Source organism: Eriocheir sinensis, chromosome 1, assembly GCF_024679095.1.
Source record: "Eriocheir sinensis breed Jianghai 21 chromosome 1, ASM2467909v1, whole genome shotgun sequence".
Taxonomy (NCBI): Eukaryota; Metazoa; Arthropoda; class Malacostraca; order Decapoda; family Varunidae; genus Eriocheir; species Eriocheir sinensis.
This window is the reverse complement of record NC_066509.1, coordinates 12,790,669-12,903,168: the sequence shown is the minus strand read 5'-3', so window position 1 is coordinate 12,903,168 and position 112,500 is coordinate 12,790,669. Positions and strand designations below refer to the sequence as shown.

General features: G+C 42.0%; 2 protein-coding genes across 4 annotated transcripts; both read right to left on the bottom strand.

Moving 5' to 3' along the window:
* Positions 1-57,952: 57,952 nt before the first annotated feature.
* LOC126995200 (origin recognition complex subunit 1-like) lies at positions 57,953-93,824 on the bottom strand. The gene is made up of 14 exons (XM_050854516.1): positions 91,142-93,824; positions 86,821-86,945; positions 85,580-85,669; positions 85,081-85,175; positions 83,172-83,344; positions 78,626-78,726; positions 77,299-78,160; positions 76,869-77,117; positions 74,796-74,952; positions 68,689-68,832; positions 66,069-66,239; positions 63,643-63,905; positions 62,169-62,293; positions 57,953-58,551 (listed from the first exon to the last, which is right to left on the bottom strand). Exons 1-14 carry the CDS (start codon positions 91,267-91,269, stop codon positions 58,382-58,384), a joined length of 2,853 nt encoding a protein of 950 aa, XP_050710473.1. The 5' UTR covers positions 91,270-93,824; the 3' UTR covers positions 57,953-58,381.
* A 5,390-nt stretch (positions 93,825-99,214) lies between these two features.
* On the bottom strand, positions 99,215-107,182 carry LOC126995185 (myoneurin-like). Of its 3 annotated transcripts, XM_050854490.1 has the most exons (4): positions 107,086-107,173; positions 106,440-106,701; positions 101,491-102,084; positions 99,215-100,791 (listed from the first exon to the last, which is right to left on the bottom strand). In XM_050854490.1, the coding sequence occupies exons 3-4, from the start codon at positions 101,948-101,950 to the stop codon at positions 99,278-99,280; spliced, it is 1,974 nt and encodes a 657-aa protein (XP_050710447.1). In that variant the 5' UTR covers positions 101,951-102,084; positions 106,440-106,701; positions 107,086-107,173; the 3' UTR covers positions 99,215-99,277. The 3 variants fall into 3 exon arrangements, with proteins under 3 accessions (XP_050710447.1, XP_050710452.1, XP_050710459.1); XM_050854495.1 differs by lacking the exon at positions 106,440-106,701 and having other exon boundaries at positions 107,086-107,182; XM_050854502.1 differs by lacking the exon at positions 106,440-106,701 and having other exon boundaries at positions 107,066-107,166.
* Between the last annotated feature and the right edge of the window lie 5,318 nt (positions 107,183-112,500).

The window sequence follows — 112,500 nt, the reverse complement described above, 5'->3', positions numbered from 1 at the left end:
CAATCTCTCGGAAAATTGGTCTTTTTCGCAAGTGCAAAAAGATATTCTCTGACGACAGCGTTGTATTAAATTCCTTTTATTAATTCTTATTGCCACATTTTGAGTACGGCTCCCCTGTTTTACTCTCTGCTGCAGACTCCCATATGAAGCTCTTGGACCGGTCGAAGAATCAGATCAAGTTTTTGCTACTTAATATTGACATTAATCTTGAACATTGCCGAATTGTTGGCTCTCTTACTCTGTTGTATAAGATCATTAACAATCATAACCATCCTTTACAATCTGAACTTCCTCCATCTTTTCTTCAGCCTCGTTTCACTAAGTTTGCTTCAAATCTCAATGATTTGGCATTTTCAGCTGTACGTTTTAATACTTCCCAATTTTTTTGAAGCTTTGTTCCCTGTATAATTAAATTGTGGAACCAGCTTCCAAATGATGCTGAAAACCTGCATTTATTTAAGAATAGAGTTAATATTTTCTCTTTCCTAAGGCCAATGTTCCCCCTTCTGGGACCCTTACTGGGTATATAGTTCCACGAACTCTCCAGAGAGGCTGACATTCTTGGCCTATCATAATAATAATAATAATAATAATAATAATAATAATAATAATAATAATAATAATAATAATAATGTTACTATTATTACAACACTACTACTACTACAACACTACTACTGCTACTACCACTACTACTACTACTATTAATAATACTACAACACTACTACTACTACTACTACTACTACTACTACTACTACTAACACCACCACTACCGTTACTTCTACGACTACTGTTACAACTACTGCTACCAATTCCAATTTTACTACTACTTATACTACCACTACAACTGCAACTACTGCTTCTGCTGCATAAAACTCCTGTTCCTGCCTCTGCACATCCTAGTACACATCCTTCCACAACACTGAATCTTTTTGCGCTGCAGCCACAGCGTCGATAGGTATCCTTATAGGCAATCGATAACCATAATCAAGGCAAACATGAAAACATAAGATAATTTCAAACACACACACACACACACACACACACACACACACACACACAGGGGGGGGGGGATAAGGGGAGGGGGAGAGGCTTAGGGAGATGCAAACAGGAGTAAACACGCTTCGCTACATCGATGGATATTGTTTCCAGGCGTAAAGTGCGCTGTTTACCTCTGGCCGTGTTGTGCTCACACGCTTTGCTTCCCCATTGAGTCGAATTTGCTTCAGCGACCTTTTTTTCCTCCCGTATTAGACAAAAATAGTGTGCTTGCTTGTAGCTGTAAAACTTTTGAAAAATCCAGACAGAATACAGAGAATGAAGGCAAACTAATGATATAAGAGAGAGAGAGAGAGAGAGAGAGAGAGAGAGAGAGAGAGAGAGAGAGAGAGAGAGAGAGAGAGAGAGAGAGAGAGAGAGAGAGAAATCAAACCTGCTCAGCTCGACAAGATCAGGAAGCACTAGGCAGGCATTCAGCAGTCCTCGCGTTGATGGAAGATATAAGTTTGGCCCTTCATAAACCCTCCAGCCTTCCTTTCGTTCCTTTGAGACCAAACTCTTCCCAGGAACTCGCTTTCTCTCATTTCCTTCGCAGCGAGCCCGGCGTTGGCAAACAAGAAGTGAGATGGTGAGAGGTGAAGGCACGTTAAGCCACCACCACCATCATCATCATCATCATCATCAAAAGATAGATACCGCCATGCAAAACAAAGGTCCTTCCTGACGCTTTCCTACCCTAACCCATAACCATCATCATTATCATTACCCTCCTTCTCCTCCTCTTCCTTATCATCATCATCATCGTCATCATCAAGACAAAGACCTTTCCCAACCTCTCCCTTTCTAATATTGGCAAAGGTTATAATTTCAACTTTTATCTGGTTGTCTGTAAACTTGAACAATTCTTGGGTTTTTGTTCTTCTAATTTCACTGTGGATGTTACCTGTTCCAATCGGCTCAAGTTCACTTTTTACTCTTAATCGTCACCCGAATACCTTCAACCTACTACTGTCAATTATTATTATTATTATTATTATTATTATTATTATTATTATAAGAGACGAAACAGGTAGAGAGGAAGGGGTGCGGACACTATAAGCTGCCTGTTGAATCCGCATCCCTCAAATACCTGAGACGCCGAGAAAGAGAAAATCAAAGTGAAATCGGCGAGAGAAGGAGAAAGAGGGCGAGAGAAAGTAGATTATAGAAATGGAGGGATGGACGTGTAGGGTAATAAATATCTTAAAGTACACAACAAACAAAAAAACAAAAAGTAAAAATAGAAAATAAAATACGACCACCATATAGAGCTAAATTAAAAAAAAAATATTAGTACAAATAAACCTATTATTGTTTTGTTTTGTTTTTGTTTTATTTTTTAGGTCCCGATACCCTCAAGTAAAAACTCTCTGTCAACATGATCCCCCTCCTCAATGGAACAATACTACTAATGACTTTCAGTCTTCAATATTAGTTAAAGAAAATGAGAAAAATAAAACGGGATATCGAAAAATATTGAATTACCGCCACATTAACAATGTTCAAACTTTTCCCCGCTCTTTCATATCACGATTACTTTCAACCTTAAAAATATCAGTAGAAAAGAGGTAAGAGGATTGTTGTAGATAAAGAGCTTTATTGAGTAAAGGGGTTGTTGAGAGAGAGAGAGAGAGAGAGAGAGAGAGAGAGAGAGAGAGAGAGAGAGAGAGAGAGAGAGAGAGAGAGAGAGAGAGAGAGAGAGAGAGAGAGAGAAGGCCTTTGTGACTGCTGCAGGGCTATTATGATCTCCCTCGTTTCTATAACAATCACTGAAGTGTTCCAGAGAGTAAATACAAACCAGTCTTACTGAAAACTATAAAAGTCCTCTACTAAGCTCGTTGTATCAGACGGTGACGATTATTAAAGTGTTCCAGAGATTAAATGCCAACCCCTCTCTAAAAAACACATTCTTGAGTCAGAGTTACAAGCTTCAAAAGGTGTGACAGTGTGTGGTGTAGCAAATAAACAAAACACAGGGAGATTAGGGACAACAGGCATGGACACACATCTCAAACCCGTGACATGAAAAGCAACGAGTCGAGCTGAAAAGAAGATTATAGAAGTCCCGAACGCCGCCCCACACAGAGAAATGAAAGATAAAGCAAGGGGAGAATATAGTACACCGGGTATTCGATATATGCGAGTTCGAAATATGCGAATTCGCTCATATGAGACTAAGCTAAATGTGCCACGTATTCGTTTCATGCGAGAAAAAATCGCTATTATGCGAGTAGCGGCGCTGGTGCGACTGGTTGGTGAGGTATGGTGGCCGACTCGCACTAGTGGGCGGCGGGTGAAAATGTTTTCCCGCACTTTCCTCGCCTATAATTAACCTTCTCCTCCCTCTGATCCGAACGTTAATCCTGAGGTAGCTAATTATCAGCTTAAATCGTAGACTTTGAGTGTGTCTCCCCGGAAGCAATCAGCAGCTCTCGGAGAAGCTCTACCCTGAATGGGGTACATATAACTTAGAGTATAATATCCATGTCCTGATTTCCCTTCAGTAAGATTCAAAATACATATGAATATACAGTACGTGATATAGTAGAAAAAACATGCACTTTTTAACTTACCGAGTATCCAGAATTTTACACGTTTATTCGTGTTTGAAACGGTGCCGGAATAAATATTTAGAGGGTTCGAAAACGGGTCGTGGAACATAACCACCTATAATTAATGGGATGAAAGGTTCGATATATGCAAATTCACATTATGCGAGCTTTTTGCAGAACGTAACCCTCGCATATAACGAATACCTGGTGTATACAAGCACGGACACGCCTTGACATAAAAAATAACAAGTCAAATAAAAAAGCAGAAAATACAAGTCCCGAACGCCAAGCCACACAGAGAGACGAAGGACAAAACAAGGGGAAAATAAAGCATACAAGCACGGACATTCATCTTAAACCCTCAGACGTGAAAAATAACGCATCAAGTCAAGCCGAAAAGAAGAAAATAAAAGTCCCGAACGCCGCACCACACACAGGGACGACGGCGAGTTTATTGATGCTCAGAAATTGGCTAAATCAAATCTCCTCCAGGAATATTATCAGAGCAACCGAGTTTGGGAGAGGCGGCAAAAACATCCACGTTACTGCGGTTATTTTTAGAGAGAGAGAGAGAGAGAGAGAGAGAGAGAGAGAGAGAGAGAGAGAGAGAGAGAGAGAGAGAGAGAGAGAGAGAGAGAGAGAGAGAGAGAGAGAGAGAGAGAGAGAGAGAGAGAGAGAGAGAGAGCAGACAAACAAAGATAAGAACACAAAGAAAGAGACAAAGAGAGGGGGAGAGGGGGAACGAGAGGGGAACAGGAGAAGTGGCGATAGGATGGGATACAGCTAATGGAATGGGAGGGAAGGGACATCTGGGGAGAGGCAGGGGCTAAGTGAAGGTGAGAGGGGAATGGGAAGGGGTAATGAGGGAGAGGAAGGGTTGGGGGCACTTGAGGGGATATTATGGGAGAAGAGAGGGGAGGGGACGGGAAGAGGTTAAGTTAAGGAAAGGAAAAGGGATAAGTGATGGGAGGTACTGGAATGGGAAGTAAGTGAAGGGAGGGAAGGGAAGAGTAAGAGAAAGGAAGAGGAAGGGAAGGGAAGGGAAGGGGAAGAGGAAGGGGAGGGAAGGGGAAGAATAAGGGAAGGAGAGGGAAAGAATAAGGGAAGAGAAGGGGAAGAGTAAGGGATGGGAAGGGAAATAGTAAGGGAAGGGAAGGGGAAGAGTAAGGGGAGGGAAGGAGAAGAGTTAGGGGAGGGAAGGGTAAAAGTAAGGGGAGGAAAAAAGAAGAGTAAAGGAAGGGAAGGGAAGGGGAGGAAAGGTGAAGAATAAGGGAAAGGAAGGGGAAGAGTAAGGGAAGGGAAAGGGAAGAGTAAGGGGAGGGAAGGTGAAGAGTAAGGGAAAGGAAGGGGAAGAGTAAGGGAAGGGAAAGGGAAGAGTAAGGGGAGGGAAAGGAAGTAGAGATGAGGGAAGGGAGGGAAGTAAAGGGATGGTAAGGGAGAAGGAAGAAGAGGAAGAGGAAAGGTGAGAGAAAAATGAGGTATTGACGGAGGTGAGGAAGCAGGGAGAGAAGGAAAACGGAGAACCAATAAAGGAGGAAGGAGCGAAGAAGAGAGAAGAGGGAAAGGGGATGACAGTGAAGGAAGAAAGGGAATGGCGGAGAGGGAAGGGAGGGGGGAATCAGTGAGGGAAAGGAAGGGAAAAAAAAAAGGGTAGATGAGAAGATGGATAGGGGCTTAGGGAACAGAAGGAAGGTAGGGGAGGGGAGGGAAGACGGGTAGGCGAAGGGAGTGGAAGGAAAGGAGGTAGGTGAAGGGAGGGAAGGGAAGGAGGTAGGTAGGGAGGGCAAATGGTCTTGACAGAAGGGTAGGTGAGGGGAGGGAAGGAGGAAGGTGAGGGGAGGGAAGGAGAAAAGTGAAAGGGGGGCAGAGGGAGGGCGCTGGGTGAGGAAGAGGAGACAGTAAAGGAAAGAAGGAGGTAGGAGAGGTAGGGGGATGGAGGAGAGGGAAGGAGAGGGAGGGGACGGAGGAGAGGGGAGGGGAGGGAGGGGAGGGATGAGAGGTGAGGAGGGGGCAAACGAGGGGAGAGAAGAGACAGATGAGAGGAGGAAGCCTGGGTGGGTCAACAAACAGGTCTTTACGAGCCTCACATGGCTGGGAGAGGCTTCAGGGGATGAGTGGCTAAAGCCATAGGAGTCTAAGCTTGATAGAATGATTTTGTGACTCCGGCAATTATTATAGTTAGTGTCAGTATTAGTTTTCTTTTTTTTTACAGTAAGGGAGACAGCTCAAGGGCAAAAAAACAAAAAAGCAACAAAAAGCCCGCCAAGCGCTGCTCCAACAAAAGCAAATAGAAGAGGCCAAAAGAGTGTCTCATTATTTTCATCATTATTATTGTTAGCGGGGTTATTTGATTACTAAGAATACTCGAGTCGGATGTTCTTGATCAAACACACACACACACACACACACACACACACACACACACACACACACACACACACACACACACACACACATGCAAACACACATGCACGTACTCAACAGGTGTGCTCGGCATCTCGTTAACACGGGGCTGTGGTGCGGGGAAGGAGGTGGGGGGGTTAAGGCGATAAAGGTATGTAAATCGTGTGTTACCAGCCGGTCTGCACCAACCACACACTCACACACTCACCAGACAGTAACGCACCAATCGTCGCGCGGCCTCGGCTTTCTGGGTCTTCGGCGCCTCCCAGGGGGTGCCAAAAAGACCGATAAGGGCCTTAGTCTTGCCTGCTAGAAGGGGGCTGTCTTTTCCTCCCACTGGTCATGGCCCATTGTCTTGACTCTAGCCATTTTAAGTTTCCTCGGAGGCTCAACGAAACAGGTGTATTAAGAACAGTATCCCACAAACAGCTGACGCGACGCGGGGATGTGAATGCTGAATGCGTCTGTTTTGCAAGTCTGAAAACTTCTTTACCAAATTTGAAAAAACTGGAGCACACTGTCAATGAAACGATCCTTGAGGCTTCACACACGAGCGTCAACGGAGAGGACTTGTGGATGCTGAGGTGGCGGTGTCGAGTGGGCCGCGGAAGGAGAGGGTCGGGAGCAAGTGGCGGCGTTGGCGGGATGCAGGAGGGCGGCTGAGCGGAGAGACAGGCTACCGGGAACTGGGAAGGAGCGTGATGTGCCTCGCTCAGGGCTGCCCACTCGCGATTTGACCCTGCGCGCTGCCCTGGCTCTCCCCCGCCCCACCACATCCCTCCGACTCTCTTCAACCTCCCTCGCTGCCCCTCCCTATCCCCTACTTACCTACCTAGCAACCTACAGCCACTCCTTCATACACCTCTCAGTACGTTTAATGAGCAGGACCCTCCCAAGTACCTCCTACGGGTCGATGTGTAGGTTTTTGTAATGGTGTGTATGCTTATGCCTCCACGCCCACTCGTCCCCTATCCCCTGCCTTCCTCACTCTATATACGGGTAATCAAGAGCAGCTCATGTGTCTCCACCAATACAAGTCGATATGTAGGCGATTATGTTGAGTATGCATGTGTGCCTCCTCGCTAAATTTGTCACTATATTATCGCCCTCTCCACCCCTTCCTCGCTGTCCCTCTCCTCCTCCCTAATTTCTCCGTACGTTTCATTAGCTAGAGCGACCCATCTGTCTCCATAAATATACGGGTCATTATGTACGTGTTTTTCCTTCGTTTTGGTACACGTTGACGAGTGTGCACGCGCCCCCACTGCAGTCGTTCTTTTTCCTCATTCTTTTTTATTTCGCTACATAGCTGTTATCTGTTACGTACCACCTGCTTCTTGTTTGTGTGTTTGTATATTTGTTTGTTATCCTCTATTCTTTGTCCGTCTACATGTTTTTCTTTCTATATGTCTGACTGTTTTAATGTACGCTTTCTGTTTGCCTGTCTTTTTATTTGTCTATCTGTCTACTTCATTGTCTGTATCTCTAGGTCTGTCCATTTGTTTATCTTTCTATCTGTCTGTCAGTTTGTATACCTGTCTGCCTATATATTAGTCTGTCTGTCTACTTGTCTATCTGTTTATGAGCTATGTCCATTTGTCTATCTGTCTGTTCATCTAGCTCTCTCTCTCTCTCTCTCTCTCTCTCTCTCTCAACTTCCCTAAGGCAATTAGCACCAGCTTCATCTTAACATCCTCCCCCTCCACCTCCTACCCCCTCCTCCCTCGCCGCCGCCTCAAGCAGGATCTCCCAAGTTTTAGGTGTGGTACAAATTACGTCCGGTGGATGTACATTTTATAATTATTAGTTTTAAAAGTTACTCAAATTTGGCTTTTTTCTTTCGGTATAATTAAAGGGTTAAACGCAGGGTTTGAAAAGTTGGGCTGTCAGTGTTGCTAAGTTTCGTGAAGATATATAGCAACCTACAACTGAGAAAATTATGTATATTTTACGGTACGTTTTCTTTTTACTCTCAAGGAAAGAGACCAAGGGGAAACCACCCCTCAAATAATAATATATAGAAAGTAACTTAAATTGTACCGATAAGGAACTCAAGAGGTGTCGTTCTTGGAAGAGTTGAAGTCGCAGGAAGGAGGAGATACTGAAGAAAGGATGTCTCAGGTGCCTTGTGTTACATAAATGTCCTTTACAAACACGAGACTTACCAACAACCGTAAAAAATCCAACCAAAATAATGACAATGCTCACTATGCAACAATTAATGTGTTGAAAATGCCTCCATGATTATACGCTATTTGTCTCAGTTAGTGTTGGCAACGTGACGGTAGTGCTTCAGCAATAAAAGAACCGAGTTGCTTCCTGGGCGGAGAATAGGTAAAAATATGCTCTTAACTTTAGCCTGTGGTCATAACAATGGGTTAAAAAGGCTCTCAAAATCCACAATAATTTTCCTCTTGCTATTGGTGGTAAAGTGACAATAATTGTTTGAGGTGTTTGGGCAATACAGGGACATACGTGTTGTCCGTAAGGCTAAGCATGAGTAACAATGCTTTCAAAATTACACAAGTTACTTTCTTATGCTACTGGTGGTAACGTGACGGCAGTGTGTGAGTTGTTTGAATAATACAGAGAGCTACGTGTTGTCTGTAAGGCGAAGAGAGTAACAATACCTTTAAAATTACATAGGTTTCTTTTGCTACTGGCGGTAAGGTGACGGGAGTGTTTGTTTGGGCAATAGAAGGACCAGCATGTTGTTCCCTGGGCGAGGAAAGGTAAAAGGGAGGCTGATGAGCGTGGGGCGAGGAGCAGCAGCGGACACACGGCCATAAAGCTGAATAACTACGTCCCGAGTGAGGGTGAGGGGCGGCAAGGTTTCTATCAACGGCGAGCCTCGCTTCCCATCCCCGTCCCCTCGCGGCCCTGTCCCCTCAGCCCTGCTCCCTCACATCGTCCATTCTCGTCCCTTTTCCTTCTATTCCCGCCTCCAGACATATCCGTTCCCTCTCCCATCCCCATTCACTCCCATCTCCGTACCTTCCAAGCCACTTTCTCTTACATCTCCTTTCGCTTCCCATCCCCGTCCCCTCGCGGCCTTGTTCCCTCTTAGCCCTTTTTCTCTCACATTTCCGTTAATTTCCATCCTCAGTGCCTCAAATCCCCGACCTCTGTCATCTTCGTTCCTCTTCACATCCCCATCCACTTCCCATTTCCGTCCCCTCCATGCAGGTCCTGTCCGCTCAGCCCTGTCCGTGTCCCCGATCCCTGAAATCTTCCTTCCCCTTCCCATTCCATCCACTCTCATTCCCGCACCTTCCTAACAGCTTTCCCTCACATCTCCGTCCACTCCAATCCTCGTCTCCTACTATCCCCAACCTCTGACATCTCCGTCCACTCCAATCCCCCATCCACTCCATTCCTGTACCTGTCTAACCTCTTTTCCTCATCTTCCTTTCCCATTCCCGCTTTCCTTTCCCATCTTAGTCTCCTGCCATCCCCGCCCTCCTTTCCCACCTCCGTCCTCTCTCACCCTCGTCACTTTCGATCTCAGTTCTCCGTTCCATATCAGTCTTCTATCATCCTCGTGCTCTTTTCCATCTCCAAGCCCCTACTCATCCTCGCCTCCTCCGACCTCGTTCCCATTCCCGTTCCTTCAGTCCCTGTCTTTATGTTTATATCTATTTCAGCACTGATTGTCTCTTTTCCATTCTTTTCTTTCTCCCCCTCGTCTTCCTCATCTGCCCTCTGAATGTATTTATCTGTTCTTTGTATTGCTTCTCCTCTTTCCTCCTTCATTTTCATCTTTCCAACAATATCCCCGTCCCCTTCCTCCCCTTTCCCCGCTTTCCTTGCCGCCCCCAATCCCCTTCCCGGCGGCTGGCAGGTCACAGGGTTAATCGGTGGCAGGGTGCGGGGTGTTTGCTGGCGCGGCCGTGATGAGGCGGCACGAAAACACCGGAGCGCCGCGCCCTCAAACACAACACGTCCCATCTCCGTCCTAAACGCCGCGGCCTGGAATATTTATTAAACGGTTGAATTTAATATCCCAGGACTTATAAGTCACATGTTTTACGAGGTATTTTATTTCCCTAATTAGTTTTGTCCCGTGACTTCTAATTAGGTTTAAGAACGTAAATATTGGATAATGCTAATGAGATGTTGACCCATCGTACTAATATTTTCGTAATTTATATATACGTAATAGCTAAGCCGGCAGTGTCGTTGAGGGACAGACGGTAACGCCGGCACACGGACGCTCAGGCCGAGTGGGCGTCCTTCACCTTCATAACAATCGCTAGCCATTGTCAGGCGAGACGCGGAGTGTAATAAAATAAAATAAAAGTTCTTTTAATTTCAGTAAATAAAAAAGAAGTTAGCACGTAATTCATATTGTGAACTGTGTAAATATGCTATTATGTATTTTTTGTCGCAATAAATCATCCCTGGCTGCAGCGTGCAGCCTCCCCGTGCAAATCACACGCTTTGGCAGTGACTCGCGCGGAGCAGGTGCGAGTCGCCGGCTTTACCTGTCCGCGTCTGACAAAAGGAATTCGTTATCTGGCGCCGGGTCCGCGCCGTAAAGTCAGGCTTTGCAAAATTGGCAGTTACTCGAGTTTGCTGACCTGTATTTCCCACTCGACGAAGTTCGCCATAGCGGCTATACTGACTACGCTGCTACTGATCTGCAAGAAAGCTTTTTTTTGCAATTTATGATACCAGTGCTGACTAAAAATGAAGGGCATCTCACGTCTGCAGCCAAAACACACGTGTCACCTCTGAAGCCACACAGAGTGTTGAATTCCCCACTTCGGAAACCACCGTGTGTCTTGCTGATTCCTGAACAAGCTAATTCCATGGCCGGTCGTCCCTTTGGCCCCATTCATACTTGTGGTCATCCCTCAATGCACGCACGCTGGTCACGCCGCCCCGCGTCACCCTCGACCTACAAACAGCTTTGAAGCATACCACTGACACATACCTCAGAGAACGCCCCTTCGTGCCTCATTCACAGGGGAAGCAAACAGTCTCTCCTCTTATTAATTGAGCTATAACGTACTTAAGATTCTATATTTTTTTACAACTGCAACACATCTTGACAGAAAAAAAAATTCAAAGAAAATATGTATATGTAGGAAGATTTATCAACACGTAATGAGAAGAGAAAATGGGATTAAGAGGGCGTGGAAAGGTCACAAAAACAAAGGTTAATGGTAGCAACACGCATGATGATGGAAAGGTGTGGAGGGAAAAAGTGCGTGCATGGAGGAGGAAGAGAAAGGGAAAGAAGCAAATGACGAAAGGAGAAGAAAGCAAAGGAACTGATACAACTGCAAGGGGTGGAAAAGTGAGCAAGGAGGAGGGAGAGGACAAGAAGGAAACCGAAAAAAGAAGAAAAATAGATTTCCGAAAAGATAAACACAAACGCAAAGAGCAAGAGAGGAAGACAAAGGGGAGGAAGATTAAGAAAACAGAGAAACAAGAAGACATAACACAGAAACACATATACCCGCGCAAACGGTAGAAGAGGAGAAAGAGAGGATGAAAAGAAAGATGGTAATTGGGACAAAATAAACAGAAAGATATACACAAGCAAAAGGCAAAAGAACTGGACGACGAAAGAGAAGAGGATGAACCCAGAGAAAGAAACAGGAGTAACAGAGAAGGAAAACCCGTACAAAGGAGGAAGAGGACGAGCAAAAAGACAGCGAGAAAGAAAGAAGAGAAAATGACCATCGGAACAAATACACACATGCAGATGAACGAGGATGAGTGAGAGGAAAAAGGAATAGGTCAAAAAGAGAAGAACGAATAGATGGAAGAGGTAGAAGAGACGACAGGAGGAATAGAAAAAGAAAACATGCAACAGGACGAAAAAAAGGAATAGAGGTAGAGGAGGGGGTCGGAAAGAGAAAGAATGGAGGAAAACAAGACCGGTCAACAAAAAGAGCGAATAGGTAGAAGAGGTGGAAGACAAAGGAAAAGGAGAAAAAAAAATACATACGGGAATAGAAAACGCATACAAGAGAACGAACAAAAGGAATAGAGGAGGATGAGGATGAGGTAAACAAGGGAGGTCAAAAAAAGGAGGCCGAATAAGTGGAAGAGATGGAAGAAGTGACGAGAGGAGGAGAAAGAGGAGAAAAATACATACAGGAATAGAAAAACACATGCGAGAGGAGGAACAAAAGGAATAGGGGAAGAGGAGGAGGTCAAAAATAGGAGAGATAAAAACAATACATAAAAGTGACACATATACTCACAAAGGGCAGGGACGATAAAGGTTTTCCGCATGACCGGGAGTTGCAAGGTCCACCGGGGAACGCTGCGAAGAGAAAAACATTTGTAAGCCACCTTTTCCATGCGCGGAGTGGGCGTGGACGTGCATCTGTTAAATATACAATTGGCCGTCTGTGTATGAATAAAAGTACTTTCATTTGCCGAGTGAGTGAGTGAGTGAGAGAAGTGAGAGGTGATGACTCGAAGGGATGTGAAGCGACTGCAGGCGTGGTAGTGCTGGTAGTGGTAGTGGTGGTGGTGGTGGTGGTGGTAATCTGAGTATATCGGTTTATAAAAGCTGCCTATATACCATCACAGCTCACATTCCTCCCAGACAGATAGATGGATAGATAGATAGATAGACAGATAGATAAGTTATTGACTACACAGTACAAAATCAATACACGTTAAAAATGTGACGACTTTTTACAGTTATCTGCAACGCAACTAAAGTATTGGGAGTTAAGAGTCCATAAAGATACCATGCCCATTAGGAGAATTGCGTTATAAAAACGTACGTAACACACACACACACACACACACACACACACACACACACACGTGATACTACTCCCGGATGTCAGCTCTTGCCCACACGTCGTATTGTTTACATACCGACGCAAGCAACGAGAATATAACTCATCAATAAACAGTTTTTTCCATAGCGCCCAAGAGCTATAGGCGTTTCGGGAATATGCAATCAAGTGTGGAAACCCGATGCATGTGACATTAATAGTTACAGTTGCATCAATGTGTGTGTGTGTGTGTGTGTGAGAGAGAGAGAGAGAGAGAGAGAGAGAGAGAGAGAGAGAGAGAGAGAGAGAGAGAGAGAGAGAGAGAGAGAGAGAGAGAGAGAGAGAGAGAGAGAGAGAGAGAGAGAGAGAGAGAGAGAGAGAGAGAGAGAGAGAGAGAGAGAGAGAGAGAGAGAGAGAGAGAGAGAGAGAGAGAGAGAGAGAGAGAGAGAGAGAGAGTAGGGGAAGGTTATGTTGACTTACTGGGAAGCCTTGAAAAGGAAAAAGGATATAATAATAGGAAAAATAACGAAAAAAGTCTGTGGGGGAAAAGTTTACAAGTGTCTTCCCTAAAGGTCTCCCATTACCCGAGATTATTACAACGAATGGTGACGCACGGCACATTAGTCAAGGGGAAATATGCTCTTCTCTCTCTCTCTCTCTCTCTCTCTCTCACACACACACACACACACACACACATCATCGTTATCTATCTTAGTTTGTCCATCATTTTAGAGTTTTCTCGATTGTTATCTTGGTTAATTCATCATACTAAGTCATTTTAATTTATATGCCTTACTTTTTTGGGCAAGGGCTGAAGCAAAATAGAGGAAAAAGCAAAAACACTACCCTTGCTAACACAACAACGTAGAATACCGAAAGTAGATACTCAAATTTAGTTCAGAAGAAGTCATCAAAAGAGAAGAATACAAAATCAGACCCTCCCTGCTAAAACAACAACGCAGAATACCCAAAGAAGACACTCAAATTTAGTTCATAAGTCAAAGAAGGAAAAAAATATAAAAACAAACTGCTCCTTCCAAGATAGGAATGCAGAATAATGAAAGAAGATACTTAAATTTAGTTCAGAATAAGCCGAGGAGGGAAAAAATACAAAACACACTTCTCCGGCTAACACATCAACGCAGAATACCGAAAGAGGAGACTCAAATTTAGCCCAGGTGTCATCCTCGTGGACCCCTCAGCCGCTCTTTACAGCCTCGGCGTGGGTCCAAGGGCTCGCCATCCGTCCCTCAAGGCCACCTGCCGCCGCCCCTTTATCCAGACACGGGATAAATAAGCCCAACGCTTCCAGCTTATTTTTTTCCCGGCGAGGTCTAATGACATTTCTCCAGGGAATTACGTTACTCCGGCTACCTGCTGCTCCTCAGGGCAGCTCGGACAGGGAGATAAATAATAGTGGGTGTCTAATTAAACTTGAGTGTGATATTGCGCGTATGAGCACACCCAGCTATGTCACACCGCACTCATCCACACCACACTCAACCACACCACACTCTTGTCTTGCCACACTCATCCATACCACACTCACGTCACGCCACACTTACGTCACACCACACTTACGTCTCATCACACTCATGTTTTACCACACTCATCGATACCACATTCACGTCACACCACACCTCCGTCTCACCACACTTATGTCTTACTACACAGATTCACACCACCACCCATGTCACACCGCACTCAATATTTACCATAAGTTTTATATCACACTCATTTTATATCACACTCATGTCATACCCCACTCATTTAAAATTTCACCGCACTCATCCACACCACACCACACCACACTACACTCAACCACCGCACCACTCCCCCACACCCCACCAGTCACACCACGCTCATCTTTTAAGTCACACCGTGCTGAAAGGGCCACACTCGGCCTGCACACAGTCGCATAAATATAAGCTAGGTCACGTCTCTCTCTCTCTCTCTCTCTCACACACACACACCACTCCGGTTATGTAAGCAAGAGCCACAAGAAAGACTTGCCCCTCTCTAGGCTCGGACATCTCTAAACAAACAAAACTACCGCCGCGGAGAGGTTCAGGAGCGGCGCCGGCAGACCCCCAGAGACCGGTGTCCAGACGCGGCTGCCTGGCTCATGTCACCCTCCGCCCCCCGTCCTGGTGGCCTACCTACATGGGCATTGGACTGGCCTGACCCAATACGCCCCGCCATGTACTCAGTCTGATTCACACAGCCGTAAACACCTTCAAGAGATGCCGGTGTAGTTCGTGAGGGGGTTCCTCTTTCATTTAAGTATCATTATGTATTTTTTTCTCTCATTCTCGAGTCTATTGCTACCAGCCGCGTAAGTGAAATTGGTGATATTTTCGATATGGTGGGTGAGATTTTTTTTTATAATCGAGAAGAATACATTTTACGTTATGAAAATTTTGGTGCTCTCTCTCTCTCTCTCTCTCTCTCTCTCTCTCTCTCTCTCTCTCTCTCTCTCTCTCTCTCTCTCTCTCGTCATATTCCTTACTTATGTTCTTTCCTTTCAGAACTTGCCCTATTATTTTCCTTATTAACTTACTCTTACATAACTGTGCCAATCCCCGACTCCTTTCTCTTTATTTCGTTATTGTCCCGCTTCAGAGTTTGCAGTTTATTTTTTCCATTTTTTTTTTTACGTGTTGCTAATCCCTACCCATGACATGTCAACCCCCGGCAGGCCCGACAACTAGAGAAAGAATCCCCAGCCCGACATTATTATCAGTCATTTTGTCATTGCGTTTATATTTCTTTCTTTCTTTTGTTGTTATTCCCTGCCTTCGACCCAGTAACCTCCGACGGGCCAGACAACCCGAGACAATCCTCTATTTGATATTTTCTCCTCCTTCTTTTCCTTTTATAGTTCGCCTCTTTCTTTTACTTACACATTATTTTCGTTTTTTCTTTACTTCCTGCAGTCCAGCTCCTTCACTCTCTGGCACCAATTTCTTTACTTTCGTTTCTTCTTTTGTTGTTGCTAATACCTAATTTTCTTAAGGTTATTTCTCTGGTTTCTCATTTCATTCTTTTTTTTCCTTTTAATTGTTCACAATATCTATTGTTTTCTTTTCACAATCACCCGTTTCATTTTTTAATCCTTTATTTCCTTCCTACTTATCTACTTCTCTCCTACTTATAATGTCATTTTCTTATATTTCATCGTTTTCTCTTTATTCCTTGCCTGTTGTCAATCCTTGCCCCCACATAACAGAGATCGAAAAAAACTATCCGACGTAATTTTCTTTACGTTTTCTTTTTACCGCGTGTCGCTTTAGTTTACTTTTCCTTTCCTTTCTATACTTGTTGCTAATCTATGTCCCCGACATGGCAACCTCCGGCGGTCCAGACAGCCAGAAGAAACAGTCCGTGAAAGTTGGGCTCCCGGGAAAGTCGTAAAACTCTCCGGGTCTCTGTTTAGTGTAAAACTTTGCACTGAGAAAATTTAAAGAAAGAATTACGGGTTATAAAAGGTTTGGGTAGCACAATGTAAATAACTGTGCGTATGCGTGAAAACGAGACCCGTCACGTGATACTGATTTAGCTGGCGATTATATTGATCTGCTCTTGTTGATGGTGGTGGTGGTGGTGGTATTGCTGTTGTTGCTGCTGCTGCTGTTGTGGAGCATTTTGAATTCAAGAAAAGATTTGATGTCTGATTTTATTTTTCTCAAAGATTTAAAGAATGTTTCTGTATATCTCTTCCATTCCCCAGTCTCTCTCTCTCTCTCTCTCTCTCTCTCTTCCACTAATCCACCCTCTCACCCCCGAGCACACACACACACACACACACACACACACACACACACACACACACACACACACACACACACACACACACACACACACACACACACACACAGTACCCTTACAGACCCCATCCTTCGCGCCAGCCGTCACTCCCGCGGCCTCGGTCCAATTCCCGTCCTCGACAGCCCCGCGGTTTACGGGAGCACGAAGAAAAAGTTGCCGTTACGGCCAGCCGGGAAGCACCGTTTTTCTTCTTTGGTCGTGATTTCGAGGAGACAGAAAAAGTACGCGGACAGCTGCGTCGATATAAAAATAGAGGAAAATAAAGCTGAAGTGATCGAGTGTTATGGAAAAATATATATATATATATATATATATATATATATATATATATATATATATATATATATATATATATATATATATATATATATATATATATATATATATATATATATATATATATATATATATATATATATATATATATATATATATATATATATATATATATATATATATATATATATATATATATATATATATATATATATATATATATATATATATATATATATATATATATATATATATATATATATATATATATATATATATATATATATATATATATATATATATATATATATATATATATATATATATATATATATATATATATATATATATATATATATATATATATATATATATATATATATATATATATATATGTGTGTGTAATGCCCCGACGAGAGCTTCTTTTCTAAATCCTTCCTATTTCTCAACACGGCCTCTGCGTGTATCGAAATAACAAGATAAATTAATCAAGAGTGAGGGTATTCCCCGGCTGCCTGGGATTGAACCCGCGACCAGCGTGACGGGAGAGCCACTCCTTACCGAGTCGGCCAAAGAGGTACCCCACTGGATAAGTGGGTTATGGGAGGCTCGTTCATCAGGCCGTCGCCGCACTACACGGCTTTCCCCCCTATGTAGATTAATTTCTGTGTGTTGACAATGTCCCTTTGAGACATAACTCCACAATGTCCTTTTTAGACATACCTCCAACATTCCCATTTTCTATCAACCTCGGAGCATGGGCCATCCTACCTGTTACCCCTTCGGGGAAGCTCAACAGAAATGCAGGAGAGGATGCCCACCGCTATGCCACCACTGTAATGCCCCGACGAGCTTCTTTTCTAAATCCTTCCTATTTCTCAACACGTCCTCTGCGTGTATCGAAATAACACGAGAAATTAGTCAAGAGTGAGGGTATTCCCCGGCTGCCTGGGATTGAACCCGCGACCAGCGTGACGGGAGAGCCACTCCTTACCGAGTCGGCCAAAGAGGTACCCCACTGGCTAAGTGGGTTTTGGGAGACTCGTTCATCAGGCCGTCGCCGCACTACACGGCTTTCCCCCCTATGTTGATTAATTTCTGTGTGTTGACAATGTCCCTTTGAGACATAACTCCACAATGTCCTTTTTAGACATACCTCCAACATTCCCATTTTCTATCAACCTCGGAGCATGGGCCAATCTACCTGTTACCCCTTCGGAGAAGCTTAACAGAACTGCAGGAGAGGATCCCACCGCTGCCACCACTGTAATGCCCCGACGAGAGCTTCTTTTCTAAATCCTTCCTATTTCTCAACACGGCCTCTGCGTGTATCGAAATAACACGAGAAATTAATCAAGAGTGAGGGTATTCCCCGGCTGCCTGGGATTGAACCCGCGACCAGCGTGACGGGAGAGCCACTCCTTACCGAGTCGGCCAAAGAGGCACCCCACTGGCTAAGTGGGTTATGGGAGGCTCGTTCATCAGGCCGTCGCCGCACTATATATATATATATATATATATATATATATATATATATATATATATATATATATATATATATATATATATATATATATATATATATATATATATATATATATATATATATATATATATATATATATATATATATATATATATATATATATATATATATATATATATATATATATATATATATATATATATATATATATATATATATATATATATATATATATATATATATATATATATATATATACATATTTACATATATAAATATATATATATATATATATACCCGACGACTCCACTCTGGATTATTCAACTTTTTTTCAATAGAAGACCCTCTCAACAGGAAGTACACGACTCCAGACTGGAGGCTGCAGAACGCTTAACCTCAGACCTTGCTATCATTTCCGATAGGGGCAGAAGGAACCTTGTGTCCTTCAATGCCTCAAAAACTCAATTTCTCCACCTATCAACTCGACACAATCTTCTAAACACCTATCCCCTATTCTTCGACAACACTCAGCTGTCACCGTCTTCAACACTAAACATCCTCGGTCTATCCTTAACTCAAAATCTCAACTGGAAACTTCATATCTTCTCTCTCGCTAAATCAGCTTTCTCGAGGTTAGGCGTTCTGTATCGTCTCCGCCAGTTCTTCTCCCCCGCGCAGTTGCTATCCATATACAGTGGCCTTGTCCGCCCTCGTATGGAGTATGCATCTCACGTGTGGGGAGGCTCCACTCACACAGCTCTTCTGGACAGAGTTGAGTCAAAGGCTCATCGTCTCATCAGCTCTCCTCCTACTACTGATAGTCTTCTACCTCTTAAATTCCGCCGCGATGTTGCCTCTCTTTCTATAAAATCTCATCAATACGACTCGACAATAATCGGTGCTTGTCAATGTAATGACAGAAAATCCATCACTAAATACGCAGTCAACAATTTGCTGTTGATTACACACATGAAACTCCTTTGGCAGGAAAAAGAGTTAAAGACGGGAATTATTATTATTTAAAGGACTGTAAACTTAACGATTTTTCCATTATCCCTTTGATAGACGGCAGACAAAAATATAGAAGCATAATCAAGGACACAGGAAGACCTTACCCTAACCAGTTGTTCTACTCGCGGGAATGAAGGCAAGAATATGAAAAATACTTATCCTTAGTAGTAGTAGGAATAGTAGTAGTAGTAGTGGTGGTAGTAGTAGTAGTAGTAGTAGTAGTAGTAGTAGTAGTAGTAGTAGTAGTAGTAGTAGTAGTAGTAGTAGTAGTAAAACATGGAAACATGGACTAGCAGGCAGCAGAAAGCCTGTTGGCTCATTAATAGGCTGCCTGCGTTCAGTGATTTAATCAATCCGTTTGCCATAGGAGTGGCTTGCAGGGAAGGATTAAAGCACTTGTGTATCTACTCTTGGGAACGTTCAGTTCACTCCCGATGCAGCATAGTGGCGATCAATGCGTTTCTTGAATGAGTTGATGGTCTCTGCGCTAACCACTTCTGCAGGAAGGCTGTTCCAGTGGCGAACAACTCTATTCGAGAAATAACTCCTGCCGATGTTGGTATTGCATCGCTTTGCTTGAATTGTTTTTACGTTGTTTCTTGTTCTCAGGTTGGTTTGTAGCGTGAAGAGTTTGGAGTGATCAACGTTGCTGAGCTTGTTCAGGTACTTAAAGACTTGTATCATGTCTCCCCGCAGGCGTCTCTTTTCCAACGTGAAGAGGTTGAGTCGCTCGAGTCGCTCTTCATAGGGCTTCGTCCTCAGTGATGGTATCATCTTCGTGGCGCGGCGCTGTATTCTCTCAAGTAATTCAATGTCTTTCCTGTAATTAGGAGACCAGAATTGCACGGCGTATTCCAGGTGGGGCCTTAGCAGTGAATTATACAAGGATAACATAACTCCCGGCGTCTTGTATTCGAAGTTCCTCGCTATGAACCCAAGCATTGTATTGGCTTTCTTACAGGCGGACTTGCAGTGTTTTGTTTGTTTCAAGTCACTGCTGATGGTGACCCCGAGGTCTCTTTCCTCTTGCACAACATGTAGTGGTTCGCCACCCATGTGGTATGTGTGGTTGCTGTTTCTGGATCCGATATGCATTACTTTACATTTGGTAGTGTTGAAGGACATCTGCCATTTTTCTGACCACCGAGTGATCTGGTCCAGGTCTCTCTGGATAATTTCGCAGTCTGCCGTTGTGAGGGCCTTCCCACCCACCTTTGTGTCGTCGGCAAATTTTGAAAGATTGGATTTCAATCCTAGTTCTAGGTCGTTGATATATATGATGAAAAGTATGGGTCCCAGCACTGACCCCTGTGGCACTCCATTTGTGACCGGGAGCCACTTGGAGGCCTGTCCGTTGAGTACAACTCGTTGTTTTCTTCCAGTGAGCCAGTCCTTGATCCACGCAGTCAGATTGCCGCCTAATCCCGCCGACTTGAGTTTCTTGAGGAGTCTTTCGTGTGGCACTTTGTCAAAGGCTTTCTGAAAGTCTAGATATATAACATCGCTGGGGATATGATTATCCCAGTTTTCATAGATACCTTGGAAGAAGTCCAATGAATTGGTTAAGCATGAGCGCTTGTTCCTGAAACCGTGCTGAGGATCGGAAATGATGTTGTTGTCATCAAGGAACCTAACGAGTTTGTCTCTCATGATCTTCTCGAGGATTTTTCCCGCCACAGAAGTCAGGCTGATTGGTCTGTAGTTTAGGGCCACACTTTTGTCTCCCTTTTTGTAGATCGGAGTTACATTCGCTTGTTTCCAGTCTTTTGGGACTTTGTTTTGTTGTAGTGACAGATTGTAGATGGTGGGGAGTGGCTTAAGGATTTGCTGCTTGAGTTCCTTGAGCAGCCTGGGTGACAAGTCGTCGGGTCCGATGGACTTGTTTGTCTCGAGTTTGTCTAGGTACTTTTTCACATCCCGTTCGTCGATTGTGCCAATTTCTAGGGGAGTGATCCCCATCGGTGGGGTAGGGCTCTCGGGTACGGACTGGGTATTCTCGACCGTGAACACAGACGCGAGGTTTCTGTTTAGGATTTCGACCATTTGTCTATTGTCCTGTGTTAGTGCGTCACTTTCATCTTTTAAGGGACCGATATTGCTTTTTGTCTTCTTTTTGGTTCTTATATACGTGAAGAACTTTTTTCGGGTTGGACTTGGCTTCGCGTGCAATTTGCTTTTCATAGTCGCGTTTACGCTGGCGAATGAGTGTTCTGCAAGCTCTGAGGCTTTGATGGTACTGTTCGCGTGCCTCGTCAGTGCCGTTTTCCTTGAGCAAGTTGTATTTTCTCTTCTTTAAATAATCGCCCGTCGAACCTGGGTAGTCATCCATGGTGGGCTTGTGGCATTATTTGTTCTCCTTGTCTTCATGGGAACAGTTGTTCTCTCTACCTCCAGGAGTTTGTTCTTGAAGCCATTCCACACTCCGTTCACAGGAGTGTAGGTCATGGGTTCCCAGGTTGTCTGGGTTAGCAGCTCACGAGCGAAGTTAAAATTGGCTCTTTTGTAGTCTGGAATCTTGGACGTGTTTTCAGTGAGTTCATGGTCTGTTCTGATCTTTAGGCGGATTAGGTGATGGTCGCAACCATCCAGTTTTTCGCCGACTTGACATTCACGTGTGAGATCTGAATCACTCACGAGTACTAGGTCTAATAAGTTATTTTCCCTCGTCGGTTGGGTAACAATCTGAGTAAGAAAAGTGTCTTCTAACATTTCGAGCAATCTGTTACCCTCCCGATCTCCAATCATCGTGGTCCAGTCAATGTGTAGTAACAGGAGGAGGAGGAGGAGGAGGAAGAGGAGGAAGAATAGGAGGAGGAGGAGGAGGAGGAGGAGGAGGAGGAGGAGGAGGAGGAGGAGGAGGAGGAGGAGGAGGAATAGGAGGAGGAGGAGGAGGAATAGGAGGAGGAATAGGAGGAGGAATAGGAGGAGGAGGAGGAGTAAAAGTGGTAGTAACAGGAGGAGGAAAAGGAGGAGGAAGCGGACTAGGAGTGAGAGAAGTAGCAGGAGCAGCAGCAGTAGTAGTAGTAGTAGTAGTAGTAGAAGCAAAAGTAGTAGTGGTCGTAGAAGTACCGTACGTAAAGAAGGCAGTGGGGCCTCAAGTCGAACGAGATTGTCGACACGTATCCCTGATAAGGGTGGAAATGCTACAGAAAACTTGATTCAACAATACTTTCCAGAAATTTAGATAAAAAAGGAATGTCATCGATACAAGCAAAGTTGAGGGTTATTATTATTATCATTATCATTATTATTATTATTATTATTATTATTATTATTATTATTATTATTATTATTATTATTATTATTATTATTATTATTATTATTATTATTATTATTATTATTATTATTATTATTATTATTATTATTATTATAAGAGGTAGAGAGGGAGAAGTGTGGACACTCAGCTGCCTGCTCAGTTGCCCCTAAATAGACGAGACGCCGTGAAAGAGATAATGAAAGTGAAAGTAATGAGAGAAGGAGAAATATAACACAAGAATTTAGATTATAGAAATGAAGGGACAGAGATAGAGTAACAAACATCTTAAAGTACACATAAATAAACACAAATATATTAAATGAGAACAACTACAAAAACAACCACTATTAAAATATGAGCATCCTAAACGTAACAATTTATAAAAGGGTAAAGCGGAAGGCAGATGGGCAGGTGTCTCTTAGAGGTGAGTGGGTCACGGTCAGGTTATAAAATATTTACGACATAAAAGGCAGATGAGAGCGAGTATCACGGGAGCAGGTGGGCGGCGGGATATTTATGACAGTACCGCGGCGACGCTGGATGGGCGGGACGGGAGGCGGCGCGGGGTTATGGCGGGAGGCAGAGGGGGAAGATATAGCTAAAACTGTTACACTGGGAGGAAAGTAAAGGTGAAACTGTTAGACTGAGGGAAAAGTTTAAGTTAATCTGTTTGGTACAGGGAAACGTATAGATGAAACGGTTAGACTGGAAAAATGTAAATGAAACTCTTAGGGAGGGAAAAAATGTACTAAAAATGTTAGACTGGAGAAAAAAAGTGGAACCTGAACATTTTGACTGTGGGGAAAAAGTATAGACAAAATTGTTAAACTGAAAAAACTGCATATTTTGGCTTAAGGAAGAAAATACGGATAAAAATGTTAAATTAGGGAAAAAATGTAAATTAATGTTTTTAACTGTGAGAAGAGTATTGATAAAGTATAAAAATAAGGGAAAATTGTGAGAAAAAAAAACTGTTTGACTAGGGAATAAGAATAGATTAAACTGTTTGAGAAGGGAGTATCAAGACCCCTTTCGAACTATATTTGATCACCCTTTTCCGACACGTTTACTTTATTGGATCAGCATATCGCGGCCAGTGTGTAATATACATTCTCTTTTTTAATATTTTCTTACCACTTGACCTATTCCCTTTGCTATTAAAACAAAACAAAAAAAAGCCTCAGGAACACCATCTAGTGCCTACCCAGGGAAAAGAAGACAAAAAGAGGAAGGGAAACAAATGATAGTCTGAATTATAAAAATAGAATAACGAACTCGTAATACACAAATCCATGCAAACGATGAGCCCATATTCTTAGACGCTTTCGGCTCTCACAATAAATATTTCCAAAAGGCACAAAGTCGATTAGTTGGATTACCACAAATGGTTTTTTTTCACATTCATGGTGCAGAGGCCTCGCCAATCTAACACTAGGTTCAAAAGACTGGCTGCTCCACAACCTCTACGAAAGCCGGACCATATGTGGGTGAGCAGGCCCCGAAATGTTGGATAATATAGGCCTGACGAACAAGACAGATGGACCTGAATCAATTCCAGTGGTCAGGATGTGCAAAGTACCGCGCCAAGAGATCCATCCCTCCACCCACCCGTCCAATCTAACAGGGGAAGAGGCTGACCGACGAAGGTGCGAGGCTCCCGGGGACTGTGGTATATCATATGAACAGCCGGTGGACGCAAACGATACAGGGCGGGGAAAGTTTGGAAGGAGATTAAGTCCGTTCATTGTGAGGAAAGTTTTGAAGTAATATTGAAGAGGTGGCTGGGGAAAGTATTTGTGAGGGGGAGAAATATGAAGGTTGTGTGAATAGGAAGTGGAATCTTACGAGAGTGGGTGAAAATTGTGAGTGTGGGTGCGAGAGAGAGAGAGAGAGAGAGAGAGAGAGAGAGAGAGAGAGAGAGAGAGAGAGAGAGAGAGAGAGAGAGAGAGAGAGAGAGAGAGAGAGAGAGAGAGAGAGAGAGAGAGAGAGAATTTAGGTTAAAAGAAAATATGAAAATAAAAGCTGAGGATGAAAATTAGGTGAGTAATGGATGGAAAGCGAAGGCAAATTGCCAAAAGGAGGACGACGAGAGGAACGTAAAGCATAGGAAGGAGACGGAAAGGAGACGAAAAAAGATGGAAAATGAAGGCGTGTGTGGATCTCTGGAGGAATATCTGTGATGGCATGAAGAAATGATGAAAGAACAGAAAGAAAGAAAGAAAAAATTAAAATGAGAAGAAAAAGGGACGGAAAAGAGAAAAAGAAAAGAAGGTAAGGAAGATACAAAAGATTTAAAAAAGGAAAGGAAAAACATGACAGGAAGAAAGAACGAAAGAGAGGAGGAAAGGAAAGGAAAGAATGACAGGAAGAAAGAACGAAAGAAAGAACGAAGGAAAAAAACAGAGGATGAAATTAAGAAAGAATAAAACAAAGAAAAAAAAAGGAAGGAAGGAAAGAAAAAGACGGAGAAAGAAAGAAAACCGAAAAAATCAACATATGAGAAGGCCAAAACATTGACATACAAAAATAGTGTTCGACAAAAACTGAAGTGAAAAATAACAAGAAAATTTGTGAAAAGTCAGATTGGGAGCTTGTGGAAAAATGAGAAATTAGTGGAAAGTGAAGGAGAGCCTGTGGAAAGATGAAAGAGCTTGGAGAGGGAGAGAGAGAGAGAGAGAAGGGAGGAAAGAAGAGGGAGAAGGGAGAGGAGAAGCAGGAGAGGAGCGTAGTAAACATCCCCAGCCACCCCTTTCTCTCCCTTTATTTCCCATCGTCCCTTTATCGTTCCCTTTCCCTCCCTTCCTCATCACTCTGCTGCCTCTCGCTCATCTTCCCTCCTTACCAACTACCTGTCTCGTTCCTCCTCCTCCTCCTCCTCCTCCTCTTCTTCCACCACCACTTGTTTTTCCATATTATTCCATCTTCCTCCCTTTCTACTGTCTCCTCCGTTGCGCGTTCCTCCTCTTCCTCCTCCTCCTCCTCCTCCTCCTCCTCCTCCTCCATGCATTTCCTTCCACCATGCCATCACCTCCTTTACGTTCTTCCCTCTCCTTCCTCTCAGCCTTTCCTCCTCCTCCCCCCAATGAATGACAATATGAGTGACACTTCTTATTACGCAAGTGAGCTGAGGACTCGATATCAAGTCACCGTCTGCGACACGCGACTGTATGCAACACTTGCTCTCTCTCTCTCTCTCTCTCTCTCTCTCTCTCTCTCTCTCTCTCTCTCTCTCTCTCTCTCTCTCTCCCCAACACACACACACACACACACACACACACACACACACACACACACACACACACACACACACACACACACACACTTCCACCTCCACCTCCACCCCTACCTCCTCCTCCTCCTCCTCCTCCTCCTTTCCTCACGACTGCAGACTGCAAAATCATCCAGAGAGACAAAGACCAGATCACTCAGTGGTCTGAATAATGGCAAAAGTTCTCTAACACTAGCATATGTAAAATTATGAACTTTGAGTCAAAAAATAACAACACATACTAAATGGGTGGGGAACCACTACAAGCCGTCAAGAGGAAACAGACTTCGAGATCACTATCAGCAATGACTTGAAACACACCTGCAAGTCCGTCTGCTAAAAGAAGCATTACTATGCTCGAGTTCACAGAGTGAAACTTATACGAGTATAAGACACCGGGAGTAATGTTATCTTTCTATAATTCACTGGTACGGCCACACCTGGGACACGCAATGCAGTTCCTCTTCCCTAATTACAAGAAGGTCTGCCCGAAAGAGTAAAGCGACGCGCTATGAAATTGATATCATCATTGAGGACGCAACCTTACGTAGAACGATTCAAGCGACTCAACCCCTTCACGTTGGAAAAGAGGAGACTGCAGGGGGACTTGATACAAGTCTTCAAGTACCTGAACAAGTTCAGCAACGCCGATCACTCCAAGTTATTCACGCAACAAACTAACCCGAGAACAAGCAACAACGATAAAACAATTCCAACGAAGCGAGGCCCTTTCATTTTGCCGTTGATTGATACCAAAAACATTTATGTAGCCCCAGAAATAAGGGAGTTATGGCGATTCGCACCAAAGCGGTTGATTTTCCAAAATTCGCGGCTTAATGACAAGGGCGCCGCAAAATCAAAAGAGTCCGCCGTCCATTACTTGAGATGTCACTGGCAGGAGCTATTTCTCGAATACAGTCTTCCGCCACTGGAACAGCCTTCCTGCAGAGGTAGTTTGTGCGGAAACGATCAACTCCTTTAAGAATCGCTCTGATCATCACTTTGCTGCGTCAGGAGTGAAATGAACGGATCCACGAGTACGTAAAAAGAAGTGCTTTAAAACCTCTCCGCAGGTAACTCTACAAGTCCCAACCTTTTTTTGTCCCGTTCCCCCCTTTCCAGTCATTTTTTTCACCTGAGGACCACTACATCTTCCTGTCATCTCGCGGGCCACTCATAACCATTCCAATGGCCAAATATCTCACGTGGGCCGCGAGTTTGACACCCTTGGTACAGTTAGCGAATGTAGAGCAATTCTAGCATTTAAGCATTCAGTTCTAAGGATTGTGTACAGTAGTATGAATTTTACTCCGAGCTGCGTATCTCTTAATTCCAGTATAATAAATTTAAAAAATAATTAGAATCTTTATGGACCCCTTGAAATTCTTCTATGGACCCCTCGGGGTCCATGGACCCCTGGTTGGGAATCACTGCTCTAGTGGCTGACGGATTGATAAAATCACTAAAAACAGACAGCCTCGCATTGAGCCAATGGGCTTTCTGCTGTCTTGCCGTTCATGATTTCCTCTTTCCATGTTTTTCTTCCTCTTCCTCCTTCTCCTCCTCCTTGCACTTCCACTTCCACCTCCTCCTCCTTCTCTGTGCTTTCTTATTTTATCTTCATGTCAGTTATTTGTTTGTTTTACTTCACCTCCTATTCCTTTACGTTCGATTTTCTCCCCCTCCCACTCCTCCTCCTCCTCCTCCCCCATGCCATGTCTATTTATTCTGACATTGCCCTTTCTCACACACCTGACGTGACTGACTGAACGTTCCCTTTGCTGTTACCTCGCAGATTCACCGGTCCGCCGCCAGGTACACACAGCCCTTTACTCTCCTCTCTCCTCTCCCCCCGCTTACCTACCCCCACTCTCCTCTCGACCCAGTTCTCCATATCTTCCTTAACGCCTCGGGGGAACAAACAGGAGCTACGCAAGCCCTGAGGTGATATATGTGAATACGCAAGCCGCCATTTTGGAAATGTGTGTGTGTGTGTGTGTGTGTGTCTCTCTCTCTCTCTCTCTCTCTCTCTCTCTCTCTCTCTCTCCTTTGCTTGTAATATGACTAGGTAGAAGAAGAAGAAGAAGAAGAAGAAGAAGAAGAAGAAGAAGAAGGAGGAGGAGGAGGAGGAGGAGGACGAGTTGGAGCAGAAGCAAGAAGAGGAGAAATAGCTGTGGTCGTATCAGGGGTGGTGAATGGAGCAGACTTATAACCCGCTGCTCGAGTCTTCATATCAACTTCGAAAGGGGAACGAATCAATTGAGGAGTCCACTCTGAACTTCCCCGGAAGTAAGAAGACATGTGACTTTATATCACAGAGATCGAAAAATTTGCTTCGTTGTGGTTTTTAAAACGGAAAATTAATATTGTTCTCTTGTTATCCGCCATTATTAGTGAAAGGATAGTACAGAGTAAATAGTTTTGTGTTTTTAATGTGTGTTTCTTTGTATGTTGGGGTTTATTAAAGGAAATTAGGAAGGTTAAGGGTAGGAGACTGAAGAAAAGGGTAAGGCCTCTCAACTTAAGTAATATGAAAGAAAAATCGTGGTTTTGAATGTTTTTCCTAAACTAACATAAAGAGCTTGAGCCGCCCCGAGGAGCAAAGTGTTAAGTTTCCCCAACACGCTTGAAAGGAAATACTCCTTTAGGGGAATAAAAAATAACAAGAGTTTGAGAGAGAGAGAGAGAGAGAGAGAGAGAGAGAGAGAGAGAGAGAGAGAGAGAGAGAGAGAGAGAGAGAGAGAGAGAGACGTATCAAATAATATTGATATATAGAGGTTACAGACATTAGGGGTGCAGTTGGAAATGATGATAAGTTTGCAATAATAAATTTAGAAATCAAAGCGCAGTACATGGCAAAAAAAAAAAAAAAAAATCAGCCATTTCAGTACAAAATTGCATAAAAACTCTACATCATATTTTTTTTCAAGATATGCTTCGCGCAAAAATGAATGGCGATATAGGATGCAGTTTTAAGTGACGAAGAGTTTGAAATAATACATGTAGAGTAAAATATGAAAAGGGTTACAGAGCAATTCTATAAACGCTTCAGAATAAAATTTAAAGAAGTTATCGATCTGAAGAGTATATAGTTAGAAATATTGACAGGCATGCAAACCAGGGTTGGCATTAAAAAAAAAAAGCCTTTTTTTTTTTTACAGAAATTTAGTTTTATATCCTATTAATAAATAAGGTCCATATATGTACATGAAATAAAGAAGTAAAATCCATAAAGATCTTCCAAAACATATAAATAACATCAAACAGGGGTTTTTCTTCATCTTATTTGCTTGTGTTCTAGTTTTTGCTTTGACACACCTGACACATCATCACATAATCACCAAGCTACAACACGGCTTCACCAAGCCAAACCATACTCGGATACTTCGCAATACACCCAGCCATATTACACAGTCACACCACAAATCACACTTAAATTAAGGCCATCTGACATCGTGACTATACATCGCCGCTATAGTAAATCGTTTCGCACAACACTACTTCGTACACATGAAAAACTAGTGTTTTCTATTTCATCAACCTTTCCATTAAGAATAAGTCAGGGCTCAATCTTATACTTGCCAATGCAACACAGTTTGCGATAATAATGTTACTGAAATCGACACAGCATTCCGAAATTATTATATCAGTAAAGACAGTAGCCACAAAGGGACCAACCTGCTAATAAGCAGCAACACCAATCTCCAGTTCACCGTTCACGACTCTCGAGTGGTGCGTAGGGGTGGGCAGGTACCGGTACCAGTACCGGTACTAACGGTACCAGCTAAACGGTACGGTACCGGTACCAGATTGCTCGGTACCGGTACCAGTTGCTCGGATTTATTTATTGGATTTATTGATAATTCTTCATGTCCGATTTTTTTTTTTAGGTTGCTAATAAATATTGTTATTGTTATTAGACTATGATCGAGTACATCCATAATAACTATACATGCTATTTTTTTATCGAAAAAATAAATATTCACTTCATTCAGAGAGAGAGAGATCACCACTTAGTAAGTGGATATCTCGGTGATATGGATAGTGGGTACTCGATCATAGTCTAATAACAATAACAATATATATTAACGTTTTCTAAAGACTCGTGGGACTCACTAACTTTTAACCCAAGACTTCGTTTTCTTTTTACTTGCCACTGTTAAATTCGTATGACTCGTTAACTTTTAGAGAGAGAGAGAGAGAGAGAGAGAGAGAGAGAGAGAGAGAGAGAGAGAGAGAGAGAGAGAGATCATATTTATCCAATAAAGCATTAACGAAAAAAGTTTGAATCCCTTGGCGAGAGTTTCTGGCTATAAAGAATTGCATGATGAATTAATAAGATGATTAAATATTGGAGGTGTAGCAGGCGAGAGAGAGAGAGAGAGAGAGAGAGAGAGAGAGAGAGAGAGAGAGAGAGAGAGAGAGAGAGAGAGAGAGAGAGAGAGAATCACCACTTAGTGAGTGTATATCTCGGTGATATGGGTAGGTACTCGATCATAGTCTAATAATAATATTTATTAGCAACCTAAAGAAGAATCGGACCTGAAAAATTATCCAGTAACTCCAATAAATACATAAAATAATGGAAACGGGAGCTGTGATGGAAACGGAAAGCAGGACAAAATGATGGGAGCTTGGGGAGACGGTCAGCGGGGCAGTGACTCAGCGTCTACACAGGGCTCATACCACATGGAGGCGGGCGAGCACCGAGCGTCACTAAGATCCTAACGGCAATGCGCAGTGCCGAGTGATCATTAAGCTTCCCGGAACCCAAGTGATCATGATGCTTCGCGGTACCAGTACCGATAGCAGTTATCGATACCAGTACCGGGGAGTGATCATTGCTTCCTGAACCAAGTGATCATGATGCTTCGCGGTACCAGTACCGATCGCAGTTATCGATACCAGTACCGGTACCTGGTATCGATAACTGCTATCGGTACTGGTACCGCGAAGCCTCATGATACCGGTACCGATAGCAGTTATCGATACCCTGGTATCGATAACTGCTATCGGTACTGGTACCGCGAAGCATCATGATCACTTGGGTTCCGGGAAGCTTAATGATCACTCGGTGCTCGCCCGCCTCCATGCGGTATGGGCCCTGTGTGTAGACGCTGAGTCACTGCCCCGCTGACCGTCTCCCCAAGTTCCCACCATTTTGTCCTGCTTTCCGTTTCCATCACAGCTCCCGTTTCCATTATTTGATTTATTTATTGGAGTTACTGGATAATTCTTCATGTCCGATTCTTTTTCTTTTTTAGGTTGCTAATAAATATTTTTATTGTTATTAGACTATGATCGAATACATCCATAATAACGATACATGCTATTTTTTTTCGAAAAAATAAATATTCACTTCATTCAGAGAGAGAGAGAGAGAGAGAGAGAGAGAGAGAGAGAGAGAGAGAGAGAGAGAGAGAGAGAGAATTTACATAAATTTACATAGAAAATTAGACCACACAGACCCCATGGTACAGACTAGGACACTAGGTGATCTGTCCTTAAACCTAAGTGATTTTACATTAATCAGAAGGCTCCTAAGCGTTGCATTTCTACTCTAGTTGATATTAAGTTGAAGGAAGAGAGAGGGTTTTCTTTACAGGAAATTTGTTTGGGAATTTCATCAGAAGTCATTAAGAAAAAAAAAACTCCTTTGGGTACCGGTACTGGTACCGGTACTAACGGTACTTGAGTTTTCGGTACCGGTACTACCGGTACTCAAATTAACGGTACTTGCCCATCCCTAGTGGTGCGTGCCCGACCACACCTCGCGCCTCTCTCCCTGTCCAGTACGCGTACAGTACAAGTCAGTGGCCGGCCAGGCCCCTAACCCTAACGACCCGTGGGGAGCGCATACCCCCTGACAGACCCTTGGCGTACCCCCTGGAAAACCCCTGGTCTAAGTGATAACACACACACACACAGGAAACAACACTACTTTTCTTCTCTGACTCAACTATAATTTATACTAAATATATATTAGGGTGATTACTAACCGCACAAGGGTGCCCCGCTAAGCACAACAATTAAACAGTGTGATTCTCTCACTCACGACAAGGAGAGACTGAGGAACTGAAGAGTGCTGAGTGACCAGTAGTCAAGCCTCACCCGTTCGTTTCCTGTACAGTACAAGTTAACAACCTGTATCAACAGGACCTAAACAAGTATCTATCATATAACACTTCAAACCTTTTGCTTTACCCTTGACTATTTTTTAATTAATTATTTAAATTGATTTACATATAAATACGAGGAATAAACAAAAAATAATAAACACCCCCCCCCCCAAAAAAAAAGCTACAAAAAAAACTGGGTTGGGCTTTTATTTTTTAAACGGATTTTTTCCAATCCTGATCCAAACAATAAAAAAGTATATGCAGGTCAAACTAATGTAGCCTACATGGTAACGAATCCCCCACCCATCCCTGCATACGGAAGACTCTACATCATATCATGGCTCTTCAAAGCAGGTGCCGCGCCGGAGCAGAATCGCGATACACTACTTGCTTGCCACTTCCTCATAGATAACAATAATAATAGATAACAATAGTCAGTCTCATCGAGTGTGTCAAAAACAATCATTACCCTATTGCACCTTTCCTTTCTTTCATCCTTCTGCTTCTCGTAACAGCATGAAGTAGGCCATTTCGTCATTAATTTTTCGGTCATTACCATTTTAAAAGCCCCGCCCCCTCTTCCATAGCTGCGGGATTTTTGATTGGAAGAAAGGAGGTTTGAGTTAGGAATTAATGATCGGTATTCTTAGACGCTTTCGCCTCTCATCAACTATTTCCAAAGTCTAAACAGGAGATCAATCGGGTTCTCGTGAGTGGGTTTTTTTTCAGGTTCATGGTACAGAAAAAAGTAGAACTACCACCGGGGTCATAAAACTGCCCATGGGAATGTTTAGAACCCCTACGAAAGCCTTATCAAATGTGTTAGCTTGGGCGACGACATGTTTTTTTTTTTTTTTACAACAAAGGGCAACAAAAAAAGAAAACAATAATAAAAAAAAAAGCCCGCTACTCGCTGCTCCTAAAGTAAAACAAAAGAGGTGGCCGAAAGGAAGATCAAATACAGGAGGAGAGGTGTCCTGATACCCTCCTCTTGAAAGAGTTCAAGTCGTAGGCAGGAGGAAATACAAATGAAGGAAGATTGTTCCAGAGTTTACCAGCGTGAGGGATGAAAGAGTGAAGATGCTGGTTAACTCTTGCATAAGGGGTTTGGACAGTATAGGGATGAGCATGAGTAGAAAGTCGAGTGCAGCGGGGCCGCGGGAGGGGGGAGGCATGCAGTTAGCAAGTTCAGAAGAGCAGTCAGCGTGGAAATATCGATAGAAGATAGAAAGAGAGGCAACATTGCGGCGGAATTTAAGAGGTAGAAGACTATCAGTATGAGGAGGAGAGCTGATGAGACGAAGAGCCTTAGCCTCCACTCTGTCCAGAAGAGCTGTGTGAGTGGAGCCCCCCCACACATGAGATGCATACTCCATACGAGGGCGGACAAGGCCCCTGTATATGGACAGCAACTGTGCTGGGGAGAAGAACTGGCGGAGACGGTACAGAACGCCCAGCCTCGAGGAAGCTGATTTAGTAAGAGATGAGATATGAAGTTTCCAGTTGAGATTTTGAGTTAAGGATAGACCGAGGATGTTTAGTGTTGAGGAAGGTGATAGCTGGGTGTTGTCAAAGAATAGGGGATAGTTGTTTGGAAGATTGTGTCGAGTGGATAGGTGGAGAAACTGTGTTTTTGAGGCGTTGAAGGACACCAGGTTCTTCTTGCCCCAATCGGAAATAATAGTAAGGTCTGAGGCTAAGCGTTCTGCAGCCTCCAGCCTTGAGTCGTTAAGTTCCTGAAGGGTGGGTCTTCTATTAAAAGAAGTTGAATAATGCAGAGTGGAATCATCGGCGTAGGAATGGATAGGACAGTTCGTTTTGGAAAGAAGATCATCAATGAACAACAGAAAAAGAGTGGGAGATAGGACAGAACCCTGTGGGACACCACTGTTAATAGATTTAGGGGAAGAACAGTGACCGTCTACCACGGCAGAAATAGAACGGTCAGAAAGGAAACTGGAGATAAAGGTACAGAGAGAAGGATAGAAACCGTAGGAGGGTAGTTTAGAAAGCAAAGATTTGTGCCAGACCCTATCAAAAGCTTTTGATATGTCCAGCGCAATCGCAAAAGTTTCACCGAAACGGCTAAGAGAGGATGACCAAGAGTCAGTTAAGAAGGCTAGGAGATCACCAGTAGAACGCCCCTTGCGGAACCCATACTGCCGATCAGATAGAAGGTCAGAAGTGGAAAGGTGCTTTTGAAACTTCCGGTTAAGGATTGATTCAAAAGCTTTAGATAGATAAGAAAGTAAAGCTATAGGACGGTAGTTTGAGGCACAAGTAATTTTAGGCATAGGTTGTATGAAGGCATACTTCCAGCAGGAAGGAAAGGTAGATGTTGACAGGCAGAGGCGAAAGAGTTTGACCAGGCAGGGTGACAGCACGGAGGCACAGTTTTTAAGGACAATAGGAGGCACTCCATCAGGTCCATAAGCCTTCTGAGGATTGAGGCCAGAGAGGGCATAGAAAACATCATTTTGAAGAATCTTTATAACAGGCATAAAGGAGTCAGAGGGGGGATGAGTAGGAGGAATATGCCCAGAATCGTCCAGAGTGGAGTTTGAGAGAAGAGTTCAGCCTTAGAGATAGATGAGACGGCAGTGTTGCCGTCAGGACTGAGGAGTGGAGGGAAAGATGAAGAAGTGAAGTTGGAGGAGATGTTTTTGGCTAGATGCCAGAAGTCACGGGAAGAGTTAGAGAAAGCAAGGTTTCGACATTTTCTATTAATGAAAGAATTTTTGGTTAGTCGGAGAATAGATTTGGCACGATTTCGGGCAGAAATGTAAAGTTCATAATTAGCATTAGTTTGAAGGCTCTGGTACCTTTTGTGAGCTACCTCTCTATCACTGACAGCATGAGAACAAGCGTGATTAAACCAAGGCTTTTTAGCGTGAGGAGTAGAGAAAGAACGAGGAATGTATGCCTCCATTCCAGAGACAATCACCTCTGTGATGCGCTGAGCACACACAGAGGGGTCTCTATCCTGGAAGCAATAATCATTCCACGGGAAATCGGAAAAGTACATCCTCAGGTCGTCCCACCGAGCTGAAGCAAAATGCCAGAAGCATCGCCTCTTCGGTGGGTCCAGAGGGTGTACAGGAGCGATAGGACAGGATGCAGAAATAAGATTGTGATCGGAGGAGCCCAACGGAGAGAACAGTTTGACATGACAGAATAAGCAGAAGGGTTTGAGGTAAGGAAGAGGTCTAGAATGTTGGGCCGATCTCCAAGACGGTCGGGAATACGTGTAGGGTGCTGGACCAACTGCTCTAGGTCGTTGAGGATAGCAAAGTTGTAGGCTTGTTCACCAGGATGGTCAGTGAAAGAGGATGAAAGCCAAACCTGGTGGTGAACATTGAAATCTCCTAGGATGGAGATTTCAGCGAAGGGAGAGTGGGTCAAGATGTGCTCCACTTTAGAATTCAAATAGTTAAAGAATTTTACATAGTTGGTAGAGTTAGTGAGAGATAAACAGCACAGATGTATTTAGTAATAGAATGACAATGAAGTCTTAGCCAGATGGTGGAAAATTCAGAAGAGTCAAGGTTGTGGGCACGAGAGCAAGTGATGTCGTTGCGCACGTAGGCGCAACATCCAGCTTTGGATTGAAATTTAGGATAGAGATAGTAGGAGGGAACAGAGTAGAGATTGCTGTCAGTAGCCTCAGAAACCTGTGTTTCGGTAAGGAAGAGAAGGTGAGGTTTAGAGGAGGAGAGATGATGTTCCACAGAATGAAAATTAGAGCGAAGACCGCGAATGTTGCAGAAATTGAGAAGAAAGAGGTTCGAGGAGTTATCAAGACACCTCTCGGGTCGGCAGCCAGAAGGGGAGTCCTCCCTGGGGGAATTTGTGGTCCCCCCCCCAGGCGGGGACTCCGAGGCTTGGTGTATGTGCGCCATTTTGAAATTTTAATTTTGGGAAAAGGTGTATATGTTGTGTGAATGTAGTGTGGTGTGGATAAAGAGAGGATCTGTCTTTAGAGAGCATGCTGAACTACTCTCTGGTGTTGGTGAGACAATAGGGAAACGGTTAGTGAGGACATGGGAAGGGTCTTTGGAGGGCTTCAGCTCCCTTCTCACCTCCCATATATACCTCACCGGGAGTGGCTTGCGCCCGTTCGGTAGGTGTCTTCCTACCTACTCCAGCTAATATGACGAATATGACCCAATGTTATCATGGAGGGAGGGTCAGGGAGCGGGAGAGGCATTTGGAGCAGTTTAGTATACGATGACTATAGTTCTACCGTGATGATGAGTCAGTTTGATTACAGTTCTTCTTCCCTGTGAACTGCGAAAAAGGCCTCTAATTCTTTACTCTTTTACTGGAGCAGCGCTTGGCGGCCTCTTGGTCTTCTGTTTGTGATGTCCTTTAGTTTCTTCCATTGATGTAAAAAAAATAGCCTATAGGAAGGACTTGCTCTAAGCTGTAAACACTGCTTTTGTCAGAGTTGCCGGAGCGGACCATAAATACCTGATGCCGGAAGCAAACGCAGCTCTTATATTGACAAGAAACATAAAAATGGGTCGTAAGGGCAAAGCTTAAAGTGAAACTGGGTCGTTGTATGAAAAGTTAGAAGACCGCTGCTCTCAAAAACACTTAAGAGTCTCCTTATAAAAGTCAGCCCAGAAAGGCGCAGATGTGAAGCATAAACAAGTTATTAAGTCGACGAAATCACCGCTTATGCAAAAAGAGACAGTTGAATATAATGGGTAATAGTAAACAAGAAATTCTCTCTCTCTCTCTCTCTCTCTCTCTCTCTCTCTCTCTCTCTCTCTCTCACCCTTGAAGAGCAATAAAAACTTAATTATTTTCCCGAGTCCCTTATAAAAAGTCATTTAGATCCCCGTTATTGGACGGCATGGGGGAGGGAGTCTCCATTCAATGATGTAACCACCAGCCAACCCTCGCGCCTCCTCGCTCTTCATCAACTGCGGCTTCAGGCTCACGGCTGTTTGCTTCTTCGCTATATTGTATTAATACTTGGAGATAAGACCTTACTGTACTTAAAACTTCTTCTGTCTGGAGCGAGCACCTTAACTCGAGGCCAAACTTGAAAGTCCTTCAATCACACGGATTATGAATGAAAGCCTTTCTGATTGATGGTTCATTATCGATCGTATTCCAAGCTCTCACTTACTAAGAGATTCCCACTATGATTCAAGAACCACAACCAGCATCTTCTGAATTGTTTTCGGCTTCGTTGATTTCCTGATATTTTACTTTCAATTACCTGCCAATGCGATGCATTTACTAACAAAGACAAATGAAATTCTGAATACCCATTAGCCAATAAGTGATTCACAGGAAGCTTGTAGGGAAAATAGTCTGGCAGGCCGTGTAATATGCATGGGTTTTGGTCAGAAACGCATTTTTTTTACGATAAAGGACCAAACAACAAGAAACGGCCGTTATAATGTCGATCCCGCAGTTGGGTAGGCGGTGGCCGAAGTGATAGCGTACTGGACCCACATTCGCCGCATGATGGACGACGCGGGTTCGAATCCTTACGCTACCACTCGGATTTTTCAGTCACCGCCGAGTGGCTTAAAACTACCCACATGCTGTCCTGAAGACCACCCATCAACCCGGACTCTAGAGGAAGCCGTCCAAGCGAATCAAGAACGAGTTCCGGGGGGCAGCATGAGCCAATGCAAGATGGCGCCACTATAAACACTCGCCTGCGCCAGAACGGGCTGGGCCGACCATCAGGCCCCACCTGGAAGAAGCCTTGGGCCGACCATCAGGCCCCACCGGGAAGATGCCTACCGGCGCAATAGGCAACAACGTAAAAATAAAATAAAATAAAAATACAGGACGCCAAAAAGAGATGATCACTTTAGCTCCATTAAGAGATACGAAACGCTACAGAGAATTTTTCTATTGATATCATGTGGCGTTCTATCTGATTTGTTGTGCTTAATCTCAGAAACGTAACAGGCGAAACGAATTGCAGACTGTGAGTTTTCTCAAAGATGGTCCTTAACAAGAGTCCGTTACTGTAATGGTAACACAAATTTATTTTTTATCATCTGCTCTTAATATTAAACAATCTTTTACGCCCTGAAAACTTCATTTCTACGATACCTTGATATACTCTGTGAGTAACCGAAGTTATACGACATACGCCATAATCAGAAATGAGAGAAAAAAATCAACGTGCAAAGATAAAGAGCTGATAGCGATATAGTTGTCTTTTAATTAATCAGAAACAAAGTGACTAGAGAAAAGTAGGACCAAGAAGAAAAAAAGAAAGACGGCCATGAGGAACAAGACAAAGAAAAAAAGAAATATATGACGAAAAAGACGTTGAAGGAAGAGGAGGAGCAGGGCTGTGGAGTCGGAATCGGAGTCATCGGAGTCGCCGGAGTCGCCTACTTTTGGCAGGAGTCGGAGTCGGAAAAAATATCTCCGACTCCAATTCATTTACGTAATCAATTCTCGTTTAAAGTACTTGACTGCACTGCTAAAACAGTGTTACCACTTTATAAAAAATTTCCACAAATTTGTGGGAGAAGTAAGTTTTTGTGGGAGCTCTTGTGGGAAGACGTTTCAGAAAATTCATTTAATATGGATTTTTTTGGGTGTGGAGATGTGGATTATTAATCTGTAATTTAATGAGATAAATTACTAGACAATGTATTAGAAGACGTACCCAGCGACATGTGCCGTAGCAGGCAAGTCTCTTTTTTTATAGCAAAGGAAACAGCTTAAGGGCAGAAAAAAGGAAACAATAATGAAGAAAAAAAGCCCGTTACTCACTGCTCCTATTAAAAGCGTTAAGACGAGTAGCCGAGAGGTCAATTTCGGGAGGAGAGGCATCCTGATACCCTCCTCTTGAAAGAGTTCAAGTCGTAGGCAGGAGGAAATACAGATGAAGGAAGATTGTTCCAGGGTTTACCTGCGTGAGGGATGAAAGAGTGAAATGTTGGTTAACTTGTGCGTAAGGGATTTGGACAGTAAAGGGATGAGCTTGAGTAGAAAGTCGTATGCTGCGAGGACGCGGGAGGGGGGGAGGAATGCAGTTAGCAAGTTCAGAAGAGCAGTGTGAAAATATCGATAGAAGATAGAGAGGCAACATGGCGGCGGAATTTAAACCCAATTTCTCCACCTATCACTCGAACAACAAAACACCTATTCCTATTCAACACTCAGTTGTCACTGTCACCTTACACTACACTATTCGGGTCTATCGTAAACTCTTAATAATCTCTTAACTCTCATCTCTTCTCTCTTTCAATCAAGCTTCCTCTTTAGGCGCGTTAGGTCGTCGTCCCCCAGTCTTCTTCCCCCCACAGTTTGCTATCCATATCCATGCACAGGAAGACTATCAGTAAGAGGAGAGGAGTTGATGAGATGAAGAGCCTTAGAATCCACTCTGTCCAAGAGAGGTGTGTGTGTGGAGCCCCCCCACACGTGAGATGCATACTCCATACGAGGGCGAACAAGGCCCCTGTATATGGATAGCAACTGTGCGGGGGAGAAGAACTGGCGGAGACGATACAGAACGCCCAACCTCGAGGAAGCTGATTTAGTGAGAGAAGAGATGTGAACTTTCCAGTTAAGATTTTGAGTTAAGGATAGACCGAGGATATTTAGTGTAGAAGAAGGTGACAGCTGAGTGTTGTTGAAAAATAGGGGATAGTTGTTTGGAAGATTGTATCGATTGACAGGTGGAGAAATTGGGTTTTTGAGGCATTGGAGGACACTAGGTTCCTTTTACCCCAATCGGAAATGATAGCAAGGTCTGAGGTTAAGCGTTCTGCAGCCTCCAGTCTATAGTCTTGTAGTTCCTGCTGAGAGGGTCTTCCGTTGAAAGAAGTTGAATAATGCAGAGTGGAGTCGTCAGCGTATGAGTGGATAGGGCAGTTTGTTTTGAAAAGATCATTTTGATGAATTCCTTTAATATACTCGTGTGCGTCTTCACTCTCATCTCAGCACTGAACCTGTGCTAGGCTGCTCAGAGATCAGCATAGGTTTGCCAGGTCTGTCGTTTTAAGGACAGCCTGACCTGGATGTCCTATTCATGCTCAATAAAAAAGGTCAGGCTGAATCTGCGGTCGTAGTGTGAGTCGTATTCGTAGGTTAGTGTGAACTGACCGAGTGTAGCCAATGTAGTGCAGTGTGGCATAGAGTGGATGGGTGTTATGTTGTATGCTGTGGCTGGCTGGTGTGTGGTGTGGTGTGGGTGAGTGTGGTATTAGGTGTGATGTGGTTGGGTATGATATGAGGGTATGGAGTGACTGGGTGTGATGTTTGTTGTGTGGCTGGGTGTGGAGTGAGGTGTGGTGTGGCCAGGTGTAATGTATCGCGTGGTGTGGCTGAGTGTCGTGTGTGGTATGGTGTGGGTGGATGAGATGTGTGAGGTGGTGTGGCTGGGTGTGATGTGAGGTGGTGTGGCTGGGTGTGATGTGAGGTGGTGTGGCTGGGTGTGATATGTGGTGGTGTGGCTGTGTCATGTGTGATATGGTATGGTTGGGTGTGGTGTGAGGTATGGTATAATGTGTTGTGTGGTGTGGTTGGGTATAATGTGTGATGTGGTGCAAGGTCTGGTGTGACTGGGTGTGGTATGGGATGTGGCTTGATGTGATATGTGGTGTAGTGTGGCTGGGTTTGGTGTGAGGTGTAGTGTGGCTGGATGTGATGTGTAGTGTGGTGTAGCTGGGTGTGATGTGTCAAGTGGTGTGGCTGGTTGTGATGTGTGGGTTGGTGTGGCTGCGTATGATGTGTGGTGTGGTGTGGCGGGGTGTGAGTCGAAATCGGAGTCGGATTCAGAGTAGAAAACTTAAAATCTCCTAGAGTCGGAGTCGGAATTTTATATATCCGACTCCACACACCCTGAGGAGGAGGAGGAGGAGGAATAGAACAAAAAATAAATGAATAAGCGCGGGTCGAAGAACAAGCGACAGTGGAAATATCAGAAGAGGAAGAAGAGGAAGAAGATGAAGGAGGAGGAGGAAGATGAGAGAGGAGTAGGCAGCGTTGGTCGAGGAAGGGGTGACAGTGCAAGCTGGGAAGACAGACAAAGAGGAGGAGGAGGAGGAGGAGGCGGAGAAGTGACAGAGCAGGGCTGGGGAGACAGGCAGAGGTAGTGGCAGCAGGAGCGTGGGTAGGTGGCGTGTTGGCATCCTTGACTGATTTGACTCGAAAATGTAATTATACTCATCAAAATATGTTCCGCGGAGGAGGAGGAATAGGGGGACGCGGAGAAGGAGGAGGAGGAGGAGGAGGAGGAGGAGGAAGAGGGGGAGGAGAGGAGGAGGGAAAGTGAGGGGTGGAAATGGGGTGCACGGGTGATGGGCAGGAGATTAATTTGGGTGAAGAGGAGGAGGAAAGGGAAGATGAAGAGAGGCAGGAGAAGGACGAAAAGGAGAGCGAGGAGAGGACAGGGACGGAAAAACGCAAAATACATTTTTCTTCCATTAGATTATTAAGCTAAAATTACAACCTTGGAAATTCATTTTTTAAACAAGCAAATAAGCACACACACACACACACACACACACACACACCGCACCGACGGCTCAGTGGAATAAGGCTCTGTCTTGTCAGGTTTCAGTCTGACAGGACGAGGTTCCAGCCTCGCTCGGGCCAAAAGATTTTTCCGCTGACAAGGAGCGGTTACAACCTCCCCTTGGGTACGGAGGATGGAGGGTGTGGTGTATGAAGATCCTAGCACAGTAGATCTCAACCTTTTTACCACCACCACCCCCTCAAGGAATGGGTCTTGCACTCCACGCCCCCTTAGATACTTATGTAGATAAAATTCCCTCTCAGATTTAATAAGCAATGGTAAGCCTAAGCGGACCATGGAAAGCTAAAGTTAGTAAAGGCGATACTTTAGGTTTTTTTTTTATAAACATCATTATTACCCCACGCACTCGTAATGATAATAACAAAAATAATTAGAGAAATCCCAACCCAACTTTACCCGCAAGAGTCGTGCCCTTGGAAATTACTTACGCCCCCCACCACCAGGTTATGAACTATTCCTAGCAGTACAGTGGTGTTCTATAAGAAGGCTGTGGCAGTAACTAGATATTGGCTAACGAGCTCCGAATGCTCTTACCGGAAGAGTACTGGCTTGTGGTTATGAATCTAGCACGTGATCAGGCCGTGGTGAATTAAACACGGAAGGCGGATGAACAGACAAATGATCAAACAGAGAAAAGGCACAGCCATGATAGATGAGATTGTAAAGAGGCAGACACTTGGACAGAATGATGGACAGACAGACAGACGGACAGACAGACAGGCAAGTAGGCAGGCAGAGCGTGAAACATGAAGATAGACAGACAGCACTTTAGAGAGTCTGGGAAGTAAAGTTTTCTCAGACACTTTTTTAACACATGAAACGGTTTGAATTTTTATTTTCTGGAAGAGCCTTTAGTGCTGCCTTGTATAGGCCAACCGGCCTCTTGCAGACTCCTTACGTTCTTATGTTCTTATGTTTGAGGTGGAGAGTTTAGAATACCTGCAGAGTTTTCCAGTCCGTCAAAGTTGATGCATTAATTATCATAGTTTAATACCTTACACTGATAAATTAGCTAAAAAGACAAATCTGTGCGTCCTGCTGAAAACTAAATATATATGTGATCTCCGTGATTACTTTCTTTCAGTTTATTTTTTTTAAGAAATTAATGTTCGAGTATGTGTTTGCTTGTGCAGGAGCAGGGATTAGCAAGCTTTTTTGTGTATGTTTTTCTTTGTTTATTGTCCTTGAGCTGTTTACTGAAAAAAAGTACACAGATTCATGTCGTGTGTGCGCGCGTCCCCGTTATGGTACTTTCATCGCGTAGCTTTTTTTTAATTATTATTATTATTATTTATATTCAACAGACTGTTCATCTCGAGTATGTGATAAATGTTCTCAGATTCCTGTGGTGTGTCTGCCTGTTTCTGTACGTCCCCGTGATGCTTTTTTTTAGACGTTTTTGTTTTTACCATAATCTCTCTCTCTCTCTCTCTCTCTCTCTCTCTCTCTCTCTCTCTCTCTCATTACTCCTATCGTCCGTCCTTCCCTTCTACTTTCCTTTCTTCACTGCACCTCTTTATTGGCTTCCTTTATTCACTGCACTTAATATCCTTCTTTCCTTCAATATGTCCATTCATCTGTTCTCTCCTTCCTTCCTTCCTTCCTTCCTTCCTTCCTTCCTTCCTTCCTTCCTTGCTTCCTTGCTTCCTTCTTTCCTTTCTTCAATCCTTGGTTACAATTATTTTCATTCATTCATTCATCCTGTTCATTAGTCTATCCCTCTCACTCCCTGACATGGGGTACATAATAATAGGTAGTTAATAGTAATCTAATATGTAATAGATTAATTATGGCTACAAGATTCTTAGAAAAATAGTAATAGTAAGATATTTTTTCTCATGTAAGAGTAATAGTAAGAGAAGACAGAGTAACAGAAAATATCCATGTTAAAGTTACAGACATTGCTAACTTCTGTAGTTGATAAGTTTTGTTGATTCTGCAATTCTTTCTCATCCCTTCTACTTCAAACTTTCAAATCTTTGTGCTTCTTCAAAGATCTTTAGTTTTCTTCTGTACTTTACTGTCCCTGTTCACTTGCTCTTTTCCTCCTACTTCTAGTGCTCCTTCCATGACAATTAGTTTCTTTTTTAATTTTTCTTTCCTCTTACGCACCATGTCAAATTCATCTACAGTCACCTACAGCAACCTCTCATTTTCTGCCACCAACACTATTATCTGGTTTGAAAAATTTCAAGCCTCTGAATCCGTGAATGCAAAAAATCAAAACCTGAAAACTCATAATTTTTCTTAAACTGGATATTATAAGAAATCTCTCAACTCAAAGAAACAAAATATCTGAAAAGGTGCATTGTATTTTGGAATAAACATTTTTTGTGGCAATATTTCTGATGCAGCACACAAGCAAATGTTGCTTTCTGACTTGCTGTAGTGGTTATGATGCAATTATCTGACAATACTTTTAGAGCTGCTGGTATTTAGGACATATGATCACAATCATCTGATATACATCCACATGTAGTTCTAGATGGGCAGATGGCAGCAATACATATATGTACAGTATTGCTAATATTAGGTGACTAGGGTGACCAATCCCTGATCCAAGTTGTTCTGGGTGAGGTCTGCAAAACCTCCATATAAAAAAATAATTGCCAAAAGGAAAATAGAAAGTAAACGTCGCGGTCAAGGTTCAAGCCGTGACCCCAACCCAATTCTGATGGGGAACCCAACCAAGCAGTGGCATCCCTCAATACATCCGCATTGGCTGAGCATGCCACCTATTGGTAGGGCAAACCCCATGGGACCTCTGCATCCATATGGAGGGAGGCCCCCTAGCCCCTCTTTTTGTGTTGGGGGTAGACAGGTTAGTACTCTACTGCAAAACAAAGCCTGAGCTTAATTTTTGCAACATCCTGAGCCTCTCAAGAGGCTCACCTACTATAACAAATGAGCTCAGAAAGCTTAAAGTGGAAATAGTAGTCCAGCAAGAGCAAATTCCTGTCTTAGGGAGATAGCCACAGCCAACAGTAGCCATTTTTTTAGGTTACTCTGGCTGATGAGTGAAGCTGAAGCCCACCTTGGGCTTTATATCTCTTGTTTCAGTGTATGCTCCTAAAGAGATGTGTGAAATTGAAGGGAAGGTGGTGTCCTAGACCAAACTTGACTCTGTATTAGACCAGTGTCCACCTGGGACACTCTTTGTCATGAGATACTTCAATGCTACTACTGGAACTGACAGAGTAGGCTATGAGTTATATGTTGGTCCCCATGGCTCTGTTATCAGGAAGACAAATAGCCCTCTCTTTCTGAATGTTGCAAGCTCAAGGAGGCTGAGAAATGCAGGTTCTTGATATCAGAGACCAGAGCTGCATACTGAATTTTGTTTAGCAATGTTGGAGGGGTAGCTAAGAAGATTGGACACATCCTTGAAAGCACTCTTTGGAGAATCCTCCAGAACTGAGAAATTTTCTGGAAAGTAAAGTTATTTGCAACTGATCATAAGCTTACTGTTGCCACACTCAAGCTTTATGTCAGGTCAAGATGGCTCTCAAGATGTAACCATACTGTTTCATCTGGAGACTGAAACACTTGGCATGTCCCCATGAGTATGCAGTGTGAATCAAATTAATTCAATCAATTAATTCAATATGCTCAGCATCCTTAAGGACTTTGTACATTTGATGTCAGGATTTTCCCTTAGGACATCAAGTCCATTTCAATGCAAATGACCTCCAACCTGCCTACTGAGCCCTGAAGAATTTCCACTCAGTCAAGACTGTAAAACTACCACAGTACTACACTGCTCAGTAAACCTAACTATTGCTAATACAGATTCACAGCCAACTATGTACCTAAGTTCCAGTGATGTGAGGAGTTTGAGTTCATGCCTGATTAGTTGAGTGTGTGCTAAGTGAAGTGCCATGACCTGGGAAAGTTGAAGATGCTTCTGCCATGCCCACTCCCTTGAGGAAAGTTGGTGTGATTGAGCAAGGTATCAGAGTTATGGCTAGATTAAGTATGCACAACCTCATACTCCTAAAAGATGATAAATATACTCAGCATTGTTCATATGGAGAAGAAAGAACCAACAAAGTGTAATATCCTACATCTTAGTAAATACCAAAATAAACAGCACCATTCAAAGGTATAATTGCTAATAAAAACAGGAACACTATGATCGAACGAACCATCTTATTCAAGATTAATACATGGTTACTGAAACTAGTAAGGATAAAGTAAAAATGAGAAGCTGAGAAAAAAAAACAATATATCATTAAACAGACAGACAATCTGCAGAAATATGTAGGAAAAAAGGAAGACAAACTAAAGCATAAGAAAGAGGATGTCAATGAAATGGACAGACTGACATAACAAAAGACAACTGACTGAGCATTCGTGAGTAAATAGAGGAGAAGGGTAGGTATGAACACAGAGGAGATAATGAGAAAGGTGCAACCACGGATGAATGACACAATAAGAATGGAAATACAAAAAAGATATAGAATGAATATGATTTGAGGAAATACACACAACAAAGAAAGATATCATACACAGTACTCAGAACAGAAAAAAAATAGAGACTAATAAAAGAAGAAATAAGTATCTAGTTGAGGAAACTAAATGAGGATATCAAGAAAATAAGAGCAAGAAGCTATGGGAGAATATAAACAATTAAAGAAAACGATATGTAATAGACATGACAAACAGAAGTAAAGCCAACAATGAAAATTCAACAATACAAGAAACTACTTTAAAACATAAAGGAAAAAATGCATTAAAAACCCTTCGAGCTGACTAATATGACATACTCCATAATTGCCAAAACCTACAACAAAATACTAATTGACATAACATATTGAAAAACTATAATCATACCTGCAATACATCACTGAGTGAATATAGACCGATATAAAAAAAACTCCAGGCAAGAGAAAAGTTTTTACAGACAAATTTTTGGAGCACCAAAAAAAGAAGCAAATGACCCTTTAAGAGGTATAATAGGAGTGTCAAGAATGAAAAGAAAAATGGATGTGAGGTTTCAATAAATAAAGTACATAAATAATGGAAAAATGCCCTAGCAAAGGTAACACAACACCACCTGGATAAAGGCCACAAAGAAATACTTTAGAGTAACAAAATTAATGTCACCCCTTATGACATCAACCCCCTGAAAAAAGTCAGCTAGAGGAGAAGACAAGAAAATGGACAGAAATGTGAAAAGAGTGTAAAATAAGAAAACAAAATTTATCAACAGTGAAATATTTTATTTTATATATGATAGCCCTGCATCAGTTTCAGAATGGATGGGGGATTCATCCTTGCAGAGGTTGTGTGTTCCTGCCCACATCTTGTAGTCAATCCAATGCCTGATCTGCATTGGTTATGGTGGGACCTGCAATCCCTTCTTATAAGAAATTTAACTCTTGGCAAAACCAAAATAAAGAGTAATGATTTAGAGTTGAGGCTTACCCCTCACCTGGTTCTGCTGGGGGTGCAACCATGCGGAGGGGTCCCTTGATGCATCCCCATCGGATGAGCATGAACCCTATGATGGGAGCAAGGCAAAGCCTATAGGACCCCAAAATCCCTAAGGGGAAGGGTCCCCTAGCCCCTCTTTTTGTTTTGGGATAAGCTGGGGTAGTGCAGAAGTGGCATTCTACCACTGAACAAGGCTTGGGGTTGATTTTCTGCCAGTGAGCACCTAAAACACCCTGAGCCTCTCGAAGAATCATCAATTATCCTTACCTAGCAAATGAGCTAAGTAGGTTGAAGGTGGGTAGAGTGGGATTCTCTAAGACAAAGAGGTTTGGAACTGGGTATTACAATTAGGGTTCGACATAAGCAACGCTACCTGTCTTGAGGGGTAGCTACAGGCATCTTCCATCAACTGCAGTTATTTCTTGTTGAGATTGCTCCAGTTAATGAGCTAATAATGCAACTGAGGCAATGTACACCTTGGGCTCACGTTTCTTTGGACAATTTATGGTTTCACCCAACCAACGATTTTCTCACGTGGTTCATGTTTTTCTGATGATAAATGTAGTGAATTCCACGATTTTGTACCTCATTTCTGCCGCAAATGTCTACTTTTCGAGTTATGCTTCTTTTCAAGTTATGCCACTACTGGTATTGAAAGAGTTGGCTATGAGTTATGGCTCTGGTACCAGGAACCCTTACAGCTATTTCCTGAATTCTGCAAGATCAAGGAGAATGAGAGGTAGGCCCTCATTGGAGGACCCTTCAAAACTAGTGTTTTCTGGAGTGAATAGTTCTGTGCAAGTGATTGTAAGCTTGATGATTCAACACAAAAGTTTCATGTCAGGTCAGGAAGTCTCAAGATGTAATTACACCTTGAGAGACTGAAAGGCTTAGGATGCAGTGAGTCCCAAATCAGCTCAATGTGCTCAGGACTCTGTAGATTTAATAAATACATGATACTAATGAAGATTATTAACTAGGTTAACTTACTTTGGATAGGTCAGATTAGGTTGGTTTAAGTTTTTTTTTTTTTTTTTTTAGATACTACTTATAACATTATAGAGAGCTTGCAGAAAATTAAAGAAACTTCACAATATTAATGTAAAATGTTCATGAGTACAGTCTTGCATAACCCATAATGGCAGCACGGGGGGGAGGTCCGGTTGGATTGTCATGTTAAATTAGATTTGTAAGTTTAAGATAAATAGGCGTGATACGCTTCGCGCTGCGCCATTGTTGTCACTGGTGGGTGACGCCTTCGACCTCCAAGCGTGACGCAGTAAGCTAAGGCAGAGCCGTAAATATTCCTATATATGGCTTCGGGATGCTGTAATCCACATAATCCCCCTTTTGGTTAAGATTCGTTTTAGGTCCGTGTCAGTATCTCATTACCTACCTTATGAAACATCAGTATCTCTTCATATATCTTTTCTACAAACATTCAACAGTCATGGAAACGCTTTGAAAATCCAATTCAAGGACTTTTTTTTTACTCTTGAAAATAGGGGATAATGTTTACGAAAGCGCGTCGCCTCCTCTGGCGACGGTGCAGCCGGTGTTGCGAGAAATGCCTCCTTGCTGAAATAGGTCACATACATGTGGGGGGGGGTCCAGTGGTTAGAAGGGGGGGTCGAGGGGGGCGCAGCTCCTCCCCGTTAGTAGGTCGTAAAGTTCGGTTGGAGTAGTTTAAATATGCTCCCCGACCCTAAACCCTCTGCGAGCTATTTTACGGCTGCGGCGGCTGCAGCGTCGTCGCGGCCGCCGCCAGAGGAGGCGACGCGCTTCCGTAAACATTATCCCCTATTTTCAAGAGTAAAAAAAAAAGTCCTTGAATTGGATTTTCAAAGCGTTTCCATGACTGTTGAAGGTTTGTAGAAAAGATATATGAAGAGATAGTGATGTTTCATAAAGTAGATTATGAGATACTGGCACGGACCTAAAACGAATCTTTACCCCCCTTTTTCCTAATAGATGTTGTGGCGTAAGTATGGAAGAGTACTAAGCAAGTGGAGCTCAGGGGCATTCTGATGCCACATAGAAGGTTACTAAGGCATGTTCTAAGATCGTATTAGGGCATGGCCAGTGTGGGGGTGGGCACCTGCATGGGTGGGCACCGGATTCCTATGGGGGAGCACTTACTCCCAGTAGCTACGCCACTGACGTTTTCTCGTAAACCACGTTCTCATAAGGGGATGGGGGCGTGGGGGGACTAACACTAAAATATGCCATAAGTTTCGTCCGTGAAATTGATGTTTTTTGCCACAAAAAAAACTTATTACTTTCTGATAACTGCTTAATGAACTTTCAAGGCAAATTCGATAACTGATCACAGTAGCCTGTAGCTTTGAGACGCGGCAGAATAAACTAGAGGTTCCAAAGTGGGGGTCGCGACCCCCAGAGGGATCGCGAAATGATTATGAGGGGTCGCGAGATCCTGCAACCCCTTTTCCTTCCTCCTCGAAGACGGAAATGTGTTATAGTGAGTGCCAGACACGCTTGTTGCTAGGGGAGTGGGTCGTGAATCTACTTTGTTGGGGTCGCAGCCAAAAGCTTTTGAGAACCCCCTGAGTAAACAAAACACCTACATATAACTCTCTCTCTCTCTCTCTCTCTCTCTCTCTCTCTCTCTCACTGACAACTACTGAATCACACACTCACTGCCTCTGTGTGGGTGGATGTTCCGCCGCAGCTCCATGCAGTCGTATTTATTCACTGAGAACAAACCAAACACCCGCGCCCCGCCGCCACCCCCTGCACGGCACTGACCAGTGAGCGCAGCGTGGCGTAGCGAACCTCGAGCCAGGGGGTGAACGTGGAGCGGCGGGGCGAGGCTTCGAATGCTTTGAATATTTCGTGTGAACAGTGTACATCGTAACTATTATTATATTCCTTTAAGCTCTGATTATATTTCAGTTACAATTTCACGAATAAATTGTATAAATAAATAAACCAGAAAAGGATGGGGGTGAATTACCTTATATTAGTAGGGGAGGAGGTGGTAATATTGACCAGGCCATATCTTAGAAACTATAAGTGCTGCTGTAATTCGGCAACTGAGTTCAAACATGACAATAGTTCCCCATAGGCCACCAAAGGGCTTCTTGAGTCACTCGCTCGAGGAGAAGCGCTCTGAGGGGCAATTATGTAATTCTTGCTCAGTGAAACTTTTTTTTTTTTTTTGGTTTAGATTCAAAACCTGTTTTCCTCTTATAAATTAATAAATATGGACTGTGATATATAGTATGTTGATTAGTCATAAGATCACTTGTTAAAATGACGTAGTTAGTTTTTTGGAAAAAAATAAATTAGCTTAGAATTTCTGCTAACTAATTATGAAAATGTCGTGGGACGATAATATAGAACATATTCCATTTACCAGTTAGCGAAGCTAACTTTTCGGTAAGCGGTGCCCACCACTGCCTCTTTCTCAATTTGCTGGCATGGTAACTGGTTACACCTACCAACAGTTGTTTATAACCATATTTCTCTATTCCTCTGTCATCTTTCGTCTAACCAGACTATTGTTTTCCATTTTTAATCTATTCTCCTCCCCCATGTATTTTGGCATGATAACCAATTTTATCTCTCAACTGTTAATTACCATTCTTCCCTTACCATAATTTCTTTATTTCGTATTCCTACCTACTTTTCCACCATTTAACTCTTATTTTCCTCCTCTCCAGTGTTTTGGCATGAAAACAAGCGGGACTTCAAATTAAACTACTAACACTACCGCTTGTAGCTTACTATCTATAGCTACGTACTGTATTCATCGATTCCTCTGTCTGGAGATTATTTGTTATAGCTGACTGATAAGGAATGATAAACATGAAGTACTACTACTCTCTACATTGCAGCAGCTTTGAAAGTTCCATATTACATCTCCCATCTCTATTATTTCCTTCTGCTGTCCTTTTCTTTTCTTTTCTTCCTCTATTATTGTCTTGTTATCTCTTCAAACTAATTTGGCATGATCATCATATGTTCCTCCAAAACCAGTGTCTTAATCGTAGCTGCCATTCATTTCTTTCCTTTCCAATATTCTATTATTTCATCCTTCCATTTATTGCTTCACCATTATCATTATCTCTTCTCATTTTTTTTCTTCATGAAAGCAGGTACAACTTCCAAACAGCCGAGCGGTAAATCATTTCGCCCGAGTCGGACGGATGGAGCTTTAGTCGAACGGTTCGATTAATCTCTAGTTCCCATAATAGCCGAATATGTAAGGACGCTGTTGATTGACTGTGGGCGGGCGGGGTGTATGACGTCTCCGTTGTCAAACAATTGCATAAGATCAGAAAATAATCACATTTCTTTACTTAAGTAATTTGTTACGCAAGAGGCAAATTTCGTTCACATTCATCGGATTAAAAAGTGATTGTACAACTATATCAAGATTTTTTTTAAATAGCTAGTTACGAAGAATAGAAGTCAGATAAAATTTAATGTTTATATTACTTTTTACTTATCGATGTTTTCTGCATCTACGGAATCAATTTTGGATAAAACGCTTGTTCTCGTTCATAAAATCAGATGAATACGCTATCGAGTTTTGAAAACCGTGTTGTAGTTGTATACAATCACTGTTTAGTTCAATGATTTTAACAAACTTTATCTTATTGTGTAGCAGATGAGCTAAGTAAAAAAATAATATTTTCTAAACCTATGCGATGTGTTGGGCTACGGACATGTCAGACACCTCGCTCGCCAACAGCCATGGAATCGGCAGTGTCCTATACTTACTCGGCTGCGGATCCAGTCACAATTGAAGCTAGTTTACTTTTTCTCCCACTCGTTTTTTGTTCCCCTCCCACGTATTTTGGTACGAGAACCAATTACATCTCCCGGCAGCTGCCACGCCACTCGAGGGAACGCTGTGACTTGTAATCCATCGTAATTGAGGGAGGATTATCGCAAACCCAAATCACCACGGCGGGGTCAACTGGGTGGTTTAAGGGCATAATTTGCTCGTATTTATTTCTGTATTTCTTTCTTTTGATGACGACTTCGGTTTTCTTTTTGTCATTACCTCGTTTTCCATCCGCATTTTTTTTTTTTCTTGTCCTATAGTTTTGGGCTACTACAGGTAACTCGTTTTGCGTTAAGGGTGCAGGCCGCATAAAGTGAATTTTGTGTTTTCCTTTATTTATTATTTTTTTTTTTCAATATACAGTTGTCCTACGGTATTAGGGACTCGCTTAACACGATTATAGGGCGTTGTCGATACTTTCGCAGAAGGACAAGGACAATGGATCTTCAAGTCACATAAGCTGTCTTTTTATATGACTTATTTTAAGTCTCATTCTATGACTAAATAGTAACTTGAAGAGGCAATAAGACACCTTTAGTAATAAGTGTCTTCGCTGAATCATGGATATCACTGAAATCGGCGGTTACTCAGTGAAACTGAATCAAGGCAGATTACTTGTAGTATAGAACGTTAATTTCGGCTATTGGGCATATGGCACGCTACCCATAAGTCGACCCTTCTCACTGAGTTACATAAGAAGAACATAAGAACATAGGGAAACTGCAAGAGGCCGAGTGGCCTACACAGAGCAGCTTCAGAATCCCCCCCACTACTCACGATGGGTGAGGTGTAGTTTCAGGGATTACAGGTAGAGGCTTGATCCTCGTTTACCTTCGGTACGGGCGTACGCTCCAGTACCCTGTCTCCTTACTGCACCCACACCTCACTGCCACCTGGGGATTAAAATCGCGTCTAACCTCAAATTCTCACATCAATGCATCGATGCAGCAAATAAAGCGAACAGAATGTTGGGCTTCATTAAAAGAAACTTTTTATTCAAGAATAAAGATGTAATACTTCCGCTCTACAATAGTTTAGTCAGACCCCACTTGGAATATGCGGTACAGTTTTGGTCTCCCCACCATGCAAAGGACATTGCTAAACTAGAAGGTGTTCAGCATCGAGCAACAAAAATGATCCCTTCCTTGCGCAACAAATCCTACGAAGAAAGGCTTTCCACCCTTAACATGTTCTCTCTTGAGAAACGTCGCCTCCGAGGAAAACTGATCGAATGTTTTAAAATACTTAATGGTTTCACGAATGTAGACAGAACAAAATTGTTTATGATCGATGACACTTTGCGAACGAGGAACAATGGCACAAAACTCAAATGTAGACAAGTAAATTCAGACTGCACCAAATTTTTCTTCACCAACGTTGTAGTGCGAGAATGGAATAAGCTCCCACCATCAGTGGTCCAGTGTAACACGATTGACTCCTTTAAAAACAAGCTCGACCGTCACTTCCTTCAACTTAATATTAACTAGAGTAGAAAAGCAACGTTTTGGAGCCATCTGATTAATGTAAAATCACTTAGGTTTAAGGACAGACCACCTAGTCTGGACCATGGGGTCTGTGTGGTCTGACTTTCTATGTAAATCCTCGTCCATGTAGTTATCCAGTCTACTCTTAAAACAAGCTATCGTCCCTGCACTAACTATGTGATTGCTGAGTCTATTCCATTCCCCCACCACCCTATTACTAAACCAATGCTTGTCTACATCTCTCCTAAATCTATACTTTTCTAATTTAAATCCATTACTGCGTGTTCTACCCTGCTGGCTAATTCTCAGTACTTTACTTATATCGCCTTTGTTGTAACCCTTGGCCCATTTGAATACTTCTATCAGATCTCCCCGCACTCTTCGTCTTCCTAGTGAATGTAAGTTTAGATGTTTCAGCCTATTTTGATATGGGAGGTTCCTCAGCCCCTGAATCATCTTGGTCATCCTCCTCTGAACTGATTCTAGCAAGTTGATGTCCATTCTGTAGTGTGGGCACCAAAACTGGACAGCATAATCTAAGTGTGGCCTAACTAACGCTAAATAGAGTCTGAGGATGACCTCTGCACTCCTGTTGGTTACTGTCCTGTTAATAAAGCCTAATACCCTGTTAGCCCTATTCCTTGCACTAATACATTGCTTCCTTAGTTTTAGGTCAGAGTTTACTAACACTCCCAAATTCCTTTCACACTCTGATCTGCCTATCGCTGTGGAGTCTAAACTATACCCGTGTAATGGGTTGCGTGTTCCTACTTTTTCTGACCAAGCTGACAGTTTGTTGAGATCCTCCTGCAGTGCTCTAGCATCCTCCCCTGTCCTAATAGTACATCCTATTTTGGTGTCATCTGCAAATTTACCTATGTCACTAGTTATCCCATTGTCTATGTCATTGATGTAGATAATGAATAAAAGCGGGCCTAAAACTGAACCTTGAGGAACCCCTCAAGGTTCAGTTTTAGGCCCGCTTCTCCAACTCCTCCATTCTCTTCAACAGAGAATTCAGCAACTCCACTGTACCACCTTCAGCCACTCCACCGGCCGCGTCTCCACACACCTCCCTCTTGCTCCCACCAGACATAGTCAACACAGAGCTAGCTAGAGCACGTATGTACACCTTGAAGGCCTGAGGTCAACTGAAGACCTGGTCAACTGGGACGCTCACCTAGCCGGCTTTTCGCGTACCTGTGTTTGTTTAGCCGCGTTCCTGACCTAACGACTAACTATAACAAGTGGAGTGTTTACGAAAGCATATGGTAAGGAGTCTCTCTCTCTCTCTCTGTCACTTCAAGGTGCTGCTCGTCACGCCGCCCCTCGGGCCACACCCTCGCCGGCCAGCCAGCCACACCCTCTGACCCATGCCTGTTACCCTCCCTTCATCTCGGGTCACACTAGCAACGCCCACCACGCCCACACCCATCTGTCGCCACGCACCCTCCATTACCACCCCGTAACCCGCCCCCTTTCCATCACCACCCCACAACCTACCCCCCTCCGCCACATCCCACCCGGCACAGCCTCCCCCCTTCACACACCTGTTCCCACGCCCACACCTTTCCTTTGCTCTCTCTTTCTAAGCCTCTTTCGCCTTATTCGCAGTCAGCCTCAAACCGTGAATCTTGCTGCCGTGACTCCTCCTCCTCCTCCTCTCCTCTTGCCTTCTCGGGAATCTGCTTCTCACCACACCGCATCGCCACGCAAGCAAGGGAAGCAAAAAAAAAGTGAGGACTGCAATCTCTCTCTCTCTCTTTCTCCACCACACAGAACCATTACTAAAGACATTCCACAAAGACACACAAACACTACACCATTTTCCCTTCCACCCCTTCCTCTTCCTCCTTTACTCTCCACGCCCCTTCCACTCTCCTCCCTCCCATTGCCATCTAGTTCAGTTTACGCCACGTTTCCCTTTTATCAGCTGACTCACACTCCCTCGCAGACGTGTTTCTCCTGCCGCCCAGAGAACCAACAAAGAGCCTGGCCATCGACTGGTAGCTTTCGACCCTTTTCTGACGCGTTCACGGAAAAAAAAGGACACAAAAATACACACCTCGAAGAACGCGTGATGACGATGATGATGATTTTGAGAGAGAGAGAGAGAGAGAGAGAGAGAGAGAGAGAGAGAGAGAGAGAGAGAGAGAGAGAGAGAGAGAGAGAGAGAGAGAGAGAGAGAGAGAGAGAGAGAGAGATTTACATAGAAAATCAGACCATTCGAGCTTATTTTTGAAGGAGTCAATCGTGTTACACTGGACCACTGATGATGGGAGAGTGTGTCAGCTCTTCTCACTCTTGCTCTTTTTTTTTTTTTTCCTCTTTGCCTCCACATGGACAGGGTCGAGACCATTCCAAAAGAGGAGGAGGAAGAGGAAGAGGAGGAGGAGGAGGAAGAGAAGGCTGAGGAGAAGATGCTTGATTCTGGTGATCTTTTCTTTTCTCCTTTTTTCTTTCTTTACTTCGCTCTGATTCCTCTCATAGCATTTGGAAGCATTCACACCGCCCACAACACACACACACACCTTGCCCCGTTAGTGTGCCAAGAGTTTTAAAATACTTTGGGGTTTAACTTTCAGATTTCACCTGGTCATGACACACAGAAAGGGGTGATCGCAAGTTCATGAGGTCACACACACACACACACACACACACACCTGCCACGTAGTCATAAGCACACCTGAGGCACCTGCAGGTAAGACAGCCAAGTGTGGACACTCGTGAAAACTCTCCCTCAATCACATTTTTTTCTAATCATAACGAGTGAGAACGCAGTCATGTTTTCGAGATTTTCCCGTGAAGTAAAATCATTTTCTTTGCACTGTTCCGGAGACTCGTCCAAGAATTTTTGTCTCGCCTCGCGGAAAATGATCAGCGTGTGACAAGCGCGAAGGAAACCCCGCAGGCAGTAAGTTGTACCCAGCGGCTCACCTTGATGCAGGCGCGAGTTTCTCCACGTCACTAAGAGCAGTGAGTGGATTGGCCAACAGCTCCTCCCTCCTTGCAGCAACCGATTTCAGGGGAAAGATTTCGACTTGCCCAACACGAACTAACTAAACATACACGTGACAGGACTGAATGCAAAGGCTTCAAGCAACTAGAACATTCTTTCATGTATACACGCAGTCACATCTTTGGGGACTTTTTTTTATTCCATTTTGCCTATCTACCATGCCATAAAAGGGTTTAAAAAAATCCTATCTATATACTCTTTCGTTTCCACGCAGGTCTGTGTCACCATCATGATCCTACAAGACAGCTGCATACAGTCTGAGTTAGCTTGTGTAAATCCACACATTAAAAATATCCAATTAGGGGAAACTTGGGTAGGCAACTGTCGCTATGGAAAACACAGCTGTTAAAGCAGTGTAGACATGAAAAGATATTAAATAAAAATGTACCGTGGACCACTACCTCGTACCCCACATTATCCACTACATTTCACCGTTGCCTCATCCCTCTCACCTTTTTCTTAGAAAGCCATCACCTTAAATTTGTCCTCTCCATTTTATTGCGTCATGCTCTCTCACCTCTACCTTCACCTCACTTCCTCTCTCACACCCCCAACAAACACCTCCCATCCTCTTACCTTCACCTCGTTTCCCCTCACACCAGCTTCCCTTCGTCCCCCACCTTCACCTCACAACCCCCCACACCTGAAATTCTCCACCTTCACCTCACACTCCCTCGATCAAGCATCATTTCACTTCCCCCACACTCACTTCACTCCCTCCTCATCTTCACCTCACTCCCCTCACCTTTCTTGGCGGTAGGCAGAGCAGACTTGCACAGTGCCTCGATCTGGTGCTGGGTCAGAAATCATTGAGTCTTGCAGACTCCTGCGTTCTTATGTTCTTATGTAAATTGTAGATATTCCAGATCAGCTTCGTTTGACAGGTGGTATTTTTGTAGTCTAAGAGGACATATCACTGGGAGCTAATTGTTAAGGTGTCTGAAATGTTGTTGAAATAGAATGAAACATTAGGCAGATATACTGTAGATGGCAAAGCCTGAAACTACAAAAGCACTTAAGTGAATTTATGCTGAAATTGTGGTGTGGTGACTGTTAGAATGTAAAACAAACACTGCAGAGAACATAATTACACCACCTTGACCCCATGTCTATTAACAAATGAACAACAGTCGTGCCTATTTCGTCATCTAATCACTTTCTGTATGAGTGATGAGGACATCATAAGGTTTAGGTAAAAAACAAACCTTTTCCCTGACCAAGACCAAGGACATTGATGATGTGGCTAATGTCAATAGCATGTTCTGCCCAGCACTTTTTCCTCTAATCATTTAACCTTCTCTAGTCATATATCAGTGTTTTGACACTTAACTTTTGGTAGTTGGTATTAGCCGTGATACAAGATTACAAAAATAGATATGTCTAATATGACAAAATTATGAAAATCTAAAAGACGGCCATAAAAGAGCAGGAATTTTTCTTGTTTCCTTCCACAAAATATTGCCAATGAAAGAGTGAAGCAATGACTATCGAAACACCCTCACATGAATGTCTGGCAAGATGAGACAACCTAAGAATTTATGTACTATTTTCTAAGTCCTCCAAGTACCAAAACTTGCAGTCATTCACATACGAGTCACTTTCCATGGTCCAAAACCCCTCTCCCCTTTCAAATGCCTTACTTGCATACATGTTATACAAATTATAGGATAGATATAAAAAAAAAGTTAATAAAATACAGTTTTACTGATTTTTCCTTTGAAAATATATCAACAATTTTTTTTATGTCATTATATCAATATTATATTAAAATTATATTAAAACATCATGACAACTAAAAACCTGGTTGTCTATCAATTAAAATTCAATAATAATGAAAACAAAGATAAGGCATTCTTACTTTGTAATAAGGAAGGGACACATAATAATGATAGGTATAATGAACAGTCAGAAAGAATGCCCAAAACATAGAATCTGGGCTTTTGTCTGTAATGTTCATTATTTTTAATGAGTCTATAGTGTTTAATAACTATCTAATGTATAAAAAGGCAAAGTTCTGTCCAGAATTTGGTGTCTGTTTAGTCTATGATATAAATAACATTAAAATTTCTCACTGAACATAAAAAGACTACCACAAAAATGTCTACCACATGTGTCTATAATCCATCAGGTACGCTTTGAAGGGCATAAGTTACATCATCTGTGGATATGTTGAGCCGCAGCCGCATGAGTATGTCATTCCGGGAGTGTTCTGTGAGGATCAACCGCTGAGATGTGAGGCGATTTACAATCATCATCACCACTGATGCAGAAGGTGGCTTCATTCCTGCAGAAAAAATAAATAAATGAATGATAATAATAATAATAATAATAATAATAATAATAATAATAATAATAATAATAATACGGTAAACCCTCGATTTAACGGACCCGCTAATAACGGATTTCGGATATAATGGACAAGGTCAGAGGTCAACAATGTTTTTTGAACGAACTGTGCCTGGTAATTACAATAGCGTCTGCTAGCCACCTCGCCCTGCTTCCTTTATCTGCTGTCTCATCCTTCGGTTACTCGTCTTTTTCAGCTCACCTTATGAAATATTTTCCTCCTTGTGGTTCCCATTCAAATGAAGAACGTATTTACACGACAAGAAAGTCTTATGAATCAATCCAGGAGGTAGATGTAATGGAAAATAGCCAAGTGTTTGTGAGTGTCGGTACTGACACAGCTTAAGGGGTCACCCGTTAGGTAGGTTAGATTAGAATAGATAGGTTTGGTTAGTTTAAATTTATTCGGCATGTGGTGTGGGGCAGAGGAAATACAGTGGAAATACACCTCGCAAGACGGAGCAGGCCTGCAGTGTTGCGAAAAATACCTCCTTGTAGAAATAAGTCGCTCTGCTGTCCACCATGCATATGTACTATGGGACTACACAGCAGTAAAACCATTAATTTGCCTGGTTTTCTTTTAGTTTGCTTGCAATCTTTGTGAGCGGTGAGTGAACTATAGAAACAGTAAGCAAGTAAGCGAGCTATTTTGTAGCTGTGGTGGCGAGCGGATGTACAACAGGCATTGAAAAGTCAATCATTTAATGATTTGTGACAGGAACAGTTAGCAGATTATTTCATAACACACCAAAAACTACACAAAAAATAAGTTTCATCTGCTAGTGCGACATAAAGGCACTTGTATCATTTTACCCATACCCGTAACAATATGGCCCCCCCGCAGGGCCCCACTGCCAACCTGGCAGCCTCAGTGCCTCACAGTCCATCGCCAAGTGTGCTGTTTGGCTGTATAGACAACGTGCAGACAACATAAACAAGGAAAAAACTATATACTGCCTATGTTTATTAGGTTCGTTGGTACTATTGTACGTACAGTATACCCCGAATAAGTCGGACCAATTGGGGGGAAGGCCAATCCAAGTTATCCGAAAATCCGAGTTACCCGAGGGATTTTTTTTTTCACATTCTGCATGCCTATTACCACAAACAGTTGAAATGGTCTGTGTAATGCATTACGTAAATAGGTACTACATACATGGCGCGCGCACACATACACATGCGGTATACACACACACACACACACACACACACACACACACACACACACACACACGTACCGCACCATGAGCTCGGCACGGCTCACACCTCTCTCATGGTCCTGTATAACAGCCATTTTGTCTGCCACCGACAGCATCTTCAGCTTCCTAACTGACGTGGAAGACACAGCCTTGCCCTTAGAAGCCATAGTAGAATTATTACAAAGGCAACAATAAGGGCTACAGAGTGAGCGAAAGCTGAGGGAGACACTGCCACATGTCTCCAACGGCTCAGACAACTCCTCAAATGACTCGGACGATGTAAGAGCTATCAGCGGTGCATTTGAGAGAGGGAATCTGGCCGCCCCGGGCGCCCAGACCAACTGGACCCCTCTATCAAACGCTTTTGTGAGCCTCTCAGCTAAGCCTCATCATTGCTATGGTAATGGCATCTCACTGGCAGGAAAATGGCATCCGCTGCTCTCTCTCTAGCTGTTCTGGCAGCAAAATAGCGTCCGCTGATCTTCTTGACGACGTTTAAACATGCATCACTAGCTGTTCTGGCCGATGAGCTCCTTGCAACAGAGGATGAAAAGGAAGCTGCAGTGGTTATTGTGGCAGAGGGGTGAAATTCAATGGAAGCACTTATATGTATTTGTTTGGGCCGCCATATTTGCTGATGACGTCATCACAGCACATAGAAGCTCCACCTCTCCAAACTGAACTGCAGCGAGCAGTCCGGACTGGGAATCCGGGCTGCGGCGTCACACGTTTGAGAGCACACGGATCGGTCCGTGCGGCCCGAGTCGCTCTCTCAAATGCAGCCCAAGGGTATTTTAGCCAGTATATAAGCCGAGTGGCTTAAAACTGCTCAATCAAAGGGCAAAAAATGCCAACCGGTGCACTCAGGATAGAACGTGGGGGGGAAAAAAAACAAAAAAAAAAAAAACTGAAAGTGTCCGACTTATCCGATATCCGGCTTATTCGGGTCCGACTTGAGCGGGGTTTACTGTATGTTTAAATTTCTGCCGCTTATACCAGACAAAGGTCCCCACAATTAGTCTGTTATACCAAGGGTTTACTGTAATAATAATAATAATAAAAAGGTAACTCACTGCATCTATGTAAACCCCTATCTTAAGAATGTAGAGTGATTCTGGTTCTTGCCAAAGTACAAACTGATGAAAATAATAGTAGATAGGGAAGTGGAGAACATACCAGTGATGAAGTGTAAATATTGTGAAAGGAGTGACTGAGAATATGTTAAGGACTTACAAGGCAGCATCTATGGAAGTTCTATCTCTATCTCTTACACCATGTTCCCTCACAGGAACTTCATTCAAGAGGGTGGCCACTGCTGAAGTGTCTCTAACCTTTCCTGTTCCAGCAGCCCACTCAATCCCTCGCTCAACTTGTGTTCAACACTCATCCACTCAAGTGATCCATTTCATTGCTGTTCTCCCCTCTGACACTCACTCTCTCAGTCCCTTCGTTATGCTATCCTAACATTTTCTAGGCCACTTACCTACATTCTCCATCAGCATGATTCACATAAATAATTTTCCCCATTCATCCCATCCTCTCCATTTATCCATGTACATTAATTAATGACTGCACCAGGGATGGAGTATTCAAATTCGAATACAGTATTTGGATGTATTCCTATTTGAATCATTTCTTCTTACAAATAAATGCATTCTCATTCATATTCAAATACTTGGGTAAAGCATTTGTATTCTTTGAATAATCTGACGAATAATCATATATGTATCATCACAAATAACCATTCATTTGACTGTAAAGTGTTACCTTCAGCTAGTTTGCATAGAGAAGTATAACATTAGGGTTCAGCTCACTCAACTTGTTCAGTATGCATATGTATTTGGTCTGTTACTGTCCTGAGTGCAAATGGGTGAACAGCTGTCTTCTCGTTCTCACTTCTAAGTCCTCTGTCACCCACATGATAGGTAAGTTGTGTCAGCTTTGCCTTGAATTTGAGTGAATTTATAACATCACAGAGCTTCACAGGATTCTTAGCTTCAAGCAGTAACTTATGCTAATGTTTAAGTTAAACTGATAACTCTGCCTATATTATTGACAACATTAGTATTATGCTTAAAGGTGACAAGCAAAATATTCTTTTAATTAAGGAGTTTTAAAGAAAAGTATTTATGAATGCACTCATGAATATCTTCATTAAGCAGTTATATTAGCATTCGAATCCCTAGTGTTTTATTATATTCATATTTGCATTCATATCTGAGGTATTTGCATTTGAATCTGAATGCTTAACTCTTGTAATCACTCCATCCCTGGACTACACTGGCCAATCATCATTTGCCACAACTCCAGTGCAAGACAAAGGCCATTCCCAAGATTTCCTCTGCTCAATACTTACCTTCAAATCTACAGAGTGAAACAAACTGATCAATCACACGACCGAAGAGAGCTTCTTCCACTCCTGTACGAGTGAATTCAGCCACCACGGCCTTCAGAACCAGCTGCTCCATCACACTACAGCTCCTGAAAAACCAAACAAATACCACTTAGAGCACATACAATTAATCTGTATAATGTCAATCAACCCTGCTTCCAGTTGGCAGTGTGGGGAGTCAAAGTGCTCTCTATTAAAAGCTGAATATGACATCAACAAATAATATTAAGACAATTAACCCTCTCGCGCACGATGACGCGTTTCGCGTCATCAAAGGTAAAAGGTCCTGGCGCACGATGACGCGAAATGCGTCATAAAAGTTAAAAAATTGATTAGAAATTAAGTTTTCAGTAGAAGTGCGTCAAATTTGGAGTGTCATTTGTTGGGATAAGTTTCTTAATGGTAACATATGGCAACCTTTCTAAGGAGCGTAAATGAGGAACGTGGAGCGATTTTTTGCTGTTAGCCTACTCTGACGGGAGAGGAGAAAATTCAGTTTTCTTGGTGTAACTCAGGAACTAATAGGCGTATGAAGATTTTGAGGATACCTTAAGAATCCTCACTAAATTCCGCTTCGAAACATATATTCGGCTAAAAAAGTTGGCCCACAAAATTTCGAGATAGCAAGAGGAGAAGAGTTGGTACTTAGGATTTATTGTCTACAATACTCTATACGGAGACTTGAAACGAGTTTCTATTGTTTAAATATATTTTTCCTCTATTTTTATTTGCGCATGTTCTAGTATAAGTCTTTATGAAGCCATTGATACCAAATTTATTGGGGTACGATATATCTGTGACGGTAAAATACGTATTGAAATATAGAGTTTCGTGGCGGCAAAAAAAGGCTGGTCGGGCCTGAGAGATGCATGGTGAGTGGAAGAGAAACTTACTGGAAACTTTCTGTGCGCGAGAGGGTTAAGAGAATGATATGGGCACTTCTATTGTCTAGACTCCTACCACTGAGAGGTTTCACAGACCACTGATATATATATAATGATACAACTTTTTGAAGCTCAAGACTGAGTCCTCCTTCAACTTTCTTGTATAGATTATTATGGTCAAATTGTTATTTTTGACCCCATGTTGCTTCTGACTGACAAACAGTAATGATGATGACATACAAAATATATCATGATTGCTGTTGCTACTTGTTCATATGTAAACCACTAAAATTCATAATCATGAACACTTCATAAGAATAAATTTATTCATGACTATTCATATTCATGGTTATATTCATTATTAAAGGACATTATTCCTTGCATACTTTACTCTTAGAAACCACTTCTCTACTGATCTTTCTTATTTTCATTGTTTCCATATCCCTCATCTACAGCATGAGGCAAATAAATATCTACATTTTCAACACATAATTTGCTACAAATATAACAGAGAAAAGAACTAACTGTTTGACAGTGATTGCAATATCCATTACCTGATGGCTTCTATCTTAGGCGAGGTGGACATTTCTTTTATTGCTTGATCAACGTGTAGCATGCCCACCAGAGCTGCCCTCTTCACTGGAGACTTGGATGGGCTGGGTGGGAGTTTCTTTGTCTCGGCAATTTCTGTGGCTCTGCGGCATATGTCCAAGGCACGTCTGGCATCTCCTGATAAAGCTGCAACTTTGCGAGCAACCAGCTGTACAGCATCTGGGTCGAATGCTTGAATGCCAAGGAGGCGTGAGGTGACGATTTCCTAAAATTTTTGTTAGAAAACAAAAATTTTAATGATATAAAAATGGAAAGTAGGTGTCTTTTAAAATAAATTTCTGTGGTGCCCACCATACAGCTCCTGTTTTGTTCTACTGTGGCTGGAAAACAAATTTTGACTTACTGCCTTCCTCACTGCTAGGGTGGTGGGCAATAACGTTTTTGTTTTTGCCTGTTTGTTTGTCTGTTTCCCTGTCCGTTTGATTGTCCCTTATCGATATATCTCAAAACAGATTAATGTAGTCACCAAATACACCTAAGAAAATTCTAAGTTAAAAATTTCAAATTGATTAACTCAAACAGCATATTCCAAAGAATATGTATAGCCTGCCATATTGGACCATAATTTTATCTTAAAGATGGCCCCAATCATTCAATGAAGCAGTGTTTATCACATTTAATTAAAGGGGCAGAACCAATCCTGTGGGAAGAAGGAAATTAAGCCCTCATTGTCCGAGTCAGATCAACTCCTGAACCCCTCTGGTTACTCATATAAAACATCCATGGTCTGTGCCAGACCCCCTCCCAACCACTTTAAGTAACGTTTAGAATTTTTATGCACAGGGGAGCCTTTTTTGTATGGCCTTCCCAATAATAAAATAATTATAATAATAATAATCTATTTGTCATCCATGGTGCCTCCCATGGTGCAGTAGTCAATGCCTAAAAAAAATAAAAATAATAAAAAAAAAAAAAAAAAAAAAAGGCAGATTGAAATCTGGCCTAGGTAGTCAGAGTGCAGCTCACCCAACTATTCATCCTCCTTTTCAGGCTGGTTGATAAATGGGTACCTGGGAAAACCTGGGGAAGGTAAACTGTGGTAAACTGGTTGTCACACTGGCCCTTTGTCCCAGGGTAATGGGTTCTTACCACCACAGGCTCAAGGCCCAATGGGCCAGAGATGAGCATTGCAGCCATGTGCAACTATAACATATGCTCCCAACTTTGCCTTTACCTCTTGCCATCACTCAGTCAATTTTTTATGGCTTATTCATTCATTTATCTTGATGACCTTATTGCTTCAAAAGACTTAAGCAGTCAACACCAAAAGCTTGCACATGCCTTAAGGTCAAGTTGACTAAATGTAACTTGCATTCAATTGCTAGGACATTTTGTAGACAAAAATGGATCCCTGCATTTGATTCTAAACTCACTGCGGCCTAAAACTTTCCACTCCTCGGACAATAGAGAATGTTCACTTATTCTCAGCCCTTGCCAGCTATTACCTACAGATCTTTTATCAAAGACTTTGTATCTATTGTGCCACCCTTGACACACCTTCTGAAGAAGAATGTTCCTTTTCTCTGGAGCAATGCACAGCAGGAAGCTTCAGTTCTGAAACTTTCCCCTATAATATGTTCTGGTCCTTGCATTCATTGACTGTAAGTTGACATTTACACTGTGCACATGTTATTGCTCACACCAGTTGTGCCACCTGTCAAGCTTGGCACCAGAAGTGGATTCCAACCTGGGGACACTTCTGGTCCTCAGATGGGAACTCTGAGGCTGTTTTTTCCACCTTTGTTCAATGATTTTGAAACAAATTTTGAGAAAATGGCATGTGCGTCAAAAGAATGTAGTTTGGAGTGGAAAATAAGAGGGTTCTTAGTAAGCATGCACAAATGCTCTCTGGTGTTAATTGAGACAAAAGGAAAACTGAATATGTGAACACAAAAGAGTGTTTGACAGGATTGCAGCATCCCCTCACCATCCATATACACCTCACCAGGGGTAGATGTTGGTTGAAGCATGGGTCAAGTTCATAACCATTTTACTTTTTACACCCTGTCTGGATTACCCAGCATGCCCCCATAACCCTTTCGCCAAACTGTCAAAATCATCATTATAAGCAGTTATATTAGGTACCAGGATAGCTTCAAAACATGTCCATAGGTTGGTTCTACTTTACACATAGATAGCCAGGAATAGAAAAGCAAAGAAATCATGATCTGATCATATACATTTAAAAAAAGATGGCAAATGATTTACACATGCTAAACACAACTATTTTACGATATTTATGACTGAGTGCCATACCTCCCACCTCTTGGTATCCATACCCCCAAAGGGTAAGGATACCCCATGTAAGGAGCCCCAACTCTAGATGATTCAGATTAGAGTCATCAATTTTGTCTCTTGCTGTAGTTACCTGCAGTTGTGTATGTGTGTAGGGCTGGAAGGTCATCCTGGTAAGGCCAAGGCGTGAGGATACACGGTTCATCATGATGCGTTCAGGCAGGTCCATAGTGTTGGCAATGGCCACCACTATCAGCTTGCTCCCTGGCCGGGAAGGCCAATCAAAAAGGTTGTACATCACGTCCTGAAAGAAAATATGATTTATCAATCAACACTGACTCGGAATTCCAGTATTATTTAAGTCATTCTCATTAGAACTGCATACTTGTTATGTTTGTACGTATGAGGCTAAGGAGCTAAACTATGTGAGCTATTGCTTATCATTATCTTACATGTGATTTTACATATCATATATTAGTAATATTACTGATGATTATTTAACCCATGAGCACTGAGTGATAGTTATAGTCACTTGTCAAGAGAGCTTCAAGAAGCGGCTATAGCCGTCTTTTGTTGTCCCTTCACGATATAAATCTCCTCACCATAATCATTGTGTCCAGTGGTTAATGGCAGATATTGTCAAGTGTTTCACACAACATGAGAACATAAAAATGTAGGGTCTGCAAGAGGCTGGTAAGCCTATATAAGGCAGCTCCTGTGAACCTAACCCCATCTAACATCACTTTCCATGAATTTATTTGATCTTTTTTTCTTAAATGTCTATTGTATTGGCACTCACTTCATAAATGTTAAGCCTGTTCCACTCATCCACCACTATGTTGGTAAACTAATTCTTGTGGATGTCCATGTTGAATCTGAATTTATCCAATTTTAACCCAGTACTACATGTCCTGCCCTATTCTCTTACCATCAGAGCCTTATCAATATCACCTTTATTAAAGTCTATCATCCATTTCTAAACCTCAATCAAGTCTCCTCATATCCTTCACCTTTCTCAAGAATGCAAGTTTAATTGTTTGAGTCATTCCTCATGAGGCAGGTTTCTTATCTGTGAATCATCTTTGTCATCCTACTCTGTACTGATTCAAACATTTTGATGTCCATTCTATAGCAAGGTGACCAGAAGTCATCATCATCATCATCATCATTTCATCGACGCCTGCTCCAAGGAGCTCCCACCAGGGGATGGACATGGCAGAAGAGCTTCCAACTTTCTCTATCCAGACACTCCCTCCTTGCCTGCTCAAAGTTTCTCAATGATCTTTCCCCCCTCCCCCTAATGTACTCTTGCACCCTATCCCTCCATTTCACTGGAGGTCATCCTCTAGCATTCCCTCCCTCTATCTCACTCACATACACCCTTCTGGTCATCTTACTCTCCTCCATTCGCTCCATGTGGCCAAACCACTTTAAAGTCTGTCGCTTCACTTCTTCCCTTCACCCCTGTGACACATTCCAAAATGCTTGTACACACTTTCATTACTCATTCCATCCATTCTACTCACACCACAAGCACTCCTCAAATAACTAATTTCCACTGCCTGCACTCTAGACCTTTGACTTTCATTCCAGGCCCACGTTTCACTTGCATATGTGATGGTTGGTACTATTATTGTATTTCTCAAATCCCTCTTTACCTCCATGCTCACACTTCAGCCATTCATGATTCGTCCCAAAGACCCTACCAGAAGTGAACCACATAATCGAGATGAGGTTTTCTAATGCTAAATATAGTTTGAGGATGACTTTAGTGCTTCTATTGCTAATGCTCTTTGAAATGAATTCTAGTAGCAACCCAAGAACCCACTAGAGCTAGCCACAGTAATATGGTTGCCATTTGGAGCCTGACAGCCCTGTGCTGCTGATTGGTTCATAGAAAGCAAGGCAATTGTGAACAAATAGGAGTGCTTTCATAAATCATTTGCTATGTCATCGAGTACTGTCAAAGTTGTGTTTTCAGATGTTCAGTCCTCATCCCAAATGACTGCTTTATCACCAGTGATGAAAAAATAAAAATATAACAAACTACTGAAATTTGTTGAGGAATACTTTTTTTTTTTTTTTTTTTTAAAGTATGCTGCACATGAGAAAGAAGTCAATTGATAATTCCCATCACGCCTCAGAATGTCAAACTTGAGATGATGATGACTTGCCTGAGCATTACATAAGGATTGAGGAGAAATGGGATAAGGTAAAGGTAAAGTTGGAGGCATATGCTAAGTTCTCCATTGCCTCAGCGCTTATCGCTGTCCCACTGGCCTTTGAGCCATTCCCCTGGGACACAGTACCAGTGTAACATCTGAGTCACCACAGTATACCTTCCCCAGGTTTCTCCTAGCAGCCCGAAAAGGAGGACGAACAACTGGGTGAGCTGCACTGGCTGGGATATGAACCCAGGCCTTCAGATTTGAAGCTAGGCAAACTAACCACTCCATTACAGAGGCTCCTAAGAAATAGGAAAGATGAAGTGAAATTGTTGGATAATTTTTGGCTGGATGCCAGAAGTCTCAAGGAGTTAGTTGGCAAGATTTGACTTAATTCTGGCCAGAAATATAAAGAGTGTAATTCTTAATAGATGGAAGATTCAGATACCAGCCTCTCTAGCTTTGATAAACAAGAATAAACATACTTGAATCAGGACTTTTTAGTAAATTAGGAAAAACATAAGATGTATTTGAAAATATCGATAAAACATGCATCCCTGTTGGTAAGTGTAAGAGAAGTGTGTGTACCTGTTTGCGGGTCCACAACATGTCCAGCTCATCCACTAGGAGCAGTGTTGGCTCCCGTCTTGGTGCTGGTGTAGAAAATCTCTTCTCCAGAAGGGATGAGGCATGTTCTGCTGTTACTTTGTTCCCTGTTAGACCTTTCCATACCTGGAAAAGTACATGAATCAGCTCTGGTCTATGGGTTATGGCATACAGTGCTTGCCATAAACATTGTCGCACCCCTCTCCCACGCTGCGCCAGGTAATATAAACATGTACTGCATCCAAAGAAATTTATTGAACTTACAACTAATACTTTGTTGGCTTCCCTTGACGTCTCCTGCACTCTTCCAAACGGGCCGGAAGGCTGTCTGCAAGTACCATGAGATGCTGGGGAGTGAGTGTGTTCCAAAGGTGGTGAAGCGCAGCTTGGAGTTTGGCCACGGTTGAACAGTCGTGGCTGCGTAACTCCTGTTTTATTATCGCCCACATATTTTCAATTGAGTTCAAATCCGGGGAATTACCAGGCCAGTCTTCAAAGAACGGCACACAGCAGTCCCTGAGCCACTGCTTCACTGACCTAGCAGTATGGCACGGTGCACCGTCCTGCATGAAGGTGGAGGCCTGACACATCTCGAAAGACCCCGGTAGATGGTCACACAGAAGCTTGAGGTAGTTCCCTTGATTCATTGTGGTGTTCTTGGGTAACACCACGAGGCTCCCCACCCCATGGTAGGAAAAGCATTCCCACACCATCAACGAATCAGGGAATCCGACGGCAGGAGCAGTGTAGCGGGGGTCAAACGGGTCGCTGCCTGGGCGCCGGTACACGCGACCTTGACTGCTGGCTGTCACTGTGAATCTTGATTCGTCGCTCCACAGCACGCCACGCCACTGCTCGATGGTCCAGTCTTTCATCCTCTCATACAACACAAGCCTCTTCTCTTGCTGGGCTACAATGACCACAGGCTTGGGCCGCGCTGCATAGCTCAGGTACTGGAGGTCGTCATGGATGTGGCGCGATAATGTCCTCACAGACACATTACTCAGCAATCCTAAGTTGTCTTCCCTGATTTTCCCGGCTGATACTCGTGGATTGCGTATGACTTCACGGTGCACCACTCTCAGGGTTTGTAGGGAAGTTTTGCGGGTGTTTCCTGGTGGTTTCTTCTTGGCGGGTATTTTGTTGCCGCCGAGTTCACCTATACGCTTCACGTATCTTTGAACCTGGCGGACACTGACGCCCGTCTGGTCAGAGATAGCCAGTGTGGAGTGTTCAGCCTTGTGGAGAGCTGAGATGGCTGCGATGTCATCCCGTGACAAGATCTGGTAGCGCACCATTGTCCAGGAAAACTGCTAAACAGCAGAGTAACTACAAGCCAGTCTAGGGGGGTGGCGCGGGAAGCCAGCAACAGAGTGGTTCCCAGTCAGAGTGATTGACAGGTGCCTGTCACTTCTTCCCGCCATTGCAAGCTGCCCAACACCCAGGCTGAGATGCCAGATGTGTAATAATTTAATTTAAAGCACCCGATGCCCGCCAAGGAAAGCGCGCGCGTTTTGATCTTTCAAATGGATACCGTTGTCTCCAGCGACAATGTTTATGACGAGCACTGTAATTTGTTCCAATCATCAACAAACGTGTTTGTAGACCAGCTTTTGGATTACAGTGGGGTACTTGTCTTAGGACCATAATCTGTTCCAAAATCACCGTCGGAAGCAAAAAACGGTCGTATGGCAAGACTTTATTCTTGAAAAAACAAATAATTCCAAAACACAAGAAAAAAATATATAGAAATGATCACAAGTGCAGCAGAACGCATATAATGAATGCCTTTTACCCAACAATGCGTATCATAATGTTTATCATTAGTAAATGTATCAGTTTAGTCACAAAATAATTATAAATTTAGTAACTATTCCCCCATGTGACAAATTTCACCTGGCTTGTAGAGTTGATGTTGGTTGAGTGAGTGATGAAGCAGGACGCTTAGTGCTGTTTGGACGTAGAGTCTCCTTCCATTATGCCCGGGTCATCAGGGTCGCTGCCGCCTGCACTAACATAAACGAGTGCCTTATGGGGAGGTTGCCTTGCTGTCGGAGCTCGCAGCTCCCGCATGCGGCAGCACACTGTGAAGTCTGGTGCGCCACCAAAAGTTGGTGAACCAGCCATGGCTCACCTTGAAGTCTTCCACGTTCGTAGGAGCTATTGTTGAAGTCGTGGGACGCCCGCTCTTCAGGTCGTGGAATATTCTGAGGGCCTTCTCCTGAGTAATCTCTTCGGAGATCCTGTCAGCCTGCAGCTTCTCGTTAATCCACACCAGCAGCAGCTTTTCCACCTCCTCCAGCTGGGGTGGTCATTGGCATAGCTGGGCGTTATAGCGATAAGTTATCGCGATACTTTATCGCTGATAACAAAATCGGATTATCGACCATCCGCTACTTATTTAAATATATATCGGTATCTTCGTTACTTTTGTAACCAAACTAGCGATAATCGATACTTTTTTTCCGCCTCTCAGGAAAAAAAATTTTTGTCTCCTTACTGCGCATGCGTGGCCCGGTGTTGTATGAAAAAACTTCGCGGTATGAAATATCTTCGGTGATGAGATTTCATATTTAGGTCATGAAAATTAAAACACAAGGTCATTTTTTTTTATGCTACTCAAAAATCAATTGATCATAGAGAAAAATCATTTAAATTTGCCCCAAAAATGATTATTCACTGCCTCAAATTTGATATTCCATATTCGTTTGTGACCATGCCATGATACTGAAGGCACCCGGTGTTGTGTTATTTGGTGTCCCATCGTCAAAAGCTGGCGCTTTTGTGTACAAACACTGGTCTCTCGTGAACTGCGCATGCTCAGACCATTAAGTGTAGCCCTGTACAGTCTCACAATGCTTTTTTAACACATTAAGAGTTGCTGGAAAGCTGAATCAAACATACAGTACCACCATCCTCGCTGTTTCTAGAACAACATACACTCTGTACATATAAATACAACTCGTACAGAGTGTCGTCCTAGAAACAGCGAGGATGGTGGTAGTTGTACTATATGTCTGATTCAGCCTTCCAACAACTCTTAATTACGGTTTAAAATCTTTGTGAGACTGTATAGGTCTACGCTTGCTGGTCTGAGCATGCACCGTTCACGAGAGACCAGTGTTTGTAAACAATTTTTGACAGTGGGGACGCCAAATAACACAACACCGGTTCAGGCATTTCTAGTATTAACCCGTAAGCTGCGGGACTGAGATTCTGAGTGCGTCGCCTAGTGCGGCTATATCAGCGAGAGATTGACCTTCAATAAATGATATCTAAGTTACATAAACGTGTCATAAATATTACAATACACATATCTGTAGCTCGAAATGTGTTGTATCCTGCATATTTCTTAGATTTTTCTATCACAAAAATGTTTTTCTGGCAGTATCTGAAGCCGCGGCGGAAACTTTTTGGCGCCTGTTTGAAAAGCCCGCTTCCAGAAGGCTTACAGCAGCTTACCGCTCAGCCGCCCAGAAGGCGTACAGCAGTTTGCGGGTTAATGTCCATATGTACGTGTCAACGTGTGGTTTTAAGGTTTTGTAAGTTTCCTAAAATACAGATAATGAAAATTTGAATTCATCAATGTAGTTCTATCTGAAATATCAATATAGTATCGTTTTCGCCTATCGGACTTATCGCTAGCTAGTATCGGAATTGTGGATTTATATCGGGTATCGGTTATCGGCTATATTTGTGTCTCTAGTTAACGAATATCGGTTATCGCCGTTAAGGTTTTTCATTCAGTTAACGGTTATCGGGAATAAGGTTTTCTGTTATCGTGCCCAGCTATGGTCATTGGGACCGAGAACTCAGTGTTGTGCGAATTTTGGAGGTGACCGTCTTCTTCATCTATACTCTTTCTGCTTAATTAGGGTGCTGATGGTGGAGTGGTTCTGACGATATAGCCTGGGAAGCTTGTGTGTACGTGTACCGCTATCAAATTTCTCTATTATTTCCTTCCCCTCCTCCAGCATCAGGGGTGCCCTCTTCCTTTTCGGAGCCTTCTCCGATGCACCAGGCTGCTTCTCTGGAGGCACGGTGCCACGTAGGGTACAGTTGAAATAGTGGTAGGGCTTATAGATGATCTGGACGGCAAACGAAGTGTTAACTGCGCTCGGGAGAATAATGAACTGGGCACAGGACGCGGTCATGCATGTGCACGACATGGTTGGGTTGGCAGTTGGAGGGAAAAGCTCGCTCCGCTGAATGGCAACCGTGACGTGGTCAGATGCCGAGTAAGACGTCGTAAGCAAAAGAAAATATTTACAGTAAAACCCTGATTATCCGAAATGGAAGGGGGGAAGCCTCTTTCGGATAAGCCGATTTTTCGGATAATCCGGATTTATGGCCGCCATTTTGATTTTTGAAAGAAGTGAGGTCGAAGCACAGGTAGAACGCGATGCGACTGCCCAGTGTGAAGTGTGTGACACGACTGCCGCCGACTGACGATGTAAACAATGAAACCAAACACACGCTACGCTAAACAAAGTAGTACGCTTAAAACATGTGATGTAAATGTTTTATTGTATGTTTGTCTGTGTGTCTCCTTGTCTGGACCAGTGTATGTTGATACTTGTGAGCGTTGCAGATCTGAATTGTGAATGTTGCAGAGTGCGATTGTGAATGGTTGTGCAAGCTTGCAAGTGTGACCTTGATGCATCGTGCAGGTGGAGACACAGTATGATGACTCATATTATCACGCAACTTGTATGTTGGAAGGGGAATGTGGCATGGAGTGGAGAGGGGAGTCGTGTTTGTGTCGTTGTCTTGAGAGTACGGTGTGAGAGTAGTCGTGCAGTAGTTTGTTCGTTCGCCGCACCTACGTCCTTGCTGGGGCGAAGGTGCGGATGTTGTTGAGAGTTTGTTTAATGTTTTTGTCTAATACATTGATCTATTCATTACAAGCTATTTGACAATACGTATTAGAAAGCATATTCATTTTAACTGTTCTTATCAATTTTAAATGTGTTAATATAGTACATATGTAGTTACTTTTATTTATTTTTGATGTTTTATAACGTTTTAGTATAGAAAAAAAAATTTAATTGCATTATCCAGATCAATTTCGGATAATCCGGTTTTTCGGATAATCCGCTTTCGGATAATCGGGGTTTTACTGTATATATATATATATATATATATATATATATATATATATATATATATATATCATATGTATATATGTCTATATATAAATATATATATATATATATATATATATATATATATTGGTCATAAGACAAATACGACGTATGCCGAGTACCCCACTGTGTCTTCTTCCTGAACCTGCATTTAGCTAATATGTACCCATTGCTAAGGGTCAAACCATATCAGTACATGTAAATCAACATCACACTCCATCCCTTTGGCCCATTAAATAGTAATTAGATCACCATGCAGTCTATCAATGAATCAATGGAAGAATATGCCATCTATGCAGTCCATGACTCTCCAGAAAAAGAAGATAAGGTTTCGTTAATCTTTCTTTGTATGGTAAATTTCTAGGCTCTTGGTTAATGTTGGTCAATCCTCTCAGTAATATCTCATGGAACTGTATATTCTTTCAGTAATATTGGGATCAAAAGTTATCAGCATGGTCAAAGGTGGAGCTTATCCATTCACAAATACAGTTAACCTCTTCAATCAAGCAACATATGTGTGTGTGTGTGTGTGTGTGTGTGTCTATATATATATATATATATATATATATATATATATATATATATATATATATATATATATATATATACATATGGCTTGTCATCTTCAGAAAACTGTGAATAATGAATCTATTCTTGATGAAGCCTGGAAGTAAAGAGGGGAGGCGAGTGTTGCATGGCTGTAATCATGACCTGGTGCGGAGGAGGGGGAAGAGAGGAAAGGAAAGTAGTTGAGAGATAGAGAGAGAGAGAGAGAGAGAGAGAGAGAGAGAGAGAGAGAGAGGTTTATCTCTCCTGGATCCAGTACTGCTGCAACACTGGGCCATTAGGGTTAACCTGTGCCCTTGTTGTTCCAAAAACCATCAGAAAATATACAATGTTCAAATAAACCAGACAGAAGTCTCTGACAAAACATGATTTAATTACCTGAACCCACAACTGATGAGGTTCTGTGAGTTTAAGGGCATTGATCTCCATGAAAGAGAAAGACGGCAAGTCCCCATCCTGGCTACACTGCAGCAGGAGGCGCACCACCTCCCGCACAGTGGCCGTCTTGCCCGTACCAGGCACTCCACTGATGTACCTGTAAGAAGTTTGGCTCAGACTAATACTCATCTTAATATGCTAGTTGCTAATGTTACTGAAATCTTTCATTTCTTAGCGCTAAAAAAAAAAAAATAACTAATAAAAAAAAAGTATTGCCAGACAATAATTAGCATATTATATCATTAGTTAACTAATATGAGAACCTGCATGACTGAAATGTACATTTAACCCTTTCCTTGCTAAATGCTCGCAGCGAGCACTTGCCGGTGGTGCTAAACGCTTGCTGAGAGTTACAGTCGCACTCAAATTTTCCGCGTATGAGTGTGTTCCAACATTATTTCTCACCCCACAGCATTACCAATTCAGATGGTTTTCCAAGAAATTTGGTGGAAAATCAAATCAGCCTAGCGCGGAAAAGCTCAGAAAATCTACAGATGAGCAACTGGTGGATGTTGTTGACCAATATATCGACAACTTTGAATAGCTTCACCTATCACTTGACTGATATTTTGACCAAATAGTTGTAAATTTTGCACTTGGCAATACTACCCTGCCAGCAGCCCATCATCAAGAGATCTACTCAGTAGACAGTAGTTGCCTTACGGCTGACTGTCACGCACATATAAATGTACGTCTTCACAGGCAACACCCCCTGAACGTGCCTGTACGTTCGCAGGAGAGGCTTACATTACCAAATGTTATAGATCTTGGCTTCCTCTTTCCAATGGTGTTTTTGTTTTTGGTAAAGATTCGTATTAGATCCGTGCCAGTATCTCATAATCTACTTTATGAAACATCAGTATCTCTTCATATATCTTTTCTACAAACCTTCAACAGTCATGGAAATGCTTTGAAAATCCAATTCAAGGACTTTTTTTTTACTCTTAAAAACAGGGGATAATGTTTACGGAAACGCGGCGCCTCCTCTGGCGGCAGCTGCGACGACGCTGCAGCCGCCGCAGCCGTAAAATAGCTCGTAGAGGGTTTAGGGTCGGGGAGTATATTTAAACTACTCAAACTGAACTTTACGACCTACTAATGGGGGGGCTGCGCCCCCTTCGACTCCCCCTTCTAACCCCCCCCACATGCATATGTGACTAATTTCAGCAAGGAGGTATTTCTCGCAACACCGGCTGCACTGTCACCAGAGGAGGCAACGCGCTTTCGTAAACATTATCCCCTATTTTCAAGAGTAAAAAAAAAAGTCCTTGAATTGGATTTTCAAAGCGTTTCCATGACTGTTGAAGGTTTGTAGAAAAGATATGTGAAGAGATACTGATGTTTCATAAGGTAAGTAATGAGATACTGGCACGAACCTAAAACGAATCTTAACCTTGTTTTTTTCTGTGTTGAATAGTTTTTTGAGATACAGAGGTTAAAAGAGCGAGCACTAGCGTCACTTGCTGGTGGTGCTGAAAGCTCGCTGCGAGTGCCAGTCACACTCACAGCAATAAACACCCCTGAACGCGCTTGTACATTTGCAGGAGAAGCTTACATAACCAAATCTTATAGATCTTGGCCTCCTCTTTCCAATGGTGTTTTTGGTTTGTAGCTGTGATGCATAGTTTTTTTAAATACAGCGGTTAAAAGAGATCCCCTTCCCCCGCTGGGGTGCCCGAGTGCACCTGGTGGGATAGTCTCATTGCAAGCACTTAGCAAGGAAAGGGTTAATCTTGCATTATTCTCCCTACACAACTGAAAAATAATTTAATGCCCTCCATGCATTATTCAGTAAATCATATGTTTTCTCACAGTAAATGGAAAAAGGTTATGAATCAAACAGTTTCAGTGATGATTAAGTCAAGTAATGAATGTACTTGGACCCTTGGTTTCCCCCAAACATACACATAACACACACCTTGATTACTTAAAAATCAAATTTTTCATTGACGTTTAAAAACTGTGACAAATCTGTTGCATTATATGATCAATGTAAACTAACGTCTTACTTACATGCATCCTCCAGTGCCATCACATAATTTTCCCTCAACAAATGAGTATATATCTTGAAATTCATTCTCTCGACAAGGTAGGGCATCAGGCACGGCAGATACGTGGAGGCGGGCTCTGGCCAGCTCAAGAGGGGTGCCAGGCTGAGTCACAGGGTTGGTTCGGGACGGCATCTTCGGGGTGGCAGAGGGACGAGGACGAGGACTTGCAGTGTGGGATGGGGTGCGAGATGACCTTTTCTTTTTTAATGTTCTGAGGAAGCATATTTGTGTACTATACTTAACAAATTAAAGTCTCTCGGGAAAGTGACAAGCCAAAGTATCATTATCTAAGTTAAAAAGCATACCTTTCTATCACTCACTATCAAAAGAAGTCACTATCTTTGGCACTGATTATTTGGTCTCTTATTATTGCTATGTAAAGTAATGGTTACCTGCTGGGTGTCTTAGAGATGGGTTGGAAGTCATCATGTTCTTCTTCATCATGTTCCCGCAGCTCAGCACGAGTAGAAAATGATAGTCTGCATTCTTCACACTTGAATCTCTTCTTAATTGTACTTTTAGATTTAGTGTCTTCTTTTTTGCATTTCTTTGGTGTTACCATCTTGGGGAGTGACAGATCTTTGAGTACATCTTCCTTTTCTCTCTTACTCTTCTTTGGAACTGGTTCTGAGGATCTGCTTTGAGTGTCACCTGTAGACTCTTTGAAAGGGGAAACCTTTGTAAAGTTTTGTGAAGTGTCCGTTTGTTTGGCTAAATCAGGAAGTTCATCCTCCTCCATGTCAGAGTCTTCTTCACTTTCACTAGCATCACTGTCCAGTACATTATGTATTTCGTTATCTTTGAGTGCACGTAATTTTCCAATTTTTTTTATGGACAAGGATTTTTCATTTGAGAATTTACAGACCTTTACAGGTGACGGGTCTGGCTTAGAATTGTTGTCGAGTAACAGTGATCCTTTGGCTTGTGAACCTGGAAACAGTGACGTTGCCTTTCCATTCCTATCAATCACACCATCCTCTAACATTCTGTAGCAAACAATCTTAACCTTGCGGCCAGAAGAAGTGCGTCTTTCCACTTTTGTCATGTTATTGTCACTCACCACATGGGACACTTCCTTGCATGGCTCATTTTCACCATCTTCTAGACACATTCTACCTTTTTTTGCAACACTGTGAAATTCTGTTTCTGTTGCCTTTCTCTTTAAACTAAGAGGTAGATCAGGAAGTACATTTTTAGGTTTCAAAGGGGACTCGGCTTTTGGGGTGTTCAGAGACTTCTTTTCCTTTGGTGTACCTGGGAAAAAGTTCAATGATTCAATTATGCTTGAGAGTGAGTGAGTGAGTGAATGAGTACGTGTTCATGTGTGTGTGGGTAAGTCAGTCAGTGAGCGACTGTGCGACTGTGTGTGTGTGTGTGTGTGTGTGTTTACCTAGTTGTGATATACGGGAAAGGAGCTCCTGTATACCACAACCAGGGAATTTGTCATTGAAATGTTACTTTGTACTTGCATACCTAAAACTTCTAACATTAGAATAACTGATACAGTGTCTACTATGCGGGGTTTGTCCCTGTGTGTGCATGTATATATGCATATATGACTAGAAACAATCGTGCAACATCACATCATTCAGTACTGATTTATCACTTAAGATTTACTAATAGTTAATATAAAAATAATAGCTGTATGTTTTCTTCAACTTAGGATTCTATTTTAATTAACAATTCCATTTTAGATAAGTTTTCTTTCCTCACACTTACTTTTTGTCTGTATGTTTTCTTTCCCTTTTTCTTTCTTCGGAGTCTTCTTTGCGTTTCTGTCAATATTGGTCAAATCTGTGACAAGAGACCTTCGTGCCCTCCTGAAAATCAAAAACAAATGGGAAATAAATGAACTAGAAATATATTGTATAATAATTGTTGGAAATTTTTGTATATAAACTTACCTCCTGTTAAGGGGAGGCGACAGCAAAAAATATTACTTTTCAACCCAAAACTCGATTTCCAGTTATTAACACCTTTGCTACCCTTGAAACCCGTTGAGTTTTCATACAGTGCCATCACCAATTTGATCAATCAGGAACCATCTGCCTTCTCAGAGCCCAAGCTATCACTTCTCTTGGAACTCTCAAATGCCTTTTCCAAATCCACAAAAATGTGATACATCTTTTTCTTCTCCTTATATCTCTCCTGCAATTGCCTCATCACAAATATAGCATCAGTAGTTGACCTGCCTTGCTGGAAGCCAAACTGGATGTCCTCTATTTTAACTATATCTCTCAACCTTCTCTCTAGAACCTTCTCCCACAAGTTCATTCCATGCTCTAGCAACCTCATTCCTCTGTACTTTCCACAAAAAAGTGCATCTCCCTTTCCCTTTTAAATAGGGATAGTGTAGCTACTCCTCCACTCTGTCGGAGCCCTCTCTTCTGTCTCGATCAACTTGAAGACCTTTTTCAGCTCTCATACTCCAGTTTCTCCCACATACCTCAAAAGATCCGTTGTCACTCCCGATGGACCTGGAGCTTTCCCTCTTTTCATCTTTCACAGTGCCTCTTCCACCTCCTTTTCTGCCACACCCAGTACGGGACCCTCAACTTTTAAATGATCCTCTAGCTCGTATTGGTTTTCCTCATTCAGTAGTTCACTAAAATACCTCTTCCATCTTTGCATTATGTCAGCCTCTTCCACTTTAATATTACCATATTCATTCTTAACATATCTTGAACCAGTAACATCCTTTCTTTCTTCCTTCATCTGCTTTGCCATTTTAAACAATTTCTGTTTCCTTCTGCAGCGTCAATGTTCTGACTCCATTCTGTTCAAGCCCTCCCTTTCGCCACTGCTACTGCTCTCTTGGCTAGTCTCGACTTTTCCTTGTATCTTTCTCTATTTCCTTCAGTTCTCTCTTTGCCACCTCTTATATGTATCTTTCTTCTCTTTTATTGCCTGCTGCACTTCCTCACACCAACACCACGTTTTCCTTTCACGATGTCTTTGGCCTCTTGATTCTCCACACACTTCCCTTGCTATTTCCATCACTGCGTTACTCAGCCCCGTCCAACCTGCTGTAGCTCCTGCTATGTTTTCTAGCAGTCTCTCTTCAAAATGCTTCTTTCTTTGTTCATTTTTCAGCTATATGTATGTATACTATGCAGACAGGTTTTCAAAACAATTAGTTCAGAAATAATTGGGATACTGATGACATATTTTGACATTTACAGTGCATATATTTTTTTTCTCCTAAACTAATGAGTGTATCTCACTGAAACTTAGGGATCTGTGATGTTTTAGGGTTAGGAAAAAAAGTTTCGTCTACCAGTGTGAGACTGGCGCAATTTTACCCATACCCGTAACAATACACCCCCCCGCAGGGCCCTACTGCCAACCTGGCGGCCTCAGTGCCCAGTGTCCATCGCCAAGTGTCTGTGCGGCTATAAAGACAACATGCAGACAACATACACAATAAAAAAATAAAAAATAAAAAAAAATATATACCTGCGTTTACTATGTTCATCGGTATTATTTTAAGTTTTTTTTATTTTCGCCGCTTATAACATACTTTCGGCATCAATGGACTAAGCTCCCCCACAATTAGTCCGTTATATTGAGAGTTTACTGTATGTCATTAGAGGAATAATTATATATATATATATATATATATATATATATATATATATATATATATATATATATATATATATATATATATATATATATATATATATATACAGTCATCCCCATGCCGTTAGGTATTTCGTTCCCGGACTTCAGCGCGATGCGCGAAATCGCGAACGGTGGGACTATAACCCTATGGGAAAATATGCATTTGGGGAAGTCACCTCTGACACGTCATATAAAACATGTTTTTTTCGTTCCCAAAAGTAGCCCAATTTGCGATAAGTAGCCCAATCTGGCAACACTGCAGTGTGGCGGCGCGTGAATTTTTTTTTTTTAGGATAATGTTGCTATGAGAAAATCTTGACCAATAGCAGTCGTCCCTGAGTGAGCTGCTGGCCAATAGGAAAGCATGACGTCACAGTCTAACCGTGACGTCACTCAGGAGCAACCTAAAGGCGGTGTCACACTAGCACTTTTTCCGTCAACTTTTTCCGTCGTTTTCTGAAAATCGTCGATATCTTGGCTGACCTGTCACACACAAACGGTGTTTCGTCTGAAACTTTCCGTCGGCACAGACCATGGGAATGTAAACAAACATGGAGTCCACGCTGCGGCAAAGATACGCTGCTCTGAACCTAATACTGTGTATTGGGAGACTTAGACGAGCTAAACAAGCCAAAAAGCGTGCATGGATGCGCTCATGGTTGGCTCGTCGGGAAAGAGAAAGTGTGTACCACAGGCTGTTAAAAGAGCTGAGTTTAGAGGATCATGAGACTCTGAAGAATTGGATCAGGTTGGACAAGAGCCAGTACCACAGACTTCTGGAGTTAGTGACACCTCTCATTGCCAGAAGTGACACCAGGATGAGGAAGGCTGTCACTGCAGGAGAGCGTTGAGACAGGTTGAAGCCACGCGGAAAGTCTCGGTCTTGGTCTTGGAAATGTAAACTAAGGCGGAAATTTCCAGGCGGAAACGATCCTGATCGTCTGACAAATTCATGCGATAAGTTCATGCGGAACGATGAAAAATCGACGAAATGGCATTAATCGACGGAAAAAGTTCTAGTTTGACACCGCCTTGCGTCCATTGCCCGCCTCCTCCTCTCTCCTTCCCCCTCCTCTGCCTCCTCCCTCCTCCTCTCTGCCTTCCTCCTCTCTCCCTTCCCCCCTCCTCTCTCCTCCCTCTCTGCCGTCCTATTTAGCGTCAATGCATCCGCGTACGCTGAAACTGGGGCAGTCATGATAAGCAGAGGGAATCACGCTGATGGGTGAGACCGCGAACAATGGGGTGACTGTATATATAAAATTTACTATATGGGGAAATCACACTCCAGATAGTTAAATATATAGGTAAGAAAGATTATTATAATTAAAGTAAATTCATGATGGTGAATCTTAAATGGGAGAAACTTTTACATCAGCAATCCTGGCTGACATGGCAATAAGTCATGTCACGTATGTTGAAGTTTCGAAGCTTCAGTGTAAGTGCCATCATGTATACAGGGGCGCCGGAGCCTCACTCACATACTAGACAGCGGCCCATCAACTCATCTTGCTTCCCAAGATAATTTTCTGTCTACCTTTCCACCATATTAGTTAACTTTTGAAGTGTACATAAGTTAATATTGAAATGCTCCATGTAGCATAATTTACACAGTCAATGATTCATCAGTCTACTGGGTACCACACACCAACAACTTCATCTCCGCTACGCTTCATCCATTCCTGAATAAGCAGATCTAAGTACACAAATCATTTTCCCATATGGTTTTCAGAAAAATATATCACCGAATTCCCTAATTGTATTGCGGAAAAATTTTCTTTGCAATGCTCCACACTGGTTCACCAACATCTGGAACCATGTGAGTAAGTTATTAAATAGTAGTTGGAGCTAGGGGTTTATCTAGAATTGAAGCGTGTCATCACTTGCAATATCCAACCAATTCAAAATTACTGTACTGTGAAACCAATAATTTTTAACAATAATAATGCTTATGGAATGACTTCCATGTTCTGCAGCAATGATGAGGATTATATTTCAAGCTGCACCACTTTACAACTTTAAAGATAGTAACTGACAGAGCCTCGATTAACAGTGAGACCTCATACTGTGCCAATAATGATTTTGTGATCTCAGGTTGTGGGATGACAGTACTGTATTTATTTCATGAGTGTCCTAGGGTACATATAGTGCAGCCATTTCACTTAAATTCATCTTTCTCAAACTCTCATCTTTCTCTTTTCTGATGAGTTGGAGATATTAAAATGATAATGAGTATTCATTAACTACCCTCTTATTACAATGAAAATTTGAGAATCTGATTTTTTTGGTAAGGTTTAACCCGGTAGCAGTGACGGGCCAAATTTGTGGCTTCACCGTGTAGCAGCGACGGGCCAAATTTGTGCCATGATATTTACCCCCCAAAATAAATGATACATAATCTGATCACAAATGCTTTGATATATATTATAAAATGGTTTGTGTGAGGGGTGATTTTTTCTCATTTTTCTCGCTTGGAGGGACCATTAAGAAACATGATCCCCGCTGCTACCAGGTTAAGGCAATTATGGGACAAATCCATCATAGTAGCTACAGTATCAGTTATTTGAATATTAGAAGTTATATGTACATTTATACAAAGTAACATTTCAATGACATATCCCTTAAGCAACATCAGAGTACAAACCTGACAGGAGTTTGTTCACTGTCTTGCAAATCCTCAAGAGGTTGGAGACACGGCTTCTTTCCACCATGAGGCTTTTTCCCTCCATATCTAAAGCGGCACACAAAGAATGGTGTTGAGAGGAACTGTGGCCGAGGAACATTCCTTGGGGAGACATCACAGGGTACTTCCCTTACCTGAGGAAGCCAATTAAAATTATAATATCAGTACTTAGCTGCAGTATTAGTTAAAAAAGACCTACTGAATGACAAAAATTATACAAACAACTACTGCACAAAATATGTTTTTTATGACCATAAGACATTCAATATTATGTCAATCTTATTTCCAAAATAATGTCATGACCAAAAAGCCAAAAACAGCTATGTTGATATTTTTATCCCTTAGCTGTAACACTCACTCATTCACTCAATTACAGTAAAACCTCTTCGAATTGGTAAAATAGGGGAAAACGACTTGCAGACTCAACCAAATTGGATACATATACAGTACCTTCCCGAGTTTCGCGCTATCCAAGTTTCGCAATCCTCGAGTTTCATGGTTAGTCCTAAATTCTTACCATCCCGACTTTCGCGCATTATCACCCCGAGTTTCGCACTGCTTTGACATGTACAGGTCACGTCTACTTACCATCAGCGTCACGCACACTACCTTAAAAGGTCGTATCACACTGGATGTTTTCCTCCAAACATTGTGGCTATGGCAAAAGAGAGAGACAGAGAGAGAGAGAGAGAGAGAGAGAGAGAGAGAGAGAGAGAGAGAGACTTATTAAATGATGAAGCCAGAGTTGGGGAGTGGGAGGGGGGATGTGAGGAACTCCTGTCCATGTTGAGTCTCAAAATACGTTCCTTGGATAAAGGAAGAAAACGGGAAGGAAGAACGGGTTGTTTTGAAGCCGCAGTTGAAGGCAGCTGCCTTACGATTGGCTGATAGTTCTGAAAACACGCTCATGATTCGCTGAGAGTCCGATGACAGCATCGCCGACGCTAACCCTATCAGCAGCCTCACTGCCTTAAAACCCCCTCCTCTTACTGACAGTCTTCTACTTCTTATATTCTGCCACCATGTTGCATCTCTTTCTGTCTTCTATCGATATTTTCACACTGACTGCTCTTCTAAACTTGCTGACTGCATGCCTCCCCACCTCCTGCAGCCATGCTGCACATGACTTTCTACTCATGCTCATCTCTATACTGTCCAAATCCCTTATGCAAGAGTTAACCAGCATCTTCACTATTTCATTCCTCACACTGGTACACTCTGGAACAATCTTCCTTTATCTGTACTTCCTCCTGCCTACAACTTGAACTCTTTCCAGAAGAGCGTATCAAGACACCTCTCCTCCTGAAATTAACCTCTCTTTTGGCCACTCCTCTTAACAGCTTTTTTTCATTAGTTTCCTTTTTTTTTGGCCCTTAAGCTATTTCCTTTACTGTAAAAAAAAAAAAAAAAAAAAAAAAGTTTTATCCCAACCAGCAGTTACAGTATTTGGACATTTGGCTCCAATGACTTGTATTCCAGGATTCCAAACTTAAAAAAATAAAAAATAAATAAAAAAATAAATAAATAAATAAAAAACTAGAAAAGCCTCTCTGACAGTTCTCCTGGTGGCTACATGTGGTGCTGTGTATAGCCAATACTATCTATTGAAAAAAAAATCTAGATGCTGTTAGTTTCTTTTAATATCTTTTTAATAAATATTTCATAATTTGATGACATCCATAATTCCAATAATTCCTGTAGGTTACCATCACTCACTTCCTGACCACGCTCATTTAAGTTTCCTAAGGACAATGCTACCATCTTTATTCCCTTGACAAATATGTTATCCTATCCGAACTCTTACTTTCTTCTAGTTTTAAAGAAAAATCAAACTGACTAAGAAAGAAAAAAAAAAAAAAAAAGGACTTACATAGCATATGCTGTGGATGGTGTCAGCATCAACATCAGTTTCAAATGATCTGTCTTCCTTCACCACCTCCAGGGAGGTATCAATAGGAGGCACATCTGTTATAAAAATCAATTTTCAAGTATATAATATACATATTTGAGGAAAATAGCACAGCTCAGATTTGAGATTTGAAAAGGTGCAAGTATGGAAATACTTCCCTTTTATCTTGTTAGAATTTTCATAGCATAAATCTTTTGAAAAAGGCCTAAAGGCCTGAGACTGCAGCTCCCACTGAACTATCAACACCAAGTGGATTACCAGACATGTTTTGACTTAGAAAAAGTAGCTTTATAATTATACTTTTGCTCTTGTGATCTCTAACTCTATCCAATTTTTTGATTGGAAAAGCAAGAGAGTACTGGGTGTCCCACAAGAGAAGTTCCCATGAAGAAACAGGGCATTAGTGATATAGAGAACAGATTTCTTTAACATATGCAGAAACGTAAGATATGTTTCTCACCTTCTGGGATGTCTTTCAAATGGTTCTGTGGAATATCTTCAACTCTGGAGTACCACTGGACTTTGACTTTGTTGTTGTTAATTCGCTCTCCTGGGGAAAAGATAACTGGCTCAAGTTTTATGTAACCAATGTAACCAAGAGGCTTAATGACAGAAAAGAATGAGTTCTAGGCAGGGAAAATCAATAATCAATGCATTTATAGGTTCCTTATTTACTTTTGGAAGTATATTCATTTGTTCTCTGATATTTTTCAAAAGAATTGACGGTGACTATTCGATGAGCTCAGCGCATCCAAAGATGAAGACATGGCTATCAGCTGAGCCCTCCTCATCATGTCTATTGGCTGTGCCAGACTCTTTCAGTAATAAGGACATGGATATTTGCTGGGCACAGCTTGTCATGTCTATTCAATGAGTCCAGCTCTTCCAAATGTAAGGACACGGCTATTTGCCCGGCATGTTTAATAGTCTGGCCATGATATTCAGCAATCCTGGTTCGTCCAATAGCTGTCTGTGGCTATTCATGGAATCCACAGGCCACCGAGCATTATCATGGAAGCTCTACATTTGATGGTGCTGTTTTGTTTTGGTGGCTGATTGTGGGAGAGGAAGGAAGGTTTTCTGGCTGGCTGAAGGTATGGATGAAGGAAGGGAGGGAGGTGTTGGATGGCTGAGCTAAGAAGGAAGGAAGGAAGGTGGTTGGCTGACTAACTCACTGACTAGCATGCAGGTAGAAAAGGGGAGGGTTGGGAAGGAGAAAGACTGGACTCCTATATTTTCTTCCTCCAGCAATTCAGCAAGCCAATCATGCAACACTCTAGAAAGTTGAGTTCTCATGGTAATGCTTGAGTCTCCAAGGTTGGAGAATAGTTACAGCCTTTATTATTGGACAAGCCAGGTTCAACAAATAGCCACAATGAGATGGGCTTGGTGACAAATAGCCACAGCTGAATTAGTGGGTGAGCCTGGCTCATCCAATAGCCACAGCCTTATTAGTGAACAAGCTAGGCTAGGCAAACAGCCAGTCTTACTAGTGAACAAGCCAAACTAGTTGAATAGCCAAAAAACTTACTATAGGCTACACTGGGCTAATCGAATAGTTACCACCTTACAACAGGGCTTGTCGAAAAACTGATGTAAAAAAAATACCATGAGTTCTACAAAAAAAAATCAAAATGAAAAGGAATGGTGGTTATTATACATTTTCATTGTCCACTTTCAAAACACCTGATTGATACTTACCATTATCATAGCATCTGATGATTTTGGCAATATCACAGCTGCTGGCATGATCATCCTCAGCATCTGTATTTCTTATAAAAACACAGTCCCCCTCTTCTATTTTGATGTGGCCAAGAGAATATCCTCTGAAAGATTCATTTAAATTATATAAAAAAAAACTTACCACAGAGTATGTCATATATCAATATAAGGAACCAATACACAATGAAAGATATGATTCAGCTGTGATATTTGCCTTCTGCATGGCAGAACTAATCTCTTATCAAAATGAATTGAATCTTACATTTGTAACTAGGGATTGTCGTTTTGGACCTTTTTCTTTGTCCCGGGATTCCGGGATAAAATTACCCCTAATCCCGGGATCCCGGGAATTCCCAGGATTTTCACTGTCTAAAATTGCACATTATACCTAGTCTCCCTTTCAGGTTTTTGATGTGCTTAACATTAATAGATATGCAGAAATATTACTGTATATAGACTGTCTTATTAATTCCACTTAATGTTTAACAGACAGAGGGACAGAGAGGTGCCATTCTGGCTGTAGCTATCTTAAAATGTTATTTTTCATACTCTTTTCGGAGTGCGATTACCCAAAGATGATAGTTAGACATTAGTCACATTACATGTCCAACATAAAAAAACGTTATGTATCATCGCAGCAATCAGTAGCTAAAACGTTGGGAACTACGGCAACAGCGATCAGCTGTGCGGGCAGGCAGACAGACAGACAGTCAGTTTACTGTCAACTGTCACTAGTCGGTCACTCATGTGAGGAAGGAAAGTGTGCTGCTTTTTTTGTAATTTCGTTAAGTTGTCACGCTCATCTCAATGCCATATACATACAGCAACATGAAATATGCAGACATGGTGTTCATTATACAAGCTGTGTTACGGGTAACAAGAGTGCCATAGCTGCTTTATAATACTCAAGAGAATACCTAAACAGTAAGTCCTTCCTTCACACACACACACACACAAAACATTCCTCATGAGACACCCAGTACATAAATATAAATAGAACCACAAGTCCACAACCATGGTGCAGTCAAATTTGCCCCTATTTTTGTACTTAATTTCATCCCGGGATTTCCCAGAATGTGCAAAAATATCCCGGGATTATTAAACCTTGAAAATTGTCCGGGATCCGGGAAACAAACCCTATTTGTAACCTAACTCACCTATGGGGGGATTTCTCCTACTCAAGCCCCCTTTATTATTCTAAGAAACTGATTCATAGCAGCAAGTTATTTTCTTTAAAGTAATGGAGGCAGCTCAATGACACAAAAGAAGAAACAAAAAAGCCTATAATAGCAAAGTTCCCACAGAATTTAGTTGAAGATTTTGAAAAAGACAAAGAGCAGAAACAAACAATTCCCAACAAAAATTGTTATAAGGAAAATGTATACATCAATCAGACAATAAGTCAAACACTTGAATACAATGGATCTTTTAATTAATAAATGCCCAAGTAATGTGTGTGTGTGTGTTATATATATATATATATATATATATATATATATATATATATATATATATATATATATATATATATATATATATATATATATATATATATATATATATATATATATATATATATATATATATATATATATATATATATATATATATATATATATATATATATTCAATTTTATTATTAATGATTTTTTTTTCATTAATCCTTGTTTGTTTCCACTGATTATTTGTTTCAGTCTTATGAGGCCATTTTCTTGTATTAAACTTGGGCAATGTTAAATGGAACCATAGTTTAATATGCATTACCCAAGATGAGTTTTCCAAATAAAAATCATAAGTAGGACTAATAGTTTATCTTTTTTATGATACTGAATATTTTTCTTGTAAGAGATGGCAATGATTCACTGGTGCCTGACTTGCTACAGGACCAGTACAGGATCAATGATAGAAACAGGCATACAAATGAAGATACAAAATGTTTACTATGTAATTGGGAGATGGAAAATTTAAATCATTTTTTGTTGTGGTGCCCTGGATATGAGGAAATAAGGAGATAATCAAGAGCTTTGCAAAGACCTTATATAGAACAAGAAAACATCATTGGTGATCTACTGTTTGGAGAAGAATGGATAGAAGAAGCTAAGAAAATAGTGTACGAGATGTGGATGAAAAGGGAACACCAACGGAGGAACTTGACCAATTGAGAAGAGAAACAAGATAGGGAAGCACCATTGCAAAGGCTGTGCTTCCCGACCACAACATGAACCTGAACAGGATCAGTACAGGACAAGTAGACTTGATACTTTTCCTGTAAAACTGGTTTACATGTTCTTCTTACTTCCTTATTTATATATATATATATATATATATATATATATATATATATATATATATATATATATATATATATATATATATATATATATATATATATCACTTTTGCAGACTGGTGTCATAGCTTATCAAAGTCTGATACAGTTATTATTGGTCTAAAAAGAAGGTAGAGATTAAATAAATAGCAGGATGAATAAATCAAGGTAGACACCCTATTGAGCTTGCAACCCACTGTGAGTGAGTAGTCGTGGCCGTGATCCGATGTGTCGCATCTTGCTCCGTGTGGAAAGTGCTGTGTCGACATGGCTGGCAAAGCCAAGGCCCCGTTGGATTTGTGTTATGTTTGTAGGGATTTCACAGGGGAGAAATGGATTGGATGCTGTTTGTGCCCTAAATGGTGTCATGTGAAGTGTGCTCATTTGTCTGGAATTAAGCAGGAGAATATACCTAAAATTAATTGGATGTGCAAACCATGCCTCCATAAAGCATCTCTGGCAACCAAAATTGTGGAAAAAATGGATGAATTCAAGCAAAAATTATCTAAGGAAATATCTGTGGTTAAGGATGAAGTTGAATCAAGGGCTGTGAAGGTGTAGGAGCTGGGATCAGTTGTTGACACCCTTAAACTTGCTGAGCATGCTGAATCTAGCTGGGCTGAGGTGGCAAAGAGAGGCAAGAAGGTCAAGAAAAATCTCTCAGTTGTAAAAGCTTCTACACAGGAAAAGAAGGCAACAGACATGAAGGATGAAGTCTCCCAGGCATTGAATGGTATTCAAATAACTGATTCAAGATTTACAAATAGAGGTAACATTATCATGAACTTTGATAATGAGAACACAAGGGTCTGCTGCTCAAAAACTGGAGTATGTTGTGCAAATTAATACCAAGAGTGTTGGAAAGATGAAACCAAAGATCATGATATGCAATGTGCATAAAGAGGAGACCAAGGATAAAATAAAGGAGACCATCTTAGACTGCAATGAGTTCTTACACCCCATTGGGGGTGTTGAGGATAAGATTGAGCTGGTTTTTAGCAAGCCTGCAGCTGGCGGCACGATGCACTACATTTTGAGGTGTGACCCAACTGTAAGAGAGCTGATTCACAAGAATCATGACAAGCTAAAATTAGAATGGGGAATATACACAGTGAGAGACAGATACCATGCAATTATATGCTATCATTGTCAGAGATATGGCCATCTTGAGGCCCACTGTACTGCCAAGACCAATGGAGACACCCCAAATTGTTTCAAATGCGCTGGCAGTCATAAATCACAGGAGTGCACCATGGCTGAGAAGAAATGCATAAACTGTGTGAGATACAAGAAGCCTGAAATCAACCACTCAGCGAATGACCAGTGTTGTGTAGTTCTCCAGAATTAAATTGAGAGAATTCGTAACATGACCGATCATGGCTATTAATCAGTGTCTGTACTCTAAGATAAATTGTGTGTGATGAAGGTTCAGTGTGCTGGAAATAATTGTTGAATATTTAATTGTGATACTATAATGAAAATAGCAGACATGAACACTGAACTAATTGTTATATGTGATATTATTCGTGAAAGAAATTAAGACACTCACTCACTCACTACGATGTTTGAGAATAAGTGCATCAAAGACTATTATTGAGGCTAACGTTGAAATTGTTGACAGCCCTCGTAGAGAGCTGCATCAGCGGCGGAGCAGGGCCTGAAACCTCATCAACGGTAAACAGTAAACGGTGTGTCTTTGATGAGCTATGACATATCACTTGGTGAAATGATAATGTTCTCATAGTTATGAACACAATTTGGACAAGTATGGCCCATTTACCAGAAAATCCATGCAAATGATATTAAGAATGTCAGAATTTTGACAGCTGAGCCTTTTACCCTGTCGTAGCTGCTACCAATGGTGTGGCCTACCACATATGAAAAATATAAGTTGATTTCCCATAAACCATGCATACAATGTTACTGTAATTGTGGAGGATTAAGCTATTTGAAGGTATCTAGGTAATACATGCCTGTAAAAAGTTCTGGATTCAAAGCGTCTTTCTTTGCGGGACGGCTGAATGGGTTTTCCCTGCCAGGTGAACCTCACGGCTTTCCTTGCTCCCCTGACTTGCATGCGGATCCTCGCCGAGATGGTCATGGCTGGGGACAGCGGGCCCTTCGCCTGCGACTGTTAACAAGGGATCGGCCACTGGCTCTTCTCACTCAGTATTGCCCAGTGCCTTGGCGCCAGTATTCTCCACCTCTCCTTCACCGTGTGGCTGGGTACTGGGCAGCAGTTCGCCTCCTTGCCCTGCAGCCTAGCGGGATGACACAGTGACAGTAAGTCTTGCAAGCTGGGGCGTTACCAGCACTTTGCACTGCTCCTCCTCCACCCTTCTGAGTGACGGTCAGGCGGCGGACGGCGGACGCACAAGTTTGGCGGGAAAGGCCAGCTGATCTTGGTCTTGGGCTGGGCTTGTTTTGCAGGGCCCGTTCTCCCTTGAAAACTTGCAGTAGAGGAGAAGAGAGAGTGCCAAGTAAATGGAATGAATGTAGAGTGACTCTGATCCACAAGGGCGGGCATAAGAGTAAGCAGGAATTAAAGAACTATAGGCCAATCTCTCTGGTAAACTCAATAGGAAAAATCTTTAGTGCTGTGTTGAATGAAAGGTTGTGTAAATGGATTGAGAGTGCCAGGGTGCTGGGTGAGGAGCAGAACGGATTCCGAGTGGACAGGCGAGCAGAAGATAACATGTTTGTTGTAAATGAGTTGATTGAAAGGAAAAAGAGAGAGGGAGGGAAACTGTACTTAGGCTTCCTAGATATAGAGAAAGCTTATGACAGGGTGAATAGAGATGTGTTATGCAGAGTGCTTGAAAAAGTTGGGCTGAGTGATAAGATTGTTAACATAATTAGAAGTATGTATGTTGGTACAAGAGCAAAGTATAGACAAGGTGATCTAGAGACAGGTTGGGTGAAGAGTGAAAGAGGAGTGAGACAAGGCTGTATATTATCACCAACATTATTTAGTCTTTTCACAGAGGAATTAGCAGTCAGAATGAGGAGAATGAATGCAGGAGTGAAAATTGGAGAGGATAAAGTATGTGTGTTGTTGTATGCGGATGATGTGGTGGTTATGAGTGAGTCTGCTGAAGAACTACGTAGTCTCCTAGATGTGGTAGGGGGTTATGGAAGGGATTTTGGGGTTAGGTTCAGTAGTGAGAAGAGCAAAGTAATGATAGTAAATAGGTCAGAGGACGAGAGAGAAACAACTTGGAGACTGGAAGGGGATGAGTTGGAACAGACGGAAGAATACAAGTACCTAGGGGTGTGGATGGAGGTAAATGGATGCGGCAGGGCCAAGAATGTAAAGATAAGTATGGCAAACCAGTGGGTAGGCCGTTTAGGGAGTGCAGCGAGGATGAGAGCGAGCAATATGATGTCATCCGTGAGGTTTGGAAGAGTGTGGCTGTCCCGAGCATTATGTATGGAATGGATGTGATGACATGGAATGACAGTGAGATAGAAAAATTGGAAGTGGGGCAGAATAGGGTAGCAAGATCGAATGGCACTGAATGCACCAAGGTTTGCAGCAGTAGGCTCTTAGGGGTGACATGGGATGGAGCACGTTTAGGGAAAGACTAGTGAAGGCAATCTTGAGATATAAAGTGAGACTGGAACAAATGGAGGATGCAAGATTAGCAAGGAAAGTATACTTGTGGAGTATAAGAGATGGCAAATGGGCGAATAAATGTGGGCGAATGATAGACAGGAATGTGTTGCTAAGTAGGTGGGTGTACCGACCCTTTGAATATAGACAGAATGTGTTTGAATGGAGAATAACAAACAGAAATGGAGAGGGGTTTGAGTGGGATGTAAGAAATTGGAAGAATGTGATAGATATGGCAGTTAAAGATGAGGGATTGAGCAAGTGGAAGAATGAGATGGAAAGAAAGGAAACTCTCGACTGGTATAGGGAGAAAGAGGCCCCAAAGTGTGAGGTGTGGTATGAGGGAAGCCTGGGAGGTGATCTTTTCCGTGCTAGAGCGCAGTGTCTGGATGTGAATGCAAGGAACTATAGATGGTCTGAGTCCCGCAGCAAAGTGTGCCAGATGTGTGATAGGGGTGTGGATGCGACTGTGCAGCATGTAGTGCTGGAATGCAAGAAGTATGGCAGGGAGAGAACGAAGATGATGCATGTGTTTTTGAGCGAGATGGGACGTGGAGTAAACGGGAGGACTGGAAGGGAGTGGATGGTGCTGCTGCTGGGGCTCAGTGGAGAGACGAGTGGACAAGTGATTGAGGCAGTGAAAGAGTTCTTGGAAGCCATGTGGCGTGCAAGATGTAGGGAATGATATCTTGCCCCGAGAACATTGACTTCCCGCATGTTTTTTTGTTTTCTTTTCACAGGAGCTGCCGCTACAAAGGCCTGGCTGGGGAGAAATCCCGAGCCACCTGTGACATCAAGATTAAGATCAAGATCAGTATTATGATTGTACTTTGTTTCTTAGGTGATGTCATTGATTGTTTAAGTAGAGTGTCGTTATTCAATTAAGTTTCGAATATTTTTTAATCATGAAAGAAGCTAGATTATCTCAATCATATATATTTGGTACGTGTCTTTGATACAATCTATGATGTCATCAACAGCCAATCAGGTGAAAGGGGGGCGGAGCTTAGCCAGAATGGGGGAGGGGCCTCTCGGTGCAAATTGGCCAAGCTAATTTGGACCGACTGTAGTGATGACCTGTGCATGGTGATCTGTCTCAGTGTTAGTCTGTACATTATCTATTTATGGAATATATATATATATATATATATATATATATATATATATATATATATATATATATATATATATATATATATATATATATATATATATATATATATATATATATATATATATATATATATATATATATATATATATATATATATATATATATATATATATATATATATATATATATATATATATATATATATATATATATATATATATATATATATATATATATATATATATATATATATAATACGACTGCATGGTGTAATGAATGGCTTGAAATTTGAGGAAAAGACAACGACTCTGTAAGCCTTCCGTTTCACTTGGCAACGTGGTTCATGCGATGGTGCAGCACCATTCACCCTTCCGCCACCACGGAAGACTCACGTAGTTCTCACTCTCGTGTCCTGCACAGCCAAGAAAAAGATCTTATATATAACGTAAATAAGAGAGGTAGCGAGCTCCTCTGAGGAGAGTGATGGGGTGGTGAAGTGGCATTAGCGCGGCTCAGGGGAGCCGTGCCTAAAGGCTCAAGTTAGATTTGATAGACTACGTATAGTGGATATGCTTCACTCTTGTACTTGTGGCATTAGTAAATGTAGTTATTTTCCCACACAAAATGTCAGTCAAAAGGAGTGGTCATGATAAGATAAAATTGCACTGTTGTTACCTTGTTAATATATAATCATGTTTGGGCATTGTATGAAGTAATAAAATGTTATGCAGGCACCCAACTTGTTATTTATATTTGTTTTTGTTTTCTTCACTTTCAGCAGGGCAGTATAATTTTGAAATTATGTAACACACTGTGTTAAATATACATTTTGAGAACTATCAAACAGTTATTTAATAAAATTACCATAAAACTATGTCATTCATATATTTCTTTATGATATCCCTTGACATAACAGACACATACATAAGGGGGTCAAGACTTAAAGAGTATATGCTTGAATACTACACTGCACTTGAGGCAAGTAAAAGTGTCAGGGCTCCTGCTTAACAAAAGAAGGAAGACGCTCAGGATTAGACCACCTAAGATTAACATTAACCCAGAAATTCATAGAGTTGAAATGTATTTAGCCTGTCCTGTATGAGGAAAATGGGCTCACTGTTGACTTTTTAGACTCATAATTTACCAATGATAATGAGGGCATGTAATAGTATTCATGACATTATGAAAGGTGGCATAATGGCATTCCTGACTTTACTAATGACATGTAATGCATATTGATGCTTGATATACAGAGGGTTTGATTGTACCAATTGTTGAACTTGCTATGATAATTAATTTGTAGACTGTGGTAGACAAAATGAAAACCTGACACTTCTAGAGTGATTATCAAATTTACATTAATAAAATATAAGTAGCATTAGCTTTTCTACATGTAAATTGTAATACATTAATTTGATTGAATTTAATGATGCTTCGCCCTGATCTACACCATGTTATAAAATATACATATCAAAGAAATGTCCATAATAAATGTACTAATAAAGAAATTCGGTTTTCTATAAAAACTAATAAATCATGATTTATGTCATGTTACCATCAAGATCTACCTGATGCCACTAAAGACAGACAACACATGGATTGAAAAAAAAAAAATAGTAACAATGAAATAAAATAAAATATATATATATATATATATATATATATATATATATATATATATATATATATATATATATAATATATATATATATATATATATATATATATATATATATATATATATATATATATATATATATATATATATATATATATATATATATATATATATATATATATATATATATATATATATATATATATATATATATATATATATATATATATATATATATATATATATATATATATATATATATATATATATCATCCCTTGCCTTGTGCTCTAGCCCTTGACTCAACTAACATAGCTCATACATCTTTCTTTTCTCTACTTCCCAGTTTTCACTTTTCCCCATCCCTTCATTATCACTTGGTACTGCTATCAAAATTCCTTCTCTCCATATAATTTAGCCAATTACTCTTTCAAACCCATGATGTATTGTTACATCTTCACTGTCTACTTCTAGAATTCTATTGATATTTGATAATCACTGAGGCAATATATATATATATATATATATATATCTATATATATATATATATATATATATATATATATATATATATATATATATTACCCTCTCGAGTTTCGCGGTATCCGAGTTTCGCGGTTAGTCCTTAATTCTTACCATCCCGAATTTCGCGCATTATCACTTCGAGTTTCGCGCTGCTTTGACACGTACGGGTCACGTCTATTTACCATCGGCGTCGCGCACGCTACATTTAAAGGTAGCATCACACTGGACGTTTTCCTCCAAACATTGTGGGTATGGCAAGAGAGAGAGAGAGAGAGAGAGAGAGAGAGAGAGAGAGAGAGAGAGAGAGAGAGGGGGGGGGGGGGGAACGGTAAGAGAAAACGGGTCATTTTGAAGCCACAGTTGAAGACGGCTGCCTTTCGATTGGCTGACAGTTTTGAAAACACTCTTGTGATTCGCTGGGAGTCCGATGACGTGATCGCCGACGCCCACCCTATCAGCAGCTTCACTGCCTTAAGGCGGTGTCACAATGGCCGTTTTCGTCCAACCGTTGGGGCTATGGGCAACGCCCGTGCGCCCAACCGGGAGAGAGTTCCCGGTTATCCGTAAGCTGGTGTCACACAGAGCTTTTTTTTTTCCCACCGCGTTGTTGCCATCCAGGGCAACCGGCAGCTCCAACTTTTCCTGGTGTGCGTCCCACACGGCCAAGGTCGGTTGCCCGTATCCACATCCACAACGTTAACAAAAAACTTGCCCTGTATCAACATGGCGTCGTCTGCTAAAGTAAGGGCTGTCGCGGCTTGTGCTGCCATTACCCAAGTTATGGACTTGTTGCTGCAGTTAAATGGAAGGAAGAAACAGTTGTGGGTGTGGCATGCCTGTGGTTCCTCCATGCCAGTTCTCATTGTCACCACTACGCGTGCGCGGCCAACCCACCCATACACATGGATCGAATAACAACAAACACACACACACACACACACACACGCACACACCAGACTCATTAGGAACCATTGCAGATGTTTCTGACAAACAGAAACGTTTTCACCATTTCTTTGCGTGTGTTAAAACGTATTTGGTGAGTGGCTCACATGAACCAAACCTAGCTCTTGGCAAGAAGAGAACAGTCGTCTTTAACACTGCTCTCTTCTTGCCATTGGGTATGTTTGGTTTGTATGAACCACTCACCAAATAAGTTCTAACACACTCTAGGACACCAACAGGTTACGGACAACCGACAACTCGCTCCCGGATGGGTGTACGGGAGTTGCCAGTAGCCACAACGGTTAGAAGAAAACGACCAATGTGACACTGCCCCAAGGCAGCGAGGCCACTGACCGGGTGAGCGCCGGCGATGACGTCATCGGACTCCTAGCGAATCACAAGCGTGTTTTCAGAGCTCAGCCAATTGTGAGGCTTCATCTGTGGCTTTAAAACGACCCGTTCTCACTTCCTGTTTTCTTCCCTTTTCCAAGGTTTTGAGATAACAAGGGAGTAAAGGAGGAAAAAAAGTGAGCTTCGGGGAGCAGCATGAGCCAATTATAATTGCGCCACAATAAAGTTGCCTGGGCCATGACAGGCTCCGGGCCGACCATCAGGCCCAGATGGATAGTCTACCGGCGCCATAGCCCACATAAAAATAAAAATAAATCCACGGGACGGAACAGATCATGGAAGTAGGATTAGGAGGCGGCGGCGCGCGGTGGGTAAAAGTGAAGTTGAGTCCGCCATCTTGGGACTGACAAGAAGCAGGTGTCGGCCGCTCCCAGCCTCACCAAGGCTTAGCTTTGACCTGACTGTTGCCAACGATCCGGTTAGCGATGGTACGCTTAGTTAGCTATTAGCCCACGCATGTGAGACCAGGTCCACCACGCGTGGTTATTTGATTTTTTTTAGAACACGCACCTTTACCTAATACTATACCCGGCCCAAACCTTCACAAAAGCCTTTGGGTAAAGGTGCGTGTTCTAAGAAAAAAAATAACCACGCGTGGTGGACTTGTCTCACATGCGTGGGCTAATCGCTAACTAAGCGTACCATCGCTAACCTAGCGTACCACCACTAACCGGATCGTTGGCAACGCAGCTCACATCGCAATGGCATCGCCATGTAAACACATCGCGCGTATGTATAATATGCCTTTTCACTACCTTTACCACTTTTTCATCACTTTTAAGTTTTTCCGCCTTCATATTATGGTTAAGGGACATGTATTTCGTCCCTTAACCCTAGAACACTAACCTTAGAAAAAGTCACACCACTACTAACCATGGGTACGTCATACCCGATTTTGAAAAAAAAATAAATAAAATTAAATGTAAAGTTTTAATGGAATAAAGTTACATGAAGGGACTTCAAACTTTGTATCTTGACTTAACATTAAGAAGAACTGAAAAACGTATTGTTTTGGTATGAAAATCAGGTACTGAAAAATGTTACTAAAAATAGGAAAAATGTTCAAAAATTTCAAAAAAAAAAAATTTCATAAAAAAAATTATCATCCGATGGCTTCCAAACTTCTTGTATGGCCTCCCAGGTCCTGTGATCCACTGCACAGGTGATCACTAAAAAAGTACGTAAACAATATCATAGGGACATGTACAACACCCTGTATCACCAACCATGGGTATGCCGCACCCGAATGTAGGCCTACAACAAAGGTGAGCAGAGAGAGCGAGACAACGTGACCTTCCCCTACACTGTCAAGCGGGCACATGAAGCTACTGAGGAGGTGGGTACCCTCAGAGCACCGGAACCATACACAATGGCAATGACGTCATTCGCTTCGGGTACCTCATACCCATGGTTAGCGTTCTAGGGTTAAGTACAATATGGAGGCGTAATATCGTATTTTAGAGGCGCGGAGTGATTTTCAATAATTACCAAAACACTAACTTTTCAAAAATCGCTAGACGCGATACTATCAATTTCCGAGGCATATATATGGGGTTCAAAATGCATAGAATTATGAGCTCTAACCCATGGTTAGGGTGAGAAGTACCGCAGTGAGATGGGCAACTCTCTGGACATTTACCGAACATTTTTGTTATTTGGGATATGTTCTGGACTGTGAGGCAGGAGTGGAGAGGACAGTGAGAGTGAGAGTGGCGGCAGCGTGGTTAAAGTGGAGGAAGGTATATATATATATATATATATATATATATATATATATATATATATATATATATATATATATATATATATATATATATATATATATATATATATATATATATCCTTACTTAAAGCTGATTGTAATAGAATATAGAGTCATTGGTAAAGATCATTGACTCCCCTTGATGACGTGATAGTGCACTCCATTTATGTCCACCATGTTTATATTTGGAGGCACTGCAGTAGCTGGCATAAGCAGAGCAGACTCACCATCAGAACAGTCAAGTCCTGTTGAAAATTTCAAGGTTGTTGGCTCATTCTTAATGAGCCAGTCAGAGTTCTGAGGATTGGAATCACCATTATTCACAGCTTGCACCCCACTACCAGAACCAAGGCTAGCTTCTGGTGCCTCAACGTGCTCAATTTCTACCTTGATGTCTCTAGGAGTCTCAATGTCCATGTAATGAAATTGCTGCATGTGCTGAGTTAGCTGTTTCTCATCACTCCAAATAATGTTACATACACCACAGGAATACTGGAGTTCACCGTTGTACAAAGGGCTGGACAAAGTGTTTTCTTCATTATTTTTGTTAGTTGATGGTTTGTGATTAGATTTCATGTGGACCTGAATTTCTTCATCTGATATAAATCTCTGAGAACATAAATGGCAAACAATGCTCCTTCTACTAATATGGTTTTCAACATGAGTGTTATAAGATGCTTCACAGGTAAACTTACTATTACAATCTTTACAAGTATACTGAGGAGGCTTTGCAGTATGAGCCTTTTTCTGATGAATTTTGACAGACACTTTTTTCATAGCACTAAAATCACATTTGTCACACTGGTATGGCAAGGGTTTTTCAGGATGTGCCTTAGCAATGTGTTGATTCTTGAATGATTCAAATGAGAACATTTTATCACACTTAGGACATGGAATATTTTTTTCTTGGTGTGCTATCTTCATATGCTGGACAAGTGAATTTCTCCCTGAAAATGCCTTGTCACACACTTGACATACACTGTTGTGGTCACGTCTGTGGGGCCAAAGCAGACCAATGCACTTAAATATTACTCCACACACTTCACATGGTCTTGGAGGTTGCTTCTGGTGGTGTAACAACTGCCTCTCCGTAATATAGACATTTTCACAATGCTGGCAAGAATATGGAAACAGCTTTGCACCGTCTTCTTCCTTATGATGTCTGACAACGTGCTTTCTTAGCAAGTTGTGTTTTGAGTACTGCTTGCCACAAATGTCGCACATAAAGTTCTTCTCCTTGGTGTTGCGTGGCAGACGTCTCTCCTTATACTCTCTTTTGAAGGCCATCTCAATGTCAATATTTTCAAGTTCCTCCTCATCCACCTCATCATCAGTTATCCAGTCATCATCACCTCCAGCCTCCATCACTGAACTATTGGCTTCATCTAACTTACTGTCACCCTCCCTTGACAAAGTAGCTTGCTGACTCTCACAACTCTTGATTAGTATCTGGCTGCTTCCTGAACTGCCTTTTGACTTATCATATTTCAAACTACTTATGTGTGGAGGATACTTGAGGGGAAATTCAAATGCAGATGATGCCTGCAGTTTTTGTTTTCTACATTTCCCCACTTTTTTCCAAAAGGTAACATCATTATCTGAACTAAATTCACTGTTGTCTGGGTCATTGTCGATATAATCTGAAAAAAATAAAAAAGTCTTCAGCCCCATTATAAAAAAGTAAAAAACAATGAACATGATGAGCAACATTAAGGAGAGTGTAGAGGATGTATGGTAACAAAAATCATGAAAGTAGTACAGACAGAATAAGAAAGGCATACAGGATAGAAGAGGCTGACTCCATCAGATGCAAGATAAAATTTCAATAATGATGTACTGCTACATAACAGAACATCATAGCATATGCTCCCAACTCCACCTTTACTTTCACCACTGGTGTACAGCAGACCCCAGTTTATTGTGGCATCGCCATTCGCTAGTTGAAGTATTTGCAAATTTGGGGGGATATTAATTCTTAAAAATCACAGGATATCTCCTGCAAATGGTATCAGGAGGAGGCCTCTGGTAAACTGAACTAAGAGCAGATGAATATTTTAAAGAGATTGAAGGCAAGGGATTGAATGTGTGGAGTGCTGGTACAGGGAAAATTAGAGACTTCTGCCATGGCTACCCTCTTGAAAGTTCTTGGGTAACTTAAATCCACCATTACTAAGACGATAAATTTAAGAATGCCATTTCATGTGTAAATTTATCAAATAATTGGCAAACATATAGATATCATTTAAAGATGACCCAGGTATAAAAAATAAAAAATAAAAAATTAATAGGGCAGACCAAACTAAGCAGTAAAATTTTATAACAAACAGAATAACACTAACCTTGTTCTGGTGAAGGTGGTGATGCATAATCAAATTCTTGACTGTCTGAGAGTGCTTGTTCAGGACTTGCTTTATCCCTAGCTCTTCTGGAATATTTCATACTCCGTTCTTTAATGGCCTTGCTTTTAGAATGCACTCTTCTTTTTCTTGATACAGTTTGATCTTCTGGTATCCTTTCAGATTCTTTGCTTGGAGTGTTCAGAGAAGGAACTGAAGTAGGAGCACTGATGGAAACATTAATGCTAGTCCTTAGAGGAAGATCCACCTGTACGGAAGCTTCACATGATGGGGAGAACATAGTGCAAAACATTATGGGCACTATGACCTCACAATTAAGATCTGAGGTAGCTTGACATGACGCATGTTTATACAACACAGCTCTTGCCTCATATGTCTTATACATGATTTCAGAATGTGACCTTGAATGCCCAACTACATTCCTCTTGTACTTTCCTTCCATTATAAAGTCTTAAGCATTAATCTTAAAAAATGAGAATTTTCTTAATCATTCTAGTTTTCACTAATGAAAACTTTAATCATGGGTATCCTTCAGAGATCGACCTGATCATCATAGTTTCAAGATGCTTAGGATATCTGAAAAGAAAACAAAATGCCCTTAAGAGTATGGAAAACAATAAAAATTTCAAACAATATCCATTACATTATGACATTTTTGACAATATATGAACCCTAGAATATGGGGGCTCAAAGTTAGTAGAGTCAAAAGTGTATTCTGTAGCAAGCCTTAGTGCAGGACACAATTTCTTTCAGTTTCTGGCAACTTCTGTGAAGATTGAGCCTCATTGTCCATAACTGTTGGCTATGATTGATAGTCTTCACTGTGTGATGGAGATGAGCACTGCCGTCAGACACAGCTATTGTATATGCCCCTAACTTATAATGAGCCTTTACCAAATTTAGGTTACATTAATGTAATCAGAAGGTCAAGGAGGGAAGAACCCCCCATTGTTAGGTTGGAGGTCAAGGATTGAGAAGCTGCAAAATTAGTTGATATAGCTATCTTCCCAAGTGGAATTTTCCATCTCCTAAGGTTGTTACAAGTTTTTAGGTGGTTATTGAGGTTGATGCGTGTTACGTTTGTTATTTGGTGTTTAGGCTCGGACTGTTACCTCACTTTTCAGGGCTTGTGTTACCGTGGCCTGCTTCACAAGATAAGTTCAGTTGGTGAGATAACAAAATAGCCTTTTGATAGGCTGAGCGGAAAGCCTTAGTTCACTTTAGAGTTCTTGTCCTTTTTCTTTCTCTCTCTCTGGTATATTAAGTGTGTTTTAGTTTATACTAATTTTACAGTCTTAACCCTTTCCATTCGTGACGCAGACGTCGGCGTCACAGTATGGAAAGGGTCAAGAGGAAATGGAAGAGGATTAATCCTCTTCTAAACCTCTCAATTCCTCTTAAGAGGTTTAGAAGAGGATTAAGAGGTTTAAAAGCGGACTAAAACCCTTTCCATATGGCGATGCCGTCGGACGCCGACGTTGGCGTTGCCGGAGTGGAGGGGTTAAACTATAGTTACAAAGTGAGCGGAGTCACACAAAAAAGAAAGGCACACCCAGAGCAAAGGTGACCGTCTCGTGTCGTCGCCCGTCTTTTTCTGCTCCCTCGGTGCTTGGCGCAAGCTTTATGTGCGTTGCTTGTTCGCCGGAAGAATTCATCTTCCGGTGATGATTCGCCAGAACTCCCTACCTTCCGGTGCCAACGTTTGCAGATTCAGCGTCAGCAACACTCTCTCTCTCACAGCCACAAAACAGCCACATATCTTCAAACCTCCAGTGGTCCGATGCTGAGCTCTGCTTCGACACGTACATTCTTACATTAATATGTACAGGGATCTTAGTGCCTTACATCTGGTAAACAGGTAGAGAGTCATGGACAGCTGGCTGAGGAAAGCTGAGTGGCGGAGTTACGGATCTGCAGTCTTCACAATTTTCTGGTATCCACATGTAGCTGACACGACACTAATACGGTTTTTAATTACACCACTTGTTCAAACATTTTAGGTGATTTTCACGTGCCATGTGTGTCTATCCTTGTGGAGCCGTATCTAGTTTTAATTTCAGCTGTTTTTATTCATGAGTATGTGGATGTTTAATATTTTTCCTGAACTGTAACATTGTTACGCATTAGGTATATTCATTCATTTTGTTTTCTCCTTTCTTTTGTGTTGTTTTTTTTGCACAGTGGAGAGGGTATTTTAACTTGCTAAGACTCACTCATTATTCTTTTTCCTCTTTTCATGCATTTTAGAAGCATCGGAGGCTTTAATTCATTTTAACAGCGATAATTTTTTTTTTCTTTTACCATTTTACTCCTCATTTTACTAGTAACTCTTTTTAATGGCAGAGAAACCTGACCCGAAGTTACAAGCTCTCACCGAGGACTATAAGGAGTGGGTAGATGGAAAGGACGGTGACATTAAGGATAACGGTAACTGTCATCTAAGGAGTGGTAGCAGTCATCAAACGGGTGCCTTCTCCTCCTCCTGAGCTGCATGAACAACCACGAGGTATTTGCATGACTAACCCCACAATGGCTTTTGCCACCAACCTCCCGCTAACATCATCAGCAGTTAGGGCTTTCATAGGTAATGAGGCAGATCATTCAGCCAGGGACTTCTTGTTGCAATGTGAGGTTGTCATGAACATTTCATTCGTGTCAGATCTGGGAGATAAAATATCTCTAATACGCTCGGGGGTCAATCCCAGAATGGGAGCCGCGGCCCTCATAAACATGAGCGCATTCACAGAACTACAAGAACAGAAGGATTATGATGTGTTTCGGTCACTTTTTCTTGAAACATTTGGGGAAGATGGGGAACACAGCCTCGTAGAGGATGTAAATTTTGCTGTGGACACTATGCCAATGAGTGGCCTTTTTAACAGGCCAATGGACGCCCATCGGCTGTCTACTGATTTGTTCTCGTAGGAATTCCTAGAATTCCTCATGTACATGATTGTCCTGAAAGTCCCACTTCGCAGGAGTTCAGTATCCCTTGACTGCAGCCCCAATGACCAACTACACGATTTTGTGCTTAGACTCAAGACCAAAATTGAAGAGAAAGAAGGTAGGAACGAAAAGGGTTCGCTTTCGGGCGAAGCCGAATGCGCTCCCAAAACCGACCCAGGATAGAAACCCAGGAATCGAAAGAAAATGAGACTGCGATTGGGCCCAACGGTAGTACCTTGTTTGAATATATGGCTGCGTGCAGTCAGCCAAATATTATGGCACTTAAAGTAAAATTGGGTCCTTAGAAAGCTTCCTTTGCCATCGCCACACTTGCTGGGGGGGGGGCTTCAACCCTCTGACCTAAACCTTTTTGGGTGTCACCAGCGATAATCTCAAAATTCCTTGGTATTGTTCTTTTACCTGTTGTTTAGGGAAAATAGTTTGATAAGCAAGTGGACGTAAAATTGAGTTTTATGATCTAATTTTTTAATACACACAAAATTGTGCATAGTAATTGTCTCAACAGACTAGCACCAGCCTGGGGTTCCTGATTTGACTTTAGTTGAACCCGCTAGAACCGGCTTTTTGCCTCATCCTGATGCGGCTTTGTCTATCTTCCCACCACATGACTATAACCTACATCCTCAAAATTACTAATTTATGTTTGATTCCTGAGCTTTTGCCTGCATCTTTTTCATGCGAGAGGGGAGTGCTTGAGTAATACTTTTCACTCTAACTCACTATTTTCTTTTTATTGCTGAGTTGATTTAAGGCACTCTTCTTGTTTGTTTGGGAACCGTAATAACAGAGGGTGTAGAATAACATAGGGCTAGGTACTTTTTGACCTTGAACCTCATGTGCTTCTGCTTAACACAGACATTTTTCTTTGCAAAGACAGACTTAACTAAACTTGAGCAGACGCTGTTTTTTCTTTTAACCCTTTCCATCCGTGACGCAGACGTCGGCGTCACAGTATGGAAAGGGTCAAGAGGAAATGGAAGAGGATTAATCCTCTTCTAAACCTCTCAATCCTCCTCTAAATTCCTCTTCCATTTTCTCTTAAGAGGTTTAGAAGAGGACTAACGGTGACGCCGTTGGACGCCGACGTACAGTTCGGTTGGAGTAGTTTAAATATGGTTCCTCGACCTAAATCCTCTGCAAGCTATTTTGCGGCGGCAGCACCGTCGCCGTGGCCGTCGCCAAAGGAGGCTACGCTTTCGTGAATATTATCCCCACTTTTCAACAATAAATAATCCTTGAATTGGATTTTGAAGGTGTTTCCATGATTGTTGAACATTTGTAGAAAAGATATATGAAGAGCTAGAGATGTTTCATAAGGTAGGTAATGAAAAACTGGCCCGGTACTAAAACGAATCTTTACCCAATTTTGATACCTACTTGTGACTTGAGTTATCATGCATAGTGGTGGTGTGTCTCAGCACGTCATCTTACCTAGACAGGTTCCATGAGAAGGGAACCCCACAAGTGCCAACACACCAGCAAAATACATATTTGTGTAGTTACTCTTGACACTAAAACTATTAAGCCGCTGCTGGAATGTGTGTTGATTGCACTAAGTAAAGACTAGTTATAAAATATAATGACATATGTATATAAGTGATATAAGTATTTATATTTATATGGCTGTAATTAGAATAAAGTAATTTAGAGTTAATATGTTCTTTGACCAGAGTGTTTAGGAACTATAGTTAAAATGAGATCATATGAAATTATATATGAGAATACATTGGTATTAGTATGTAGGGGTTAAAATTCGTATAGCCTTTGACCAAGGTACTCTGCTAGTTTTCTCTTAAGCACAGTTAAGGATGTTGACAGGATAACTGTGTCTGGCAGGCTATTCCACAAAGCAATCACTTGGACTGAGAAGTATCGCCTACGTATTTCTGTGTTGCTGTGGGGTAGAAATATTCTGTGTGAATTTCCATGGGTCCTAGATGATGTCTGGAGGGAAAATAACTCACGAGGGTTGCACAGGAGACAGGCCATTGAGAATCTTCCAGACCTTGACTATGTCGGCTCTAAGCAATCTGCCATGCACAGAAAAGAGACCCAAGGCATCCAGTCGGGAGGCACAGTCAAGATGCGAAAGTCCAACAATCTCCTTGGTCCATCGTCGTTGGACTCTCTCAAGCATGTCGGTACCTATCACCTACATACCCTGTATGCCATACAACTGAACAAAATTCCAGCACAGGATGGATATGAGACAGGAGAGTCTGGCAACTAGGGAGGAAAACATGGCATGATAAGGCATCAGACAGTGGTCAGATGAAGTGAAAAAACAATTATCACAGAAACAAGTAACATGCGGTGTAAGCGGTTTAAACAACATACGAATAGAACATTATGATCTATGATATGAGAAAAAAGTGCCAACCCCAAGACACTGCATGTTGGTGTAGTCATGGTAAGGTGTCAAGGCATGAACTCTTTCAGCAGTTTGAATGTCCTGATCTGGATTAATAATGCGCAGGACAACTATCAGGGGCATAACACGCATATTTGAAACGGCAACTGAACTTGAAAAATAACATTCAATTTATATTTTCGAGAAGTTCAAGCGAACCCCGTGCTCTTGAATACACACTAGGTACGTCTTCTTGTTACCCTATTGTACTGTTCTTCTTTCTCAGTGTCTGGAGGGCTGCCAGCGCGGGTGAGGCCTGCTTCTGGCCCCGCGTGCCGAAGCCCCTTGTGTTTACCTGTGACGTCACCGGCGAGGGACGACGAGCCGACAGTGGCACGGCAGTACGGGGCCAAAATATAGCTTGTCTGGTACACATAATAAAAAAAGTCAATTCAACATAACATAAGAGTAGCACTATAAATTATCCATGCCATACATCTCTCTCTCTCTCTCTCTCTCTCTCTCTCTCTCTCTCTCTCTCTCTCTCTCTCTCTCTCTCTCTCTCTCTCTCTCTCTCTCTCTCTCTCTCTCTCTCTCTCTCTCTCTCTCTCTCTCTCTCTCTCTCTCTCTCTGCTGCAAGTGACGCCTCATCACCCTCCTCACCTGCACTCGATGCCCAGCCACCTTCCGAAGAAGGCACGTCACAGGTGACCGGTAGAGCTGACGCTGAATGCTTCACCCCCGTGAGAGGAGGAGCCAGACCCGCCCCTAGAGCCATTTATCCTACTCATTGCTACAACAGATTTGCCATACTGGAGGAGGAGGACGAGGAACAGAGCACCTTCTTGGTCGGTGACTATGATTCGCCATCAGGTGGTTGAATTCTGTGGCAGAGTCCCCCGTCGTAGGCGTAACTACTGTTATCCTGGAGCTGGTGTTGACGACATCACAGCTGCCCTGGACGAGGTCACCGCTGTGGCCTCTAATGACTCACTCTTTGTTCTCCACACAGGTACAAACGACGTCACCACGACCCGTTCTGAGGAACTGCTGGACAAGTACCGTAGGCTCATCCAGCAGTATAAGTCTAAATCCCCTAATATTTTGATTTCAGGAATTCTACCACGGACATGGGATGAGGGCGACTTCTACAGTAAGGCCGAGAGCTTGACGTCGAGTTCTTTAACGCCTGGAACGATTTCTACGGCCAGAGTAAACTTTTCCAAAGGGACGGCATACACCTGTCCCCCATCGGGGCAGCCAGATTCGGAAGGCTCCTCAACAACGCCGTACGTAACGCCCGAACAACAAAAAACGACTCTCAGCCACGTCCTTCCATCCCGCCCGTGTAAATAGACACCATACACCGCAACAGACTCGTAACATTGAACCCTCCAGTACCACCACCTCTATTACCAAGCTTCAAGATAACCTATGAGTCCTTAGTTTCAATGCGCGTAGCCTAAGAAACAAGTTTGATGAACTGCGATGTCTTGCTCTGACAGAAAACTTTGACGTAATTGCTATAACCGAAACATTTATCGACACCACTAATATTGATTTAAGTTCCGAATACAACATAGATGGCTACAGATTCTTCAACAATGATCGTGTAAACCGTAGAGGGGGTGGTGTCGCCCTTTTTGTCAAAAGCTACTTGCAACCCACTGACAAAACACCAAGAAACAGTAACGTTGAACATTTGTGCGTGCGAGTAAACACTGCAAAAGTCAATTTAAATATATCTGTCACTTACAGGCCTCCGGGGCAATCACTCGATGCCGATCTTGAAATGTACAGCGTCTTAAGGCAGTCACTTAATAACAGCGACTCACTGATACTAGGAGACTTTAACCTCCCCCATATCGACTGGGTGACACTGTCGGGTACAGAAGGTGAGTCCCACAGAATGATCGAATTTCTAGAGGAAAATTATCTAAGCCAAATGGTTTCTGAACCAACTCGACAAAATAACATACTTGACCTTGTTATAGCGACCCAAGATAACCTAGTCAGTAATGTCACGGTAGGAGAACACCTCGGTTCCTGCGATCATAAACTAGTGCGCGTTGACATTAGAGCTCAAACATCGGTGACTGAAAATAAAGTAAAGGTGCCCAATTTCAAAAGAGCCCTTCGTAGAAATCCGACGAAAACTAATAGATATGCAACTATCAGATGACGGCAATGTAGAGGACGCCTGGCTAAGCTTTAAAAATCACTTACTCACTCAGCAGGACACATTTGTCCCCTTGTGCGAGAAGCGAATTAACACTAATAAAAGTCCACATTGGTTTAATAGCGAAATTAAACACTCAGTCAAGGAGAGAAAATTGTCTTACAGGTTAAAGAAAGAGCAAAGCACGCCCGAAAACATTAGACTTTACAATGATGCCAGGCGACGAGTAAACAGATTAGTGCGTCAGGCAAAGCGTAGATATGAAGAAAATATTGCAGCCAACTGTAAAAATAATCCGAAATCCTTCTTCAGCTACATAAACAACAGAAAGGCGATCAGAAGTGGAATTGGACCTTTAACAAACAGCGACGGTGCACTAGTGACTGACAGCCAACACGTTGCAAACCTATTAAACAAGTACTTTTCCACGGTGTTTAATAATAACAGTCCTCCCGCCACCACCACCAACACCAGTACTAATGTAAATCCCGAGCATGCATTGTCTAACTTTGAAATAAAACCCGATGAAGTCCTTAAACCCCTCAAATCACTTAAAACAAATAAAAGTCCTGGACCTGACAAAGTATATCCAACTCTGCTGAAAGAAACAAAGAGCGAAATACTCTCCTCCCTCACAACCGTATTCAATATGTCCTTGCGACAAGGCATCGTCCCTTCAGATTGGAAAAAGGCTAACGTGACACCAATTTTCAAGAAAAGAGACAAAAAAGTACCAGGTAATTACAGGCCCATTAGTCTAACTTCGGTTGTAGGTAAGCTACTTGAGGGCATAATTAGAGACAAAATTGTGAGTTACCTTGAAAGCCGCTCATTGATTGGGGACTCACAACATGGCTTCCGAAACAAAAGATCCTGCCTATCAAACCTATTAACCTTTTATAACGACCTCTTCACTGTTTATGACGTAACCAAATCACTGGACGTAGTCTATTTTGATTTCCAGAAAGCGTTTGATAAAGTCCCGCATCATAAATTACTTTACAAATTAAAGCAAATAGGTATTGACGGTCAAGTAAACCAATGGATCGCGAATTGGTTGAGCAACAGACAACAAAGAGTAGTGATTGACGGATTTAACTCAGAGTGGGCGCCTGTCACTAGTGGCGTCCCTCAGGGCTCGGTTCTTGGCCCAGTGCTCTTCATTATTTACATCAACGACGTGGATGTTGGACTCAATAGCCGCATTAGTAAATTTGCAGACGACACAAAGATTGGTAACTCGGTTCTGACTGACGAAGACAGGCAAAGCCTCCAAGAGGATTTGCACAAAATTTCAGCTTGGTCGGATAGATGGGAGATGCCCTTTAACGTAGACAAGTGCCAGGTCCTTCAAGTTGGAACGAGGAATAAGAAGTTCGAATACGAAATGCGCGGCGTTAAACTCAAAAGCGTTCAATGCGTCAAAGACTTGGGGGTCGAAATCGCGTCAAACCTCAAATTCTCACAGCAATGCATCGATGCAGCAAATAAAGCGAACAGAATGTTGGGCTTCATTAAAAGAAACTTTGTATTCAAGAATAAAGATGTAATACTCCCGCTCTACACCAGTTTAGTCAGACCCCACTTGGAATATGCGGTACAGTTTTGGTCTCCCCACCATGCAAAGGATATTGCTAAATTAGAAGGTGTTCAGCGTCGGGCAACGAAAATGATCCCTTCCTTGCGCAACAAATCCTACGAAGAAAGGCTTTCTACCCTTAACATGTTCTCTCTTGAGAAACGTCGCCTCCGAGGAAAACTGATCGAATGTTTTAAAATACTTAATGGTTTCACGAATGTAGACAGATCAACATTGTTTATGATCGATGACACTTTGCGCACGAGGAACAATGGCGTAAAACTCAGATGTAGACAAGTAAATTCAGACTGCACCAAATTTTTCTTCACCAACGTTGTAGTGCGAGAATGGAATAAGCTCCCACCATCAGTGGTCCAGTGTAACACGATTGACTCCTTCAAAAATAAGCTCGACCGTCACTTCCTTCAACTTAATATCAACTAGAGTAGAAATGCAACGTTTTGGAGTCTTCTGATTAATGTAAAATCACTTAGGTTTAAGGACAGACCACCAAGTCTGGACCATGGGGTCTGTGTGGCCTGATTTTCTATGTAAATCTATGTAAATCTCTCTCTCTCTCTCTCTCTCTCTCTCTCTCTCTCTCTCTCTCTCTCTCTCTCTCTCTCTCTCTCTCTCTCTCTCTTATAACCAGCCATATGGAAGTCAGTTTGAGAGAGAGAGAGAGAGAGAGAGAGAGAGAGAGAGAGAGGAAAGCTACCATATAAAATTAATGGACGTCCTCCTTAGGTTCATCAAATCCTGCAGACATCGATCGTTGCTGATGAGGAAATTTGTATTACTCGTACGGCAGTTTATTGAATGTGATATCTTCTGCAAGACTCAGGGTGTTATCACAGCCACTAGTTACTATGGATTTCGCTGTTTTATGTTCAATGCTGCATCGAGGGAGGCCGGGCAGCTCTGTTCTCGAGGCAATTTATCAATAACCGCAATATTATAGCATATCAGAATTAGAATATGTTCAATTAGTATTCACATTAAGGATAAATACCTACCTTTGAAAACTGGAATGAGATAAAAGAATGAACTACCCACAAGATAAAAGCTGATAATGATATAGTATTTTTTTTTACGATAGTTATAGTTCGCTTCCATACCTCGGTTTAATCTAACAATATTTTTTCCTCGATATGAATAATAATTAGATCGGTGCGTGTATGTACAAGGCGGCGAACATACAGTGTAACACTCGTAGAAAGGTCGATCTCATGTCATGTCGCACCCCTTCCTAGACGACGATGTGTTCTAGTGAAGCATGATAACTTAACCCCCTAGGAAAGTAGCATCCGCGTGTCAAAGTCGATGCAATAAACTTGACCCTCAAAAATTATCTTTAAAATTCTTTACTTTCATGTAAGTAAATATGCGGCACCCAACCCAGAAAAGCTGCGACACGTGACTTCATAGCAGCCCTGGGCCCATGGAGGTATTAAGGGTGGAGAGGCCCTCAGCCCCGAGCGCGCTGTACTGGTGAGTGAAGCCAGTTTTCGTAGTCTCAGCTGTCAAATCGGCCGCCATATTGTTCAAGCCGTGAGGTACGAATACGAGCATGGAGCGCGCCTAACAAGGAGGGCGCTTGCCCTTAGAGTACCGCATCCATGGAGTACCGTAATGTTTTATTTTCTCTTCTTACTGTTTGTAATATTCCCATTCGGTTGAACATGTCCTGTATTCCATAACATATATTGTCAGCTTCTGCTGCCTGGTTTGCAAGAAATTTCCCCGGCGTGCGGCAACAGGAATTCCCTGCCGCTTATGACAGATCGCACTATGTCTTTTAATATTGTACAATTAAATAAATAAAATAAACTGAATAATCAGATACTTACCTGTGAAAAGAGATGGATGGATCAGACTTCTGGGCATTATTTTCCTTGCACCCAAATGCAATGCATC

Coding starts and splice junctions, on each gene's coding strand:
- LOC126995185 (XM_050854495.1), bottom strand. CDS start 101,950: ATGGAAGGAAAGTACAAGAGGAATGTAGTTGGGCATTCAAGGTCACAT. Junction 100,792..101,490: donor ACCACCTTCACCAGAACAAG/GTTAGTGTTATT, acceptor TATTTTTTTCAG/ATTATATCGACAATGACCCA.
- LOC126995200 (XM_050854516.1), bottom strand. CDS start 91,269: ATGACCATCTCGGCGAGGATCCGCATGCAAGTCAGGGGAGCAAGGAAA. Junction 78,161..78,625: donor AGAAAACATACAGACAAAAA/GTAAGTGTGAGG, acceptor ACTTTTTCCCAG/GTACACCAAAGGAAAAGAAG. Junction 63,906..66,068: donor ACACACATACACAACTGCAG/GTAACTACAGCA, acceptor CAAAAATTTTAG/GAAATCGTCACCTCACGCCT.